The sequence below is a fragment of the Anser anser genome (assembly GCF_964211835.1).
Source record: "Anser anser genome assembly, chromosome: 2".
NCBI classification, from domain to species: domain Eukaryota; kingdom Metazoa; phylum Chordata; class Aves; order Anseriformes; family Anatidae; genus Anser; species Anser anser.
Genome location: NC_139721.1, coordinates 127,138,885 through 127,278,282, shown reverse-complemented (window position 1 = coordinate 127,278,282; position 139,398 = coordinate 127,138,885). Strand labels below are relative to the sequence as shown.

The 139,398-nt window shown below is 47.6% G+C and overlaps 10 protein-coding genes across 15 annotated transcripts; all 10 read right to left on the bottom strand.

Annotated features, from left to right (window-relative positions):
* Positions 1-36,011: 36,011 nt before the first annotated feature.
* Positions 36,012-39,397, bottom strand: HOXA1 (homeobox A1). The gene is made up of 2 exons (XM_083825968.1): positions 38,782-39,397; positions 36,012-38,392 (listed from the first exon to the last, which is right to left on the bottom strand). Exons 1-2 carry the CDS (start codon positions 39,392-39,394, stop codon positions 38,037-38,039), a joined length of 969 nt encoding a protein of 322 aa, XP_083682094.1. The 5' UTR covers positions 39,395-39,397; the 3' UTR covers positions 36,012-38,036.
* A 4,198-nt stretch (positions 39,398-43,595) lies between these two features.
* Positions 43,596-50,053, bottom strand: HOXA2 (homeobox A2). The gene is made up of 2 exons (XM_083825964.1): positions 45,409-50,053; positions 43,596-44,707 (listed from the first exon to the last, which is right to left on the bottom strand). The coding sequence occupies exons 1-2, from the start codon at positions 45,788-45,790 to the stop codon at positions 43,962-43,964; spliced, it is 1,128 nt and encodes a 375-aa protein (XP_083682090.1). The 5' UTR covers positions 45,791-50,053; the 3' UTR covers positions 43,596-43,961.
* Positions 50,054-50,203: 150 nt separating this feature from the next.
* On the bottom strand, positions 50,204-68,849 carry HOXA3 (homeobox A3). 4 transcript variants are annotated; one of them, XM_083825957.1, is made up of 3 exons: positions 68,711-68,849; positions 53,316-53,907; positions 50,204-51,876 (listed from the first exon to the last, which is right to left on the bottom strand). In XM_083825957.1, the coding sequence occupies exons 2-3, from the start codon at positions 53,788-53,790 to the stop codon at positions 51,107-51,109; spliced, it is 1,245 nt and encodes a 414-aa protein (XP_083682083.1). In that variant the 5' UTR covers positions 53,791-53,907; positions 68,711-68,849; the 3' UTR covers positions 50,204-51,106. The 4 variants fall into 4 exon arrangements, with proteins under 4 accessions (XP_083682083.1, XP_083682081.1, XP_083682084.1 ...); XM_083825955.1 differs by lacking the exon at positions 68,711-68,849 and adding an exon at positions 65,052-68,683; XM_083825958.1 differs by lacking the exon at positions 68,711-68,849 and adding an exon at positions 61,133-65,045.
* A 1,497-nt stretch (positions 68,850-70,346) lies between these two features.
* On the bottom strand, positions 70,347-78,664 carry HOXA4 (homeobox A4). The gene is made up of 2 exons (XM_083825965.1): positions 72,003-78,664; positions 70,347-71,511 (listed from the first exon to the last, which is right to left on the bottom strand). Exons 1-2 carry the CDS (start codon positions 72,610-72,612, stop codon positions 71,183-71,185), a joined length of 939 nt encoding a protein of 312 aa, XP_083682091.1. The 5' UTR covers positions 72,613-78,664; the 3' UTR covers positions 70,347-71,182.
* Positions 78,665-83,543: 4,879 nt separating this feature from the next.
* On the bottom strand, positions 83,544-87,033 carry HOXA5 (homeobox A5). Its single transcript, XM_083825966.1, has 2 exons — positions 85,577-87,033; positions 83,544-84,604 (listed from the first exon to the last, which is right to left on the bottom strand). Exons 1-2 carry the CDS (start codon positions 86,136-86,138, stop codon positions 84,354-84,356), a joined length of 813 nt encoding a protein of 270 aa, XP_083682092.1. The 5' UTR covers positions 86,139-87,033; the 3' UTR covers positions 83,544-84,353.
* A 139-nt stretch (positions 87,034-87,172) lies between these two features.
* HOXA6 (homeobox A6) lies at positions 87,173-95,305 on the bottom strand. Its single transcript, XM_083825969.1, has 3 exons — positions 94,248-95,305; positions 89,797-90,054; positions 87,173-88,427 (listed from the first exon to the last, which is right to left on the bottom strand). Exons 1-3 carry the CDS (start codon positions 94,438-94,440, stop codon positions 88,168-88,170), a joined length of 711 nt encoding a protein of 236 aa, XP_083682095.1. The 5' UTR covers positions 94,441-95,305; the 3' UTR covers positions 87,173-88,167.
* Positions 95,306-95,505: 200 nt separating this feature from the next.
* Positions 95,506-98,946, bottom strand: HOXA7 (homeobox A7). Its single transcript, XM_083825967.1, has 2 exons — positions 98,413-98,946; positions 95,506-97,294 (listed from the first exon to the last, which is right to left on the bottom strand). The coding sequence occupies exons 1-2, from the start codon at positions 98,786-98,788 to the stop codon at positions 97,011-97,013; spliced, it is 660 nt and encodes a 219-aa protein (XP_083682093.1). The 5' UTR covers positions 98,789-98,946; the 3' UTR covers positions 95,506-97,010.
* Positions 98,947-104,545: 5,599 nt separating this feature from the next.
* HOXA9 (homeobox A9) lies at positions 104,546-107,728 on the bottom strand. The gene is made up of 2 exons (XM_083825138.1): positions 107,036-107,728; positions 104,546-105,951 (listed from the first exon to the last, which is right to left on the bottom strand). Exons 1-2 carry the CDS (start codon positions 107,598-107,600, stop codon positions 105,713-105,715), a joined length of 804 nt encoding a protein of 267 aa, XP_083681264.1. The 5' UTR covers positions 107,601-107,728; the 3' UTR covers positions 104,546-105,712.
* Positions 107,729-112,811: 5,083 nt separating this feature from the next.
* On the bottom strand, positions 112,812-119,239 carry HOXA10 (homeobox A10). Its single transcript, XM_083825135.1, has 2 exons — positions 115,736-119,239; positions 112,812-114,304 (listed from the first exon to the last, which is right to left on the bottom strand). Exons 1-2 carry the CDS (start codon positions 116,553-116,555, stop codon positions 114,030-114,032), a joined length of 1,095 nt encoding a protein of 364 aa, XP_083681261.1. The 5' UTR covers positions 116,556-119,239; the 3' UTR covers positions 112,812-114,029.
* A 547-nt stretch (positions 119,240-119,786) lies between these two features.
* On the bottom strand, positions 119,787-137,016 carry HOXA11 (homeobox A11). Of its 3 annotated transcripts, none has more exons than XR_014580095.1 (3): positions 127,533-128,261; positions 122,835-126,106; positions 119,787-122,648 (listed from the first exon to the last, which is right to left on the bottom strand). XR_014580095.1 is itself a non-coding variant. In XM_083825137.1 (3 exons), exons 2-3 carry the CDS (start codon positions 128,065-128,067, stop codon positions 125,874-125,876), a joined length of 768 nt encoding a protein of 255 aa, XP_083681263.1. In that variant the 5' UTR covers positions 128,068-128,085; positions 136,186-137,016; the 3' UTR covers positions 119,787-125,873. The 3 variants fall into 3 exon arrangements, 2 of the variants coding, with proteins under 2 accessions (XP_083681263.1, XP_083681262.1); XM_083825137.1 differs by adding an exon at positions 136,186-137,016 and having other exon boundaries at positions 119,787-126,106; positions 127,533-128,085; XM_083825136.1 differs by having other exon boundaries at positions 119,787-126,106.
* Positions 137,017-139,398: the final 2,382 nt, after the last annotated feature.

Here is a 139,398-nt window from a genome sequence, read left to right as displayed (position 1 = left end):
ACCTGTCAATTAAATGTTCTTGATACAGCGTTTACAAGACCATAGGAGGGACCTTCTAACAATTTATCAGTAGCGCTAACAGCCGTCCAGTGCCACAAATATACCCAGCATGGTTTGCTTTCCTTGTTTAGCAATACACTGCTTCTAAAAACTCACCCATGGAAAACCATGATACTTCTGATAGGATTTCAGTACTGTCCAGAGAGGTGCTACATTACTGAGTTCCAGTGTTGAAGTTCATTGAGGAGATGGAAGACAGCTTTCCTTGTTTGCTGTCCACTTTCAGCCATTATTAAATTTTCGTGTGTTATTTATTCTATTTATATCAATCCATACAAGCACAGTTCCAATCCATAAAAAGCCTGTATATTATTTAAAATAATTTCAAATTGAAAAGCTTTAGTCTTCATAACATTTATTTGAAAGTATTATATAAACTGTGATTATTTTAGTATCTGATTTTTCTTAGTATCCGTTTAGTCATTTTACAGGGTCTCTTGCTTCAATTAAGAGCAATTTTTATTTTTTTTTATTATTGATTAAGGTTGTTGTGAATTCATCAAAGGAGGACAGATTGTACAGTTATGCCCTAAAGGAAAGCTTTAAAGTAGTGGGATTATATTATGCAAATCATTTAAAAATATTTTTAAACAGGCATTACTTCAGCATTTAGATATTGGCTAAAGCAGCTTTAACATGCAAGACAGGATGTTAGGTGCTTAGCTGATCCAAATGCCAGTCTATAGATTTGAAAGACTAAAGATCACATCACTGGGAGGTTGACAGAAGTGACACTTTGCAAAGTGCCAATGATTTATGCCAATGTCTTGCTTGATGATACTGTTATAGACAGCACTGTCATTACGAAGTCCCTAACGACTTCAGTCTACATTTATGGTGCACAAATTATAGGTGAGCCCAAAGATCGAAACCTTCCTGACTTTTAGATTTCAATGACCAAGTAATTCTCACTAGGTTCGCTTCTTTTGTGTTGCCCGATACTTTCCACTCACTTCTCTGTTTCAACATTATAATTAGATCACATCAACAAGGGCAAATTATACATTCATTTTATGTTACCAAGACTCTTTTAGGCTTCTTTAGCAAATACCTTGCAAACTGCACTAAGCCTTATCCTCCAGTAATAGTCTTCCATCTCAACAAATAGTAATACAGCAGTTCTGCAAGGTACCAAGGGTCTTGCACAAACTGCTTGGGTCCTCTGGTTCCCAGAGATGTCAGTGCTGGGGAAAAAGGGTGCTCAGGATTGATCAGGAAGCATTAGGTCTCCTTCTGAAGAGTACCTCTTGGAGTAAGCTGTCAGTGCTATTACAGATTAACCTTCTATGATCCTGAGATATGAATAATGTTCTATTTATTTACATTAAAAACACTGTTCCTATGCAACATTATTCCCACTTTAGTCAGTCGTGAAGTGACTGCTGATACTAAGGCAAATTACGACATTGTTTTTTTTATTATTATTATTCCCTTCAGTGATTCTGTTGCATTAACAAGACAGAAGTTGAGGAATTAGTTGTATGAAGCATATAGAAGCTCCCAGGTCCGATATATAATATATGATATCAGAGGATATTGGTTTATATCAGGAGAGAAATTAGTTACCCATGGCCATCTAAACCTAGGGGCTAGGAGTTCCTCTGTTCTAGTACTAACAAAGCAGACCACGATGGAGAAGAACAGATGGGACCTGTTGATAGGTCTCAGAAGAGTGGAACAGTTGGACATAGAGGAGGCTCCACAAGCAGAGCTACAGTTAGATGAGCCATGTGAATTCTCACCTCCCAGATGAAGCTTTATCATTCCCAGTCAGAGATGTAATCTTCCTTAGGAGATAATCATTAAAAAAAATTGAGTGAAATTCTACAGATTATTTTAAAGTAAGTCAGTCCTTTCTGTGTCCATCAAGCAACTTACTTCAGTGTCTAAGAACTTTTTGAGAGATGAATAGGAGTATGTATGTCCTCATGCAGAAGCCATTCAATCCAAACATGCTAGAAAGCATCCAATTACTTTGGGTTTGTGGTTTTCTTTGTAACCACAACTCCTCCAGAAAAAATAGAGCCTCATATTACACAGTGGAATATATTCATGTCTGAGCTAGGACTTCCTTCATTTTCTATCCCAGTCGCTGTAATTCCGTACTGGCTCTGAGGACATAAACGTAACACACAAAACCAGCCAAGCGAACATACAGATTTCCCTAAAATGATGAATGTCTAGACAGAAACAATGTACTTCTCAGTGAATGTTTGTGGTGCGGCTGGCAGTATTCTGCAAATTATTCATTCAAACAACATGTCATCCCAAGGTCAGATTAGAGCTAAACCAGAATGTTGTGTATCCAAAAACAGGTTTTCTTGATTGTCCTGAATAAAGCCTCTGTCAGGCTTATTAGTACGCACAGCAATATTAAATATAGAGAATGATAGGCCTGTTTAATCTGCAAGAGACATAGACTCTCCACAAGAAGCAGTAAAAAATCAAGTGCACTGGCGTTTTCAGATCCACTTCAGGAAAGCTGGATTAAAAAGTCATCATTCAGTCAGGGAAAGAGGATCATTGATACATAAAGGCTACTCTGGCAGACCCAGGGAGACAACTTCATAAATGCTTTGATTCTACAATCATCCCTTATACACAACTCCTTTTCAGTTCAGATGGTAGTCTCAAGCAATGTGTTTCAAGCACGCTGTGTTAATATAGATAATTGCATAATTCTTTTGAAAAGAAATATCAAAAATTGTTAATTAGCTATTCTCATCAGAATAAATATGTATCAGTTCCGTGCTGCTGATCAGATGAATGAATACTTACAGCATCTATAATGTTTGTATTTTTAAAAAAATCTGAAAAAGTGTAAGCTTACAGTTTGAAATTGCTTGTTCTCATATTCTGGTAACTTCATAAATGGAAGTTCTAGGCAGTTAAGTTAATCTTTGCAAGACTAAAAGCTTAAAAGAAGGCTGAAAAGACCATTGAAGGTCAGAATTTGCATATTGATCAAACTGTAAGTTTATACTCTTGCAAACATGTAATTAACTTTGCTGTTATTGAATTTTGGTTCACAACCAATTTTATTAGTCATAGTTTCACTAGTAATTCCACTGGAATGAAACACGAGTGACAGACATCCATAATAATGTAGAGTGCGTACTAAGATGTTATGTTTACAAATAAGCATAAATCACCTGAAACATTTGTTATTTTGAAGAAAATGCTTTTCACAAAGGCACAGCTCTTGGCAATAAAATGAAGCCATCTTCTGAGAATTACTGATGAGAAATTGAAATGAAAACTTGTATGAAAGTTATGTTTCAAACTTCCAAGCCACTGGACTTCTCTTCATGCAATTTAATTTTGTAATATAATAATCATAATTTCAGTGATAAAACAACATTTTTAACCTCTATTTGCTGATCACAGCAATAGCTAGAGACTAGTAAAAAAAGGTTGTCTGGGAGGTTCAACCTCAAGTGTATTGACGGGATGATTCCTACCCAGGCAACAAGAAGCAGTATGTGGGTGAACACACATTGTTATGTTTAATAATTGCTCTAAAACAGCTGATGAATAACCTGTTGTCTATCCTGGTTTATGCATCAGTGACAGAAATAGTCATTTATATTCCAGCTGGATGAGCAAATGCAAGAGCTGCTCCCTGTCTGAGGAGTGGAGAGAATACACAGAGACCAAACATATCACCTCAGAGCGACACTAATCCACACCTAAAATTTCACCTCAGCCAGGTATATTATAGTCATGTAAACGAAGGTCTCACATTCTTTAAGTTAATCATAACTGATAGTAACGATGCTCAGTCACAAGTCATGATGTCAGTAGACTTTCTGCTTTAGGACAAAGAAAGAGCAGAGGGCAAAGTTTGTTTTCCAGTGTCTCTCTGACCTGTCAGCCTTCTTCACAATCAGGGTCTCTGTGTCGTGTTCCTCTGGTGTATACATGATGTATCCACATCCTTCTTACCACCCAGGGGGAGCTGGGTGCCCAGACGAGACAGTAGATTCTCCCTTCTTGGAGACTGATGAATCCTTTCCATCAGTCAGAGCTGTGTTTGGAACTTGCTGCAGACTCACATGCATGTGGAATGGATTTCTGCTAAGAACAGAAATCTCACACAGTCAAACTTAAAGATGACTGTGATGCCTTTTCTACTTGTTTTGCCAAGTAAGGGGACCTGGACACAACAAAGAACTTCAGGAGTCAGCACGTGTACTCTCATGCCTGAAGGATATATAAAACTAAGCCAAGTTCAGGCCTGAACTCTTGAAATTATGATGCTTTCCAACCAAGCATGTGCTTGTTTGAAAAAACAGTGGAAGATTTAAGGTTATATTAAGCATTTCAGGAATGGCTATCACCGATCTCAGCAGACTGCTTTGCCTTCAATACACATTACCCTCAGCCATCATCTCCATGTCAATACAGCCATCAGCAATGAAGGCTTCACTCTGAGAAGGGAATTCCTGACTTCACTTGTTATAGCAGGACCCAGAAGCACAATATCACACAACACTCCATGAAAAAAAAAAAATGACAGGATCATTGACAATATAAGCAGAGCAATGTTATGTCTAGTGGCAAAATGTACATGGTTGAAATGTGTTTTATTTCTGTTGGAGACAGTGGAGACAGGTAAGTTTACACTGCAAGAGAGTGTGTCACTGGATAAATGTCTACTAAAAACAGAATAGAAATAGAAAAGTGTTATGGCTTATCATTAGGCAAAGCTAACCAAAAATGACAATATTGCTCAGTGTTCATCTGGCTACACATTCCCCATATGCAGAAAAGCAGTACGTTTAGTCAGACTTCAACTGCAAAATATGAGCCATGGGCTTGGGGCTTTGGTGGTGACAGTGACAGTAGGAATGTTGTTGTTTTAGCATTTGGTTTGAGCAAATTACTGTGTCTACAAACAGTTTTCAATACGACTCTTTTTTTTTTTTTTTACTACAGAGATAATGTGGTATCGTGTTACATCACCTAACAATTTCATCAACCATCACATCTGAAATCACCTCATTTGATTACAGTCTCAGACTATAACCTTTTAGCTAAACTTCCCTGTACATAAATACATGAAGCAAGCCAGCAAAATGAGAAGTTATGTTAGAGACAGGCATTTACCTTGTGTCTGGCCTACTGGCGGTATTCACTAGTGCATTAAATGAAAGCCGCCTGCAGCTGAAGGGCTCTCTTCTGGCTACTGTGCCAGCATGGGCCAGGAGAGTCCAGCCATACAAAGAATGTGACCCAAAGATCAATAGAGGGGCTTGGAGGCATGTACCTATCACTGTTTAAGGAGTAACAATGCCATGGAAATTCCTGCCTTGTAGCTGCAGACATTTGTCTCAATTGCCAGAGATGATTACTGTTAGGAAGCTGAGGACATTCAAAGGTTCCTCTTTTCTCCGTGTCTGAGCCTCACCTTGGTGTCTTTTAAAAGTTGTTCAGTATGTTAGCTGTGAAATTAAGTGATTGTCCCAGCTAATATTCTGAACTAACTCTTGATATAAACTAGATTGCTGCCGCAGTATGTATGTACTCTCCTTAAATGGTCTACCAGCCTGGAGCTACATCAAGCAGTTCTTTTAATTACATGCTAGCTGTAAACATTTTATTACTTATACCTGTAAGGTGTTTAGAGTTATTTAGCAGCTATTGTGCTTTTCATAACTCATCCTATAACTTTAGAGTACCACAAAATTTAAATTCATAGCACAGTGTAAGATGACCTTTTGTATGCAAGCTAAATCAATTTTATACTCCTAGAATTTGGCCCACTGAATATAAAAGAGTCCAGGCTGTCAAAAAAAGAAAACTATATTAAACAAAAAAAAAAAAATTAAGGGGGGGGGGGGGGGGGGGATTTTAGCAGTGCCTTGTAATTAGACAGTTCAGGAAGTGTCTGTGCAGTTATAACATTGACCTGCTTCCCTTTCAGGAGTTCCCAGACAGTTACTGGGGCCTGATGGAAGAAGTGGGAGCACACTACAGGTGAGGGATGGGACCCAGTGCACCAAGCTGTGCTGCACCTCTCTGGAGAGGGAGGGTAGGTGACAGATGCTGCTGATGGCACACTGGGAGCAGGGAGGGAGCAAGGCCTAGTCCAGCAAAAAGTGTGGTTTTTTTTCTCTGGTGAAGTTTAGATGTGGTTCATTAGAGAATGATTGTTGCATCTCCCTGCTTCGTATCATACCTCGTAGTCATCTCAGTGGTTCACGCTATACCAGTGGCTCGATGAACAAACTCATGGAGAAATTCTGATGCTGCAACATACTTCCCAGTGGCACAGGTCAGCTGCCTCAGTTGAACCTCTGGCTGCCGGGCTGATGTGGACTTATATCTGCCACCCTCAAAGCCATTTGTGACCCTAAGGGGATGCTGGAAAAGATCCTTCACTTGGATCACACCTTCACTTGCCTGATGGAAAAACTAATAAGGAACTTAGCCTCTGCTTATGCCTCCATCACAAAAGCCAGCTCCACAGGATTGTGTTGTGTCTTTTAAGCTTCCTGTTTCTCTTTTTCTTTTTGGTAGAATCGACATTAGATGGCAGGAGCTGAAAGGACTGGTTTTATTTAAAAGTTCTACAAGTTGGGAGGACTGGGATTTTTTATCACCTTATTTTTACAAAATTCAGGATTAAATTTTGCATTTGGTAACAGCTGGCTGACTTCAGAGGAGTCAGCAGGCATATCAGAGGGAGAAATCTGGTTCTTAATCATTAAAATATTATGTAAAGGAACATGAATAGAAACAAAGACAAGAGAGTCTCCACTTCCATATCAATGTTCCAGATACTTTGCATTCATACAGAGCAGAGTTCATGAACTCTCTCTAACCATGTTAACAATCCTCTGGGTTTCTAAAGAAGCAGCAGGGGTTGGAATGAGAAGTCTCCCTATATACATCAATAACATCAGTCTTGACACACTGATGGGATTTCCAGGGGGTTCTTTGCTAACTGTGCCTGCTAAATCCTCTGCACCACTCAGCAGTGGTAGCTCAGTATGCCTCGCAGGGAGGAAAGAAGTCTGAAGATCGTAGTTCAAAACAAAATGTGCATCTGCGGTATGTGATTTCTTGTGCAAAAACAAGTCAGAGCGTAGATGTTTCAAATGCATTTTTCTTAGTGACAAATGTCAATTGGGGTGTCTTAAATGGATATTTTTACAGAAGTTAAGCACAGTAATGCTCTACACCCCACAGTGTGTATTTCACAAGATATATGTAAATAAAGTTATGCATGGTTTCATTTGAAAATCAGAGAAGTACAGTAACCTCTGCTACATAAAGGAGAACTGTGTGACTGATGATGGCTCACATGTTGTTCGTTGTGAGGAAGTAAAAAATCAGTGACAGACCAAGGATAAACACAGCTCTGCCTAGCCCTGCTCAGTGTCTGGCACCAAATGCTTGAAGAAGAGTATTAGACTAGGGCAAGCAAATTTTTATTCAGTAAATCATTTTAGTATCCAGCAATCCATACAACATGGATACCCTAAGCAAAAGGCTGTACCTACTTCATTTTTTAATGGAATTATTCTTGACGTGTTCTTCTCCATGATTTTTTTTTCTAATTGGTTTTTGAACCCATTGATATTTTTTAAGTTGGGAGATTTTATTCAGATTGCCAGCTGAAGTTCGTGGCATGTTGGCATGCCAGTTTCTATCAAATAAGAATCCATCTCTGGGAAAACTCAACTTTAATATAACAACTGCCTCAGCTTCATCAACTTTTTCACTGACACTTATTTCCATGTAAGCATCTTTTTTCATAATTGAAAAATAACTGTGTGCAGAAATCTGGCATTTTGATAGAGTTTTCCACAGTGATTCAGCAAACTTATAGAAAAATAAGTCTTCATCTTGGAAATAACCTTGAAGCTTTCTGATTATGAAAAAAACAAACAAACAAACAAACAAAAAAAACCAGAAGATTTTGTATATCTACATATCATAAATCAGACTGATATAAAAGAAAACGTTTCAAAATAGTAACAGTATTCTATGCATTTTATATGCATCGAGACTACATTTATGGAGCTCCTAATATTATATATCTCTTTAAAAAATCCACCTTTACCAAAATCCAAAAGATAATAACAAATCAATACAATCTGCTCTAAGCACATCCAATGAAGTTCTCTTTGTGGCATTTTTGCAGAGCTGAAAGTGAAGCAAAACTTCATTGTGTCTGTGATTAGGCACAAAATAAAACCCATTGTAGGGAGTGTTATTGTAGCTGGCATTGTCTTTTTTTATCTTCTTCCCAGACATACAAAGGACCCTGTAATATAAGAAAGACATGGATAAGCAAGAGTAAGCTCAGCAGAGGACCACTGAGATGGTCAGGGCTGAAGCATTTGCCCACTGAGGAGAGTCTGAGACCTGGGCTTGTTCAGGGGAAGAGGTGGCTTTGGGAGGACATGGCAGCAGCTCTCTGGTACCTACACAGGTTGTTGAGAAGATGGAGCCAGGATCTTCACAGAGGTGCATTGCAGCTGGAAAAGGAGCAATGGGTGTAGGTTGAAATGAGAGTTTCAGATTGGATGTAAGGAAAAACTTTTCCATGACGGGGACAGTTGAAAGCTGAAGAAAGCTGCCCTCCATCATGGGAGGTTTTCATGGCCCAGCTGGACAAAGCCCTGAGCCACCTGATCTGCTCTCGTAGCTAACCTTGCCATGAGCAGGAGGTGGGACTGGAGCCCACCTGTGGTTCCTTTCAGCCTGAGCTTTCCTATGATTGTGTGATCCTACCTGTATCTGCAGTACAAATGGGATTTTACACAGCGGAGCTACTCCATCGGTTCACTTTACCAAGCACGGGCTGCCTCCCACACACACCTCACAGGGAGCAATGGGCTGAGCTGCGAGGGGAAGTTCCCTTGTGTCTTCCACATCCTCAGTAGAAGTGCCCAAGAAGGTGGGACCACTGATAACAGCCACGTGTCAAAGGCCTCCTGGCCCTTTGGGGCTGTACCAGCTGCATCAGGCCTGTGTGTGCAGGCAGGACGTGACTCGCCCACCAGCACCTTCTCCACCCTACACTCCTCCCTGAGGGAGCTGGCTTGTATGCATCAGAGCAAAGCTGAGGAAGGCTCTGACATGGTTAGAGAGGGCAAACAGGGGCAGCTAGTGCTCACGTACAGCCCACGGCACAGCTGCCTGATGATACAGACACAGCTGGGCCTACAGATCAGGCTCTGGCAAGTAGCTTGGAGAGCTGCACTGAGGACACCAGGATCCTGGTTAGCCCTAAAAGCTCACCTGCTTGAAAGTCTTTGCAAGATCATGGCTTAAGCGATAGCTTCTCCTGTCACCTTCAATTTAACCATCCTCATTTCTCCAAGTATGCCTGCAATGGGGAAGAACTCACCTCTGCACTCTCCTCCTTAGTTTTCAGTACAATTCTTTGAGCTACTTGCCAGAACCTGATCAAGTACTACGATTTCCACTTTGCTTTGCTTTAAATGCTTATTTAAACAAACAGAAACAGACCTTAAGTAAGAAGTAAGTCCTCAGGCTTTGGGTGACTACAGTGGATTGATTGTACATATGGGAAATGTTGTCATAACAAAACAGGTGTTATATGGTAATTGTGCTAAGTATCCTAACAAATAAGGTTCATCTGGCACAATTCACCCAAAGCCTCCAGGGGACTTATGAAATTTATTTATAAGTGAAAGAGAAAAAATACTCTCCTTAAGCCAAGGCAGCGTGGAAAAATGGAAGCTAGCCATATGCATCCTTCTTGTGGTGGCAAGTGGGACTGTTTAAATACAGATGACCTTCCTTGACACTTTTTTGGGAAGGAATGGCCTCCATTCCCTAGCACATCTCCTGCACACACAGCCTGGCTGGGAACTGCTTCTTTTAACTGCAAACAACAGGGAAGGAGAGGAAAAACTGGAAATATATATATATATTTGTAGATATATATGTATATATATATAATACTAACTTCATCCTTGTGAGATTGAGCATATTTTATTTCATGTAGTTTTGGGGCAACTCATTGATATGGTGTATGAAAGAGGTGATCAAGGGAAATGTTATGGAGGAAACAACATTGCAAGTAGATATGGAATAAAACATTTGCAAGCAAATATACATAAATAGGAAATTAAATTTCCCAGGTCAGGGGCAAAGGTCAATGATGTAGGTAGACGCATTCAAGTGTATATGTTAAAAACCAAAATGTATTCAGAAGCATGTCATCATAAATCCTGACTGGATCAGACAAGTGTTTTTCATTGTTCAATCACCCTTCCACTGAACAGAGTGCTGACAGCTTTTGTAACAGGTGGCACTTGCTCTATTATGTGCTACTAAAGAGTGAAATGGTATGGGCTGTCATCCTATTCCCAAGTATCATGCCTTAAATTTGAAAGGGCTTTCAGCATATGACTCAACTTAAACTGGCAATATGATCTTACATCTCATATCATAAACCTGTCTACAAGAGCATTTTGGAGTAAGTTTAAATAGGTAAATTTTTATAGCTAATTTGCAGGTCTGTATGCCCAAGGTAAAATTCTAGCTTCACTGAAATCAATGATGAAATTCATACCAACTGTAATAAGGCCAGGTTTTACTGTTTGGGTTTTTGTCTTAATCAAGCCAGGCACTTTTGAATGTCAGAAATAATGCATTGAGGAAATATTAGTGCCTTTGCTGAGCTGAAAGTGGAAACTCTGCTCACAAAAAGTTTGCCTGCTTCTTCTAGCTTAGCTGGTTTCAGGACATGCTTTGCTGCCTCCCACACATCACACAGCAATGTTGAAAGTGGAAGAGAACAGGATCTTTCTTTCCCTCCTGAAAGCTTTACATGCCAGTCGTCCTGGTGAGCCTAGAGTAACAGCTGTGATCCCAAAAAACACATCCCTGATGGAAGATTTAATCAGCAGTGCTCAGGTTGTTGGATGCTCTGAAGCAGGTTGCTGAAGTGTGGCTATACTGGCATTGGACCTGTTCCTAGGTATGGGTTTGGATTTGCTCTCCCAAGGTAATGAACCCTTACCCTGTCATGCAAGTAACACTGTCGTTGCCAACAGTCTGAGGGTAAAATACCATCTGAATTACAGTCATTAAACCCAGACATATCTTTTTAGGGTCAAGGAGGCAAGGAATTGCAATTCACACTTACAGGTGAGTGAGCAGATAAATTATAGCTATTTATCTAATTCCCTACCTTATAAAGATGAATTGGACGTGGCTTTCCCAGAAACCAGAAACACTTTGGACATGTTTATATATGGGAACATTTTCCCAGTCCTCACTCAAAATGCTACCACAAGGTCATTTCTCATTTCATACACTTTCTGAAGTATTTCAAACTGTGTAATGGACCCAGTATATCCAACGCCTCTCCTTATAGCAAGTACAGTACAGTTCCCTGCAGTTCTATCAGAGGTGGATATGCTCTCAACAACACAAGCAACAGCCTTGTGGATTGACAAAGGAACAGCTAAGGAGTACGTGAATGAACTCTGCTGTCTCATCTCTAAGTGAAATTGGGTGTTCCCCATCCAGTCTAGCCCTGGAGACACTAAGTGAGACACTAAGCCAGCTCTCTGTGGGCTGCATTTCCCTAAAACCTTTATATTTTTCTAAACCCAATGAATTTCCATAATAACAGGATCTGCCCCGTACAAAAAAATCTTGTGTTTTATTTTCACAAGAACAGAGCATGAGAAGATATTTACTCCAGATAGTGATTCACAGTAATGGGTATAAACCAGTACTACTTAGCCCCAGGAAGAAAGTATACAGTCATAAGTTCTGCATTTAAAAGAAGAAAAAAAGCTACAGGAATCAAAGCCACTATTTGTGATCAGAGGATACCTGCCAGACCCAGAAATAGTTCTGCTGCCTGATGCTTTCTTTCCTCAGGCTCACAACCCCCAGAGGTGTTTTGTGGAGTGGGTGAAGCTGCAATTTTTAGTAAAGTATTCCAGAATTTTATTAATGTGAGGGGTTGTAAATGCTTGCAGTTCAGATCATGTGAGCATCTGCATTCTGCTGTTCTGGATTTTAATGAGATGAAGAACATTAGCTTTGCAATTCATGTGGCTGTTCTTTTGTCCTAAAACAAGGTTTAGCAAAGTTAACATTATGTTCACATTCAGATTTTAGTGTTGGGCTTCCTGAAAAGAAAAAATAAGCAGAAAAAAAAAAAATCCCATGCAACAGAAAGGATCAGAAAGACACCTGAAAATGAAAGGAGTTGTTTGCAAGTGTGGAGCTCGTGGAGTGCACAGGAAGGTTAGCCGGGAGAGACAGGGGACAGGGTGTCAGAGTTTCATACACAGATACTTAGCTGCAGATCTCGGACATATGGAAACAACTGACTGCCCCATTTCATCCTCAGATAGGAAGAGGTGAAAGCTGAAGGGAGTTTTTAAAACCTTTTTCCTTTCAAGAGCAAACCAGGCCAATCATACCTCTCAGACAGAATAAATGCTTACTGTTTGGGGGCTTCTCTATTAGGGTATACAGTTTGGTTTTGGTCCCAGTCTAGCTCTGGCTGGGGCTCAGTGTTTGTGGAAGGGGTGCCTGTGTATTGATGCCTCACTTGGAGAAGCACTGTGTCAGCCCAGGAGCAGAGCTCTGCCACAGAGGGACCATTTGCAGCCCAAAGACATCAGCTCCCTCCACAGAGCAAACTGAAGTCCCTTCAGGGCCACTGTTCAAATTTCTGGGCATAAACATAGGTCAGCTTTCTCACCATGGACTGACAGGTTGCCCAGTGTCCTGGGCTTATATTTAGCGCTTCTACGCCATGCCGAGAAGCAGGAAGAGAACAATTCCATATGTGAATCCTACTTTGAACATCAGCTCACTCTATGGCCACGGTCAAGTTACAAAGCTCTTCTACCTCGGTTTTCTTCCTCCCCAAATCCCACCCCTGTCTTTGGAACAGGCATAATGCTCCTTTTCTGCTCCCAGAGGAGCTCAGAAGCAAAGACTCTGTGAAATCAATCAGCACACAAGCACTTGCCCTCTCTGCACAGCCCTTTCTCTGACCCGTTATCTCTTCTCAATGTTTGGGGGCAGTGGGAGGACCTAGACACAGCTCTGCCACTGCTTGCTGAAGGACCATCACCCCTCTGGGCTTATCCTTCCCCTTAGCCCAATGGCAGTCTGAACAACTCGGTCGCTGTGTGATGCTCCCACAGATCTGCCAGGGAATCCTGTGCTATGGCAAGACCATTAGAAGCTTCTACTCATACTTTTAAGATCAGGCAGGGATGTTTGTTGAATACCCTTCAGAAAGTGTCTTTCCAGCCCCTCCATATTTCATCAGGAGCTGGGGTGTCACAGCTGGGGAGAGGAACTAGGTACACCCGGCCAGGACTGCTGTGCAATCCCTCCCCACTAAATGCAAAGGCCATCTTGACTGTGAAGATATTTGAATAACATTTTTACCCTGCACCAGATTGCAAGCTGTATGTCATACTGTCAAAGCTAGCAATCAGCCTGATTGTTGCAGACTTGACAAACAAGCTTATTTTTAGAACTGTTAGATATTACACATTGCACTAGATCTCTCTTTCATGTTAAAGACTTTAATCTTCTGCTGGAGTTTCTTATTGGACATCTGCCCAGAGTATAAAGACTGATCTTTCTTTTTTCCCCCCTCTTTGATAAAGTGTCAGAGCTTCACTGAAAGGTGTAGATGGCAGTCAAAGGATCTCAGCTGAAGTCATGCCTCTCCCACCTCTCATCCAAATTATACGGAGGGGTTATTGGCAGTATGTTGAAATAACTTTACCTTGGGATAATAGCCTTTTGCTTAACTCCCATCTATCTGTCACACTGTCTAACTTCTGTATTAACGGAGTCTACCTTTGGGCGGCTCACACAGTACAGTAGCTGTCATTCTGTCCTCACTCCTGGGTATTTAATGTAAACTGAACTAAAGTATGTTGAAGGTGTACCAGCAAAGACAGTAATTTTTCCATCTCTCTCCCCAGCAAAGTGAGAGGTAGCCAAAAGAGCGGCCCTGCAGCACTCCAGATGTGAAGTAGCTCAGTACATATCATTACAGAAGAAACAGTTTCTGCCTGAGGGGTCTATTAGTAATTTTGACAGCAGAGGCACTCTAATCCCATGCAGGAGAGAACAAGGCTAAAATAAGATGGGACCTAGTAGGTTCACAAAATTAAACCCCATCTAAATATCCTGGCACTGCCGACAGACTGCAGACTTCTGCAGGCTTTATTCCTGAATGTAGAACTTAATATTGCCTGACTGTGATGGCTCGAATAAAGTGAGAGCTGAAAAGATGGGAAAAGTTCACTGAAATGGCTCATTTATTTCATCCCTAATGTAAGGCTAGATGACAAATGGCATGCAAGGACAATGTATTCTGAGAAGCTGAAGCCACAGGAGGTGTGTGAGCCCCTCCCTGACCAGCACACTTGCCCCTCACTGCAGGAGGTGCTATCCAAACACAACAGACAGGGGAGGAAGAAAACAAAACCTGACTGTGGAGTGCCAATATTAGCAGTTTCTGGTCCTCCTCCCCAGGCTCACCTCTCCTTTGCACTGTGCCACAAGTTAGACTTTCCTGAAAGTTAAAAAAAAAAATGTATTTAAAAAGAAAAATGGTTCACATAAGAATAAACCAGGATACTTATCATTAGCTTCCATATATTACTTTCTCTCCAGAGTTTCTCCCATTATTTCTGCTTTCATTTTTTTCTAAACTTTATTCACTTGCTGTTCTATTTTTTTGTTCCGTGTCTGATGGGGGTAGAGGTATAGACTTTTGATCTCATCTTACTCATTTTAATTTTAAAAGGGGGGTGTGTACAAGAAGTCTATGGCATTTCAGTGAAAACATAAACCCACCATGTTCAGGGGAGCCTAAAAATCATGGTGCCAGGCAAAAACTTTCAAACACAGACTAGCGTAGATAATACAGTCCTAAGCCTGTGTGCATTTAATCTTATTCAAAACTCACCACGATAATATCTGTCCCCCCTGCCATTATTGCCAAACACTAAGGATCCATTGCAAGAGCCTAGTGCGCTAATCCAGCTGATCCTGCTGGTGACATGAGCTGCTAAGGACATGCTCAGCTGCCAGGCTCCACGCAGAACAAATATCAGTGCTTTGCCTCATGAGCAAGTGTGAGAAAAGGTAGGAGAGCCACAAACAACAGGGAACTGGCCTGGGGCAGTTCATCGTGTTAGCAGAGAGAGTGGAGCAGCCCTGAAACAGATGTAACCAACACCCTTAATCTGTAATCACTGTACAGTTCTCATGTCAGGAGAGTCTGGGCAATATGAGGATTTCAACTGCTGTCAACATCCAGTCCATGAGAAAACAGAAGATGTGGCAAACCTCCAAGCACAGCTTGGCTTGAAGGTCCAGGGAGTGAGTGTTATGCTGGAGAGACACTTGCTTTCCAGCTACTGATCTCAGCTCGCTCTCACACGCTTTCTCTTTTTCTCTCTCTTTTTTTTTCTTTTTTTTTTTTTTTTTTTGACAGATGGGGATTAGTGTAGATAGCCAATGTGCTTAATCTCCAGAGAGCAGGAAACATTTTATGCCACTCAACAGGAGACTTTACGGATGCTAGAGGTCAAATTCAGAATGATATCTGGAAACCCAAATCCAATAGGCGTACTTGGCTTCCCTCTGGCCTTGGTGGGAATTTAGCTACAGAAGAGTTAGACTGTAAATACCTTTGGGAAACTGAGCCTAGACAGTTGACATTTAAACAATTTACTTCTTGAGCTGTTCCCAAGTTTCAAGGATCCCTACTCTAGTTATAAAGGGTCAGGACCGATCAAAACAGTATTTACATAGTGAGGCACTAATACTGCAAGTAGCAAGACACCTACCTGCTGCAGAAAAAGTACCGGCAAGCTTGTACTTTTAATCATACTATTGGTCTTACCTCCTTAGATGCATAGCTGGTAAGGTGTTTAGTGAGTGATAGGCCTGCAGCCACAGACCCTGAGAGTCTAATAACCCATTCATCCTATTTAGTTGGAATGGTATTGGAAAAACTGAATTTTGTATCAGACCTGTCAATAATTCCACAACACTGGCATTCTTGCACATTTATTAGTGCAGTGCCTCTCTCATAGACCACAGGCATATACTTTAAAACGTTTGCCATGTCATCTCACTTGCAGGAAAAAAATGAGAGCTAGATTTCACTTTGAAATGAGGATGTCCAGTATGTGTCAAAACATGTTGCCTCTTTTATTAATTTCTTCCCATAAGCATTTCAACTACTCTGGTTTAAATTAAAATTCAAGAGTGAAATGATTTTGAATAAGGCATAGCCAGTACCTGCAAGGACACAGTCCCTTTAAGGCCTTGCAGTCGGCCCCATTAACATTCCAGTTTTATTGCATGTACCTGGTCTGAAGAGAGTCAGTAGCCACTGGGTGTAACATAAATTTTTGGCCTTCAGCAAAATGAGCAGCTGAAATGCACACAGTACCTGACCATGCTTGTTAGGCTATTTGCTCCTTTAATCACAGGCTGTACTAGTGAATGCCTGCCATTCAATTATCTTCAAAACCTTCATCATGTCACTAGACAATAAAATGTGACAGGTCAGGTATTACTGTGTTATGGTCATCTGGTATCTAGAAGTGTCTAATTATTTCCTTCAGTGATTAGCTACAATTACTGCTTTAAACTAAGCATTTAAGGACGTAACTAAGTCTTTCAAATATTCATCATGGGATGCCTTGTAAGCTGGAGAAGTGTTCACAGAGAAAGGACCAGGGTAAGCACACCTTGCCTGTGCTGAATAGCAAGTGATACCAGAGCTTTTAGGAAGGAGCCATATGCAACACCCATCTTGGGTCATTCTTTCTTGCCCTAAACCACTCCAGTCAGGGATGATGGAATTGTTGGAGGCCGAAGATTCGACTGAAGCACTCTTCTTCCACAGCTAATCCCACAGAAGCCACCAGAAGGTTGCTCCTGTGTATGCAGGCTACGTTGGCCCCAAGGAAGCTGTGTTTCCCCTCTCTGGTAAAACAGGCATGCCTTGCCCCAAAGTTACTGCAGTTTCTGTGTTTCATTTGAGAATTTGTGTACAGATTTAAGATTTAGCCATATTTTTGGTTAAGCTGGAGCAGTCCTATCATAGCAAAGTCACTTCAACCAATTTAGGACCAGGGCAGGTTTTCCTAGCATCAGAAAACAGCAAGTTGCAATAGGAAAAAAAAAAAATTGCACGATCCCACATTGCTTGAGTTTGGGTAAATTATGGAACTCCTTGAATTCAAACTCTTTGCTTCATTCAAGCCGCACTGTTTATGGTGAGTAACAGGCAGTGGAGTCTTCTGTCTAGGGAGAGTCCTACAGGCAAGGAAGAGCAGAGGAGGTAGGGCTGGTGTTCCTGCAATAGAAAGGCTATTTGGCAAGGAAAGGGCATGACAGACCCATGGTCTAACACTTCTCAATAAATCTAAATTACATCCAGGATCAAACTAATGCTGCCTCTTTCCCTTTCACCCTGCTCAATGTGAGTCAAACTCAGACGAAAGGGATAATTTATTGTGATCTTTGAGTTCAAAGGCAAGACACACATTGCACAGCAGGAGGTAGAAATAATACCTGCATAAAGCAGTAAACAAGATCAGCCAGCCTTTCACTGGGCAAAGACAGTTTCAAAGTCACATTGCCAATCGAAACCTCTCTCCCACCGCTATTGAGAGTGGCTCCTCTGTTTGGTCTGCCTTCACATAACATTCAGTGTGACAAACTAATAACCACAGCTGGCACTGCCACTGGTAAAGTCAGCCGTTACCTCAGGCAGATGACTGGTAGGAACAGCAAAATAGCTTTGCTTTGCCTACAGCAGAGCCCTGGAAAGTTGAGCGAGGGGATGTGGCAGATGTCCCACCCCAGAAGCAAAGAAAGAGCAAGCCCGGCTCTCCAGGACTTGCCTTGATTCCAGCCCTTCCTTCGTCCTTCCCTGTCCAGCAGCAGGACAAGCCCAGTCCTCCCACATTGGGGCTGCAAAATTCCATTCTGCCAGCACTGCTGAGAGGCTCTGAACTGGCCCCATGGATAACACAGCTCATTGCAAGAGAATGAGTTGCCAGTTTTGTTTCTTGTGGTACAATGAAACTTATTTAAATAAAATCCTGATTAAGACAGGCAGACATGGACTTGATTCACAGCAGGGAAAGCTGAAAACTGCTTGCAACATGCCGTTAAATTACCAATTTCTACCATTTTATTTTTAAAGCAGAGAGCTGTTTCTTTGAACTGGGAACAACACGGCATGCACATCATTTTGTATAATGTTTATGAAAGGTCACTTTGTTCATTTGTTGTTATCGAGTCCGAAGTAAGAAGCGCAGGGGACTTTTTCCTCTCCAGTCCAGGAGTATTTTTTGATATGTACCCTATGGCAGGAAAAGATCTGGCCCAAGATGTGCAAATGGTGAAGCAAGACAGCCCACCCCACCGTAGGGACCAGTGGGAATCATGCAGCTTCCACAAGCCATTCTCCTGTTCCGGGGATGCATCAATGAGGTGAAACAAACTTTGTAGTTCTCCCTTCCATTCCTCACATTTAAGTCACAGCCTCTACAGGGCACAGTTTGTATTTGCAGATCATCTCTTTCTGCCTCAGTTGCAGAGGACCTGTTACACATACCAGGCACAGATGGCAAAAGTTTAATTAGAAACACATTAAGATAGACTAGAACTGTGCACCAAAAATTTAATTTAATGCTAACTGCAAATAACTTGTCACATTTTGGCCATCTTTTCTTCTAAATCTTATCTAGCTAATGACTTATCAACTTTTCCATTGCCTGGCTATAACTATTCTCATGTGTGTCCATGCAGCTTTTCTGTAGGTGATCATTTCAGATCATTTCCATTTCCTACTGGGATAAGCATGTGAGCAATCCTGAAGCAAACACTCAAGGGTACTTCATACAGATATCTACATACTTCATACTAGTGGTATCTAGAGACAGGAACACAAGAGCTTCCATGTAAAATGGCTATAAATAGAGCCTGACCATGAATTTAAAAATGTAACTACTGGAATTCACATCTGTTAGTCCTTCGAGTCCTTCTCAGATCTTCCTCAGAAATATTTTATCTCTCATCAACTAGCCTAGCTATGGGTTATGGGTCCTTTTTGTACTCTCTGTATTCAACTGTGGCAGAAAGTCACAGGAAACATGTACAATAGTTACTGCTTTGTGCTCATCTGCAGAAAAGAGGAACATGTCATATATACTACCCAATGTAACTGTTGTGCTTGTTTTCAGTGCCCAGGCAGAGAATTAATGGTGTTGATTTTTAGATATCTAGGTTTTAGGTGACTATGTTTTATATGAAGGTGCAGTGCACAGCACAGAGGAGTTTGCATTGCTGTAAGAGTGAGCACTCAGTCTTTGAAACTCATCCCTGGCCTCTATGCTGATAAACCCTTATAGATGTAGCTGTGTCCTATAATAACAGTTTTTGATGAAACCAGCTTCCCTCAGCAATGCCATATTTTAAGGGACACAGTTATTTAAGTCATGTTCCCTTCCTCTGCAGAGTTACAAGGCCCCAATGACAGCTCACCGTCACCATCCTGCTGCAATTCCACTTGAGGCTGTGATGCAGAACAGTCAGCCCTGGCAGCTGCCACCTCAGAAAGCTTTCATGTTTGAATCACGTTAGATCTTTCAGCAGTTCTAGACCTGGGGTTGCCTAAACAGCACTGATAACAAGCCGAAGAAATCTGAAGCATGCAAATGAAGAAGTGCTGTGTTGAAACTGCTTGTTCCCTCTTATCAGATTTTTTTACTGGGCTTTGGGGAGTATCTATAAATCCCTCCTCTGGTGCCTTGTATTGTTATACCCCTGCCCCTTATCTCCAAGCCATCTTACATAGCTGTTCGTGCAAAATTCCATTTATCCCATACCAAGAATGCTCAAGTAACATGTAGCTATGTGTCCATCTCTCCCTGGGAAGCCTTCTCTCCTCACCAAAAAGCCCTTTCTCCTGTGAGACAAGCAGACAGACAGAGGGATGCGAACAAAAAAAAATTGTCCTAGGAAAGCAGGGAGGATGAGGTAAAAACGAGAGGTGAACTTGCCAATGCATATTAACCTGGAGGCCAACAGGGCAACACAAAAACTCCATGTCCTACTAGACACCAAGATGTTGGTCACTAGGTTAATCAGAGAAGTTATTTCCAGCTGACTACACTGAGGCTTCTTCCCATCACCATAACGATCAGTACAGCAGCAGCAGTGGATATGTGTTGATTATTTCAACTTAGTTACTTAGTTCTGCATCCAAGTGTTTGGCCATGATGCCATGGCTTGTGCTCACTGTACCTGGAATTTCTGTATGGTCATTTGAGTCCCCTGGTAAGGCCTGAGCACGCTTACTTTCCAAAGCAGGTGAGAATCGAATTCATTCAGCTCATTATGGGTGAGACTTACTGAATTCTTTATTGTAGTAGTGCTTCAGTGGAACCCTGCAGCTCTGAGTGATTACCAGCTAGGGACTCTGCTTACATGGCACTACTGAGACTTGCATTACAATAATAAACCATTGGAAAAATTATTTATTATATGTAATTAAGATGTTGGTTAACCATGACATCCAGAATGAGCATTAGAGCAAAGACACTATGCTAAATTTGCAGCGGTATTCCAACCCATCAAGATATCAGTGTGATTGACAGATCAGATAATCTCCTTAGTAATCCTCTGAATTCTAAACACAGACACCCATAACTCATCATCAGATAAGAATATGCTACCGTTATGCTTTACTATGATGAAGAACGGAGTTTCAGTTGACTGGCTTTATCGCCTCACTGTTTGCACAAGGTTCTTAGAGCATCTCTGTTTAAAAATAAAGTTTAACTTTAACTTTACTAAAGTCTGGCATATTCATTAATATCAATGACAAATTCTTGCAGGGGTTCTGCTTTTTTTTTTTTTTATAAGGCAGTAATGATGTAATAAAGATTAATTAATGTAAGTTATAGTGGCTGAAGTGTATACCTTCAAGCTGTTAAACGTGTCAGTGGAGATCCATTATGACAACAACGGGCATATTATTCTCAATAGGGATTGCTCTATTTGCCAGTATGAGATGTGTGCTTGTTATTAAGACAAAACCAGTGAGGAGAGCTCAGATCTGAATGCAGCTGAAATAAGAGCCTTGCTTTACACAGCATGATAAGCCTTGATTTTGTAAACACTATTACTTTGCTTTCATTACATATTCCTGCTGGTATTATTTCAGATCGTCTGCTATTTTATAGGCTTTTATCTGTCATCATACAAAATCAGGCCAACAAAACATGCTTAGCACTTTGCAGCTACAAAAATAAATAAAAACATCTTTATGATTTATGAAGGATAAGTAGGTGAATTTCAAATAGGATCTGTGTATCCATATCCATATCTGCCTAGGCTTAGGAGGCCGATCAGATTAAATAGGTTCAAACTTATTTAGTTACTACAGCCAAGAGCACACAAGGGTCTGTTGGCCTTCATGGAAGAACATTCAGATACCGAGATTAGATATCCTTTTCTGTGTTTTTCTGTTTTGTTTGTTTGCTTGTTTACTTGCTTGTTTTTAAGTTGTAGTCTGTGAAAAGGCTCATTGCCTCACTCTTCTGTGAGTTGAAGTTGGATCAAAGAATTTCCTCAAACCTTCAGCAGGGAAAAAAAATAAAAGTCTTGTATGACCTGAGATCAAGCATGAAAGCTTTCATGGAGTCTGCTTTCAGAGTCTGAAGCAACAGGATAGCTTTCCATAGGTAGAAATCCAGAGTAATGCCTGTGCCTCTCTGTATATATGTATGAAGGAACAACTAGTGAATACAATGTCACAGCCTAAGCAAGTCTGTAAGATTGGGTAGCACACCAAAAAATATTTCCCAGTACTGTCAGGAGTTGAAGAGTTGGTGGACTATGGCTCAACAGAGCTATGAAAACCCAAAACATTGTGTATACTTCATTGACTGTGATCTGTTTGTTTGATTAAGGTCTGCAGATTGAAGCCATGTAAGGGAGAAACCCTTTCCACAGAATCTTTCCTTTCTCAGAAACAGAGGGACTATTCTGATGTGTATGTAATGAAATCCCAGCTTCCTGAAAAAAGACAAAGTGTCAGGGTAACCCACCCTGCAGGAGCACAGACAGACACACTGAGAGTGGGCAGTGTTTGTAGACGAGGTGAGGGTTCCCCTGTACAGACTTGGCCACTGCAACGTGGCCAGTCCTGGGCCATCAGCCACAGCTCCCACTGATGCTCATTGAGCCACAGATCAGGAATGCTACCAAAGTGCTAGCATCTGGCTTGGCTTTCTGTTACAGAAGAACAACTGGAATTACTACTGTGGTATTGATTAGCCATCCCATTTGTGGAAGGTACTGAATAAAGAACCAAATATCCTTTCCTTCATAGGTTTAAATTTAAATAAGACTTAAACTATCATAAGGTTTCCTACCTTGTAGTCTGTAGTCTGTAAATTAGCATATCTAAACTACAGCTCATGCTACTTTCCATATATTCATCATTCCTAGAGTTCAAAATGTTTTTATTTCCTTCATATAAATCCATTAATATACTGGTATGAACATGTATTTACTGAAGATCACATCTGTGCTTTGGCATATTTATAATTAGTTGTACAGTTTATCAGGCAGTTACAGATCTGTATCTATCTCCAACCCACTTAAGGATTCCAACCATGTAACTTCCTTTTTTTTTTTTTTTTTTTGGTAAAACAATCATTGCTACTGCTTAGAACTATATATTAAAAAATGCCCGAATTATGTGCATTTCACTATGAATGAACCTATTTCTAATAAAAGCATTGCACCTGGAGTAATTAAATAGCTGTAGAGCTTATAATCACAAGAGAAATTGAATTCTCAGTTAACATATCCAAAGTCCTATTGATGAAGATTCCTACTGATTACAATTCCTATTGATTGAAAGTGATTTTAATCAGTTCAGTTGTTTTTTTAAGGAATTGACCACAAAATAAATACTCTTTTCCTGTACAAGAATATTTGCATTGCTAGGACCCATAAAGGAATGAATCTTAAAACTCAGTCTTGGTTTACCTTATCTAGCTGTCCCCCATGAAAAGATAAAAGCAATTCTTGTTTGAAGACACTCTGCACCAAATTTTAAGTGCATGGATGTATCTATTCTCTATGGATAAAACATCATAAAATTTTAACATTCCATTTCTGGGATTACAATGAAGCTCAACCAGTGCAAACAAGCAGTGCTTGCTTGAGTTCCTATGCATTGAGCAAGCATGGAAATTAACTATAAAAAAATCAAAGCTAATGGCTTATCAAATTTAAAACTCAGTTTCACTATGTAACAATAAGCTCTCTGAAGAACAACTAATTTGTTCATATTATATGCCTACAGTATTTTTTTTAATTTTTTTTTCCTGAGAAATGTAAAACCTGTACTTACAAACCAAACAGCTGCCTAGGAAACAGCTGCCTAGGAGACTTGGAGACAACTCACTGACTGACTCCATTTCAGGGGCATGAATTTCACCTCCAGAGCAGAAGTTTTGCCAGCAGCCTGCCTATTCAGGGGTATGTGGAAGTAGGCTTCATGAAAGTCATTGAAGAAGCAGCACTGAAGTCTCCACCCAAATAAAAATTAATCTGTAAGTCAGTCAGATCTAGCCTGTAGAATATAAGACCATAATATGTGGTAACATAGCTGAGCTGATCTTGTCCTAAACCACAACACTTTCCTGACTTTTTCATGATCACTACAAGTATAGTCAAGTCAAAAATTCCACCACAGCAGGCAGTATTCACCTTTTCTCACTCTTAGGCACAGTAAGGACAGGCTTACAAAAATGTCTGTAACTGAAGCCCTGAAAACTCAAACTTCAATAAAGGGCCATTGTCAAAATACAGGAAGCTTGTATTTGCCTCTAATATCTTAAATGGTTCTTTTGCATAGAAAAATATCTTTGTTCAATAACTGTAGTGCAAAAGTCTTCCTAGAAGGATCTTGGATAAGATGAGCTAATGCTCAGTCTTTTAATCTTTTTAGTACCTTGATTCCATATATTGTTTTTTACTGACAACTGCAGAATACTGCAATATTGTGAATTCATCTTAGTGACTAGCACCAGGTGGGGGATGCACTTTGCTTCCCTCGCATTGTAGTGCTATAGCTGAGGACAAAAGGTGTAACATCGGTAAGTGTTTTGATAAACCAGGTTCCTCTAAAGATACTTTTTTATTATTTAAAAAAATATTTTTAAAAAATATTGAGTGAATTAAAACCATTTGGATAGTGTGATAAATTATCAGAGAAACTGTGAAATGCAGAAAAGATTCAGGATGCAGAGTCTGTCAATTTCTTTAAAATTTCACATAAGCCAAGATGACAAACAGATGGTACAGTTAGGAAAATCTAGAAGGCAAAATATAGCCCCCATGTCACTTTAATGATGCCTCTGCTTATCACAGCCTATATTTTAGATCAACTTATAAAGTATTTTTCTAAATCATAGAACTCTCTTGAGCTCTATTTGCTAAAGACAAACTGGTCTGTAAAGATGCATCAGTCAAGCAGAAGATTAATTCCTGTTGTACCAAGTTGTTGTTTTTGGCACAGAAGTCAATATTTATAAGACAGAAAGCAGCTGTAGTGCACAAGTTAGCATAGTGCATAAATCTTTGCAGCAGGTTATAGCAAGATTATGATACTATCCACAGGTAATACGATGGAAGCGCTGCCACAACAGAGCCTTCGTAATGTTGGTCATCCATTTACCAGTGTGAGCCGAGCTAATGAGGTCACGCTGAATCACTTTGTGTCGTTCCCCCTGTGGAAGCAATCAGCCCAAATATAAACCAGCCATGTATTAGGAGAGGTCACCCCGTGCAGCAGCTCTGTGAAGAGTGAGCTGTTTGTACAGGACTCCGAGCCAGGTTCAAGCTTGCCCAGAGCAATAGGATGTGTGGCTACTGACATGGGGGCCTGGGAAGCAAATTAACCCCCCATCCCCTTGGAAGCTGTTGGAAGTGAAGAGCCGCTCCCGGCCTTGCCTGCGGTGCGGTACTTCATCGCGCCGCTCTCCTCACCCTGACACGTCGGCCGGGGGGCAGCGGGGAAGGTGGGGGGTTAATGCTCAATTTTCCTTCTGCTGACTGAAGCCTTCACCTCCTGCCTGGCAAAGCTGGACCCTGGGGCAGCAGAGGGACTGGGGCTCCACACCGCCTGAGGCTCCAGCAGCCGTGGTTGTGCTTGCCTCACGGAGACTTGTCCTCCGACAGACATGATGCTCCCACCTCTCTCCTGCACCACACCAGCAGTTAGTAACCACCTCAGGTATTACTAACCACTTGGCTTGTGTTGGCAGACACCATGCAGCACTGCATTCCCCCTGGGTGCTGAGCACTGCCTCTGAAGCAGCACAACGCCTGGCCTCCCACATCTCTGTGTCAGAGAGGGGATGTGGCGGCAGCAGTCAGGACGTGGAGGCTGGGGACTGATCAGCCAAGAAGTTTGGGCAAGCCTCTTCCCTCCCCAGGCTCCAATTCCAAATCCTTAATGTGGTAGTTTCTCTCTTTCATGGCATATGATGAGCTCTACAGAGGGGAGGCTAGGGCTGCTCTCATTTTCAATGTGCAAGGTTATAGACGCTGCCTGTGTCTCCATCAGCCTTTTTCCCTGTACTGAAATGGCGGCTATCAGATTCCTTGCTACAATATCTTATTCCTAAGAGTAGATGTGAAGGAAGTTCAGCATGGAAAGATACTCAGATTTTTCTCCTCCTTCTTGAGAACCCTTTCACACCAAATTCTGTTCTCCTGGCACTGCTCACATGAGCAGTTACTCACATACCAAACGGTATGCAGTTTCAAGCCCTTGGCTTTCTTTCTCTCCTGCTATTGCATTCATTCTGACATTCCCAGCCTCGCTTGACCAGATTATATGTGGTTTTAGACGAAGATGTTAGAAATCTAATGTTGAATAGATGCAGATTGAGCCCACATGGGAAGCAGGAAAACAATAGAAATGTGCAAGTCCATTATATGAATTTATCAGTGTACATTCTGCAAGCTTTATAAATTTTGCTAGCATGATCATCTGTTTCGTTCCTAGAAGAGAAAAAGCTAGCAAATATGAATTTCTTGAAACAGGCGGCAGAAAGAGATTGACTTGGAATAAACAAAATAGTTGAAATTAAATTTTCTTGGCAAGATTTGCTTGTGTTGTTCATCAAATAAATGTACATTATGTCTTGCACTGTTACTCAGCTGTGATCCTATAATGTGTTCTCTGCATCCTGTCAGACATATGATCCTTTGTCCCATAATAGACCCAACTATCTCACAACCAGCTGAGCTCAGGGTCATCCCAGGGGCAGGCTGGTTAAAGATGGCTGTCATTTCACCGCCTGACTCACAGACGCACTTTAAATCACCTTTATCTTGCTTGTGCTGATGCTTTCCAGCAGCCGCCATAGCGGGAGCATCTCTGTACAATGTAGGAAAACGTTTCACAGCATCCCTGAAAATTTCTCTTTGGCTATGCAAAGTTCAGTGCAACCAGCGTAAAGAAAGTACAGCCTGATGCATAATGTGGACCGAGGGCTATTTCAAACAGCATTTTGCAAGGTGGATAAACAGTATGGTCATCATCCATCTTGCAAATGAAAACAAAAAATCCAGAGAGTGAAATATCACCTTTCAGATCAGAAATATAATTATTACTCAGCCTGAAATTTCCAGCAAAAAGAGTATTTGCATAAAAAGGTACGATAATCTGGGAAATGCATCACCTGATGTTTTTATTGTGATAAATACCTCCCTTCAGTTCCTGATGCTATACAACTTCTTAATGTTTGTCACTACTCTCCGAGGTATAGAAGAAAGACAGGCCTTAATTGTAAATTTACTCATGCTTTATTGCCAGTGCAATGGCATGAGCACATTTAACAGGATTGTCATTCCAGTTAATTATGCTGATTCTGACATGCACCTATCACTTCTAAAATTGATAGTGCTTTTCGGCCAGTTAGTAGCATCACAATATGTTGTGTCTTTCTCTGTAAGGTTAAACATGTTAAGGGCCAGAAAATGGCAGGAGAAGGAGTCCCTGCATACTAAGCAAGCACCACTAGCTCAACCTTCTTTTAGGAGAAAAGTAGGTAGCTGGAAACCAGCACATGTTCTGCATTTCTATGCAAAACCCAGCCCACCTGCCCCAGGCAAAGACAACTATCTTCATTATGCTCAGTAGTAAACAACACCGTCCCAGCCCCTCGGAAACTGTTGGCCCTGTTCACAACATGTAATACCAGGCACCCAAGCAGATGGTAACACTTATGAAAGATATTAAAGCAGAAGAAAGGACAGAAGAAAAGGAGGCAACTATTAGAAAACACTTTGTGGCAAGGGGAAAAAAAAAAAAATTTCTGTTCCCCCTGCAGCAGGAGTCTGAGTCTGTGAATTCCAGGATGAATGAACTAAGGGAAGTCATGAAACCAACAGCAAACCACAAACAAATATCAAATGAGAGTAAAACATCATCCTTGGCCTCAGCAGAGTTATCGTTGCTCAGATCAAAGCATTGCTTTAAAACCGTGCACAGAAAAGGCCGATAGAAATCTGGGGAAGTAGTACATCTTCCTTTCCTTCCCGTACACCCCCATGTGAATCTTTTGGGGCCTTCCAGAAGGGAAATGGAGGTACATGCACCTTACATTCGCACCTGACTGACTAGGGTAATATTTTCAAATTGTCTGAAGGGGAGGGAGGGAAGACAGAAGGAAGAATGGCAGGGCAGAAGGAAGGAAGGAAGGAAGGAAGGAACAAACAAATGAATGAGGGAAGAAAGAAAAAATGTTTGCTTTTATAAAAAAAAATGGATAAAAACTTCCTGTCATTCATTTTCAGCCACATGACCCACATGACTTTTAAAGAAAAGCAGTTTTTAAGTTACGCACAAAAACACAAAACTATGGGTAATGGGATCCAAGCTAGAGTAACCAGTGCAGAAACCTGAAAGGAAAAACCTAAAAGAATGATAAAATGCATTAAGGAACAGCAAGGCTGTTGCATTGTCCCATGAGATGCAGCTTAGAATACCTGACCGTGCATCTCAGCAATTTCACGTTGTGACTGGGAAAGGAGGTAATATCTCCTCAACCTGCAAAGTTGTCCCCCTGCTTGCCCCACATCAGCTTTGTCTTTTGGCCACCCTAATCCTAACATGGATAAAAGCAATGGAAGTGCTGCACTATGTGTACAGGCTGGAGAATGTAAGCTCATGTGCTCCTGAAAATACTTGGATCCTGCAAATACTTGGAGCACTGATGAAGAGATCCTGAAGAGCTGGTCTCATAGATGTGGATAAGCATCTGGAAAACATATAGGTGACTCTTTCCCCCTCTCTGCCTCCCCCAAATTCTTTTAAATACAGGTGGAAACTGTATGCAAGGAAAAATTCCTCCCCCCCCCCCCCAAAAAGAACTTTTGCAGCTCTTCACCCTTTGAGTGCGTCCAAACTGGACAAGAAAAATCAGTATTTTCAGGAGTGACATTCTGGCTAAGCTCACATACTCCTCCTCACAACCAAAGGGGTCTTCACACGTGCCAGCTGAAGGAATGTCTTGACATCTAGCTGACAGGGTCTTTGGAGCAGACTGCCTTGCCTGCCATGGGACAAACCCACCTCGGGCAGGTATGTTTCAAGACAGGGCTGCTGACAAGCTTCATTCCTTCCTCCCACCCTCTTCTCTTTGAGATCAGATATTGTTTACCCCACAGACAGTGACTCTGGCGCTACTTCCACTGTCCCTTTTCTGACAAAGCCCCCATTGGAACTTCTGGGCCTTTTGTACAGCACAAATAGAGCAGGAGTTAACCGCTTGTGATGAAAGGGAATTTTCTATTTGACGCCTGCGGGCATTTTCTACTTTAAATGTTTTACTCCAATAAAGAAGTCCTACCCACTGAGAAATGAATGATAAATCTTAGATTATTTAATCTTCTCTTAAATGCAGATTGTTTTTGGTTTTGTTTTGTTTTGTTTCAAAGGCTGATGCTTATTCCTTGCCTTGGAGAATGTTTAGAGACAAACAAACACAATTTTAAGGCTCAAACTGGACTCCGTCACCTTTAGTGCTGCTACTCTGGACTGATAGGGAATTGCACTAAACAAAATACCTGCTCCAAGGATTAAACCCAAGAAAAAGCATGCCTTCCCATAAGTCCTAAAAGACACACCCATGCACCGATATATCACTGTTCATTCAGTGTTGACCCTCCAGCATGCAAAGTAGCTACCAAAGATGCTTCACAGAGGGGAATGGCTGCTTGAATTTCCCCTATTGCTTAGCAGCTTCCTTCTCCCTTCCTTCTCCTTCCTGCATACCGGGTGCAGACACCAAGGGTGCAGAGGACCTCATGCAGCTGTACATCGACAGCAGGGCCACAGTTCTGAACTCACACACTGCCCTCGAGGAAGAGGCCGAGCTCCTTTCGTCTCCTCTCAGCAAACGCACACCTGAATGCAGTTAATATTTCTCAGCTTTTCCATTCATCTCCCGGTCAGCATTCTTTTTGGTCTCTAAGAGGAAAGGAATTTTATGAAATAAAGATCTAAGGGCTGAAAATGTGTGTGCAGAGGAGGGGGAGTGTGACAAACCTCACAGCTCATGCGAAAGGTTGTTTTGCTTCTAGACCAAAGGGGAGGAGGCCTGATCCTTCTCTCTTGCTAGATAAGCAGATATCCTGCAGGCAAGCAAAGCTGGCAACAGGCTGAAATAGTGGTGAGAGTTGAAAAGCTTGTTTTTCTATATGCACAACAAACCAGAATTGTTGACAGAAAAGCAAAAGAACATCTGCTCGTGCTGATCTATGAAAGCTTTCCCTGGCTCCATTAACCTCCCTTCTTTCTCTGCCTCTCTTTTCTACTAAGCTGAAAATTATCATTTAAGATGTTCGAGGCTTTCATTTCTCTATTAATCAAATTAAATCTCCTTAGCCACAGTTAAAATACTCTGTGAGGTGCTTTGACCAAAGATCATTTGCCTTGCAATTAGAACTCATTTTTAATACAACAGGAGGGAAATAGAGAACCGGAGCTTTAGAATCAATATAGCTATAAATTACATGGAAAAGGAAATGGTAGCATCCTCGCTTGAAACAACAGATTTATTATCAAAGGGGGTAGTATTGTATCGACAGAGTGTGTAAGTTTTATAAAGAAAGAGAGAAGGAGACACACAGAGAGAAATCAATGTTAACATGGGCTCACTATTGCTTTAAATGCTGCATTTGTGGTAACTAATTTTCACTTATTATTTTAAATTGCAAAATGTCACATTGAAAAATGGTTAGTGGCTCAAAAAAACCCTGTCTGCAGTATTTTCTAAGGCAAAACTACACTGATTGTAATGAATAAGGTCTGCAGAAGAGGGTCCCATTATACATTCTGCATTTAACCCTGGTTGAGACTGGTTACCAAAGAGCCTTCTCCACTCCCAGGTTTTGAATAAGATCGTAGCTAAGGTTGCAGATAAGATTTTCATTTAAACCTCGATGATTTGCATTTATTTTGAATCACACGCAGTGTATAGAGTGAGCAAAAATGTCCTTTCTGGTAGTGGAAATTATTTTAAATGCTTTATCTTCCCCTTTCCAAGCAGTGTTCCCCAGTGCCAGATCACAAGTGCAGTGCAAAAAAAATCTAGAGGGTCTGACCAAAAGATTGCTTGTTGGGTTTCCATTGCTTTCAGTCTACAGCCTGCCCTGCTGCCTTCTCAGTGAAAAGCAGAGGAGAAATTTTTGCACATTGTTGAATATGGAGCTTGCAGTAGGGACTGATCCAGAGCCCACTGGAATGGTCATGTCTTGTTCTGTCTCAGCCTTGGTGAAAGTGGGAGGCAACCTATATGGTCAACCAGTCTCAAAACACAACACTGTGTTTTAAAAGGGGATTACATGGAGACTATCTGGATTTCTGGAGTCTCTTGTCTAATTAGAGATCATTGGAGAGGTCTCAGCAGAATTTTCAGTGTTTTTGTCTATGCTCCTTATGTGCTTTATTGTGGCATTCAAAACCCTGGGGTGAGAAAGATCTGATCTGAAGAGAGAAAAGGTATCTTTACTGAGGGACTTTCATATTCTTTTAGCCTAATCTTTTGATTTGCAGACCAGTGGGGCTCAGGTGAGCCAAAACTCCCTGGGCAATGGGCCACGGTAGGTCCCACACAACATCATTGTAATCATGGGATCAGGTACAATCCTCTGCTAACATCTAAATATTTCATTTTGTGAGCTGATTTTAAAGAAGCTAGGATGATAGCTTGTTAAATTAATCTATGTTCTTTGGGAACACGTGCGTTCACATATATGTGAGCTGGGGTGTTTATCTTCATCCTCATCCTCATCCTTTTCTGACCAGGGGATGGGCCTTCTCCAAATCTTTTTGCATCACTCTGTTTCCATGATCATTGCTTTGCCTCCTAGCACTGCTGGAAATGCAAAAATAAAATATATGGGGGAGGAGGAGGGAAATGTAATAAATTGCAAAGCCCCACAGAGTCTTACTTGTCTGCAATACCCACCTCCACGTCTAAAGATATTGTTCATGCTAATACTGCTTGCGAGGAGTGTTCCTCCAACATAATATTTCTGCACAGTGAAATATGCATGGCTCTTCAATGGCTCAGCTCAAATGGGATCACCTTTCAGTTTCTAGACAGTGTTATTTTTTTAACTATTTTTTTCCCCAGCGCAGCATGAGGAACACAACACTACCCCAACCAACAAATTTTGTTTTATGATCCACCTGTCCCCAGAACCATGCACAAATGCTGAATCCACTGATGTTACAGAGCAATGCTGCAGGGATTTTATTTGTTGCAAAATAGACTAGTCTGGTTAGTCTCCACCTTTGCTGGGTGCTGGAGGGAATATTTTACAACTAAGTTAAGAATGTGAATTAAGGCTTGCATGACATTTCCAGTGTAACTGATGTTTTTGCACAGGAGTTTGTTTAGGTAGTAGACTTGATGCAAAAGTAAAAAAAAAAAAATGTTTTATTGGTTCAAAGGAGTTTCAATTAAAACTGTAGAAGTCCCTACTGTCATGATGGAGCCCCTTTTGACCTTCACCTTCTTAGGAACCCAGTGAGAAGTCTAGGCAAGTTTTTGTGCTCTGAGGCTCTTACCTCCCTCCTCTGCCTTGCTCACCCCGGTTTGTCCCCAGATGCAGACTCGCACAGATGTGCTCTGCACCTGAAGGCTCCTTGTGTGCTGCGGCACAGAGATTCCCACTCCCCCCATTCCCACCGCTAACCCCATCCTCACCCCCACCTCTCACTGCTTAGCGAACCTGGTCTCCTGTGTTTTCTCTGCTCTTTATTCCGTGTCACCGGAGCTGAGTGACTGCTGAAGATGAGAGGGGATGAGGAGTGTGAAGTGGGAAGCTCCTGCCTTTGGTCTGAGCCTGACGGGGAATGATGAAAACCACATGGGCTGTGAAAAAGTCCAGTCCAACCCTGTGTTTACCGAGCTCCCTAGAAACGTCAACATCTGTCACCGAGAAACCCCCAAAAGGGGCACCCCTTGCTGCAGGACCCTTGGTGGCAGGTCCCATCCCTCTTCCCCGAGCCCGGGCCGGAGCTGAGGGGTGTTGACAGAGGGAGAGGGAGGTTATCGGGGATTTGCTGATAGCTGCATTAATACACAAAGGAGCCCAGAAGCGCGATGCCCTTCCCTCGGCTCTGCGGTGCCGCTTCGGGCTCAGGCAGCCGCCGGGGCGGGGACCCCCGGGACCCCCCCCGGTCCCTCCCGGCCCGGCTGTACGCCTTGTCCCGGTGAAGATGGTGCATGCACCGGGGATCCCGGCCCCGCCGCCCCTCGGCCGGCTCCCTCGGTTCCTGTCACGGTGCGCACAACGAATATTCCTTCTATTAGTCACTTCCCGAAGATCAAACCCGAGGACAGCTGTGAATGCAATCGATCCCTCCAAAAGGCGTTAGCGGAGCGTTCAATCAAAGTAGATATTTCCCGGGATTTATTTCTTTTTTATTTTTTTAATAATCGATACCGTATTACTCGGTTTTCCTCTGGCGGCCAGTGGCCTGCCGAGCTAAAACCAGAATAGGCTGGGATTAGCAAACACAGAAATACTTCTGCGCCAAGCCGAGCGCATGGGATGCCAGTAACGGGGAAGCCGGGGCAGGGCTGTCGCTCCCCGGCCGCCCAGCCTCTTCCCACAACAGTCGCGAAACGTTCCGTGAGCCCCTGTGTGCTCCTAACCCTTCTGCTTTGGGATGCACCGCGTCCTAAACCGACGTGAGTTTAGGGTAAAGTTCGTGGCTGAGATTGGCTCCGTGTCCTCTCGCTGCCCCAGAACGGTAGCGCCTCTCTGGGCTCGTTTGGGCTTGAATTTGTTTTTATTTGATTTTTTTTTCCCCGCTTTTGCAGTCGTGAACGGAGAGAAAACTTCGCAGCGCGTTGAGTTTGTATTTATAAACTGAACACCCGCAGAAGGCACGAACTGGCTATTGCTTTCATCGTCTCTGTTGTGGCTGGTCGTTATCCGGTCACACTTTTATGAGAATCGATAGTCCTGATTTAAATTTACGAGATACAAACTTTCAAGGAAAGTAAATCGGAAAGCCAAAATAATTGTAAAAGTAATGGCTGAAACATTCTCCGTGTGGAACAAATGCTTAAAATATGTCACTGCCCTATAAAAAATAGCGCGGAAGCGTTTTTCCGGGCCAATTTCTGCTCGTATTACTGAAATGTGTAATCCTTTTGAAGTTATATAGCAAATAGGGCTCCTCGCATGATCAAAATCAACAAAGTTTGCCCTCAGATTCTTAGGCACAAGGGAAGACTTTTTTTTTTTTTTTCCCAGAGCTCCCATTGATTTCAATGGTCTTTCTGAGCCTGAAACAGGAGTAACTGTGACCTGTAATATTTTATGACACATAAACCATAAAAGAATAATGTTAACAGTGCAAGCCGGCCAAGTAGTGTGCCTGGGGGAGAAAAGGAATGTTTGCCTTGGAAAAGGAGAAAGGGAGAAAGGGAAAAGAAAGAAAGATGCAAAGAAAGAAATATTTTAAATCATTTTCGATATTATGATGTTATTTATATACTATTCATTGAATAATTTCTGTCTTCCCTTTTTATATTTCTTGTAGTTACCAGTTTACTGAGCTGGCGCAGAACTAACTGCAGAGGGAAAACAAGCAAAGAACGTTGTTCCCAAGTTTACGATGAAAATATGCCGAAACGATTATTTAAAAAAAAAAAAAAAGTCTCCCGGGCCGAGCGCGGGCGGAGGAGCGGCCTCGCACGGGCGCGTTGCCCGGCCCAGAGATGCTCGCCCGGAGGGGTCCCCGGGCAGCGCCTCGGGGTGTCGGGGGGGTCCCGAGCAGCAATTTGCCGGTGAAAACCCGCTGGCCTCTCCAGCGTGAGCTGCCATTAGAGAGGTACTAATAAATCCCCGTTAAGCATGCATTTATGCAGCGATTGCGTGAACTTTGGCCTCCGAAGAGTCCCTGCAATTAGCAGCGCTGCGCCCGGGTTTCTCTCTCCTCTTTGCCCAGGGAGGACTGGAGAGGGGCAGGCAGCCCCCCGGCTCCTCCGGCCGCCCCAGCTGACCCTTATCTCTGCGGGGATAAAGCCCCGAGCATCCCTCCCCTTGCCCCAGGAGCCCCCAGTGTCACCCCTCTGGGAAACGCACGGTGCGGGACGGGGCGCGCTCCGCAGCCCGGTCCCCGCGTGGGAAGGTGCGGGACAGCCCCGAGCGGTGCGGGAGCGGCCGCTGCCTCCGCAAAAGAGCGGGTGAGAGCGAGAAAACAGCGCTGGACTAAAAGGGGAGGAAAGTTGCGGCTGCCGGGGAGACGGCGAGAGGGACGGGGAAAGAGAGATGGCTCTGTAATTGTTGCCTTTGCCGAGGCTGCGAGATTAAGCGCTGGGACTTATTTTAAAGTGACCCATCACTGAATTCATTTCTGCTTGAACTTTCGGTGAACCTGAGATTAAAGAAGGGAGAGCAGCTAAGCAGTTTGTTGTTAGCTGCCTTTTCAACAGCCCTTTCAGACTGAGTAAATATTGATCGGTTTCAATCTGATTGCCCCAGAGGAAAACACCAAAGCATCTCAATAGCCTCCAAAAGTAAACTTTAAAGGTGAACAGCAGAATTGGCCTTAAGTGTGATAGGAAGATGCTAAACTCCGTTTGACATTTGAACGCGGCTTGGTTGTTTGGTGGGTGGTTTGGTGGTTTTTTTTTTGGTTTGATTTTTTTTTCCATTTTTTCCCCTGAGACTCTAGAGAGAACATTAGAAAAAAAAAAATAGTGTAAAAACAAAAGGATCCCTACAACCTGAAGGCCAGCTGAGTGACTCCGTCAGGCCAAAGCACGCTCCGCTTGCCAGTGCAATTTCTCTGTTAGAAACCCCCGCACGCGGGGCAGGCAGGAGGTTCTCACTTCTCTTGCCCACACCGCCTGCCCTGAGAGGTTGATCGCATCGAAATCATAAACGTAAAACAACAAAACGAGACGGGATCGGGAGATTTGGGGGGTGTCGGCGCTTGAAATCGATCGGGGCTGCGAAAAAAAAAAATAGAGAAATAAAAAAAAAAGGAGGAAAAAAAAGATAAAATGAGGTTTCGGCTTGAAAGGAGAGGAGACTCTCTGCCGCAGCCCAGCGCAGATCGACACACTGACAAGTGTCTCGTCTCCCGCATTTAGGCTATAATTTATGGCCGCTCTTTCTAGCACATTAAGTCAACACCGGGGGAGCCGAGCTGCAGATCCGGATTCCAGCAATGTTTAGATCCAGATTTCGATATTGAAATGCCCTCATTGGAATGCAAATGCCACTTTAACACATCCAAGTCTCTGGAAGAAGGCCATCTGTTTTGCTTTGTGGCTTTACACTAATAAACAAAAGGTAAAGTATATGGCAGGCGGGGAAATGAAAGAAATAGAGGCAGTGGCGGGAGCCTTTGGAGACAGCCCCGGTCCCTCGCAGCTAGCTCGGCTCTTGATATGGCCGCCGCGCCTTGCAAATCGGGGCTTGTCTCTTTTGACACCGAAGTGAAGAAAATTTTCCTTGCCTCTCTGCGGGTCCCGCACGGCACAGCCTGCACGGGCACCGACCCCGGCCCCGGGAGAAGCCGGGAGCGCTCCCCTGCAGATGTGCCGAGTGAAGGAGATGTCACCCGTGTTTGCGCCGAAACCCAAGAGGCAGCGGTGACTTGAGACCCCCCCGTGCAGCCCAGCAGGTCTCTGCTCCCTCCCGGCACCCGCTTTCCCCACACTCACGCTCCCCCCTCCCCGACCCCGCGTTCATCTGACACCTCTTGGAAACCTCAAGCTATTTACCTGCGAGAACTTGCTTTTTATTTTTATTTTTTTTTTCCAGAAATAAAAAGTTGGTGGTTGGGAAATGGGCTGGGAGTTGCCAGAAGCAGGCTGCCAAGCACCTGGGAGCCATCTCCCCACCTTGGCAGTCCATCAGGATGGCAGCCAGGGGGGGAAGGAGGGAGAAGCTGGCCCAGCTCAGTGCCCGGGCTAATGAAATGTGCAGCCCTTGGCGAGGGGCCTGCGATGTGAGGAAAGACTGGCTGAAGACAGTTTCTGCTTTTGAAGCGTGCTCTGTTTATGTAAGTGTCAACATCCATCTCGAGGTGAAAAGGTTAGCACTTGACCCAGGAAGCTCTCGTGTTTGTGCTTCAGAAATAGATCGGGGTCATAAATTCCTCCCAGTTACAGTGGAGGGAGAGGAGGGCATTATATCCTCTAAAAATAATATTATTTGAGCATAGAAAAGGAAGAAGGTTTGTGTTATGAGTCAGCCCGGGCAGCCCGGGAGGAGGAACGCTGGGAGACTCTTCCTCCCCCTCTGACCCTACAAAAGGCCCCAGCAAAGGAAAATTGGGGAAACCGAAGTGCTGGGCCCAGGCTGAGGCTCCTCGGTGATGTCACGCAGAGGCAGACACACGAGGTATACCTGAAAGCGGAATATATTTATTACAGACATTATAAGGACCCGTAAATCCTGCCCTGGGTTCCAGCAGCGGGTAATCCCAGAGCTCCGATGATTGTACAGAAAATCAGGAGGTGTCGCTGACACGCGACAACTGATAGACCTCAGTGTACCCGGGGTACATCAAAGCACGGGGCGTCATGCAACGGTCCAGACACCAACCACAGAAATGATACATTCATTTGGCCATTCGTCACATTCACGAGAAGGTTGAAAAGACATCGAGTCTAAATAATCCGAAAACGGGAAGAGGTGAGGTCTCTCGGACGGGTGTACCCTTCGGGCGGGTATAACCCGGGACACCTTTAGGGCGGGGGGGCAAGCACACCGGGTAAGGGTTACAAAACCTAGTGCAATTGAAGCCTTGCTTGTCACACGGAGAGGAACAGCGCTACTCTTTGAGGTATCTGCTCGAGCTTCACGCATTTGCTTGATGCGGTCGTCGGCTTTTGGCCGATATAAAAGTGGATCCGGTTCTGCGAATGCACTCACCCTGCTCAACCTGATCATCTAAACGTCATTTCTAGAAAAATCTGTAAAAAGATAAATCTCTCGGACAAAGTATTTACAAGCAACCAACTCATAGACACGAACAAAGAATACATTAAATTAGGGGATGAAAGTCCTGTAAGTCGTGTAAACACTCACAATAGTGCAGCTCTTCGTGAGGTCGTGTACCCTATGTAACCTGCCTGTCGCTCGGGGAAGGTCAGAGACCCGTCCTTGAGCGTGTAAGGGGCTCCTCCAGCGAAAAGGGACGGGGGGGGGGACCGAAAAAGGACCTCTGGGAGGCGAGATGCGAGCCGGCACCTCGGGGCCCGGTGGCGGGGGGACACCCGTGGGAGCCGCGGGCACCCGTGGGAGATGGGGGAACCCGTGGGAGATCTGGGCACCCGTGGGAGATCGGGGCGAGCCGCCCCGTCGGGGGCACGGCGGTGTCAGTTGGAGGCAGGCAGCGTGTCCGAGGAGGATGAGGCTGGCGAGGCGCTGCAGGGCGACGAGCAGGACTTGTCCGAGGACTCCTCCGCCTTCTCCTCGCATCCCGTGGGGGTGGCGGGGGAGATGGGCAGCAGCCCCTCTTTCTCCCTCTTCTTCTGCTTCATCCGCCGGTTCTGGAACCAGATCTTCACCTGCGTCTCGTTGAGCTGGAGGGAGGCGGCGATTTCCACCCTCCTGGCCCTGGTCAGGTACTTGTTGAAGTGAAACTCCTTCTCCAGCTCGGTGAGCTGCTTGGTGGTGAAGTTGGTCCGGACGGTGTTGGGCTGCCCCACGAAGCCGTACTCGCCGGCCTTGCCTGCAAAGGGGACACGCGGCGGTAAGTGAGCGCAAATGATTTATAGGCGACGTAATCAATATGTCCACACCGGCTAAGCGATAGGGAGCGGGGACTTCGCAGGATAAGAGGGAAGCCCCGGCAGGGTGAGTGATGGAGTGCGAGGTGCTAAACTGGAGTCAGCCTCTGGTGTCAGAGGAAACTTGATAAGTGGGTTATGAATTACAAGACGTACGACCAAGGGAGGGGAGCGGGGGGGCGGCAGGGGCCGGAGCTGGCTCCCAGCGCTGCGGGCAGACGGCTCCGGGCGCTCCCGGGGGCGCGGGGCACCTGCGAGCCGCCCCCGGCGCCCCGACAGCAGGGAGCTGCCCCGGCCTCCCCCCCCTTCCCCTCCACGCCGGGCCACTGACCTGTTTTGGGTGGGTTTCTTTTAACTTTCATCCAGTCGAAGGTCTGCGCCGGCGGCGAGGTCTCGGCGGAGGGGGAGCGGGAGTTTTCCTGCTGGTGGCCGGCGTGGAGGGGGGACAGGGCATGGTTATAGGTGCCCAGGGGCAGGCTCTGCTGCTCCTGCCCGTAGGCGGGGGGCACGAACTGGGCGGGCGCCCCCGCGTAGCCCTGGTGCGGGTGCTGCGCGGCGGCGGAGGACGAGAGGCTGCCCGAGTACACGGCGGGGGCGCAGGGGGGGAAGCCGGCGGCCAGCTCCGCGTCCTGCCCCAGCGGGTAGGGGCCGTAGGCGGCGCCGAAGCCCTGCGAGCCGTACGTCGGGGCGCAGCCGGGGTGCGCGTAGGACACCCCCAGGCCGCCGTGGTGCTGGTAGGCGGCGGGCTGGCCCGGGGGGTGGTGGTGGCGGTGGGGGCTGATGGGCACGCCGCGGCCCACGAGGAAGCGGTCCTCCCCGCTGCAGCTGCCGGCGCTGACGGCGCAGGGCTGGAAAGTTGTAATCCCGTGCTCGGGGTGGTAGGCGCGGGCGGCGCAGGCCCCCGCCTCGCCGCCGAGGACGGGGTACTCGAGGAAGGAGCTCATCCTCGCCGCGTCCCGCTGCTGTCACGCCGCCACCGGGTCTTCAGCGGCCAGCGGGGCCGCGCCAACTTTCCCACATCCTCCATGGGGCCGGGAGGAAAATGACACGAAGGTACCGCGAGCGGGGAGGCACGTGGGGGGCGGCAGCCAATGGCTGCGGCGCCTGCGGGACTTTCCCGGCTCCTGCCGCTGATAGATCGCCGCGTCGGGGGCATTTAAACGCCGAGCGCTCCGACGGCGCGGCACGGCACGGCGCGGCGCGGCGCGGCACCGCGGGGCAGGGCGGCGGCGGCCCCCCGGGGGGCGGGGGGGCCGGGCTGCTGCCCGCCGGGGGACGCCCGCCCGCTGAGAGGGGAAGGCTGGAGAGAGCCTGGCGGCGGAGCCCGGCCCGCGGAGCCCGGCCCCTCCAGGGTGAGTGCCTCTGCGGCGGCCCCGGAGCTGTCAGGCCGGTGCCGGGCATCTCCGACGCCCCTCGCTCCCCGGTTTGGGCCCCCCGGGGGGTGCGGGGGGAGGTGGTGGGGACAGCGCGGAGAGCATCAGCCCCGGGGACGCGGATGGGGATGGGACCGGGAATGGGAACTGCTTACAGGAACGGGGATGGAAACGGGGACGGGGGTCGTCCGGAGGATGGAGATGGGGCCGAAGGACCTGGCTGCTCCTGCCCCGCCGCAGAGCCCAGCGCGACGCGACGCCAAGAGTTAAAGGGGCTTGTCCATCCGCATCACCAGGCGGCCGCGGGCATTAGCATGGAAATGAGGCGCTTTTGGGACTGACGGCCATTGTGCTCTCCCGGGCACACCGGCCTCCCCCCAGCCCGCATCCTCGCTCCCCCCGCACCTCCGCCGGGCTCCCCCGCGTCAGCCCGGGACTGGGGCAGGGGAGGGGGAGCCGGGGACAAGGGGGGGACGGGGACGGGGCGGGGACCCGCCGGGCTCCGCAGCCCATCTGCTGGGGCCCCGCGGCGCCGCTGCCGCCCGCCCCGGGCCGGGCGGGGGGAAAGCTGCCCGGGGTGCCGCAGGTCGCAGCCCGGCGGCCCGGGGAGGCGGCCCGGGGCCGGGGCAGGGGAGCTGCGGGAGGTGCAGGGCCCGCCGCCCCGGCCCCTTTGTCCCCGCGCTCTGCCAGCACCCGGGCCGGCAGCGGCGGGAGGTGGCAGATGGCCGGTGGCAGAGGCGGCCCCAGGACCCTTGGGAACCGCGCAGAGCATCGACTGCAGCTTGCCCCTCCCCACCCCCCCAAAAAAAAAAGAAAAAAAAAAGAAAAAGAAAAAAAAAGTCCAAAAAAGAGGGAGGGCGGCGGGATGTGGGTTGCGACCCCATACTCGGGTTACGTATGCGGAAAAGGAAAGGGGAGGTGAAGACCGGGCATCCGTCCGTCCCAGGGCACCCGTCCGTCTGCAGGGAGAGGGGATGGCACCAACAATCCTAACAATAACCTCGGGGCCGGACGGATGGGAAGTCGTTTTCCCAGCCGCCAGCCCCAGGAGGAGCCGCCTCCCGTGCTCCTGCAGGTGCATTCCCAGCCGGCTCCTCCGTCGCTGTGCTCTCGTGGTTGGCTGCTGCTTGTTTGGAAATCCAAAGGGCTTCTAACCCTGCCACTTCTCCCTGCTCACCAACACACACACACACACACACACACACACTCACCCGCAAGCTCCTCCCTCCCATCTGAACCACAACATCCTCTCCTAGGTGCAAGCTCTCCTACAGCTGTTAGGTCAGCCTTTATCCCGTGCCATCTCCAAGACCTCCCTATGGCCAGCAGACACCGAAGGGCTGCTCTCTCCACCACGCGTCTATCCGGATGCTACTACTATTTCTATTTGTTCTGATTTACTGCACAGGCACGAATGGTTAAGGGCCCTCTGGAAAGGTTCCTTTTCTTAAACTCCGGGGGGGCGGGGGGAGGACAATAGAAACAACACTCCAGAGGCGTTTATGGCATTATACTGCATCATTTTGGGCTATGGTAAGGGACATAAACACATTTATTTCATTCCTGTAAACCTGTTGTGATAAATACTGCATAAGGCAGAGGAAAAAAGGCAGGCCTCTGGGACTGTTTACCAATAAAAGAGCTGGCATCTTTTCAGCTTTTTTTTTTTTTTTACAACAGCCGGCCAAGAAAAATGTATATTTTACTACAAATAGATTCTTTTTGCCCGTAAAATCCGACAAATTACAGCACCTCTCTTACAGGCTCCAGCATCCTGAAATTTGAAATCTTTTTTTTTTTTTTTTTTTTCTCTCCCTTTTCCGTGCCATTCTTGGGAAGAGCCCCCCTCTCTTTTGTTGCACTGTCTCTCTCGCGATGCCTTGGGTTTTTGCTGCCGGTACTGTGCGTGGGGGCAGCAGGATAAGAGCCGAGGGGGCAATCCCCCATCCTCGGCGAGGGGAGCTGCCGCCCCCGGCCCCTGGCCCCGCTCTGCCCTCCGCTGCTCCTCTCCGGGCCGGGCCGGGAACTGGCGTTTCCTGTCCGAGACTGGGGCCAACGGGGCGATTCCGGCGATTTAGGCTTTTTCGTGGGAGTTCGCCTCCGCCCCCAGTGCCCCCGCTGTGGCCGCAGGGCTCATGGGAGACTCTGAGGCGAGTCATGATCTCCGTACCCCCCCATTTATTTAAATCTAGCGAGCTAAAGGTTTGAGCCTTGTAGCGTATTTTTGTTCTCCCCCATACTTCTTTTTTTTGTCCTATTTTTTTTTTCTTTTGAGTATTTTCAGCATCCAGGCATCTGGGCACAAAAGCGGCCCTGACCCGGCCGATGCAGCCCCGTGCCACGGGAGTTAAGCTGCGGCTCGCCTTCTGCAGGGCAGGGCTGGAGCGGAGAGAAGGACAAGAAGCAGGGCCGAGGTTTCGCCGCGGCCGCAGCTCAGCCAACTGTTGTTTTAAAAGAGCAATAAAAATGAATTATGACTAAACGCCTTCTCACTTAATGGTTTTAGACGGGGATCCCCAGCCCCGGCAAATACGTAAGAGGATTTTTATTTGTGCATGTGTTCCTGCAATTGATCTCTTTGATGACATTCTCATTCATAGAAAGAGTTTGATTTATGACTTTCGGAAGAATTGCGTTCAGCCCTTCCAGCTATAACCCACGCATCCCAGCTCCACAGCGTGTTGCCGAGCTGGGAAGGCAGCAGCACTCCTCGCATGGACGGTGCCTTCCCCGGTCCCCGCTCCCGCCACTCTCTCTGCGATGTCCTCACGCTCTCCGGGATGTCCCCACGCTCTCCGGGATGCCCCTACGCCCTCGGCCCTTCGTGGAAGAGCCCCGCTCGCATCTGTTGCTCGCCCGCCGCCCCCGGACTGGGCTCGGTCCCCTCCCGAGCCCCCCACCACCGCTGACCGGGGCCGCACGCACTTTGCCGGAGATTTTCTCCAAGCCCCGCGTTGCTGCCCCAGGGTGGGGATCCCCGAGGAAATCTCAGCTTGGAAGTCACACCCGTCCTTTTTCGGGAGCACCCCTTCGCCCCGCAAAGAAGGGTTTAAACCGGAATTATCTTCCCTCAAAAGGACCGAGCGGAGGGTGGGATTCCGCCCTAAACGCTTTTTTTTTTTGCCTCGCTTTTCTGCCTTTTGATTTTGCAGGGTCTAACTTCTTCTTTTTCCTCCCCTTTTAGGGCTGATTTCTTGGACCGCTCAGCACGTGAGGACTCACCAAGCGTACCCTCTGTGAGCTCTCATATCTTTTAAGATTCCTGAATCAGCTTGCTGGCTAAGCACTGCGTTCTAGAAAAATATGAGCCCCCCCACCTCAAAAAAAAAAAAAAGTTTTTCGTGTATGTAACAGGCTAGTTTCTGCAGGAGACACTCTCCTGAATCTGCTTCGCGTTTGGTCTGTAACAGAGAAAGTGCTCGCTTATGCTTTTGTTACAGTTCAGAATTCCCAAGCTTCGTATCGGCACGGAGATAAGATGCTGCGTTTATACATTAAAAGGAAGAAATCTCCGTCAAAGCTGTGAACGGTTTTAGTTTCCTTTTTTTTTTTCCTTGTGAGAAACCCTTACAATAAAGAATTTGAACGTTTTTTTTTTCCTCTCTACTAAATGTCCTAAATTGCCAAAAGGGGAGAAATCGCAGTCAGAATGTTGGATTTTGGTTATTAGTAAATTAACAGTGGAAGGGAGTGGGAGAAAAACCCGCAGTGTTGTCAGTCCTGGAAGGAGAGAGAGAGCAAGAGAGAGGGAGAAAGGGAAAGAAAAAAAAGAGAAAGCTCCTTGTAGCAAACAAGAATTTATTCTACCAAAAATACTTATGACAACGCATCCTAATGCAATACAAAAATAAAAAGAAAGTGACGATACAATTCCTATATGATCACTTTCTTACAGACCTCATATATTGCTTTCATAGAAGGACCTAGAATGTGGCTAGGTTAAAATTGAACACAACTAAAACTTCGTAGGAAACGGTAAAATGGCACAGCAAAAGGGAGGTAATAAACAGAAAATACTGACCGAGAAAAGGGGTGGGATGGGGAAATAAAATTAATTCACCGAAAAAATAAAAATAAAAATAAGGAGGGAGAATAAGGAGGAGAAGGCAGGACCCTTGGAGAGGACGTCTTTAATTTCTCAGTAATTCAGATGCTGCAAGTCTATTGTGGTGAGTGTGTCTGTAAAAAAGTCAAAACTGTCAGCAGAAATATCTACGGGACTGTCCAGAGATCCTGGCAAACTGGGGGAAACTGCATCTGAAAGCTGTAGGCAGGAATCTGTGGAGAAAACGTTAAAGTCCTGTAAAGAAGGGACATCTAGGGCCTCAGGACTGTCATTGTTTAGGCCAGCTGCACAGTTCTGGGCCATTGTTGAGAGGCAGTTTTGAACAGTGGGTGACTGATGTTGAAAATGTTTCAGATTTTTCTCATTGCTCGTTAAAGGCGAAACGGGGAAAGTTTGGGACTCGCCATTGTGCGCATTCTGCGCCTGCTGCTGCGACAGTGCATTTTGCTGGAAAGCGTAGCCTTCCCTTTCCAAAAGAGCGCCTGAGACGTTGCTGAGGGCTTGCTCGAAGAGGGCTTTCTCCTCCTCCTCGTCCTCCGCCGCCTTCTCCGGGTCCTCTAAACTCTTAAATTTCCCCTCACTGTTTTGGTTCTCCTTGCACTGGGTCTGTCTCTTGTGCTTCATCCTTCTGTTCTGGAACCAGACTTTGACTTGTCTCTCAGTCAAATCCAGCAAGGCTGCAATCTCAACCCTCCTCGGTCTACAGAGATACTTGTTGAAATGAAATTCTTTCTCTAGCTCCAAAAGCTGGGTGTTGGTGTAAGCCGTCCTCAGCCGCCTAGATCCACCGTTACCACTATCGGGGATTTCAAGGGGGTCTGTTAAAAAAAAAAAAAAGAAAAAGAAAAGAAAAAGGAAAACACCACCACCACACGCACGCACACCCCAAAAGCACCAGCACCAGGAGAGCGAAAAGAAAAAAAAAAAAAAAAAACACGCACACACAAAACGGATAAATGCACGGATTGAATTTCAGCATCCGAGCCCATCGCATCCCGGGGGGGGGTGGAGGGGGGGGAGCGCTCTCTCCCTCTCTCCCCGCGTTGGAAGCGGCTCTATCTATATGTCCACATAGCATAAACCAGCAACTGCAACAAAATGGCCGCCCTCGGGTGCAGCAAGCCCATTGTGTCGCCCTGCTGAGAGGCCGGTGCTGCGTGCCCCTCGGCCGCCTCCAGCTCGTCGCCTGCAGCTCGCCAACCTCCCCAGGCCAGAGCAAACTTTATATTAGCCATAGCGCAATTTATAATTAATGCATCAGCCGCCGAGCTGAGCGGGAGCAATCTATCACTCTTCATTACTGTCAAATACCCCGAGTCTAGGACAGCGAGACAAGAGAGGTCAGCTCCAACTCAAATAAATCATCCCGCGGCGGGGCAACTTGGGGGAAAAGTTTGGGGTTTGAGCCCAGCCCCGACGGCCCCGGCCGCCCCGAGCCCCCCGTCCCCCTTCGGGCCGGCCCGGGGGGGATGCGGGGAGCCCCCCAAAGCGGCCCGACGGCCAAAGTCTTGGGACTGACCTTTGTGGCTGAGGCAGGCAGGTCCAGCGGCTGAGGCGGAGGCCGAGGCGGGCGGCAGGGCGGATCGCTTGGACGCCTTTTTCTCTTTCATCCAGGGGTACTCCGGGGGCGGCGGGGCGCCGGCGGGGCCCGGGCTGCCGCTGCGGCCGCGGGGGCTCGCCTTGGGGCGGCCGCCGCCGCTGTGGCGAGGGTGGCTGCTTGGGTTCAGGCTGGGGATGGTCTGCTCAAAAGGAGGAGGAATCAGTGTCGAGTGTGAAAGCGTCGAGTTCTTGATTGATGAACTTTGAAATGTATCACCGACAGGGGGAAAAGATGTCAGGCACTCAGCAAGCGATGGCTGACTATTGATAAAACCAATCTCTCGCTCGAATTCGAAATTCATGGCCTTCAACTCGCAGCCCCCGCGGAGAAAAAGTTCCCTCGGATTCAGGGGGCTCGGGGGGGGAAGGCCCAGGAAAAAGGAGAGAGAGAAGAAAAAAATATATCATAGAAGATCGCTGGTGGGGTGTTTTTTTTCTAATTCACTGATTACAGCCGTATGGGGACCGTGCTACTATTAAACTATTGAATTCATGGAGACAAGGTTGAAATTGGACCGAATTGGCTGTCACATGATTGCCTCTGCCCAATGACAATTTGGGCTTTAATCAAAAGAAGCCACTGTCTGTTTGATTGATCCAAAAAAGTCGGGAAGGAACGCCTCATTGGGGGCCAGAAAGGCTTTATTTACACTTTTTTTAAAGAAGAAAATGATATCTCTAGTATCTATCCCCTTGGCGTCCTAATCCGAAATGATCGGGGGTGGGGAGGGAGGTGCGGGTGCGTCTCTGTGTTTGGAGGGGAGGCTGCGAGTGTGTGTGCGAGTGTTGGTGTGTGTGTGTGTGTGTGTGTGTCAGCGTGTGTGTGTGTGTGTGTGTGTGTGCGAGCGGGCGAGTGTGTGTGCGGGTGTGCGGCTGCTTGTCCTGCAGCCTGCTGCCTCCCTCGCCTCCACCCGCACACTCCTCTCTCATTGTTTGGGACTGTCACGAAAACGCTTTGCACCTCACAAATCATTTAAGCACCTCAATCTGACGCCTTGAGTCATTAACAAAGTAATCCATTAATCTTCAAAGTTTTGACACCGCCAGGCCCCCACATAAGAAGTTGCACCCAGGCAGGAGTCTGTAGCAGAGTCTTGATTTTTTCCTAGGGAATAGCACTTCCTCCAAAATTACTTTATCGCTCCCGACTCAGCCTCCATGGGCTCCTTTTTCTTTTCTTTCCTTCATTTTTTTTGTTTGTGTCTTTTTTTTCTTTTTCATTTTTTTCTTTTTTCTTCTTCTTTTTTTTTTTTTTTTTTGGTGGTGGCTATCGGGCGTACAGTACGGAGAACAATTGGCCGCCGGTGCCGAGCCATTGTTTAACTGGATCTTCCTCAGCAACCTTGCTTCTAGGGGAAGAGTCACATAGGCAGCAGCCCTTGCACTTCGTGACTTCCCTCTCCAGTTGGCTTCCCGGGATTGGACCGTAAAACATAGCCTAGGAATACCTCTCTGGGCGAGCCAAATCGCGAGGCTGCGAACGCGTCTGGCTGTTGCCTCTTTAAAAAAAAAAAAAAAAAAAAAAAAAAGACCAAAATCCTGTGCCTTAGCTTGCAAACGATACTCCCGTCTGCTGGCATAATTTGCTTAATAACCGTAGTAGGCTGGGTCTGGTGAGTATTTTCGATTACCAGGAAATATATGGGCTGGTAGCGGGTTTGTTTTCACGGGGCCAGGCAGAGCGAAAATGCTGCGGGGGCGATAACTTGAGGCACGGCACTCGCCTCCGAAGCTTGGCTCTCTGCCGTCGTTTCCATTTGCCTCTGCCAGGTCGAGCCCCGAATTTGGAGGGTTTGGGCACTATTTTCCAACCAGACCGAGGCGAGTGATGACAGTGATGGCCATGGGAGCCAGCCCGATGAGTCCTACGGTCAGAGTCGGGCCGGAGCTCGCCTTCCCGCGGAGCCGGGCCGGGCCGGGGGCCCGGGGGGCCGGGGGGGGGCCGGCCGGGCCGGGGGAAGGAACATCCGAGCCGGTCTCCGTGTCCTCGAGCAGCCGGGGACCATCGCCTGCGCGATGCGTTGCCGTCTCTCTTTATTTTCGGAGTTGCCAAAAAGGGGTCGGCAAGCGTCTTCGTATTTAAAAATAATAATAATAATAAAATAAAGAAGAAGCAGAAGAACGAAAAAAAGAAAAAAGAAAAGAAGACCCCAAGCACTCAGCGGATCAGTCTCCGTCCAACTGCACGAAGTGCATTTAAAAAATCGGTTTTAAGTTAATGCACCCACAAGATGTAGCATATCTGCGAAGGCATTGGAGAGAGGGGGAGGGGAGGGGCTGGGAGGCTTTAAATGGGCTTTTTGGTGGTTGCTTGTTTAAATAAAATATAGAACGAGACTTGTCATTTAATCCCTCAAAAGGGATGCCTTACAAATATCGATGCTGTTGGAAAATGCGAGGGGTTTAATTTTCTTGCTTTTAGTCCAAACAAAGCTCTGGTGGTGTCTGCGCGCGATCAATCTTGGCCGCCAAAAGGTTTGACAGCTACTGGCCCTTAAGAACACATTTAAAGCTTCTTGCTCTTTCCAAGATCAAATGTGGCCGAGAAAAGAGGCAGAGCAAGAAACGCGAGTAAACAAGGAAAAAAGCTGCTTTTAAAATATGCTGGCAGAGGACTGCTCTGCTTGTGGGAAAGCCCTGTTTTATTTTGCTTCTCTGCGCCTACCTTGGGGTCGGGCTTTTCTTTTTCTTTTCTTTATTTTATTTTTTTTTCTGGAAAATATTGGGATTAACAGCAGGATGGCAAATAATAAAGAGAGAGGTTTGGACTTTAACCAGGCTTTGTGAGTAAAAACCTGCGTGGGTGTCTCTATTCTGCACATTTGTTTCTTGTGGTCATTCTAACACAAAAACCACCTGGAACAAAACCTTTGGAGAGGGGACGCGAAATTCTTGGGCAAATCAATTACTTCTGCCTCCAGAGGGATCTTTTAATCGGGCGAATCTTAAATGCAAAAATACAAATTCTTACTGGTAATGTACAGCCTCTGAAGATGGGGTAGGGAACGGTTTCTGGAAAGAAGGGGCAAAATCGCCTGTATTTTTCTTTCTTCGGAGTGGGAGGAGGAAGAAACGCCAAATTCCTTCTCTTGAACATTTTCAGAAATGTAATTCGTGCTGCTAAAGTAGCCACACGCTAGGAATTCACCGGCTGTACCGTTACCTTTTGTTTTATCTAACGCAGCTTATTGGGGCGGGGAGGGGGGGTGTTGAATTTTATGTACGTGCGCTTATTTGAAAGGAGCCATGTCTTGCAATGTGGCAAAAAAATAATAATAATTTCTACTACAAAATAATCATCAGTCGTTGGTCTGTATCGGGTAATAACCAGATTTCAATGAAAAAATATCAGACTAAATAAGCCTTCCTTCCATGGTTACATATCTCCCTATGTAATAAACCGCACGGTATAAATATATTTACAATCCCTTTCTTTGACTGAGCATGCTTTATCTACTTATGCAGAAAAGCTCTATATAGCTTGTGGATGCATGACAATGTTTCAGCATCAGGCAAGGATGGCTCTGGGAACAAGATAAAGCCCAAAGATTAATAATATTTCAGCATGAGACCAAAATGGCGACATTTTTTCTCTGCTGTGGAAGATACAGATGGTAAACGTTGTTATCTACACAGCGTAGGAATATGTCTTTATAAACGTGCACAAGTATATTTTACCTAGTCTATTAAGGTCCCTTCTGATTTATCTTTCAAGTTTCGATCTAAAAATTATGGACATTCGGCCTGAAAAGGAAGAGAAGAAAAGAAAAGAAAAGGAAGAAAATGGGATTCAAACCCACGTTTCCAGTCCCTGCCATTCCCCTCGGACCGATTCGGCCCGGAGACCCCCGCGGGTACCCGTTTGGGGCCGGTGGCCCTCCCGCAGCCCGGTGTGCACCCCACACACACCCCCTAACACAGGCACACACACACGCTCACCCCCGCGGGGGGGCAAGGATGGAGGGGGGGGGGCAGGGAGAGCGGGGCTCCCCTCCCCCACGGCTTGAGGCTGCAGCAGGGAGGGGAGGAGGCTGGGGAGAAGGGGAAGGACCCCAGCATCTAATGAAAAATTTAAAAGGAAAAAAAATTTTAAAGAGAAAAGAAAAGCTGCTCTCTTTAGGAAAAGGAGAAAAACGGCGGGGGGGGGGAAGGCGGGTGGGAGGAGAGGCGTCCAGAGTCAGCTGCGCCCGCCAGCAGCCCCCCCCCAACTGCGTTTGGGGTTTGCCTGGGGAGACTCAGGCACCCCCGCCGCCCAGAGCCGGCGGGGCTCGGCCGCAGCCCGGCTCCCCTCCTTCCTTCCCCCCGCAGGGAGCCCGGGCATGAAGCGGCTCCTCCGGCTCTCTCCCGGCCTCCGTGCCCGTGGGCTCGCCCCCGCGCACACGCGCGTGCACACCCACGCGTGCGTGCACCCACGCCCCGTCCCCCCGGCTGGGCCGCGGAGGGGCGCGGGGGGGAGGATGCAGCCGCTGACGGCTGTGAAACTCCGATGGGAAAGAAAAGGAAAGAAAAAAAAAAAAAAGGAATGAAAAAAATGAAGAAAAAAAAAAAGGAAAAAATCCACCATCCCTCTCTATCTCTACAACGCTGAAAAGGCGCTACGGAGCCGTTCGGGGGGGGGAGCCGGTCCTCGTGTGAGCTTCCAGACGAGTTACGGGCTCCCCACGTCATGAAGGGCTCTCCCTGCCCTTCCACTGCAAATAACATGTTCTTAACTCTTTATTATTCAGAATAAAAACTTTATTTTTTTTTCAGAACGTGAGCAGCAAGGAATGTATAACTTTCAAAACAAATCTAGCCTTTTCAGCTTTACACGCTTTCCGCCTAGCTGGATGTTACAAGCATAAATTATTCAAACTGTGATTTTTTTTTTTCCCAGATTTTATTGCATCGTCATCATCATCGTTATCATCATTTTGAATAAAGGAGTTATAGTTTCCTTTCAAATGGTATTTCCTACGCGTGCCGATATGCCATCTAACGTATGGCCAGGTAAATACCTCCTGAATATTCAGGGTACAGATTTTTTATATATATATAAATATGAACAAATGGGGATAAATAAAATTTTAAACACTTAGATTATTCAATGTTTGCAAAAAAAAAATATAAATAAATCTGAATGTTCACCAGCATACACACATTGAAAGACTTACACGTATTAATAATTGTCCAGGGAGTCCCTGTCCAAGCGCTTTTGATGTCTTTCTCGCTATTTAAAAGAAGTGCAATAAAAAAAATTGCTTCCCCGTGGGATCAATCATGTACGAACAAATTCACATTTAAGAATTCCTTTTATAGAAAATTTGTTCATATACCCTGTTTTGATAAAAGTGTAGAAGGTAAAGTATAAAGCCTATGTATACTCCCAAAGTGAGACACAAGGCTACAGTTCAAGAAGATAAATATCCACTAGTGAAACTATAGAGCAATTCAAGCAACAAATATTGCTACGTCACATAAACTAGAAAACGCTCTTACCAAAGGAAACAAAACAAACTAAAACGAACAAAAGAAAGAAGAAAGAGAGGGGAGGGCACATGGCGAGGAGGAGAGAGAGGAAGGTGTGAGTACTTCTAAAAAGTTGGGGGCTTCGTGTTCCACTTAGTGACTCCTGTCTCTTACAGATGGGTGAGTTTGGGCGCTTCCTGAATTCTTCCCTGAGAAGGATGGTGAGCGGTAAGGTCTGTGTATGTCGGGTGCGGATCGCAAGGTCCATGGTGGTGATTGTTGCCCATTGGCCCAGCCCCGCTGTAGTCCATGTTGGCAGAGGGAGGATGAGGGAGATGAGTTAGACCAAAGATGGAAGGCCCAGAATTGGTCATGGTCTCCACGTAGTTGCCCCCTACATAGACGGGGCTTCCCTGTATATGTGGATTCCCATAACCGTTGCCTTGAAGAGGATGAGTATCGTATTCAGGTGTCACAGCTGCTGTCCCCGTGTATCTCTTTTGAGGAGGTGGGCAATTATTAAGAGGAGCGGTATACGATGCAGGGATGCCATAGGTGTTTTGATGAGGCTTGTTAAATGGCGGAGGCGACTGGGGCTCGTAGGGGACACTGTTTACTAAAGAATGCATAGAGTTTAGATATCCCCCCGCGGCTGGAGGGACAGGGCTTCTGCTTGGTGACTGTCCTCCTGAAGAGGTCATCATGCCCTTGCCCTTTTGATCCTTTTTGTATTTCATCCTGCGGTTCTGAAACCAGATTTTGATCTGTCTTTCTGTGAGATTGAGCAAATTGGCCATCTCTACCCTTCGTGGCCTGCAAAGGTATCTATTGAAGTGGAACTCCTTTTCCAGTTCTACCAGCTGGGCACTTGTGTAAGCTGTACGGGCTCGCTTAGAGGAGGCTTGCCCTGGAGGGCTTTTATCACCAGCACAACTCTCACCTAAGTAAATCACACAAAGAACACAATCAGATGGTGAACCTGGACACAATAACCACAGACAGCACCCTACAACACCAGCACCTGCATGGTCCAGCTCTTGGCCATGAGATGCCCACATGTGTGATGAGTACTTGCCCTGGCATGAGTTCATTCATGCCAAGCTACAAGCCTCAGTAGATTTTCTTCACCTCATTAGCATCATTATATGGCTATCCTTGCTCTCTGTAAGAATGACAGCATGCAACGTACCTTGAACATTGCATAAAGGAATAAGAAAGGTTCAGGGAAATAAAGCTGAAAGTTTTAGAAACTCAGAAGGTGAATCTATGGCTTTGCTTACGTACCAGGCTCAAGCAGCTCTTCAAGAACTACCTGTCTTCTTCACTACTGTGAAGATCTGCAGCCCTCTTTTTCTGAAAACCCTGATGTATACACATCAGCTACAGAAGTTTGCAGGTCAGGTATCCACATATAAAGTTATAACATATAAAACTGACAGTATACTGTTTCTAGGACATCTAGCATAAACATATGGTAGTAATTGGGAAGTATAATGCACATAAGAACATACGGTGGCTATGCTTGCATAAAGGCGTACAGACATATTTAAATGTTATTGCTTTTTAATAAAATAAATGCATGATATGGAAGACTGTAAACAGCAGTATTACCAGAGCTCTAAAAAGCACACAGGAGAAGACATTCACTAGTTTTGGACTCTATTTCCAAGACTCGTTTAAGAGAAAAAGAGGAAGAGGTTAATATAAACACAACTCCTGGGCATTGGAGCTAGCACTGGTGTTATCGATTTGGGTTTCCTTGAGTAATAAAAGTGTTAATATATACTTCCATCCCTCAAATAATATTTTATGGGCTTAAGTTTATGGCACTCCAGAAGATTTTTGTTTACCAGGCTTGTAACTTTGCCAATCAGCCTGTTAAAATAGGAAGAGGTTCTGACTGCGTGCAGGGCATTGATCCTGACTGCACATGATTATGAGCTATTTTATTTGTGTTACACTTCAGCAGATAGGTCACTGTCTTATTAATCTAGCAGCACTGTGCCAACAAAGTACTTGGGACGGGCCTCTGGCTTAAGGCCTGGGCTGCTCCGCACTGACATGATTTACTGGAGTGGGGATTACCTATGAAATGTGATAGACACAGGAGTGCACAAGTACTTGAGCCACAAGAAAACCTGATCACTTCGGATCCATCCTGCAAGTCTGGGAAAGTTTCCCAGGGGGGTGATCGCTCACTGAGCTCCCGCTGCAAGCAGCAGGAGCTCCTCTCCAAAAGCTCAAGGGGGTCAGCCTAGAGAGGAAAAAAAGCCCCCTCCCTTCCCTCCCCGAAGTGAAGGTGGCCAGGGCTGCCCTCCTCCCCGCAGGACACGTGGCCAGCCCAGGGGCACCCAGGGAGAGGGGGAGCGTGTTTCATACCTGAACTGGAACTGCTGTTTTTCTGCTTTGTGTTTTGCCGAGACTCTTTCATCCACGGGAATATCTGTTTGGACATGGTGGGCGAGTTAAGAGCCGGGCTCTTGGTGGGGTTGGCCGGGGCAGTGTTGCTGCTGGCATTTTGAGATGGTGAGGCGGAGGACGGAGGTGGAGGAGGCTGCGCCTGCTGGGCCGGAGGCGGCTGCGGTGGGGCCTGCGGGTCCGCGAGGCTGGGGGGCTGGAGAGGCTGGCTGGGGAGGGTCCTCATGCAACTCTCACTGATGTCATTGGCCTTGTGGTGGGACACGGAGCTGCCGGGGGACTGGAGGGAGCACGCGGGGCGGTGGTACTCAGTTTCCACAAGTGACGAAGACGGAGGATATTGCTGCTGACTCGCATTATAAGTGAAACCATTTGCTCCTTGGTAGGGATAGGCACCATAGATTGCAGAGCTGTCGTAGTAGGTCGCTTTTTGCATTTCGTTGTTTCCCAATATTTATTTCGCAAACTGACAGGGTCTTGACACCCTTGGAGAATAACATTGGCACCCCTCTGTCACGTGGCACTCTTCCTCCAATGGCCTCTCCGGGCAGACCTGGGGTGTGGGGAGAGCAGAGCAGGGTGAAGAAATGGTACAAATCCATCTTACTTTCAATAGCTAAGTGACATGAAAGCCATAAAAGAAAAAGTGGTCAGCAATATTTAGCAGCATGACTTGGCCTCAGGCGCAGAGCATTTCGATATAAAAGCTGCCTGGATTTACTGTCAGCTACAAATATGTGCTTTGCTGCACCGGGATAGGGGCTTTCTAGGTTTTTTTCCTTTCTTTCTTCCTAAGAAACAGAGTGGGGCACCACACGGCAAAGGGGTTGATCGTTTATCATTGTGAGGCTGTTTTAATACCGGTCTCTGAGATAAGGGTGATCGAGGAATCGCTAATGCGAAGGGGCTGGGCTATGCCTTCATTCCAGCTCCAGGATCAAACCCTCTCCTGTAACCGGCATCATTTTATTTTTAGCCCTTCTCTCCAGGTTACGGCTCTCCATTCAACTTCAAAGAAATACATGAGATTGTTCCTGTCTACGTGTGGCAGGGGGCAGGAGCGGGGTGGAAAGGTTTTCTAGCCAGAAATATTTACACACGCTGATCCCGAGTGACGGATTTTGGCTTGTCTATGAAACGCTCGATAGGAAAATAAACAAAGCCAGCGCCTTCTCCCCTCCGTGCTTGCACATCACCTCCAGCCGCCCAGGTCAAGCACCCTGGCAGCAGTGGTTCCTGCCCGGGTGAGCCCCCACACCCGCCCTGCAGCGGCTCCCGCACGGCCCCGGAGCGCGGCCAGAGCCCCCGGCCCTGCCCCCACGGCCCCCACGCCCGCCCCCACCCGCGAGGGGCTCTGGAGCCTTAGCTGGACCCAGCTCCACGTGAAGCCCCTTCAGCAAGGCCAGCAGTGGCAAGTTAGGTGCTTTGGAGGTTGTTGGTTCGGTTTTTTTGTTATTTTGTTGTTGTTGTTTTTGTTATTTTCAAGACACTAACTTTTCGTGGAATCAGCCAGATTCTACCTGTTAAAACATGATGGATTGGGGGAAAAAAAAAAAAAAAACACACACACACCAGGAACCTGAAAAACCAGCGTTCATCTCCATGACCACGGCTTGAACTTTCCTTCCAACTTAGCGATAATAGGTTCTGTCTTGGAAACTGCTATGTAATTTGATGTATGAGGGTCACTTGGCTGGGGAGAGGGTGGACACAAACCCAGAGAATGCTTCTCCTGCCCGGGCGAATCCCTTTCTCCTCCCTCTCTTTTCCCCCCAGTCCTTCTGTTCTTTCTGTTATTCTTCAAATTAAATTCTACTGCTTACCTGCCTGAAAATAACCAGCTAAAGAATTGCCCGCACTAATGAGAGTGGAGACCTGTGCGCAATTTCGGATCTAGCAGCTCTTTCCACATGCACACACATTGTTCTCAGAAATAAAATGTGTTGCTCACCGTCCCCCTATCCCCTTGTTGACAAACACCTCTGTCTTTTCGGGAGTCACATCAGCCCTCATTTCTTTTGCCACTTCCCCTGCACTTAAGCAGCTGGATATTTTCCCCCAAAACATCTAACGACGACAAATGCTTAGGGGCAAAAAGGCTTACACAATACATGCACCAAACGATCTCATTCTAAGCCTTTCAAGTTATACAAGTTCTTAGAAAACAGTATTCCCTTTGTTATAACACAACAAAATTAAGGTAGCACACCTACAGCAGGGCGGCTGCCCTATTATTGCACTAAGCAAGCTCTCTGGATGTTATTAAGCTAATAAGCCGATGGAGATCTGAGGCGCGCACACAATTTCCAGCTCCTCGCCTCCCTTTCCTAATGATATCTTCTGGGCCTGCTGTGATTTTTCTCAATTCCTTTGCTTCCGGAAAAAAAAAAAAAAAGAAAAAAAAAAAAAGAACAAGAACGTGAGCACCGCTGCCAGAGGAGAATGAAGAGCCAGCAGTGATTTTTTAGAAAAGGCACCCGCCTTGTACGGTCGCGACATCAAATATTTCGCCCTTCCCTGGGCTCTCCAAGTTGGGGCGAGCCCCGCACCGCGCCGGGGGCTGAGCGCCGCGGAGAACTGCGCGCCCCGAGCGCGAACAATGGGCAGCTCCCCTTCGGAGGCAAAATGCTAGTGAATCTTCGGCCCTCTGCCAGGAAAGGAAAATCGGCACCCGCCTTTGGCTGCGAAAGTTAATCACTTCCTACAAAGTTATAAAGGAGCGGGGTAACCTGAGGAGCGCACGGCCATTACTCGCGAAAAGAGCACTAGCGGGATTTATAGTGCCAGGGATCACGATAATAACAGCGCCCTAGCGGGAGAGGAGGGGGAGAGAAAGTTTGCCACCCAAACTGGTGCCTGGGATGGGAAGAGCTCTCCTCTCCCCCATCAAAGACAAAAGGCCAGCTCTCGCCAACACAGCTGGGCCCCCAAATTTTCCAGTGCCCGTTTCAGCGGCTCCATCTCCATTTGCGCAATACACCTCTCTGCCCTTCACCAACCTCTCCCCCCGCCAGACAGACCGGAGACAGCAGATGAAAGCTGCCTGGGGGAGGCACGTCCCCCCCGTCTCCCCCGCTCCTCAGTTCAGCTCTCCTCTACCCTCTCCTTCCTTCCCCTTGCCCGTCCCTAAAACCACCACATCTTTTCCCTGCAACTCCCAGCCGAGCCCCAAACTCTGACTCCAGGACGAAAGAAACCAGGCAGCCCCCCCGAAAGATTTCCTGAAAGATAAAGACAAAGTTGAGAGAAGGTGGGGGGGGTTGGGGGGAGAGGAGAGAGAGCTGCCTGAACACGAAGTGTAAGGGTATCAGTCACTGCCTGGAAGGAAGCCCCAGCTTGTGAACTCTTCTTGAACCGACATTTAAGTCTACGGTCATAAATCACTGGGACATAAACTCCGCCATTCACGACTGATAGCAGCGTATTTGTGGCCTGCTTACCTTAACTTCTGACGACTGAGGCGGAAGCCAGCATGCTCTCTCTCTCTCTTTTTTTTTTTTTTTTTTTTTTTGGAAGCTCGGCGACACAGCCCAGGGAGAGCAAGGACTAGTTGCCCCAGCCAAGTCCCTGCGGCTACGGGATGGGCACCGGCTCAGCTCCTCCGCACCCGGCCGGGAGGGGCGAGCCCTGCCCCGCAAGGGATGGGGACGGCTGCTCCGGGCACCCGCCTCCCCCGGCCCCCTCCCGCTCCACGCTGCCCACCCTGCCCCAGCCCGTCCCCGGGCTCCCCCTGTAAGGGACACCGGAGGACGGGGACGTTTCCCAGGGCTGCTCCCCGCTCCTGGCGGGGATGGGAAGGAGAGAGAGGAAAAGAAAAAGGGGGGGGGGGGGGGGCGGGGGGGAGCAGGGAAAAAAAAAAAAGGACAAATTAAAAAAAAAAAAAACAGAAGGAAGGAAGAAAGAAAGGCGGCCGCCTGGGGAAGCCTGGGGACTGGGGGAAGGAGCGGAGGAGTGTGGCAGTGAAGGAGTGCGGCCCCCCCCCAGCACCCGGGCGTCACCAAAGTCCAGGAAAATTATGCTAATGAAGACAAACGGCGCTCACAAAGGGTCGCTCTCACCAGCCTCCGGGGTTGCTGTGGCGGGGTTGTTTGTTTTGTCCCTCTTACGAGTGGGGTTTGGGGGCGGCCGCGGAATAGCCCCGCCGCCGGGAGCCCCGCAAAGCCCGGGAGGGGAGCGGCCCGGAGAGCCGGGTCCAGGGAGCCAAGCAAAGCCCACCAGGAGCCCCGCTCTGGGCAATGTTTCCAGAGCCACGCTGGAAATCATTAGAGTTACTAATTATTAACTCATGCATGTGCATGCGTGAGCGCGCACACACACAGATGGACGCCCGGACACCCCCCTCGCCCCCCCAAATCTCCCCATTGCCCGGGACGGGCGCAGAGGCGCTCCCACCCACCCATGTGCTGCACAGCCGGCACGGGGTGCCCGCAGCCCCCCGGTGGGGGCCCGTGGGAGCCCTCCCTCACCTCCCGCTCCACGGCAGCTCCGGGAAAGGCACTCGCCTTTATTTTTCCAGCACCCCAAGCTGGGGGGGGCGGAGTCCCCAATTTTTCCCTAGAAGAGAAACCCGGGAGCGGGGGCGCAAGCCGGGCGCTCGCACGGGAAATTCAAGCAATTGGAAGCCGCTGCCCCCCAGGCATGAGGGGCTGTGGGCTCCGCGCCCTAAGAGGGGGCTCCGCAGAGTGCCTAGGTGTAAATTTGACGTTACTCGGTTAATGAAGGCATTAAAAATAAAACTTTTCCGTTAAAAGCACGAGGGAGCCCGGCGTCATCTTAAAGCACAAACAAAGCGAGGGGGAAGAGAGAAATAAAAAGCACTATAAGGCTGGGGTGGCCTCTTACGCATACCAATGGTTTTTGTCATTTATGGCTATGCAAGATTTATGACTTCATGCACCAAAGCTGTAAACAGAGCACTAAAACAGAAAACACTTGCTCCTTATGGCATAAGTGAGAAGGCACCACATGAAAGGGGAAGCGGGCAGCGTAGGAGGAGAGGAGAAGCAAAAATCCCGCGTATGCATTTTGCTTCAAACAACCCCTTGAATGTTGCATCGGAAGAGAAGTCTTTTTAGTCAATAATCAACCCCACACTTTCTTCTGAAACTGCTGAGCCGCCATTCGCCCTGTTTGCCGACCAAAAAGCCAGAGGCACCGCTGAGCCCCGACGGAGCCCTTCGGGATAAAGAGGAGAAATTTGGCCAAGGGGGAACCGAGGACTGCAGAAACCTGCGGACGCCGGGGACCGGGCCGGTTTGGGGAGCGCTGCCGAAAGCTTGTGCCATCTTTTCCTAGGAGTGCACTGAACCGTCGGAGCTGGCTATTCGGGCTGCATGTCTGTATTTAAGAGCGGGGACGGAGGGGGGGGGGGGGGGCTTTTTAAAACTGGAGGGATTTGCAAGGGACTTTAATTGTAAGAACCGAAGTGGTTCCTCGCAATACTGAAGTATTTCCTCCCTTCGTCTCACTGCCTGCAGAGAGTATTTGCCTCTTAGTCCCGTTTCCCCACGCCCCCTCTCTCCCCAAAGAGGTCATTTTAAACACGAGAAGATGATTTCTTTTTTATGTGCCTTATGATGGAGGGATAAGTGTCCCAACGCACAGATTCCCGCTGCTTTTATCTGCCTTTCCCTCTCAGAGGCCGAATATTTTCTTTCTGCCACATTCCGCAGGGAGCGATAGGGCTCTGCTCGGGGAGGGACAGGGAGCCTTTGGGGCTGACTCCTGACTCGGGAACGAGCCGCATTTTCTTCCAAAAAGTCTCGTTTTCAGGACTGTCCGCCTTCGTGAAGTTGTTCTTAGTTTCCAAATAAAATAATGCCCGGAAAGCGCTTTATCCTGGGATGCTCCGACGAGTGGTCAGCGCTATAATTCAAGGTTGATATGGAGGAGGCTTTTAGGGATGAAAGGACAAGGCTGCAGGAGAACGGGACAGATTCTGGAAGCGGCGTCTCTGCGAGTCGTTAGGGAGTTAGCAGAGGATAGTAGAAGGACTGGGCTATCGGACAGTCCAAGCAGACGTGGTTAATCGCGATTATTGTTTATGTTATCTACCAGCAAAGAATCGCAATGGACACTTCGCTATTTGCTCAGCAGTCTGAGGTTATTTACACAAGCCGCCGAAATGCCCCGCTCCTACAAAACTCTCCTTGCTTTCTTTCGCTCCAAACCAGGACTGTGTTATTTATGAGTGTTTTAACTGGGTCAATATGCATCCGAACTGGGTCATAAATCAGAGGAAACGCTGCCAAGTAATTGAGTTGCAATTAAAGCTTACACTTTATTTTTGAGGCGCGTTTTGGCCCATTTCAAAACATGGCAAAGCCAACCTCGGCTTTTAGACATGCTAAAAGAGTAAAGCAGTTCTTCTTCCCTGGCATAAGAGAGACGCTGTGTCTGATAAAGGACAACGTGCTTCAGGATGGTCTGAAGGGGAAATAGCATTTATTTGGGTCAGTTCTGTCCTGAGAGCGGCTTAAGGAGCAAGAAAGCGAGAAATCAGCGCTAGCATCTCGGCCCTGGGGGTCCCTGCACAATAGCCACGAATAGGTTCAAGTGGAAATAACCATTTTTTTGTTTTGGTTTGTTTTCAGTAGGTTTTGTTTCTCATCCTTCTCTTTTCTGCCTCTCTCCCTCCCTGACCCCTTAGAAGAGTAATTGCCAGCACCCGGTAGCTGGGGACAAAATGGTACAGCAGAAATAGGCGCTGACCAAACTGGAGGAAAGAAAGCCTCGGCGCTGTGACCTTTCCCAAAGCCGGGACCCACCAGGGAAATGTCATTTTTTTTGTAACATTTTGCCCTCCTTGGATAACCACGTAATTCTTCAATTCTCGTCATTTTAAGTGCATTCCTTATAATGTAATTACATAGACATATTTATACATACTTGCATATACTCAAATATTTATACATACGGATATGTATATATTTATGTAAAAGACAGTACGGATATGAATTTAGGACTAGTATATGTTATCCTAGAAGATAATTTCCACTGCTATCCCTGTTATTCTCGCTTTCCAGATCCCCGTTCAGAGGGGAAAAAAAAATCAACACCACATTTCCAAGGCTGATTTATTGTTAGTAGCCATGGCTGGCTCTTGGTGCAGTTCCTTCTCACCGAGGAGAAATAAAGAGGAGCCCCTGGCTCATTTGGAAAGGGGAAGCCACAGAGCTGAGCCCTCCGCTCCCGGTAAACAAAGTACCACTAAAGCATCATAAATAAAATGGCAACACAATTGCATACTCATCGATTTCCAGAGCGGCAGCGGCCGAACAAACACACATAAAACAACAACCGCCCCACACTCGAGCACGACCCAAGCCGAGAAGCATCCCCCCCGCGCCTTCCTCCCCGACCTCCCCAAATACATCCAGAAATAAACATACAAACATCAAAATTAAAAATTAAAATTTAAAAAAAAAAAAAAGAAGGAGCCCGGCAAGAAAACAATACGAGAGGCTTTCCCATCTCTAGCCGATCATAAATAACGATAACATGGCAATCGAGGGGCTGGAGCGGAGGCAGCTGGCCATCAACAGCCGTGTGGGATCTCTATGGAGAAAAATAAATAAAGAAGCAAACTCTCCCTGCTCTGCTCGCTGCGAGGGGAGAGTTGAATATTTACCGCAGCAAATTGAAACAAAGGGGGAAGCAGCCTGGCTCCGGGTGCACACACACGCACGCACACACACGCACTCGCTTCAGCCTTTTCTACTGACCTTTGCCTCGAACAGCAATAACTCACCACATAAATGAACAATCAACGGAAATACCTTAAAATAAAATCCATCCTTTCTAACGAAGCATTTCGTCCTCTCCGCTCGACAATAATCTTTCCATAAGGAACGAAAGCTGTCAGCGAAATGGCCAGCTCTTGCAGGGACGGTGATGGGGGCAGGAAAAAAAAATAATAGAAAGCGGTGCTTGCTCTGAACAGAAACTGGAAAAGCGTAATCGCAGACGGAGCCAGACCGGGTCTCCACTCCAAATGCCACAATAATGCGCTGTATTATGTGCTCACGTGGTCATACGTCAACTTAAATCCTTTTATTTGAAATAGGGAATCATTGAAGGAACAGGGTTTCTTAGAGCGAGCCTTGGCTTTTTAAAGCCTTAGCCCGGTATGTTGAAGAAGAGTTTTAAGGGAGGGAAGAAGAAAAAAAAAATCAAGAGATGTAGCTGACTAAGGGGGTGGGGGGGAGATTTGTTAGAGTCTTTTTCCTCCCACATCAATATTTCTTTATACAAAGCCCATTGAAAAGTAAGAGGAAATCTTCTCGTAACATGGGATTACACTGCACTTTGCTACTTAGCCTAATTAACCGTCATTTGCTCCCCAGACCCGCCACTCTGCTCCACGTCGCGTGTCCTCTGCAACCCCCCGAAGAAAGCCCAAACCCTAATACCATTATTTCCAGCCCCCTTCTACACGGGACGACCACCAACCTCCCCCCACCCCCAGACGCCTTTACCCTGCCATTGTACAGAGCTTGCTCAACTCCCACACGCTACATCAGGGCTCCTGTAGAAACTAAAAAGACCTATAATTACCTGACAAAGGCAAAAAAGAGTCTCTTCTAAGAGGCTAGTTGATTTTTGTCCTTGTAACACACTATGAAGAATACACCTTCCTTCACCGGCGTGCCTCTGAATTTTGCAAAACCTTTTGGGACCTTGCTGTTAAACCTGTGCTTACGCATTTCCTATACAGCTAGTTTGAGTGATGCACAAAATTATAGGTTTCTAACGATGAAAAAAAAAATGGGAAGGGGGAGCTCTCTGCCTAAGGGGGGGAAAATAATAATAATAATAAAAAAAAAGAGCAAAGCTCTATTCGGTCCCCGAGCCAGCCTACCACGCGAGCCAGCTTCGCCTGTGTGCGAACACAGTACATCTTCCCTGCAAGATTGTTTAACTTTTGCTATTGACACAATAAGCTAAACAAACAAAAGAAACCCTAAACTCACATAACTTTTCTGGCTAGAGTCAAAGAAAATCAGATAGTTGACGCTTTTAACGTGTTTCTGACCGAGTTCTGTGAGTCCAGCATTTTGCATCATGATGTATATACCTTATCCTAAACCTTTCCACCAACCCCCATAAGCTCGAAGAAAACTTTCAGCTAACTGCATATCCCCTCTTAGTGTTTCACCTGCACTTCCTACAACAGAATGGAAGGCGATTTCTTTTTAAAGGTGATTTTTACAGTTACAGGCATGTCTTCCGTACCCTCACTTGGACTGTAAAAGTGGGCCACTGGAATTTAAACCCATCAGTAACAGTGTATATGAGTGGACAGTGCAGCAAAGTCAGCGTGACATTACAACAGAGGAAGAATTTGCAATTTTTCATATGGAAGTGAGCTCCTGACAGGATATACATATATTATCCCTCACTAAGAACTGGAATAAAAATTATATACCTCTGAAAGAGAGAGAGCATTATCCACACACGACATGTCTAAGGCTGCAACTATCATCACGACTTGAACTCCATTGCCCTCACACTAAACGCGAACCAAGACTGATATTTACTGGACGAGATAGATTCGTGGCGCTTTTAAAACCAGTGCGTTTAGATCTCATAAAAGAAACATACAGAAAAGTTCTTCTGAAACAATGAAACCGAAATTAATGGGAACGGAGCAGATGTTGAAAAAAGCAGGGCAGACTTTCTTGGGTCTGTTGTAAAAAGTTATTGACTGCTTTGCATCAAAAGCAGAAAGATGGCTTTAGAAGTTGCAGTCCTGAGCAAATAGAAACTACAAAAGCAATAAATCACAATCATAAGTCAGCTTAAATGCCTTAACGCTAGCTATGGCTATTGGCTTCAAACCCCTGTTTCTATGAACATCTTTATTAGTATTAATTGTCAAGTTAATGCTAAAACTACTGTTTAACAATTAACATCGTGTATGTAGTGGGGAAACTAATTAATTCTTAAGAAAAGTAACTTCTTGACGTGTGAATACCTTACACAGGGTGTGCTTTGGGACGGCTGAAGGGGGAATCTTCCTAACTTTACACTGTCCTGGGTCGCAGCTGAAAATGATTCCCTTCCGCCGAATTTGGAAAAGCTTTCTTTGCTTTAGTATCATGATTATGAGTTTTCAAATACGAATTCAAATCATCTTGTAAGTAGCAGACGCTAGATTTCCCCCGCCAACCTCTATATTGCTTTGTTCCTGTTCCTGGACATTCAACATTGTGTTTTATTACCTCGATGATTTGGAGACCTGAAACACGGTTTCTAGGAGGAAAAAAAAATGTGGCGTTTATCAGTAGGTCTGCTTCTGATTTTTCTGCACTTCATACACATGGCTTCGAGCTGAGCTGAAATTCCAAGCTCAGTAACCACAAACAGATCTGGGTTCATAACGTACATTCATTAGGCGAAAGCCTTTGTGCGAGCTCTGGCATTAATAGCCACTCTTAGCACTAATGCTATTTAAAGTTACCTTCAACACAATTAGATTTAGGATTTTTGCCGTCTTTCATGTTTACGTTTATGCCAGTTGTTAAGAGGTAAGGTGTCACTCCCATGTGGAGAAGACATGGGAATGACCATACGACACAAGCATTTATTTCCTTGCTTCCTCGAAAGACTGGAAATCTGCTGGGATGCAGAACTGTTTACCTACATCTGTGCGTCTGATAGAGATAAAGTTGCTCTTTGATCACTTCGAAGCAGATAAAGAGTAGAGCTATCGACTCTGCCCTCATGGAAGAAGTTCTGCTGGGAGTCAGCTGAGGCTGGGAGTGCTGGGTCAGTTAAGGAATCCCAAATATCTCTGCACGAAATACCGTGGACGCATGCCACCGGAGGAAGGTTCCTTCGTAGCGTGTTCTCCCTTTTAATTTCCTAACGTAAGCGTGAACAGACATTTGCAGCGCCTTTTTGTAGTTAAGATTTAAGCAGCCCATTAAGCCAACACAAAGAGCCCTTGTAGTCCTGTAATTTATGGCCGCTTTTAAAAGGTAGTAAAATATACTAATTGTACATCAGCGTCCAAAAATAAGCAGGTAAATCTAGCAGGAATTTAAGCTAATTCTCTGTAATCCTCCCTCCTCTGAGGCTGGCTCTAGCAAATGCTCGCTATGAGAAGCATCGCGTTCCTCCTGCCAGCGGAACAACCGCATCCAGGAGGCAGGCACCAGCCACCACCCCACGGCCGGGGCGAGGCAGGCCGGGACGGACGAATACCTGAAACTTATCTGCGGTCCATTCTGGTGCGTGCACTCAGACAAAAGGCAGGTTTTTCTAGGGTCGCCACCTGAACTCAACCTTTTCCCGTCGCCAAGCGCGCAGGGCTGGCGGCACCGCTCCTCGAGCAGGAAGCAGCAAGCAGCGCCGAGCCATCCCGCACCGCCATGCCTCCCGCTATCTCCCTCGCCCTTTGATTTGAGAAGGAGCTAAGAAGGGACAAAGGCATTCTCAACCTCTTTGGCTCTTCCAATGACTTTGCATCCTTCCTGTCCCCTTTATAAGGCCGGCTATCACTCAGGTCCCGCACGCTTCTTTGTCTGCCCGGACACGCGCATTCACCAGCCGCGGAAGATGAATAGAGCCAATCCAGAAAAATCTAGGCTGGGTTAAATATTTATCACTCCGAAGCCCAGCTCCGGGGGGCTTTCCCCTGTGCGCAGGTACGGGGCAGCGGTTCCCTCGCCCCCCGACCCCCGGGGCTCTTACCTCGTCCCACCGCGAAGACTGGGGCTGAGGCTCTCCCGGCTGCCGCCGCCCGCCCGGACCGGCTTTCCTGGGTGCCCGGGCTCTCTGCAAACAAGCAACAAACAACGCCTTAACGGGGAGCGCAGGGGGAGGTAGCCGCTCACTCATAGGCGACACCGGGCTCGCCGGGAGAGCCCCGGCGCCGGGCGGGCACGGCCGGAGAGGGCGCGGGTCCGAGGCGAAGCGGGGCGAGGAGCGCTGCTATCTGAGAAATAAAAGCGGGAGGCTTTTTTTTTTCCTTCTTTCTTTTTTTTTTTTTTTTTTTTTTCCTCTTTCCCGTAGACAGCTATGCCTTCTGTCTCCAAGTGTTTGGAAATATTGTCATTCCAAACTCTTGTTACATGAATGTCTGCTTTATTTTCCTCTGGGAAACCTTTGTTTAGGATCATTTAATCAAGAACAGACATTAAACACAACTAGTGGTGTTCATCTCTGTTGAATAAAACGCGGAAAGAGTTCCAGTTCTAATGCGGGGAGTATTGTGGTTGGGCTTTTATTCAAACAGTTAGCCAGGGCCCGATCCTGGCACCACCAGCACAATAAGAGACTAACAGTTGACTTCACTGAAACAGCATCGGGCCCGAAACCTTCCTTAAAAAAAAAAATACACTGAAAGCCATTGAAGGGGGGAGGAAAACTGGACGGTCTCTCTTCCCCTAAAAAAAAACATATTGCACAATCCAAAAAGACAATAGTCAGATTATTCGGATGCCACTTACTAAATCACGTTTACATATGAATTTGTCAGATATAATAACGTACCCCCTGTATTCATTCTCGCTAATAAAAAACATCTAACGCATCTTAAAATAGTCAGTAAATGTAAATGCTAATAATTAAATAATACAGTTCTTGTGGAAGGATGTCATCTGAGCCTTGGAAATATTAAGTCTGTCTTGGGAGAACTTTTCGAGCAGATACTTTGCTTTGGCAATTTAATAGTTCCATAATTACTCTAATAATTTTAAATTTGGTGTTGAACTCCAGTCTACATAAAATCATGCAATAATAGCCTACTAAGCTGTTTATTGCCGTCTCATAAATTTCAGAGCGCTGACTGTTAAAATCTACTGGCAAACACAAAAGAAAATGGAAAGTTCAATCTGCGATCTCTGAGCCCGGGCGCTGCTGCCTGGGGTTATCCTTAGCTCTACCTTGCTCTCCACTCAGCTCCGGAGCAGAGGGAAACCCCCTGGCATTTTCGGCTCCAGCTCATACCTTACCCGTTTTGATCCCTAATCAATAGTCATGTTACAAGCCGCAATAAACATTGATCAAGCACGCCGTGACTGGATTGCCCCACTCGTGTTAAATATGGAGTGTGTATCTGAAAACGGTGCCAGCGACTTTCTGTTATTTATTTTGGAGCTATTAAGTCACACCACCATATTTTACATTGCCACAGTCCTTTAAACTATGCTTCTTCTTGAAAGAATTGCTAAGTAGCAATAAAGCACTTTACAAACGCTATGACTTTTTTTTTTTTAATTTGTTGTTATCCCAAACTCTAATATTCATTGCGGCACTTTAAGTTCGTACATAAATCGTTCAGACTAATGAGTCATAGAGAAATTCGCCCATGACTTTTCCTTTACAATGCTCACTGCCTTTCCATTGCTTTTTTGGCCCTGCATTAGGAGCCGGTGATTTATTAACGCCAGGAAAATTGAACAAAGCAGGTCCTCCTGCACTGTGGCACCCAGCCTTCCACAGTGTGAATTAGAACATTATCAAATGTGTTTGCCTCGGTAACGCTTAATCACCAAAAGCCGTAATGTGACCACAAGGCAGCTAAAACAAAGATTTAACATTTCTAAATATTAAACTTGTTAAGCAAATGCTCAGCAGACAAAGCAAGCACAAACAATTAAAGTCATCAAGCTAGAAATACACACTACCTACTTACCAACACAGACCCTACTGCTTGCTTAAGAAGTTTAGAATCTTTCAAGATAAATCAGGTGGGATTTTTTAAAGGGAAAAAAAAAAAAAAGGAAAGAAAGAAAGAAAAACAAACTCCAGTAATAAGGAGTTGAGTTTCACTTGTGAGAGAATCACTCCTAGTGAGGACTGACGGCCACAGATCCATTCCTGACTATCTGCATTAATTATTTAATGAGTCACGTGACCCTAAAGATTAAAATTTCAATATCTCCCCCAGAACAGACGCAACACCTTTATCTGCGAGCGCAGGGATCCTCGTACTTGGGTCCCCTAATCTCTGCTGGCTTTGACAGCTCCTCAGTTTCTAGGGAGAGCGCTCGGACATGAATAATACGGGTTTGTCCTGCTCCGTATCGAGATGGGGCAGCCTTGCAACTCCCCCCCCCCCTCAACACACGCACACACATCAGTGAGTTGAAGCCAGCGCCTCATTGTATGCGGCGTGGTGTACTAATGCGGGGGGGCTCAGGATGCTGCTGCCCGGGGAAGCATCGGGGGCGGTATCGCCCCGGCCCCCCCACGCCCCCGGGCTGCCCTCCAAGGCACGGGTCAATCCTGCCTTCGTGCTGCCCCGGGCGGAGCCATGAAGGCTGCCCGGGGCCGGAGAGGGGGGCGGGGGAAGGCGGCCGCCGTGCTCCCCCTGCCCACGCGGGGAGCCCCGGCCCTTGGCCCTGCCGGGACACGCGTGGGCCGGGCTTGCCCGAGGGGACGGCCCCGGGCCACCCCCGCGGGGGGTCCCACCCTCCCCTGGAAGGGCTCCGGTGGGGCCAAGGGGCCGGGACCGCCCGGATCGGGCCCCAGAGCGGGACCAGGGGGCCGGGGGAGGCCCCGGGGGGGGGTGGGGTGTTATTCATGGCGAGGCTGCCAAGATTTCTGCCTGTGTGAGGGCTCCCCCCACCCCTTCCCTGTTATAAACACTGAGGAGCAAGTCCTTGGGACGGCCAGCACCCTGAAAAAAAATCAATAATGTATATATATATATATATAAAAAAAATCACAGGATTGGGTAACCCTCCGATGCAGAATGGGTCTAGTTTTTAAATACCACAAGGCGCTTGTCACACCTGAGTTCCCCGTGTAATAAAACACCAGGTATAGCAAGAGATTGCGGGGGAAATGGGGAGGGAGACCTTGGAAAACTCCCATTTTTCTTGCTGGGTGGAGGGGAGGTGGGGAGCGGGGTTAACGGAGTGGCGTTCCCTGCGGCCATTAAATTGACTCCGAGGTGATTTTGTCTTTCTTAGAGATATTGACAAACTTCCACTTCCAGCGTTTTGGGCCGCGCTCGCCATTGTGGCCAGAGCAGATAAATACGTGTGTGAGAGACACCGGGAGAGAGAGGGAGAGGGAGGGAGAGAAAGAGACATTTAGGTCCAAGTGCCGGATTAAAAAGAATACTGTCTTTAAAGGTCAAGGGTTTGAAGGGTCAGTCTGCTTCTCAAAAAAAAAAAAAAAAAAAAAAACAATTAATGGGATAGAAAATTTGTCCTCTCGGTGAACTCCTGGTTGCCCTAGCAAAGGGAGCACAATGCGAGAATTTAAGCTGGGCGATGTAATTTTCGAAGTTATTGTAAGACAGGCGGTGTGGAAGCGGGAGCAGAGGGCTCCCAGCCCGGGAGCACCGTGCCGCTCCCAGCAGAGGTGGAGGGGGGAAGGGGGGAAAAATGAAAATTTACCTTAAACGACGAAAATCTGCCATGGGGTATTTTGCAGTCCGCTCTTCATTCTCCACCAAGAGCATGTACATTTTTTTAGCAGACAGCCAAGATGCTGTGTCTTTACACATGACCACTTTTTTTTTTCTTTTTTTTTTTTTCAGGAAAATCCTTTGCGTCTTCACAGACTTTTCCAAGAGAATGCCTTTCAGAACCGCTGTTGAATTACAAAGAAGTATTTATTGTAGGAGGTGATTAATGATTCTCGCTAAAATTGCTATTTGCAGCGTGATTTCATTTCTCTTTTCAATGGGAGCAAACAGGTTTATACGCATAGGCTGCACACCAAAGAAATCCTGCATTGCCAGTTAATACGTTTCAGCTGGAATTTTGCTCGCTTGTGCTAATGTGGGCTCTAAGTATATGGAGGGACTCTCGAGCAACGCACAATACACGCTTGCAGATAGTAGCTACCTCACTTACAGCTATATTCTCCCCCTTTATAAGGAGGCAGCTGGCAATTTAGGGTTTAGCAAACAGCAATACGTGAGTGGAAGCGCGCTATTCAGGCCTGCTTGCTGGTCGGGTTCAGAGACAGCGGTGTTTGCTCAGTGTATTTACAACCGCCATATCTCTGATGCTGAACATACTCTGCCAATGACACGTTAAATTTTTCACCCGGGCGCTACGTGCTCCTCGGACAGGCAGAGATGCTCAGCATAACCGGGGCCTGGTGCAAGGCACCCGAGGGGTGGCGAGGCACCCACTTCTCCGGCCTCCGCCACGTGAAGGGTCCGAAAATCCCTCTCGGATGTGTTTGGCTAAGCAACTAAATCTTGGCCTTCGGTGGTGCTTCCCTGGAAGATTTACTAGCGCTGGAGTTCCTTTCAATGTTTTTTCCTCCCCAGCTCGGTGCTGGTCTCAGAAAGAGCTGAGAAAGCCCGCGGAGGCAGCGACGGGAGGCTCCAAGCTGCAACCTCTTGGCCCCCGGTTCGCCTCCATCGTTTGGAGGATCTCGGTCAGATAAACCGTTTGAGTTGTGCCCAGCTTCATGTCACTGCTAAGGCTTTCTCAAAACATTTCGAAATTGTCTTAAAAAAAAAAAAAAAAAAGGAAGAGGAACAGAAAAGACAGCTAGAGAAACTTCAGGTTACCGCCCATGTATTTCCCTTCGAAGTGCTAGCCAATTGAGAAATCACAATCGGACGAAAATGAACGAATAAATCACGACTGGCTAGAGATTTAAAGTGTTATCATGGGGAGCATGTGTGACTTCTCCTCCAGCAAAATCCGCCAGGGGAGCTTATTGGCTCCCAGTAGAAGCTCAGTTTCTCTGTGCTGCAGTCGAAAACAGTCTCAAGCCCAGCGATGGAGAGCCGGACTAATTCTGCCACAAGTCTGCTAAAGAGAAGACCACTCACCTACACAATACAGCAAGACCTTTCCTCGTCCTACTGTGCCTTTTTTTTTTCTTTCTTTTTTTTTTTTTTCAGGCAGGCACTTAGGATTCAGGACCCTTTGCACTATATTTAAAGCAACCATTACCTTATTGACAAGATTAATCCAAGTTAAAACAATGCGTTAAACCGTTGTTTTCCGTTCCTGGTGCCAACGCCAACGAAGCACAAGGTGTAGGAAACAGCACTGAGGGGACTTGTGTGTTTCAAGCGTTTAATTCTTTTGTACAGAATAATCTTTATTACCAGCATTTGGCACTGTTTACATTACACCAAAAATCCACAAAATTGTACATGGACCCAAACGGTTGAGACGGTGCCAAATATGAAGACAGCAACAGCCTTTATAGCATTTTTTTTTTAAATAAATGCAATAGGGAATGTGGAGAAAAACTAATATATCACAGCTACAGCGGGGGCTACACTTAAAACCAGTTAAGTTACCTTTGATACATAAAACACTTCCCTTGAGACAGCGTGAGGGGACAGTTTTCGTAAGTTTTTAACCTCCGTGAACGTGTGAGTTCGCTTTCCTGTGTTGGTGTGTGTGCATACGTGTATGTGCACCCTCACACACACGCACACTCACACGGGAATCCACGACCACGCCATGAAACAACGCTATTCAAGTCAATGCCTTACACAAGTGTCTCACGAGGTCTTGGCTTTGTTTTAACCGTCTTTTTATTTTTTAAAGTGTTCTCTACAAAAAAAAAAAAAAAGAGTCCGTCTTAGGTACAGAGAATTCGTCCGTGACAGCATCCAGCACTCTCTTACACCGAGGGCAAGAGAGTGTTTCCATAAATAGAAAAAAAATGATGGGCATGGAACCATTATCTATATACAATGTAGACAATCGTCCGGATTTTGGTTTAAACATGTGCCCGTTCTTGGGCACGTCTCGTCTTCCTTTTCTGATCCTGTTTTGTTTTACACAGTTGTTTGGTCCAAACGGCCAGCCACCAGCACGGGCAGCTGGAAAACCCCAATAGATAGGTAAATATATATATATTAAAAAAAATAATAATAACCGTATTTATAGCGCGGCTGCGTTGGGTGTAGACCCATCGAGCGGATGGGGGTGGCCCTGTGTCTGTGCTTTGGACTGCTGGCTCAGTGTGGACTGGTTTGAGGAGCGCATCTTTGTGTTAGGCAGTTTATGGTCTTTCTTCCATTTCATGCGCCGATTCTGGAACCAGATCTTGACCTGGCGCTCGGAGAGGCAGAGGGTGTGCGCGATCTCGATGCGTCTCCTCCTGGTCAGGTAGCGGTTGAAGTGGAACTCCTTCTCCAGCTCCAGGACCTGCTGTCTGGTGTAGGCAGTGCGAGACCTCTTGGGCTCCCCTCCGTTGTAATTGGGATTGACTGAACGTGCACACACGGGCACACACGCGGAGGGGAAAGAAAAGGGGGTGGGGGGCGATGGAACATAATCATTATATAATAACTTGACACCAGGTTCAAATAAGATACATAACGGCAAGAAAAATTGTTTCGCAGCCTATCGACAGTGGGGACAATCGAGGAGCAATAAAAAATGGTGATGGGCATTTGGGTTAGAAGAAAAGCTTCAAAGACACATGGCCCAGAGCCACTGCAGGGCAATTAAATTTATGGGGGCTATAATTACTGCCCTAACAGTTTGGCGTCTCGTAAATCTTTTGATAAAGGACCCCGGATACAAAAGGTTTCTCACTTTTTTTTTTTTTTATTAGGAAACGCGGAGGGAGAAGGAGGGAAGGAAAAAAAAAAAAAAGCCACACACGCAACGACCCGTCCCGGCCCCGGCTGCACCCTCCCCCCTTTCCCTTCTCTGAAGGCTCATCCCAGCCTCCCCCTTGCCCGGGGCAACTCACCCGTGCTCACATGGATCTTCTTCATCCAGGGGTACACCACCGGCTCCTTCCCCTTCAGCCCGGCCAGGCTCTTGTCGGGCAGCAGCGGGCACCCGGCCCCGGTGCCGGCCCCGGCGGCGGGGGCCGCTTCGCAGCGGCGCTGCAGGGCATGGCCGGGGAGCAGGGGCTGGGCCGGCCCGGGGTGGCCCTTGGCGGGCGGCGGCGGCGAAGCGCCCGGGGGCGGCTGCTCGGGGCCCGGGGCGGCGCTGCCGGCGCTGCTGTAGCTGTAGGGCGCCTGGGGGTAGGAGGGTGCCTGCGTCGGGTACAGCGCCTCGGGAGGCGGCCCCGGCGGCCCGGGCGGCGCAGCGGGAGCCTGGTAGCCGGGCTCCCTGCGCGGCCGGGGGAAGTACTCGGGCAGCGGCGGGCCCGGGTGCGCGGCGGCGTGCAGGTGCGGCGGCGGCGGCGGCGGCGGCGGCGGCGGCGGCGGCGGGGCGTGCGGGTGCGGGTGCGGGTGCGGGTGGTAGCTGGCGGAGGAGCTGCCGGCGCTGCCGCCGTGCTGCGTGTACTCCTCGCAGGGAGGGAATTTGGGCTCGATGTAGTTGGAGTTTATCAAAAACGAACTCATGGTCATTAATTTGTGAAGTGCAAAAATACTAATTTTTCTCGCGTTGTCGTTTTTCTGGGCTCGACGAGGCCCCTCCCCTTCCCCCCCCCCCCCCTCCCCTCCCTCCGTCTCCCCCTCCCGCCGCTGTCAAGTGCTCGCCGCTGCCAAAGTTTGGGCCTCCAGCTTTCCCCCCCCCCTTCCCCGCCGCACTCCCCTCCCTTCCTCTCTTCCCACCCCTGGAGCGCGTACAACACACACACACAACACACGCACACACACACACACACACACCCCGACACACCATCACCACCTGACCGCCAGCGCCAATTACCGCGCGGGGCCGCGGACCCCGGATCAGGAAATGGAAGGAGGGCGAGCGGCCGCCGGGCTCGGGGCAGCTCCGCACCCGCGGGCCCTCCGCGGGGGCCGCTCCCGGCACCGCCGCCGCCTCCGCGCCTCCTCTCGGGGCGGCCCCGACGGGGGCTCCCCCGCGCCCCGCGCCCGCTCCTCACCCCATCCCATCCCATCCCCGCCGCCCCGGGCCGTCGGGGTGTCAAGCGAGATAAAACTAATCCAGACCTGACATTTTCTTTTTTTTTCCCCGCAACACTTTGGGTTTGATTTTTTTTCCCCTATTTGGCGGAGCGCAGCCCGGCTGCGTGATCCGGGGGGAGGCAGGCATTACACGGGGCGTTGCACGATCGGTTTAAGCGAGTCCATCTCCAAATAGCCTCGAGTCGGGGCTGCCGGGCTGCGGCCACCTCCTCTGCCCCCCCCACCACCACCACCCGGACCGCGGAGGGCCGGCAGCCCCCGGCCCCCCGCGCCTCGGCAGCCGCGGTCGCTGGAGGACGAGACGCAAAACTTAGCGTGGGCGGCGAGGGAAGGCCGAAGAGAGCCCCTAAGTGTCCTGTGGGGCGGGGGGGGTGGCATACAGCGAGGCTGGAAATAACGGGGAGGAGAAGGGGAAGGGGGAAAGGGAGGCGGACACGGAGGTCCCGAACGCTTCCTACCGGCGGCTCGCTGCTCCCTTTCCTCAGAGCAGCGTTTTGCAAACTACGAATTTAAGCCCGCCGCTTTGGTATGCGTGGTGCTGGGTTTATTTCTGGATTTCTAATTCCATGAGAAATCGCTTGCGCTTTCGCAAAAGTAACTCACAAACCCTGGTGTAGGAGAGAAAGGGCACTCGAGCACTTCTGCCGTGCTAAAACTGAGGCTGTTAACGATATTTTCAGCTCAGAGGGAAAAGAGGCAGCCGCCCTGACCTTAGGTAATTGAAATTTGATGGTGAAACTAATTACACTCTAATTCTAGGGGGAAAAAATATTTATTGAACGCCATCTACTCTCGTAAATTGGGAGTTAGAAGCGAACTTTTTGGATTTTTTTTTCACCTTTTCACGAAAGCATAAAACCACGTAGAAATATTTACCACACCCCTCGCGAATATAATTGCTGAGTGGGTAATCTCATCCCCTGGTATGGGAAAATACATCTAATATATCAAGTGTAAATATGATACGTTTTAGATCTTGCCCTCCTAAAGATATTACATTAACAGTTAGCCTGGTTTAAATTCAGATTATTGCCTTTTGCAGTTTTATAGATAATGGATACATGCAATAAAATTCTATTTGAATATATATTCTATCTAACTAGACACACCGCGTATCGATTTATATTTTCTACACACGCACACACGCACATTGCAGGCGGCTTGTAATATGTTAGAACATTTCCAGCACTTGGGTATACTGGGGTACTTATCTAAACAATCACTCATTTCCTGCTCATATCGAATGTCTAATTTGTAAAGAGAGTTAAAACACATTTACTTACTCATTTCCAACAGCACATCTATGGAAGTCTTTAACTAGTGTAATAGATAAGTTTCTCTATTTACTCTGCATGGAGAGGAAATGCGGTTACACGCACCCAGAGAGCCGCAACTGTGCAGCAGCACCCATTTGAAAGGAAAGACGACATTGTTTTATTAATAAACAAGCAAACAAACAAACAAGCAGGCAAAAGCAACACGGCGACTCATACTGTACAAGACTAAAGCTCCCACCTACGTTACTGTAAAAAATGAAAGATTGTCAGAGACCCCCGCGAGCAGAGAGCAGTTTCCCGGCGTCCAGGAGATGCATGCACGCACACAGACACACACGTACAAATACCTGCTGGCCAGCACCAGATGAATTACACTGGATTACCGTACCCATTATCCTCGGCATAAGGGACTAGTCCTGAGACACTATGGCTAGAACGCTACAGCAGATACCGTGCTCCCGAGCCACGGTAAAACACAACGAAAACTGGTGTCCTGATTTGTAGGCTGAGCGCTCTATTCGGAGAGCTGACCGCGTTCTGCTTCCTATTATTTACCGTGATTAGATCTCAAAGTATACTTGTTTCACTGCACCTCTTTCTACTGTGTATCTCTGGCGCTCGGTTAAACGGAGAATGATGCGATTTTGTATACGACTGTAAATCTGCAAGGTGACCTGAGCTGCGCGGCTGCAGTCTGTTTTTTCGTGTGGTTCTATTAGTCTGCGAAGATGTGCTGAGGCAGGACCTCCAAAAGGCCTGTTCCATGTCTTTGTGGTTTTGTTATCATAAACAAGAACCCAGCCAAGACCACCAAGTGTTATCTTGCACACGGCCATTTCGACATTTTACTGCAAGATTTATGGCTGTAATAAACAATCTCAGAAACCCTTTTTTTTCCCCCGGTACTTCCCTTTAACAAACTTGTAGCATCATCCTAACCTCTTAAGGAAAGAAAAGGAGAGGAAAAATAGGCCAGGTCCCTTATTTTTGCAGGAGGACTGAAGTCTCGGTTTCGCTGGTGAAGGAGACTTTAATCAGTTAATAGAGGAGCCAGAGTTTCCTGGCCGAGGCTGGCTGAGGAGATGGGGACTGCACTGGAATGAAGTTGAGAGGGAGAGACTTAATTGCCATGCACCAAGAAGAGCCAACCTCACGCATACCCAAAGAGGGGGAGAGGGGGATCCCCCCTTTTCTCGGGAAACGTGCGAGCACCCCTGCTCCCCTCCACGTGCGCGGCTAAACCGTAATGACCGCGAAAGAGAAAATAATAACAAGAATAGCAATAACAGCAGCAATAATAGTAATAATAATAATAATAATAATAATAATTCAAGTCAACCTTTCGCCGTGCCCGGGCACCCTCCACAGAGAGAGTGGTAGGAGGAAGAAGAATCGCACTAGCAGCTTGGTTTGAATTTGATTTGAACCATTTTGAATATATTTAGCCCCAGCTTTCCCCTCTTGAATGCGAGGCTGTCCCAAGTTTCAAAGTGACCGAAAAGTGACACCGTGTGCATTTTGTTTCTTATTAATCTTACACATTGACAGTCTTTGTTAAATAACAAGGCGTGCCCTTCACCAGGCGACATTTTCATATTTGTTAGACGCGGTGACCTGAAGTTCACCTCGGCCTTGGACTTAGTTTTTCTAAAAGGTCTATAACAGTGTCTTTTAGATAGCGGGGTGCTTTGCCCAGGTCACTACTTCTAAAGGAAAATTAAGAAAAAATCGCGGGAAAATGTAAACGTTATGGAATGTATCGACTGTATTCCCTCCTTTGTTCTGGGAATCATAAAGCCCCGAGGCAGCTACTGCCTTCCACGGTTGCAAGCACCCGCTCTATATGGTCGCTACTGGGGCAATGCTCACATTTTTGCCCAAGTTCAGACTTTTGTGAAAGCGGGGACTTCACTGGCACTGGCTCTCTTCTTAACAACTGGATGTTTGGCGGGATTTGCTCGCTCTGTCCTGGCATGGTTAAATAAACACACAGAAAATGTGATTTGTGCCCGGATTTGAAATGTATGGTCTTTTGACCATACCTTCCACACCAGAGAGCAGTGTGCTGAATGCAGAGAGTGAAAGGGAAGAAATAGTTTGTCTCAATTTATTAACTGTTCCTTCTTTCCTTTTTTTTTTTTTTTTTTTTAAGGAATAATCTAGACACCGATTCAGAAGATTCAATATTTGCTGAAGTTGAAGTTTCAACTTCCTTGAAAATATCCTCATTGGTATTTTTATTCTAGGCTGGATTGAAAAATATGGAATTCGAGAGGCTAATTGTTTTGGTAAGGAAGCAAATGAATTTCAGTCACCTTCTCTTGAGTAGCCCAGTTATAGCAACAGCTTTCGTTCTGGGTGTATCAAAGACGCATTGTTGTTCTTGGAAACAATCTGCCTGCTATTCTTTAACAAAATAGATATTTGGCTATGGCTTTTAGCTTGTTATCAGGCTTCGCTCTTACACCAAATAAATACTCTAGATGTGAAAGGTTAAACAATATCTCCGGTGAGGAAAGGCTCCCCAAACGCGCAATGCCAGGGCTCGCTTCAAGTTAGCAGCAGCAGGGACATGCGAGCAACGTCTACATGCCGAACAAATACTTGCATGCACACCTTTTCTGCGCTTCAGCAGGTACTTCGGGCAAAATCTCCAATGACAGCTTTGGCTAATCTGAAATCTAACACCTCGCAAATTTGTTCCCAAGAAATATCACTCGGCTGCCACGATCCAGCTGGGTCTGTAGCAAATAATTCACGCGTGCCCAATGCATCGAGGACGGTGTAACCTCCTGCCTTTTGGGGTCGAAAGGCAGCTATGCGTGGATGGCGGTAAGGTGCGCTCTTTCTCTGCCTTCCTCATGGCACTGTCCCCTCCTCCACACCTTGCACAGCTGCTTATCAATATTTTGGAATCTCCTTTCCCCCTTCCATCCTCATCACTGCAACCTGAATCCGGCGGCGCCTTGCAGTGCTCTCCCCAAAATGCAGTTCCCTGTGCAATATTGGCCACTTCTCCTTCCAGACCCGCCTAGCCGAGGAGCTAAAGCTTCAACACCGAGGCGGCACTGGGAACAAAAAATCCCAGCAATGTGGAAATAACTCTCTGCGCAAATAAATTCCTCTAAACTTTTTTTTTTTTCCTTTCTCCTTGGCGGGGGAGAGGAGGGAAAACATCCCTTCCTGCTCCCCATTTCTCTGGCAACTGCTGCCTCGGGTAATTCCAGAAGGCTCTGAGGTCCATCCAAATCACGGAGCTGCTCTGGGCGTCAGTTTCTCCGCAATATTTTCCATCGATAGCACAACATGGCCCCATCGCTCCGCGGTTTAAGCGAGCTCCCTCGGACTAAACATATAACCCGCCCGTATGATCTGCAGCATGTCCTGTTTAAGCACAGTTTAGTGGTCGCTACAGAAACGAGAGCAAAAACAAAGACGCGGCTAGGATCGATACACACGTTAATAGCTTTGCTCCTATCTTATCTTCCTGCCATTTTGCAAAGTGAGAAGGCTTAACATTAAACCTCTTAAAGCGGGTTATTATATAATAAACAAGGGTGAAACATTTTGCTACCTGACTCTCGGAGGAGGCAGCACCAGCGGCTGGCGTGGGGGTAACATGCATGTTTACCTGCCGCGCCTGAACTCGAGATATTCAGACACAAATGTGGCCGATAATTCAAGATGAAATACAACGTGTATTACTCTTGAAAAGAGGAATTTTCTATCCTTTCCTCGGTAATTGAGGTCATTCAGCCAGTAGGGTTCACCTGGAGTCCATACTGTGATACACACGTAACTCAAAGCTATTTTATCTTTTGTGCTGATAGTCAAGATCTCGGCTATAACATTGACATCAAACTCTGTCTGGGCGAATGACTAAGAGTGGTGCAAAACGTAAACTTTTGACCCTCAACTTTTTGACCTGCAGTTGTAACGCCCTTAACCACAAAGATATACAAAAGCTATGCAGCTTCTTTTAGGACTAAGAGAGTCGCACTGTTTGTTTCAATACTTCTGCCGTTTCCTCCCGCTTTCTAAGGGCTTTTTTTTTTTTTTTCTTCTTCTTGCTGATGAGAAATCGGATACTTTTGCATTTTTAATTATTGTTTTCTTTTTTCTTTCTTTCTTTAATCTGGCAGCTTTGTAAAGTGCTGTTAAATCAGTTTGCACACCCTTTCGGCAGCGTTGGAGGAAAGCCTGTTACTCAAAGGCGCTATATGGTTACAATTGCAGGTGAAATGCTGGGTAAGTTCTGGGCGTGAGGTTGGAAGGATATAGAGACTGGCGTTGGGGGAAAAGCTGCAGCTCTCTGCTGCTAGGGTCTTTGTCATTTCTCCTTGATTTAAACATAAAGAAACAACTCTAATTGTTTGCGAAGCCTTGTCTAGGCAAACGAGTTGACTGTGAACTTGGTCTAAAGCGAGCTCTGCTGGTGATTCCTAGGGTGTGCAGATTTATCTTTTCTGCATTTACTTAACCTGGCAGTGAACTGCACGGGCTGCCATTTGTTATCCAGAGACAGACTTCACCTCAAGCAAGGACTGTTCCACAAAATTGCAATAATTACCCAATAACCTTCATAGCAAATATTATTATTGAAAAGACATTTTTGGGGGGTTATAGGAAAGATTCCTTATGCGTGCTATAAGGCGAAATCCTTGCAAATTTCACACGCTCTCCGTGTCAGATTTGATATTGTTTGTGCGTGTAGCTACACGAACATGTGACTGTGATAGTCCATGAGTATGTGGCTTCCAGAGAGACGTTAGTGGGGATGCTTTCATTTAAAAAGAATAATATTTTCAAAGATGATCAGGCGGCTGTGGGAGCTGTATTTTTTTTTTTTTTTTTTGCGCTCTGGGTAGCAACTCCAACAACAAACTGGGGATATTTTAAGGGCAGGCAAGAAAAAGAGCTAAGAAAGCAAGGCGATGCCATAACTTGGCCAGGAGATTTACTTATGTCTGCCTTTAATGCGTTAAATCTGTATTTGCGGGGAGGGAAAAGGCATTGCTCCAGTATCCAGGGTTTGAAATCGAAACCTCCTGATCCGCCCCTTCTGATCTGTTCCATTCAATTTCCCATGGAGCAGATTGCAAACCCTTCTATTGTCACCCTTTCACAGATACACACTTATTAAACGTAAGGAAATGGCAGAATAATAATTTCCCTATAATGTTCTGCAATTAGGGCGTTTGCGCGGCTTAGAAAGCGCTGCAGAACTGTAATTTACGGATGACTTTCAAGCGAATTGTTCTACTTCTGGTTTAGAGAAAGTTACGACTTACAAAGTCACTAGTTACACACATTAAGAGAGTTGCCTAATCTTTAATTGGCCTAACGCTTAGACATGACACACTACACTCAAGTATTTCTTTCAGAGGATTAAGTAAACTATATTTCAATGCGCTCAACGCCACTTGCCATGCCTAAAGTAAAACAAACTCGCACGCATTAATCCCCAAAACACAGCAGAAAAATAATGTGCGCAGATAAGACCTCTCTCTTGATTCCAGGCGATTATTCTCCATGACATTTTTCACTCAGAAAACAATTAGGACCTGGGAATATTTTTGTAGAGTTCGGCAGTCTGGAGTTGTTTGAATTTAAAATTTAAAAAGTGGATTATAAAATCTTAATGAGCTTCTGGTTTTGAGTGACTTCGACTGCCCTGCTTAGAACGAGGCAGGGCCAAAAATATTGAGAAGCTGTCATTCCTAGCTAACTTTCTCTTGTTGTTAGTGTGTTTCTTGCAGTACGTGCGGGTTTATACGTTTATGGGTTTCGTGATATTTTTTTTTTTCGCCATAGTTCTTGAATTTCTGTTCCCAGCTTTACGAGAATGTACTCTAGAAAGCACATCCAAAAATGTGAAAGTAATAGGAGCAAATCTTTTCGCTTTAGACCACTACAACGCGGGATGATATCCAGGTTCCAAAAATACTAGTTGAAAGGGTGTGGGGGTGTGTTTGTGTATTCACCAGATAATTCAAATAACGCAATGTTGTCGACTATTGAGTAACCGTGAATGGTTCGCGCCTAGTATCGTTCTCTGTAACATGAAAAGGATTTTCCTTCGGAAAAGGACACGTATATGAATGAAGCCCAAACTTTTAAAGTCCTTTCATGCCTTTCCCTCGAACTATCAATTTTTTATGGCACATAATATAATATAATACACGCCTATCATAAAAATCTTTCTGGTATTCCTATTGATGAAACTGTGACAGCTAGTGTACTATAAAATCCCCAGCTGTTTATTACGGAAATAATTTTCAAATCTGTATTTGGATATGCGCTTTTAAAGCCTTTCCCATTTTTTGAATATAAAACTTATGCATATGTGTTTGTTTAGTGCTCACAGAAAGATCCACAGACACAAAGGCTTCGGACTTCATTTATCTTACACAGGAGGTTGACTCCAAATATTAAATATTTGTAAAACTTTGAAATCTTTGAACTGAGCCAACCTTATATACTACCGTTTCTTTAACATGAAAAGGAGACAGATTTAAGAAAGGGATCAGTCGGCAATGTCGATTTCGGACCCTCTGCAGACCTTGCAGAGGTACACGCCAACCTCACCCTCCTGTACCCCTCTGCTTTCCCCTCTTTTTGCTCTCAATGCCACATATCGCCCAAACTGCAGCTTTCAGGAGGGGTAGCGCAAGCAAAATACAACAAAGCCTGTCTCCCATCTCGCATCAAACCGCCCAGTTCTTCTTGAAACTCGAGTTTATGACACATCGAGGAAAACAATGCAACCTGCAGAGGCGATTGCATTGAATCCCTTCTGATCCGAATCTGAGCGGAGATACCCACAGCTGGTTTGCATACAGAAGTATTTTGGAGCTAATTCTCAGATCTCTTCCCCGGCCCCCGAATAGTCCATCCACACCCCCACGATCCCTCTCTCTAAGGGTAAGGATCAGGCCTTAAAGCTACCCAAAGAGAGACAGAGCTCCTTTCACCCTTTCATTCAAGTCCTGGAAATTCAAAGACTAAAGTTAAATCCGGCCATAAAGTTTATTGCTGAGTAATCACACTCTAGTGAGAACAGTCCACTTAAATAAAAAGAATGTGGAAGTAAACATGCAGCTGGGGCCTACCCCACAATGGCAGCCAGCAATATAAGGCAGAGAGGGAGAGAGCAGAGCTATGGGGATATTTACAATCTTCAATAAACCAAGCCCGTATTTCATAATTTGCAGCACTCTAATGACCTGTAGTCTCTTGTATTAATGCTACAAGTTACAGTCAATTGGTTCGCTTAAAAAAAAAAAAAAAAAAAACACTCGCAGGAACATATATATGTATACACACGTACACACCCTTTGTATGCATAAATACACCGGTATTGGATAAACAGATGCATGTGCCCAGCTTTATACAGGCGTATATGTAGATTTGTACAGGCATGCACACACGCGCACGATTCAAATACATTTATATTTGTATATTTACACGTAGGAGCTGGAAAAAGTTACAGCAATGTTCTAAATATGCTCACTCGCAAGACACTACACACTCGCGGATGGACGTATACACATAGCTAAAGCTTTCTGCACGACCCATCGCAGAAAATAGGAATCTTAAGCACTCCAGTACAGTCCGTGCCATTTTAATATTTGCTCTGATGTGCAACATATTTTGCCAATCCAAAGATTATTACCATATCAGCACGCCTCCACCTCTATCATGCCTACTTAAGACACTGCCCAGATAATATCAAGCCCTATCTATTTTGTTTCCCTTTTTTTAATCGCCTGCAGTAACTAGTCCTTGCTAAACAAAACCTCTCCAAACTTGGAGAGTCTATTGGAGCAAAGGAAGTAATTATCTTCTGCGGTAGTCAAAGTGATTAAAGCTAGGCCCCAAAATCCATCTCTGCCAAAGTCGCTTATTGTGGTTTACTTTGATTTGATCGTTAAAATAGAGCTCTAGCTGCTGCGAGGGAAGGGATGGGGGAATTTGCAGCGCAACCTGTATCATTAGTGGTTGCTCCTGCCTCTCGGGCTCGGTGGGACAGTCCTGAAAGCCTCGAGGCGGAGAGAAAGGGAAAGAGAAAGAGAAAGAGAGAGAGAGAGAGAGAGAGAGAGAGAGAGAGAGAGAGAGAGAGACTCGGCTCCCAACTGTACAAATAAACTTTAAGGAACTTGTGCACAAAACTTACCTTGACTTGCAAGGAGCCATTTTTCATACAGTACTGAGAACTTGTGGTTTGGATACTTCTGTACCTAAAACTGACAATTTGAATGGCCAGGAGGCACACGTAGCCTGCAAAAGAGTCAAATGAAGTCCAGCGTCAGTGAGATTATATGTTATGTGGTATATAATGTTGGATGTCAACTCCCCAAAACCATAAAACTTACTTTAATGGCACCACGTGACTTTTTATAGCCAGTGAGCCTATCTGTCTGTGCTATGGATGATTTTACGATCTAATTCATAGACAAAACCCTATTCATTTGGCACCCAAATGTCATATAGCCGGAACTGGGGCTTATAAAGTTTACTGTTTTATAACTTTTAAGGGAAGGCATCAATGTAACCAGTCAGTAAATGTGCAAATCTTTAGTTGCTCTTAGAAGCTCAGAAGAGTTAACCATTCAAGCTCTGATGGGGTAAGTAACATTGCGTTTATAGAAAACTAATCGTAGCGAAGAAAACCAAAAAAATCTGTAAAGGGCGAAAAGTGGGAGCGTGGCTATCGAGTGTTACTAGTAGACGCAGAGGGCTCTAACGTGGCTGTCCTGCAAATATACTTAATGAAACCACAGGAGAAAATCTAGAGCGATGCAAACACGTCTTGGAGTTAGCAGGGTGTTTTAACAAAGCACATGTTTTTTCAACCATCAGCAAACAACTAACAGTTGATTCACCCACAAAGGGTGTTGATTGTGGTCCTGCAACGCAGCTTTCCACCTAGCCAGAAACCATTAAGGAGGAACTTATGGTCAAACTTTCAATTAAAAATACTGGTATCGGACAAATGCAGCTCTACCACTTGCAACGTGCAGCGTGAGCCAGGTAAAATATTATTACAAACTCTGCACTGGTTAATATTTCTAAGAGGCAAATCAGGAAGCACAACTTCTTGCTTTGCACAAACCAGATCACGAAAACTTTACAATAGAAAGTTTATTTTTTTTGTTGATTTCCAGTCAGTTTTTTTAAAAACAAATACAAAAAAAAAAAAAAGCTGATCACAGTTTGCTCAAACAGCCAGACTTTGACTATATTTGTAACTTTGTTCACAAAAAAAAACGTACATCACAGAAGCTGCGCTTAATAAGAGCCACTTCTAAGAGTTCGTGCAAAGAGTCATATACAAAGGCACAGCAAGGACATACTGCTTGGAATCACAGTTTTCGTCACAGATTCACTATTCACTACACGTAGGACAAGTTCAGTTGATTTCATCATTTCACCTCTACAACAGCATTAATTACACAGGAATTATATAGGTAGTTTGAATAAAAATATTTTTAACAGCTTGGAGCTATACAGACATTAACACTTGACCACACATGCACAGTTAAGCAGGTTGAGTGCAACACATAACATTTGTACTAAACCGGGGGAGGGTTTCTTTCTCTCTCTCTTTTTTCCTTTTTTTTTTTCTTTTTTGTTTTGCTTTTTTTAACAGTTACTTCAAGTAACACATCTCGCTTCATATAAATAAGTTAAAACATCTATTATTTTTTTCAAGACAAAGCCATTCAAGACAAAGAAATGTACGATAAAAGCAGATCTACTTATACACGCGAGAGAATGGTAATAAACAGGCTCATGATTAAAAGATGAATAAGGGCGACAAGAACAGGGTTTCTTCACAGAAGTAACACAAGGAAGTTTTAGAAAGTCAACTTAGTACTGACATGAGACGCAGGGTCAGCTAATACTGCTCAGTACTTTTAATTGATCAAATGCTTAGGGACGGAATGCCCCTCCTGCAGCTGCCATGCTCATACTTTTCAGCTTATTATCCTTTTTCCATTTCATTCTCCTGTTTTGGAACCAGATCTTTATTTGTCTCTCTGAGAGGCAAAGAGCATGTGCTATTTCAATCCTTCTTCTGCGGGTCAGGTATCTATTGAAGTGAAATTCTTTTTCCAGCTCCAAGGTCTGATATCGGGTGTAAGCAGTCCGAGCCCTTTTCCCTTCTGGTCCCCCTATGTTGTCTGGAAGAGAAAAGTACATGATTTAGATTCTCAGCAGCGACTTGGAGCCTTCATGTCTTATTGCAGCTACGAGCCACCAAGACCGTTATTCTCAGCCCTGCTCGGTTTTGTTTCTGGTTTGGATAAATGCTCAACAAGTTTCCCCCTCCAGCCCCTTTCCGAAAAGGCTTGGGGGAGGGGGGCTTTGGTGGTCGTGGGAAGTTTTCTCTCGGATTTTGCTTTCGATTTCCCCCAAAAAGAGAAAACTACTCTTTCATCGAGCGCTTAGGGCTCTCCCCCCCCCAACGCCTCCCACAGCTAAGCTGTCGTGGAGGATGCCCGCGACGCTCGCCGGGCTTTCGGGGCTGGGCGAGCGAGGCAGAGGCTTGCAGCCCTTTCCCACGGCCGAGCTGGGGACGGCTCCGGGAGGCGGCGAGTCCCCGGCCGCTCCCCCGGCCGCCAGGGCACGGCAGGTAGCGAGGGCTGGGGGCTGCTCCGCTCCCCCGCGCCCCTCTGCCCGCTCCCCCGGAGTCCGGGGGGTGCTCGACCCCCTCCCCCCCGGCTTCCCAACAGTGTAAAGTGCCCTCCTCGCCCTCGGCTATTCTCTTTTTACCACGGCTCGGCAAAAGAAAGGGGGTCGGCAGCGCTGTTCCCACTGGAGGATCCCCCTGGACGAGCAGAGCCAGGGGCAGCCCCCGCTCTCGGTCCCCCCTCCGGGAAGGCGTCTGCTGCTCCCCCACTCCCTGCGAGCCTGGGGCCGGCGGTGGGAGCCGGGCGGGCTGTGTTCAGGGGGCCGTGCGCTTTGCTTTCGGGGGGGACTTGCCCAGACAACGGAGCGGGCTTCCCTGCAAGCGGAGTTGTGCGCGGAGGCTGCACGCTTCTCACGCCCTCCTCTCCCCCTCTCCCCGACCTTCCTCGGCGCAGACACCCGGTTTACATTAAAGGCTGTTTTTCCTCCAGAGAAATAAAGAAAGAACAGGGTATTTGCTTTACCATGACTTATGTGCAGTTTTCGCATCCAGGGGTAGATCTGGGGCTGTGAAGGCTGGGCTGTGCTTTGGTCGGTCGGGGCACTTGCCTGCTCGCTGCTTGCTGGAGTGTCTTCCTCAGTCCCAGACGAGGTGCCAACCCCGTCCCTGCTGATGTGCGTGTTGCTGCTGGAATTGGACGAAGTGCTGGTGGAGTTGGCGAGGGAGTTTTTCACCCCGTGGTGACTCTCGCTGACAGGCGAACCGGCCACGGCGGTGCAGGGCAGAGGGTCAGGGGGAGGCGAGTGGGAAGACGTCGCGGGCTGGTTGTACCTGGGCTCTGTCGAGGCAGAGGTGGTGTTGGCCGGGTAACTGCGGGGTCTCTCATTGGCACCAAAGTGGGTGGAAGCAGAGCGCCCGACGCTGAGGTCCATGCCATTGTAGCCGTATCCGTACCTGCCGGAGTGCATGTTGGCGGAGTCCCTGTATTGCTCGCTCACCGAGCTGTGATCTCCATAATTATGTAACTGGTAGTCCGGGCCATTTGGATAGCGACCGCAAAATGAGTTTACAAAATAAGAGCTCATTTGTTTTTTGATATGTGTGCTTGATTTGTGGCTCTTGGTCGTTTTGTGCGTCTATAGCACCCTTGCACAATTTATGATGAATTATGGAAATGACTGGGACATGTACTTGGTTCCCTCCTACGTAGGCACCCAAATATGGGGTACGGCTTCAAATCACGTGCTTTTGTTGTCCAGTCGTAAATCCTGCCTGATGACCTCTAGAGGTAAACTCGTGCACTGGTGGGGGAGCTGGGAGGGCGCGGGCGGCCCGGGGCGCGCCGCCGCCGCGCGTCGCCGCCGCCGCCGCCCGCCCGTCCGCCGGCCTCGAGCGCCACCCGCTGGCGGCGCGGGGCACGGCGGCGGCTCCGCGGGGTCGGCCCGGGGTGACGGCCCCCGACGGCGGCGCGGAGAGGAGCTCTCCGCCGGGGAAGGGAAGGGGCCGCCGGACGGCGCTTCCCCGCCGCCCCGCGGCGCTTCCCCGCCGCCCCCCGGAGCTTGCCCGCCGCCCCCCGGCCGCAGCTCGGCGGGGCTCCGTGCCCCCCGGCCGGGCGAGGCTGGGCTGCGGCACGCACAGATCCTGCGGGATCCATCGTCGGATGCCGGCCGCGGGCGAGTCCCTGTCGGGGTTCCTATGATCGTCCCCTTTCTCCCCCGCAGCGGGTTTCGAGAGGCGAGCGGGTCCCGCCGGTCGGCGGTGGCAGGTAGCTACGCGGGCTGGACACGGCGTTTTTCCTAGCTAGGGGGCCAAATTCCAGGCGGCTGCATGGTCGCCGAGACTTTTCCTGCCTCCCAGAGAAAATACGAAGCCGGTGGTAGCCATTTTGCATTAGGATTCTCGAGATGTGGCTTTTAAAATGTTTAGAGCGGTAGCCCAAACTGTGCTTCCTTGCAAACAAAAGAGCCTCGATGCGTATACGAGTGGATTTGTACACAGCTTCACACGCACACTCACACACGCACATTATAATAGAGAGGGCTATAACGTATATATTAATCAATATTTTCACTGCGCCTATATTACTTACACAGAACTCGACATGGAACCATGCAGTTACTTTTCCTTAGAGTATCTATTTATTTATTTATTTTTCAGTGCGAGGAAATGCGAACGTGAATCAAGATACCACAAAAGCGGGGGAGAATATCCCCGAGTTAATACGACAGACACTTTTCTTTTAATTCAAAAGAGGAAGGAAAAAAAAAAAAGACGGACCCAAGCCCACAAATCCCTAAGAAACGTAGTCCATAATTCAAAGCCCCTTCAGTGTAGAGCCGAGCTCACCGAAATCTCGGTGTAAGCTCAACGGGAACCACAGAAATTCGCCCGCTTCAAAACCTCTTCCCTCGCTCGTCCTAAAGTTGAACGCCGTGCTCTTACTTTAATACCAGTAGTGCAGATTAAACTCAGTTTAGCGGCATTTAGAAATCTCCCTGCAATTCATTTTTCGCTTTAACTGCAATCTTATACGCAACTTTTTATACAACGATTTTTTTAAAAAGGATTTTTCTTCTTTTTTTTACTATTTAAATATCTTATACGTGTGTAAAACTTTTTTTTCTCCCCTACAGATCATAAAATCCCAAACACAGCATAACAAGACGGCCCGCCGTAGCGAGAACTAGTAAAAAGATAAAACCAATATTTTCTAAAATCTCTCGTATTTCTACAATATGCACATTCATAATCACAAAAAAAAATACTAGCTTATCTGTTCTCACATAGGCACGCCAGAGACACTCACGCACACACACATGCTCACCTCAAATATTTAAAAATTTGGGCCGTGTCTCTAATACTTTAAGCAACACCATCTACACTTTGGAAAAGTGGCTATGTATATACATGACCGCAGCTCGAAAGCTAGGACTTCTACATATTTTAGAGAAAGTCACAGTTGATTGCAAATGTATATCTTTTCACCAAGCCTTTTGAGAATTAATAGGCTGTGACAAACCTATAGGATTTTAGTAGCAGAAGGAACACAAGGTAAATAATAATAGTAACAGTAAGCGCTAAGGAAAGGCCTGGTAACGTTTATTAAACATGGTTCTACTCCCCTGACTTTTCCTCTGTTTCTTCGCTGCTGGGCTGTGTGGAATTTATGAATTTGTTTTCCTTTTTCCATTTCATCCGCCTGTTTTGAAACCATATTTTAATCTGGCGTTCAGTAAGGCAGAGAGCGTTTGCAATCTCAATGCGTCGTCTTCTGGTTAAGTATCTGTTAAAATGAAATTCCTTCTCTAACTCTAGCGTTTGGTATCTGGTGTAAGTTTGCCTCCCTCGTCTCCCATGAGTTCCATATACTGTACCTGTAGAAGTAAAGACAAAACGATCGCATTGGACAGGGCCCAGTGATTTCAGACCAGAAAGAGCGGTTAGTATATTCTGCCTCCTTTCGCAGGCACAATCTCATGGGGGCGGGGGGCTGGGGGGGTGCTCTGGTTTTCCGGAGGCTTTTTTTTTTTTTTTTGTCCCTATTTTTTCCTTTTCTCCTGCCTGAACAGCTGTAAAAGCGGACGTGCGTCGTGCTTCTGGGGTAACTGTGATACAAAGCGAGGCTGTAAGGTGGACCTAGGGGAAGCGAGGTAGGTAACACCCTTATAAATCGCTGAGCAGGAGCTGCCCTCTGCATGCAGCCAGCCTGTGCGCACACACGCGCGCACACACACACACACACGTGTGCGAGCCGGGGAGCTGCACGCATGTGTGCGGGTGGCTGCGGGCGTGCATAGATGCGTGTGTTTACACAAACACGCTCTATCGCTGTGGCTATGGCTACGGAGGGTCTGTAATTTAAGTCTCACGATAGACATCAGCTAAAGATCATAGAACAGCCTTTGCCATTTGCTCCGGAATTTATTGCCCTCGACTGCAAAGCAGCATCAGAATGGTCTTGCTGAAAGTTTAACTTTCCAAAAAAGAAAGGCAAGCCACAGTCCAACAAGCGTAAACCCGGGAGGGGGAGAGCGGGGAGCCATTAGCGAGCACTGCAAGGAAATGTGTTAATGGGATGATTCCAAATAAGTGCCAGCCCGATGCAGTTCCTCCCCCCCCCCCCCCCCCCCCCCCGGCCTTTCCTCTCCGCCAGCACCACTCCTAGACGGAACAGTTCGGTTCTGTGAAGTTCACTTGTAAGGCAGAGAAAATCCGCGGTGCCCTGGCGGTGCGCACACGGCCCCAGAAACGTGCTCCCAATATCCAATCCTTCCACGCTAACGAGCTGGGGGAGGGGGGCGAGGAGGAATGTGCCACAAACGCCTTGCATCCTCAGCGCAGAGGGCATAGTCCTTACATCGCTCTCTGACAATGAAGGAGCCGAGCTGAAGCTTTGGGGTGGCTTTAGGAGAGGGGGGAAAGCTCTCTGCTCCCTCTCTTGTGTTGGTGTTCTTATTATATTTATTTTTTGCCTGCTTCCCAGGGGTCCCGCAGTAACTTTCCCCAGCGGACCCCCGAGCAGGGCTCTGGCCACCACTCGCAGGGTGCCAGCGTGCCAGGGCTGAAATAACCTGGGAGGGTTTCACGTTACACGCTGCCCTGCAGGAGCCATTTCTTTCCAGCAGCCCGGACTCTATCTAAGGGGAAAAAAAATAATAATAAAAAAAAAACTAAAATCCGGGGGAAAGAAACTTTTCCTGTCCCCCCCCGCGCCCCCCCTCCCCGTTGCATTCAATGCCTTACCAGCACAGGAGTTCATCCGCTGCATCCAGGGGTAAACAGGGCTCGTGTACTTCCGGTCGGTGCCTTCGTCATTTACAATTTTGGATTGCACGCCGCTCGATTTGTACTGCTGCTCGGGAGAAAAGTGCGGGTAGTCCCCGTGTCCCCTCTGCTTGCCACTGCCGGAGGGAGAGGCGCTACTAATTTCCTTGTCCGAATAAAAACAAGAGGCTCCGTACTCATAGGAAGCCCGATTGCAAGCAAGGACGGTGTTGGACTGTTGGTAGAAACAAGGTGAGGTGTAAGTCTTGTCCTGCAGGCTGCTTGCCCCGTACGAAGCCGGAAAATGCCTGAGAGCATCATAGCCCGCCGGGTAAAGGGGGATCTGCCCGAGGAAAGAGTCCTGGCCACTGGGCAGGCTCCCAGGGAAAGTGGGATTCACGAAATAGGAACTCATTTGCTCTCCCCTCGCCCGGCCCGTGATTTGTTGTGTATTAGTACATCTGGCTATAACTATTAGTAGTCATCGAAGTGGTTTGTTTCTGGATGGCCGAGCGCCAAAAGCGACAGCAGAAAATAGGAGCAGCTGACGGCGGGGCGGCCAATGGGAGAGCGAGCGGCGCCCGCTCCCCCGGGGCCGCCGCCACCGCGCCGCGAAGTTACCGGCAAGCCCCGGCCCCGCCGCGCCGCCCCCGGCCCGCGGGGACCGGCCGCGCCCCCGGCCCCGGCGGCGCCGCCCCTCTCCCGGGGAGATGCCCTAAGATCAGCAATAATAATAATAATAACGATAATAATATAGCCAGCCGCAGCGCGCCGTGACAGCGGAGGATGGGGACGCGCCTCCCCTGACCCCGGCGGTTTAATGGGGGGTGAGGTGCGGCCGGTAAAAGTTGGCTACCCCCTCCCGGGAGCCGGGCAGGGTGGGCGAGCCGGCCCCCGGCCCTCGGGAGGAGGGAGGCGGTGATGGATGCTGCGGAGGGAAAGTTTAGAGCACGTGAAAAAGGGGAGCGGGGCTCCCCGCAGCACCGCGCAGCGACGGTTTTTTCGGGGGGGGCTGCCGGTGTTTGAGCCCCCGTGGCCGCCGCTTCTCCCTTTTTCCCACCGCCATGCCGCAGCCGCGACCCTCCAGCTTGGAGGCGATTTTTTGCGGTCGCCCCTCGGCCGAGGCTTCCAGCACCAGCTTTTGTGTCGGGGGCTGCACCTCCTGCGTGGGTGAGGTCTCGTGTCTTAATGAACGCTCCGGTAATTAACGCCGAGGTTCTGGCTGGGGCAGGAGGCGGCGGCCTTCTGGGGAAGGGGAGTTTTGGTTTGCACGAAGGGCTCGGGAAGGCCCTGAGAAGGGCCGGGCGAGCCCCCGGAGCCCCGCGAGCAGCCCAAATAAACTTCCACGTGTCTGCCTTCCCCGAGCACCCCCCCGCCAAAGTGGAGCTGAGTGAATCAAACATTCAAATTCAAAAACGAGCCAGTAGGACTATTCCTAATTAATATAGCTCCACTAATGAGTCAGCAGAAGCCAATCGGTTTCGTTGTTGCTCCAAATAATTGGATCAAGCGCGGATGTGTGTCTTTAAGAGGGAAAAAAATACATGAAACAAGCATTTCCACGTTCATTTTTCAACATGGCAGTTAACCCATAGCGGAAATATAATTCTTGGCCCAGGGCAGGGACAGTAACAGTGCTGAAGAAATTCGCTGAGATGCTTTTAATTCAGCCGTAACCCTGCAGTTCCTGGGGATAGCACGAGGTTGTTCATTGCAAGCTGTGTTTACTCATAATCCGTTCCCATTACAACAGATTGAATAGCTTAATTTTAAACGTGCTCTGGCAGAAAGTGGCATTCGTGCGAGCCCCGTTTCCTAAAGTAGCTTTAAAAGGCGAATTTTGTTGTTGTTGGAGGACTATTTATCTCATTTCCGGGGGCGGATTACGATACCTATAAAACAGTAGTGAGTTAAAACATCTCTCCACAATAGTTTGTATTGTTCGCAGTCTCAGCTGGACTTTCACATTCAGATGTTGATTGCCTCCAATTTTTTTTTTCTTCGGCTTCCTTAACCTCTTCATCCCGGCTAATCCATAAACACACCTGGTAGAATTACGTCTCTCTAGCTACAGGCTTTGGGAGGTCATTCGAGCAAAGTGTATTTACTGCAAGCCAGCCTTCCCCAGGAAAAAAAAAAAAAAAAAGTTTTTTGCTCTCGGCAAGCAGAGTTATAAAATGAGGGGAAGGACAGCAAACAAGCACACAACACGGCAAGCAAAAAGAGGTTTTAAAACGAGCAGATTTTTGCCAACGTGGGTCAGAACGAAAACGCACCGTGAAAAATCAAGACTTGGGGCAAGCGAAGCCCACCGCCCCTACTTTAAAAAGTTGTGGCCAGACGGCCTTTTGTTTGAATCCATCGAACGGAGACCAAACTAGAAAAATCGCTCAAGGCTTAGTTATATTTACATTTTATAGCATTGCTTACGCACTGATTTATTTCTCTCTCTCTCTTTTTTTTTTTTTTTTTGACTCTTTCCTTCTGTTTCTCAAGTTCTTGCTCGCATCCAAATCAAACCGCCCAAAGGCCGACCGCGGGCAGCGAAAACATTTCTTCGTTGATCCCATGATATTGTAAGGAATTAAACGTGGACGTTTGCCTGGCTGGGTCGTGTTAGAGTGCTTACAGTGACAGCTAAGCAATCTGCACTGCAATCTCCGCTTCGGTCACATTCATGCGTCCTCTCCGCTCCTCCCCCTACCCCCAGAAAACCCCAAATTACACCGACCCGTTACCCCCGAGCTCTGGCCCTCCCGGACACATTTCGCAGTACTTTTCCTTCCCGGAAAGCCAGCCGGAGCATTTTGCCACCGCCACAAAGTCACACTTTGCCACGGCCACTTATCCCATCCGCCTTTTATTTGTTTGCGGACTTCCCCGCACGGCCAGCGCCTCCTCCGCCAAGCATTTCGCCTTCGTCCCCGCGCCGAAATCCCCGCCAGCGGCTCCAGCCACCCTCGGATGCAGGTGCGGGGGCAGTTACCCTCTTAAGCTTCAAAGCCTCCTTCTCCTCGTATACAAATCCACTTTACAAATCCTTCTCATGCTCGGCAGCGTCCCCAAAAACAACCTTTAACTAATAGCTTCTAATCCAAACAGTTTGGGCAACGCGACCCGCTGTTTAGACTGGAGGGGTATTAGGGAGCTCGCTAGGGGGACTCGGGCTCGTCCTGACCGGCGTGATATTTTGCAGTTGACACACACACCGAGGGAAAAGCGGAGGGGAAGGGGAGGGGGCAGCTGCCGGAATACCAGTGAGCGAGCTCTGATGCTCCCTTAGAGGTGAAGTAGGCCGGATTTTTTTTTAATCTCTCTTTTTAAAAAAAAAAAAAAGTTTGATTTTAATTTCATTCTTTTATTATTATTTTTATTTTTATTTTTTCCCCGTGGGCTCCCGCAGGAGCGCTCCCAGCGCTGCCCTTCCCAGGGGCTGCGGGGGCTGCTCCGCTCCGCGTCCGCCTCCGCCGCTCGGCCACGCCGTGGCAGCACTGAGCACCCGCGGCCCCGCAATAAATAATCCGCCGCTCCCTGCAGCTCCACTCCGGCGGATACCGCAATGCAATGCAAATGCGATGCTTTTAGCAGCCCGGCTGCACAAACAGCGCACATTTCCAGCGCTCCGAGCCGCTCACCCGTGATGGCTGGCACCGAGAGGAAGGGAGCGGGGAGGCGGCGGGGACCCGGGCTCCGTCACGGGGGTCGTTCCCCGCCCGAGCCCCCCTCCCGAGCCGAGGGGAGAAAGGGAAAAGCTCCGTCTCCGGCGCTGAAATCGGTTTCACCGCCGCCAAACCCGCTCCGCGCAGCCGGGGCGCGCAAAGCTGCCGGGGCGCTGCTCCCACGGCCCCGCCGCGGGGCGCGGGGCTGCTGCAGGCAGCGCCCGGGCTGATAAAGAAAATCAAAGCCACATTCCCCGCTCCAGAAATAACCTGAGGAGGCATTGTGCTGATTGGTGTGATTTTTCTTTCCTTCCCCCAACCCCCCCCCCCCCACGAAATAATCACAAATAAATTACATCTACAATTCAGCTGCCGCAAATGAACTTTAAGCTAATGCTGCGAAAGACAAATTACTGCTTTTATATTTCTATATATATATTTTTTCATCCTGCGGGGGAAAAAAATATTAAATATCTCCTCGGATTGATATCGTAAACCTGAAAATAAGCTGAATGTCACAGCAACCCCCAGGCAAATGCAAACAGAAATAAACTTCGTGAAAAATCCACGGCTTCCCTATTAAATAATAGCAAGTAGACATTTTATTTAGGCATATTTTTGCATGCACTGGTTAAATCGAAATAAGCTGAGCTGTGGCCACATCTATTTTTGGCCGGTAGCATTTCCATTTGGTTTAATTGCATATGTCTAATATTTAAACGTATTAAACCATGTTTCCCTGCTTACGGTAGTGTCATATACATTTCTCACCTTTTAGGTTCTGGCTCACAGGAGCCCCTGCGACTTTGACAGCTGTCGCTTTGGCTGCACAGGAGACGAATCGCCCTCCTTTTGGTGCCAGAAGAAGCAGGAAATTAGCCAGGTTGCAAGTTGAAAATCTGCCACGCCAGTGCTTTGAATCCAATATGCCACACCTTCCAGCGGGGGAACTGGAAATTGCCATCCCGGATCTGTGTTCTAGGCGGCTGCTTATGCCGAACCTCCGCACACTTTGTTCACTATTGCCTTACAAAGAACAAATGAAATGGGGATTGAAAGCCAGAGAGATCCGAAGCAGGACAGAGCTCAGCAAAAGAATGCGGCTCTATTCTCGCAAGGGAAATTATAAAAAAGTTCATGTTCACGGTTACCATCCACATGACCGACAACGACCAATGGAAAAACCGAACAACTCATAAAGTTGTATTGCAAAGTTGTAAATTTTCATAAACAACAACGGATTTATGGCCTTTTCCTCATCACTAAGAAGAGGCAGGTCTTAGAGAGGCGCCATCTTACCACAGAGGCAGCTCTGGAGTTTTTTAAAAGACCTGGAGTTTGCACTAATTTTATTAAAATTACAATTAGTACGTTGACCAGGAACTGAGCGCAGCAGAAAAAAGGAACTTCCGCGCAAATTATGCTCTCCTTCTACCTGTATTTATCCGGCCGAATAAAGGGACTTTTCGGGCTTTTTTTTTTTCATTTTTTTCATTTTTTTCTTTTTTTAATGATTGAAAATATTTGATCCCCTTGGCGTTATGTGGTACATTGAAAAAAATATCTATTTTTAAAGCAGGCTTGTTTTTCCCCTTTTTAATCCCATTCTTATACCCCCCGCATCTAGAAAGCTGCCCGCGCGTACCCGATCATTTACACTTGGAAGTTTCGCATCGCACTTTTTGTTCATTACCAAATATTATTTCACTGTCTACGATTTCGGCTTGGTGACGGGCCGCCTGGGCTGGGATCGCGATTTCAAGAGGGCACTGGAACAGGGTGGAAGGAAGCCCTCCCATACAGAAGGCTTTCCACTTTATTAATCAACTGCGCTGGGGAAAAAAAATCACGAAGTCGAGATAGAGAAATTGACTGATTCCTATCCATTCATCACCTTGGATTTTATTTTTTTTTTCATACCGATTACGAAAAAAAAAAAAAAAGATTCATGTGGTCTAATTTCTTTATTTGTCCATGTAAATTATTTTTTATGCTTCCTTCGAACTGTATCCCTAATAAAGTAACACAATTCATTGTCAACGAGCATATTTATTTTCTGTGTAACATAAAACACATTTATCGTGGGAGATACTTGAACACGGTATCACTTCCAAAGAGAGTTCACAGACATTTTTTTTCCACTTCCAATACTTACACGGCATATCCAAATGTTCACAACGAACACATCGAAACACATTGTAACATACAATTTTTTGAATAAACTTTAGCCAAACCTTCGAGACGGATTTATACAGAGTTCTTAACAATACATCATGCTACAAACTTTCCCAATTAATTACATACTTCCCAATTTATGACATGATCTTACAAATGAGCTCCAAGACAAATATAAATGACAAAAAAAAATCGTTCAAATATACAGTATCTGCTATTGTAGGAAAATTCACGGTATTACATATTAGCACATTCGGATAACCAGGACAAACAGGTTTTTTTTAAAAGGTGGTTACATGGTCATTTAAATTCACTTTTCAAAGAACACTTTCAGCTATATTAAGTAAGATCAGCCTATAATACGAAAACGGCCTTTAACTGAGGCAGCCTAAGGTAGAAGCGAACGGAAGATATTAAACCGCTTTGTACAATATTGGCATGTGTTTGCTTCCTCACTCGGAATAGTAAAGATTTGAGAACAAAGATATATTGCAGCATATGGTTTTCATTTATAATTGCTTTGGAATAAATATATTATTTTAAATTTAAATATATTCAGCCTTTTCGGTACCAAATTCTATACCAAAGCTATTGATGCGTGCTTTTCGAACAATTACACTTACGTTTCTAAAAGCATTTTGCAATTCACATTAGTACGTTATCTTCTTTTGACTACTAAAATACAGTATACTTTCGAAGATAGGTAGGCGGAGCAAGATATATAGGTAGTCTGGAAAATAGGTAGTACAAATCATTGCTGTAGACTGTAGTGGTTTGTGGAACATCTTTTATACCCTCACTTGCTGTTTAACCTTTTGTTAGTGTAGCTGTTAGTTATGATACTTTTCTAACAATAACAAAATTTAAAAAAAAAAAAGAAGAAAAAAAAAAGAAGTGCAGAGCTACTTATTCAAAATTAGGTAGTTTTTCTTAATGTGAGCCTAATGCACTTTTCCCCTTACAATATGATTGGGACTATTGAGTCAGGTAGTTACTTCGGAAGGTCACGTTTACTTTATGTGCAAGCAGCAGTTCTCCCACTGAAATGTCCCCTGGACAAACCCACCCAAACTTGGGTGAACGAAAAATCAAATGATTGTAAGATGCTCTTAGGAGATACTACCGAAGGGTTCGGCACAGGGCACGTTTAGGGAGGACGGGAGAGTGGAGAGAGGGCTGGAAAACCAACCCAAGAAACGCTTTAATGTTTGCAAACGCTCGCTTGCAAGATGATTATTAAAGGGAACTGACTTTTTTTAAATAAAAAGTGTCTTTTTTTTTTTTTTCCTTTAAAGGGAGCTTTTATAACTGTCACGTGCATACATTATAGTAAGAGATTGCTTCCTCGAGTGGGACTCCCTAGTCCTCCTCTTCTTCGTCTTCTTCCACTTTCTCAACAGACGCTGCTGCTGACGTGGGCTCGTTGGGAGCCGGAGTGCTGGAGCTCTCTTCCTTATGCTCCTTCTTCCACTTCATCCTCCGGTTCTGGAACCAGATTTTGATCTGCCTCTCCGTTAGGCAGAGGGCATGGGCGATCTCTATCCTCCGCCGCCGAGTCAGATAGCGATTGAAGTGGAATTCCTTCTCCAGCTCCAGGGTCTGGTAGCGGGTATAGGTCTGGCGCCCTCGCTTCCTATCTGGACCTGAAAGCAGGCACACAAGTCCAGGAGTTAGGCAGAAAGAGAAGAGGAAAGTTTTCTTTTTTTCTCCCCTATTTCTACTTTATTTTTTTAAAAAATAATAATAATTAAAAAAAAACAACAGCAACAACAACAACAAACCAACCAGCCAACCAACCAAAAATAAAAACCGTCCAAGCGAGAGTGAATAATTCCCTTCTCTCACTTCCACCCCCCTACACACTTTGCCCTAACAAAGACATTTCAGCTACACGACCTGTCCTACTCAGGCAGAGCAAAAATTAAGTTGCTTGAGACATAGGAAAAGTGGAGAGAAAGCATTCAGGAGAGGAGGTGGGGGAGGAAATTGCTTTTGGGAGGAGGAACTTTCCCCCAGGCGATGTATTTCCCTAAAACCTTCCAGACTTCGGCGTTTCGCAAGGGGAAATAAAAATCTGGAAGGCTGGGCTGTATTTATTTTATTTTAATGTCGGGGGCTCCCTCCACCCCCCACCCCCTACCCCGCCCGGCCCGTAAACAATACATTGCATTTAGCTCCAGAAGAGAGCTCTCGTTTTTCACACACTCTCGCCCCCAGCCTCCCCCCAGCCTCTCCTCCCCCCCCCCCCCCCCCCCCCCCCACGTTTTCCTGTTTAGTCCATTTCTATAGATTCTTATCTCCGTGGAAAGGGCAGGGGGATGAGGGCGGCGTGGCTCAGCGGCGTGGGCCGGCGAAGCCCTCAGCAGCCCGTCCCCCGCTCCTGAGCGCCCCTCTCCCCTCTGCCTCCCCCAGCAAGCGGGAGATTTCCTTGCCCGACTTGGGCAGAGGGTAGGGGAGACACTCACCCGAGGGGGCTCGGAGAGCACGCAGCCAACTCTCCACGCTCCTCTAGCAAACAGCGCAAATAAACTCGATGCTAAAATTCCATAGCGAATGGAGTTAAATAAATTTACGAGGCTAGAACCCATTAATTGGGCAATAAAAAGTTTTATGATACTCATTTACATACAATGCCACGGGCTTTCTACGCAATGGCGCCTCGGCTATAATTAAAACCATAAAGGCTGTGCTGACAGTAATTTTGGCGACACGCTTTGCCTGGCTGCCACAGCTCCAGCCCTCTTTCTCCGCTTGCCCCTACCTGAAGACCTCATCCAGGGGTATATCCGGAAATTAGCCTCAGCCTGGTTGTGCAGGTTGCTTTCCTCCGCTTTCTCACAGCTGGGTTTGGTTAGGTCATTGCAGAGGACGGGAATGTTCTGATCAAAAGAGGAACAATGCAGGTTGTAGGCATCAGAGCCCAGGCTGTATCCGGAAGAGAACGGGCTTTGATATATGGTACTGTTCACATTGTACAAGCCGGGCATGGAGGAGGCGAAGGCACCCGCGCCTGGTCCATAGCCGCTTCTCTGGGAGTTGCTTGCAAAGGAGCAAGAAGTAGGCTCTGCATTTTGGAAAAGAGAAGCCCCCGCCGTATATTTGCTAAAAAGCGCATTCACATAATACGAAGAGCTCATAATTTTGACCTGTGATTTGTTGTCCGGCAGGCTTCAGTGTCGGTTTTACGAGGTAGCGTGATATATGATAACATTACCCCCCCAGATTTACACCAAACCCCATTTTCTTTTGGACTGAGCTGCCTCCAGCACGTGACCGGTCATATGACGCCGCCCGCCAATCCCCGCCCGCCTCACAGGTGGTGCCGGCCGCGGCCCGCCGGTGCCCGGCCATGGACGGGGCCGCCGCCGCCCCGCGCCGTCGAGGCGCAGCCCCCGGCCCCCCGACGGCCCCCGATGGCCCCCGACGGCCCCGCCGCCGCTCCCGGAACGGGGGAGGGCGCTCGGCTCCCCCCCCGCCCCGCTCCACTGCCGCAGGGAGGGCTTAAGCCATGTGGTCCTCGTTAGACGGGGAGGGGGAATTAAAAATAATAATAAAAAGCTTTAAAGGAGTTAAAGAGCTCGGTGTTGGTATGACTTAGTCTTATTATCGCTCTGTCGCCCCGCAGAAGATCCCTAAAATGCTGGGGGGCTATTGGGGTGTCCTCCCGGTCCCGCCACGCCCACCGCCGCCGGTCCTAGAGCGACGGGGCAAAGCGGGGAGCCCTCCTCGAGGGACCCCGAGCCTCCGGTTCCCCTTGGGAAAGAGCACAGCCCGCCCCCCGGCAGAAAAGTAAAACAGCAAAAAAATCGGGGAAAGGGAAAGTATGCAGGGAAGCAACTTTCTGGACGCCTTAAAAGAAAGAAAAAAAAAATCCCTTAAAAAAAAAAAAAAAAAAGGAAAAGGAAAAGCAAACTCCCTAAATTAAAGGAATAGCCTTCAAATCGCTTCAGTTCTCAGCTTATTTTTTTTTTCCTAAATGCCCCCTTTACCTTTCCGTCGTACGCACCTTCCAGTCCTCAGCGAGAGGCGGCAACGTTACGCTCGGACCGCGGGGAACGTTGCTGCTTTTCTAAACACTCGGCTTCCCAACAATGAGAATGGCTCTCCATTGAGGATGCTGCACCGTGCCCTTCCTTTAAACGGATCGTAAAATGAGTTTCCTTCCCTCAGACAGGGAGTCCTGGTAAAGACAGCTTTTACTGCCTGCCTGTATTGCACATCATAAACTGGAAGGAGCACAATGGAATTGCCCCGGAAATTCTCCTTTCAATTATAGTTTGGTGCCCCGTGTACAAAGACTTTCTCACCAGTTAAAATTGTTCTTGGTGATATTTCGCACGGACCCTAAACTTTACGTTTTGTAAACGTGGAAGCCCCTCTCCCCACACACACACACCTCCAGCACGCACGCACCCTTTGGGACTCTTTATGCGCGGTTATTGCAGCCCCATGAATATAGGATACTGACAGAAGCGAGTAAATTCTCTGCGGCGAGGTCCCTGAGATATTGGTGCTTCGGAGTATGCAAATGTGGCGGCTCTATCTAGATATTTGCCAAGTGTTAAGCACGTGAAAAAGCAGTCGTTATTCGCAGGCGCAGGGGGGAATCTGCAAAAAGAGGCTCCTTCGTTCATTTATTCCAATATTAGACAATATCCCTGCGGTTGCGAAGCACAAGGGGGGAACACGCCGGCAGAAGAGGCTGCTGGAAAGGAATAAAGGCCCAAGAAGTTAAACGAACGCGAAGCAAACAAGACGACGACTAAGAAGATCAAAGAGCCTGAAGTAGATGACATTAGACCAATAAATTGCTCCTCTGGTGACAACATACCAAGATGCAAGAAGAAAGGAACAGCAAATATAACCAATGTCTAGACTTAAATATTGATAATATAGAACCGAATAGATTAGTCGGGCGAGTGTATTTCGGGGTCTCTGTAAAATATGCACTTTCATGTGTTTAGCTTTGCGTGCCTGTTTTGTACCGCCGCCTTTTTTAATATTTCGCTTGCAGCTTATTTTTTGCTTTTTTTTTTTCTGCCAACCCGTCAAAAAAAAAATCTCAAAAAGCCTTCACCGAATAAATCTTAAAAGGAGACCCAGACATCGGTCCCCACAGCCTTATTTACTTCCCCCTCCCTCTGCGTGTTGGTCAAACAGCAGCATAACGCTGCCTCTGAAATAGCCCCCTAAATGTCTCATTTTGTCGCCTACAAAACAACGCCGGATCCCCGGCGCCTGAAAATGCACTTTTCATTTGAATGCATTTTGTTATTTCTTTTTTTTTTTCAGTCGAGGAAACAGAGAGCGAGCACAGATTGCAAGGTTTCCGTCACCGCAATATTCTCACACGCTTTAAAAATAATCCTCCAGGATTCACTGTATTTATTTTTTTTCGTGGAAGAGACGGACTACCTCTCTTTGCATTCTGAGCTTTTCCGGGAAGTAAAAGGTAGTGATAAAACGGTGCTCATAAGTTATAAGCGACCTGGGAGCACTCCACGGTTATGGCTTGTGTGTTAAGCAGTATCTTGATGTGGTTCCTACTAGACAGGATTTTGTTGTTTTGGAATCTGTTCTCGCCGTAATTTATCCACGATTATAATGGAGCACGCTGTGCCAAGTTATTACTTAGTATGACGATGCATAAACACTTTTTAATTTTAATATAATTTTACTGCCCAAGGAAAAAAAATAATTAATCATAGTAAGTTTAACAATGCCATTGTAGGCAAACATTTGATAGGAATGCTCTTATTAGAAAGCAGGGAGTGGCAGTTAGTCTTCATCCCTAGAAAGAATTAAATCTTTGAAATAGGGTGGGGAAAAAATAGCACAGTGCTCGCATTCCTTTCCGATGCTGAATTTCGATGGTAAGATATTGGCTTTGATTTAAGGAAATGTAAATAAAACGCAGAGAAAGTAGTTCTCTTACAGGGTACTATGCAGCGATTTATTTACTTGTCTGACTTTAACTTGAAAAATACAACGTTCATACTTCAGACCACATTTTATGCTTCCTTCCCTCCTGCCTCTATTTTCTTTCCAATTACTTTTTCCCCCTCTCTTTTGGCAACCGGCGTCTGAAAATGCACCAGAATTCCCCACTAAATCTCATTGTCGAGACGCTAAAGCCAACAAAAGCAAACGGGAGAAAAACTACGAAAACGACCGGGGGAAATCAAAATAGCAGGGCAGCAGAAGTTAGGAATGACTTTGAGAGACCCGTCAAGTTTGCAGAGCATGACTGCTAGCATCTGTATAATATAATTACAGCGGGTCCCACAGAGCTGAAATTGCTGAGGACGCAAGCAGGGCTTTTTTATTTGGATCAAAGACAGCTGTTGAAAAATTTCACTCGCCGGTAAATAATTTTCAAATTAAAGCTTTGCAGCACTGCCGCCTCCCCGCACGGCTGCGTCTCCAGGCACGCCGGGCGGGTTTCTCTCGAAATCCCTTTGCCTTGCGACCCTCTCTGCGGTCGAGGCTCCCTCCTCGTCCCCTCTCCTCTTGGGCTGATCGAGGCAGACCCGAGAAGCACCGTCGAGCCGTGATTTTCTTTCCGTCCTGCCCGAACCCTTCAATTCCCCGCAGTTTTCCAATATTTCCTTTCTCACCAGCCCTTCAGGACACCCTGTTGGCAGGCTCAGAGCTTCGCCAGGGAAGGGCGAAGGTTTGAGGACAGGGGAAGATGAGCTGGCACTTGTGTGACAGGGCTCCATCCGGCTCTGTGAATTAGTAGGAAACGCATGGGGGGCTTTGAGAATAATAAACGCAGGATACGGCCGTGGTGCAGAGCAAGTTTTTACCTTTGCTGTTGCTGCACAGAGTGATGCCATCCCACTCGTGCCATAATAAGCGGGGGATACGGGAGAAAAAAAAAAGGGGGGGGGGAAGGATGGAAAAAGAAAGGCAATTATCGGTCTTAGTGGGGAAGAAATGAGCGTGTTCAGCCCGAGTTATGCTCCCTCAAAGTCGACATTTTAGGAGCTGTCGGGGAGGCGGCCGAGCGCTTGATGGCGGGCGGCGGGCCCGTTCCGCGGGCTCGGAGCGCCACCTGCCGCCGCCCCGCCGCCGCCGCAGCCCCGCCGCCGCCGCCCGGTCCCGCGCCCCGGCCCCGCCAGCTCCCGGCAAGATAAATGTCCGCCGCCCGGGCTGGATTTAAGCAGGGGAAGGCCAATAAAAGGTTGTTATTTCCGCTCGCCCGCTTTATCTAAAACAGCCAGACAAAACAAATGAAAAGGCTTTTGTGGAAAATCTTAATTGTGGCTGGACAGTTGTAAACTCATTAAGAGCCGAATTCCAGACAGTTTGCAGACCCGTCATTTATTACACACTCTTAATGCTGATTCTTTGAAGTTGCCTCTGTCTGCAACAACAGAGGGCGTCCCAGCATCCCCAAATACTGGCTCAGGGATCAATTAGGGGCTTTTTGTGTGTGTGCACACCAGAACGAGCTCCCTTTCACTAATTAGAACTCATCAAATCTTAGCCCGGATTTCTTTTATTTTTTTTTTTAAGGTGAAGCCGAAAGCATTTTTTTTTCCCCCGCAGTTCTGCACATCTGTAAACTTCTTGCCGGTTCCCTAAGTTTTGTCTTGAGCCCTGCAGCGTTTTACACCCCATAAACGGTTACAGCAGTCATTTTCTTTTATTGCACTGTATGGCTCTGAATTTTCCTAACAACAACTTCTGCCAAGACCATAAGTGTGCTCCGTCTTATTTTGCTTTAAGTAGATACATAGGTAAGTGGACGTCCGTAAACCAAGACGGCTTTTATTGTTATTCGACATATTTGCAAACACGGGGCGGCGTGGCGCAGGAGCGCGCTGGGGATCAGATTATGGAGGACATTCACCCCGAGCAGTAAGATGTCTGCCCAAAACAAGGGAAAAATTCAGCAAGCTCACAGACTTCACTATTTTCTTTTGTTGCTGAGCTTGGTTTGGCTTGGGGCAGCGGGGGAGGGGTGGGTGCAATGGGGGTGTGTGTGGAAATCTTCCACTCCGAAGAAACCTTCCTTCTGGTTAAAAAAAAATTAAAAATATATTAAAAAATAATAATCCTATTTTGCCTTCTCCGCTCTAGCCGGCTGCCAGCCCATCTCTCTCCCTCGGCTAAATCACCGAGTAATATTGACACCATAAATTCCACCATAATTGTCAGAAAAAATTATCTGTACCTATATCTATATACATACATATATAATCTGAAGCGCTAGTAAAAAGCAACGGGTTGTTTTTATTTGCCACGGGACATTTAAAAGGAAAAAAAATCTCAAACGTGAAGGCAAGGGAAGGAAAAAAATGGGTGGTGTTTTAAATAGCATATTTTGCATGGGCAATTATCTCTAGAAGGGAATTTAAAATGAGCGCACGGGCAAGGCGAGCCTTTCACAAAGCTTACTGAAGAACACTTAGTTCTGGGCATTTTCTCGGAGACTAATTAACCATCTCGGTTTAAATGTCGCTGCCTAATCGGATTTACACTACTGTCCGCACTCAAGGAAGTTGGACATTTTGGTTTGGTCGGAGCCCCCCCCGCCCTGCCAGAGGAATTTATTAAAAACGCGTTAACTTCAGCCTATGCCCCCGCTCCTATCTGCCAGGGCTTCCTTTTTACATCGCTAAAAGCCAGCTTACGAAATTATATCCGGGAGCGGGGAGTTATGTCTCCTCTCCGTGAAGCGAAGGCGTTTAGGACCCACATCGGCCCGTTTAGGACCAAAATAAGCCCCATATTTTCCCGAGCTGCGTTTATAGGGCGGTAAGTTTGCCTTGGCTGAGGCTTAACGAAAACGCTCGCCTCGCCTCCGCAGCCCTGACACGTCTGCTGATGATTTTCGGTGGGACATGGAAGAACCCTTCTTAATAATCTTAAAACATCACAAAATATAAAAGAATCAATATATTTTATTTGGCAAAAAGTTAAATATCATTTCAACACAACGATTTGGTCAGTAGGCCATGAGGTAACCATTTCAAAATAGACAGTGTACGTTCTGCATCGACATCACTTCCCAGATTTATTTTTTTCTAAGCGATAAAAATTTACAATAACCAAATGTAGGTTTTTATAGCGTATAATTTATTATCAATAAAATTAACCTTCATTACAATAACCATCAAATTATTCGATTAAAATTAAAACGTAAACCATAGGTAGTTACCCTTTTCACATATACGTATAGCTCCGAAATCTGATAACTGCTCACTGGTGCAAAAACAATATTTAAGCTAGTCTGTTTATTTACTTTTTAATATATAGATTATATATACAACTGACAAAGACAGTACTATATATATATCAACTGTGCATACTAAAACGACTTGCTTCGAAATATTTTGAGAACCGTAATTCCCAGACATCCCGGACAAACTTCTTTTCTAATTTTTTTTGTGTGTTTAAATTGGGATATATATAATATATATATTTTACAATCAAAGGTTAACTGTCTAATTATACAGAAAAGACTTAATACACTACAGAGCTATACTCTATGCAATTTTTATAATAAACAACCTGAGTTCAAATTGAATTCTAGCTTACACAATTACATCCGGTACAGCACCCAAGCACATAAATTGAGTCACAAACATAATTACCACAATAAAACACAGTGTTCAAGTATTAAAGCAGAGATCTCTCTGCCGCGCAAAGAGCGAATAAAATTAACTACGTAGACTAAACTATACAGTCCGTAAATAGTTGTGCATTATGAAAAGGTAGTTTTTTCTGTTCTTTTTTTTTTTTTTCATAAGTAAAGAAACAGGTAGATTTATACAAGCCAGCTAGACAGCCTTTTCGTGCTAATGCCCCCTTTTTCTTTCCTATTAGAAAATTAAAAGTCTTACTGTACCTCTCCTGGCAAACTGGCCTCTCCATGCTACAGTGACAATCAAGGTACAATCATAACCAGAATATGCCATGGAAAAAAAATGAGGCCTGGACCCAGACGCATTGCATGGCAGGGCTCGAGGGGAGGATTTTTTTGTTGTTGTTGTTTTTAACTTTGTTTTTGTTTTACTGTACGCATTTTCAGTGTAACCCGCGTATCACCATCATTCGTCCTTCGCTCGGTCTTTGTTGATTTTCTTCATTTTCATCCTCCTATTCTGAAACCAGATTTTCACTTGTCTCTCAGTTAAATTGAGGAGTCTGGCCACCTCGTATCTACGGTCCCTAGTGAGATACATATTGAACAGAAACTCCTTTTCCAGTTCCAGCGTCTGATGCTTGGTGTAAGGGCATCGCTTTTTCCTGGTGGACCTTGCGTGGAGCCAGTTTGCAGCGGGGTTATCTGCAAGGGAAACAGCGGGAGAAGTTCAGGCTCGGGGGGGCGGGGGGGGGGGGGGCGGGAGGGGGCTGTCGAGAGAACAGCATGCAGGACCACCGAGGGGTGCCCTGGCTTTTTTAGGGTCCCGCCTAGGTGTCCCGATTTTGGGGTTTACGACGTGGCTCTCGTTGCCCCAGACATGCGGGACGGTGGGGCACAATGGGCTCAAAGCAGAGAGAGGTCACACGGAACCACACGCGGCACAGCCCCGCCGCCCCCGCCTCCTTTCGCCCTTTTTTATTGTTCGGAGGATGCAATTTTAAAATCCTCTTTCGCCTCCTCTCCCTGCTAGCTCCCTCCCTCCTTCCTGTCCTCCCCACATACTCCCCCCCCCCTCAAACGGCCAGCCCGGGGAGTGCCCAGCCAGAGCAGCGTGTCGTTGAAATTGTTTCTCTTTTTAATTTTCGACCTTCTCCCGTGTCATCACTGGCAAGACCCAAGGAGCTGGCGAGCCAGTCTGCGGCCGGCACAATTAAAGCCTGGGCTGCTTCAGACCTTTATTTGCATAGCGTTGTTAGCAGTAGCAATTCCGAGGTGCCCTGCTACCGGTCCCGCAGCCCCGGGAGCACCCGGCCCAGCATTTTCCACTGAGGGGGGAGGAGGGCACCGAGTCAGTGGCGAGGTTTCTGCTCCCAGCCCCGCGATAATCCCCCCCAGGTCACAAAAAAATCAGATTCACATCCAGTGCTTCCCAGGCACCCTCTCCCCGTCCCTCGCTCACGCCCGTGAGCGCGGCGCAGCAGGAGGATGCGAGCCCGTCCCGCGGAGTTTGCTCGGGAGCTGGGCTGGGGATGGGGGGGGCTTTATTTATTTTTTTCTCCTTTAAGTTGCAGTTGCAGAGTGGGGTTTTTGTCCTCCTTGCAGCCTGGGATGCTGGAGCCGTCCTGGATGCCAGCAGAGCCCACGAAAGGCAGCGCTGCCTTTCTCGGGTGGCTCCCAGCTGCAGCAGGCGGTTCTCGGCAAGTCATTAGCCCCGGCACCTCGACACCTCCCCGCGGCCGGCGCGGCGCCCTGAATGAAGTCCATTGCCCTTCGCGGTGCCACTTACTTGGATCGATCTGGGGTTTCTCTCCGTTTGCCTCACTTTCTCCATTGCTTTCAGAGAATGCGCCTTCGTGGCTTTGCTTATCCCTATCAACTGGAGGAGAACCACAAGCATAATCAGACAGAGACAAAGTGTGAGTGTCAAACGTGGTACAGTCACCCCTTCTGGCCGCCAGCGGTTCAGGTTTAATGCCGTAATGCCTGCTGGTAGGTAACCCGGGGAAGGACAAGGAGCCCGGCACAGGCTCAAGCCACGAACGCATGTACCTGCCGTCGGGCGGTGCCACGGGCGCCTGGTGGTGCGCGTAGGGGTGGTAGACGGCGGGGACGCCGCTGGCGCCGCCGGGGTGCGCGGGGCTCCAGGGGGGGCCGAAGACGGGCGCCTTGGGCTGGAAGCTGCAGGGGGCCAGCTCGGGGTGCTCGCCCAGCGCCGCCGGCCTCGGAGGAGGAGGAGGAGGCGGCGGCGGCCCCAGCGGCGGGGGGGCGTAGCGGGGCGCCGCCAGCTCGTCCCCCTCCGGCACCAGGAAGGAGTCCACGTAGTAGTTGCTGAGGGTCCCGGGGGCCGACATGGCGCGGCTCGGCGCGGCGGGGGCGCCGGACCCGCCGCAATTCGGGGCTGCGGGGCTTCCCCGCACCAACTCGGTGCCGGCGGAGAAGTAGAGTCAGTAATAAGTTGGGGGCAGCCCCGGCGCCCATTGGCTGCCCCGGTCACGTGGGGGGGGGGGAGCAGAACAATAAAGTATAAATCAGTCCGCGGGCTATTAACGGGGCAGTGTTCTCCAGCCATCATTTTTATAGCGAGGCCATATGTTTTTATGCAAAGGGATACGCGAGTTATACGGCGGAGTTTGTTTTAATTGCGGCCAACTGAGATTAAAAGATCAGATTCCGCCTCACGGCCTCTCCCCCTTTTTCTTTCCCTCCTCCCTCCCCCCCCCTTTATTTTATTTTTTTTTTCGTTTAAGCGGACTATTTTATATCACAGTTAATCATCCCATCAGTGGGTCGTGTTTCCTGCGAGAAAAAAATAAAAATCACAAAACAAAACCCCTCCCGATCGGAGACCTTCACATAAAATTATACAATAATTGAAGCAATAAAAAAAAAGGAAAATAGCACTTGCGGTATACTGTATTTAAATATATATTTATTATATTTCATAAGGAGTTATTGTTTCGGGAGCCACGGGGTTGTTATTAAGTCAGTAACTATGAGCGCGCTCATTTGCATCGCTGTGTTTCACAGCAGTAAAAATTTACGAGTGCTCGGAAAGGTTAAATTATACCATTGTGTTTAGTTTGGGAGATCACTGTAAATAATCCCGTTCCGTTCAGTCCCGGGCTAAGCAGAGAAAAGTCAAATTCAACGCATCCCCTCGCCGAGGCCGGAGGAGGACCGGGGCGGCCGGCTGTGGGCTCGCCCCCTCGCCGGGCTCACCGAGGGCGGCAGTGACCGAACCCCCTCCTCATCCTCATCACCGAAGCCCCCTCCTCATCCTCAAGACCGAAACACCCTCCTCGTCCTCCCCGTCCTGCCCTTGGACCCCCCCGGGGGAGAGGGGCCGCGGGGCTGGCCGGGCTTTCTCGCCACGATTAATCCTTCAATATGCAGCGAAGCAGCGGGGGGAAAGGGGAGAAAAAGCCCTGTCTTCCCCGCTGCCGAAAGGCACCCTGCTTGCCGGGGCGGCTATAAAAGGGGCGCTTGCATTCGCTCGCACCGCATTCTGCCGACCCCAAAATATTTATGTGCGAATATAGTTATTTATTTGCCGCAGGGCACACGCGAGCGGCACCAGCCCCTAGGCACCAGGCTGCGGTCCCCCCACGGAAGGAGGGGAGGGCGAGCGAGGGGAAAGTAAAGCCGCGGCCAGATCCAAGTCCAGTGTTAGGAATTAAAGCAGGGGCTGAGCTGCTCGCAAACGTGCCCGCGGGTCCGGGCTTTTCTCCGGCGGCCACGCAGCCCGCTTCTCCCCGGGGCTGGCCAAGAAGCCTGCAGGATCCGGGTGGGGGGCACGAGAAGAATCTCCGCTCGATTTGGTCGAAATGTATTTATTAGAGCCTCGCGAATCGCAGGGAAGGCTGAGGCAATAATTAAAATCACGTGTAAATATTGTGTGTGCAAAAGTGTGGTTCTAATTAGTTTTACATCGCTATGTGGGCTGCCTCTTCCCTTCTCTCTCTCCCTTTCTCCCCTCTCTCTTTCTCGCTTTTTCTTTTCATGTCTTCCCAACGGTTTAATCAGAAATCTTACGGAGATCCTATTTTAACAACGCTCTCTCCCCATTCAGGATTACAAAGGCCCATAATGAAACTATTATCCCGTATTATAGTTAGAAAATTACAGAACAGTTACAAGATCTCTGCAAACAGGGAGCCCGTTATTTTCTAACCATTTAAAAAATGCAAATAAAGATCGCCTCTGTTATTTTTTTGTGGCCATTGTATAGACACGCCGTAATAGAAAAAAATAATTGTATTTCTTTCCTGGAAAGACGGAACTCGACGTCATTTGTATTTATTAGTAAGGAGTCAGCTGTGGTGAAATGTGATTGTAGAACTTCCTTTTTCCATTCAGAAAAAAATAATCTTAGCTGCAGGAGTCCTGGATGTTTATATTCGAATTTGGGTTCTCAACTTGCAGCGGGTTTCATTTTTTTGGTTCCTCACCAAAACTAATAGCAAATGAATAACAATAACAATAACGTCTTAAAGAACGCGCCTGTATTTTTATTTCCCTGTAAAATTCTGAATTTGTTCACTGCCAGCAGCCAAGCGGCGGGAGAGGGAGTACAGAGAGCAAGAGTTAAAAGACGGCAAATAATTACAGACATTTTTCACGCGGTCACGTTGTAGATAATAACACTGGAGCATTCGCCTCCTTTTTCGTCCTTTTAGACCCAGTTTTCCCCAAAGTACATTTTGCATACGAGCCACCACAGCTCGTGGGGGGTACCACGGGCTTCGTACACTTTGCATTGCGAATTATTTCGGCATTTTGGCCACTTTACACGCTTGGGCGCAGCACACCCCAAGCAGCCCAGAAATCGCCCTTCCCATCAAATCGCAATACCAAATCGCACTTTCCAGGAACGAAGCCCTGCCGTACCTCCCGCGGCTGAACCAAAACGCTCCCCGAGCTCCATCCCGGTGTGATCAAAATAGTGGAGCTCCCACGCCGTTAGCAGTGAGCCCCGGCTCCGAGAGGAAGGAGGACCCCGGGATTTTTAGGCGGGGGGCATCGGTGCGCGCAGCTCCAGCAGCAGCGCACCGCGGAGCCCCGGCGCAGGATTGCGCGGCCGTTCGCGATCCCCGCTGAACGGGAAGTTCAGGATCGCCTTTTCCTGCCGGTGCTACCAGCGCGCAGAGGTATTTTGGCACGGCGGGCAGAAAAAATGATTCAGAGTTTGGGGGAAGCGGTCCAAAAATCAGAGTGATGCGATGCAAATGGACAGAGGCAAACCTGTGTGTAAAGGCTGGAGAGGCACGCACGCACACACATGTGCCCTGTAAATACACCCGCATATGTACACAGAGCCAAGACAGACGCACAGTGTGTACAGAGGCAGACACAAACACTTATATTGGACTGCAGCGTAGACATCTGCTGCTGACCCAGCCGAGGCGTCTCCTGCGATGATCCAGCTAGGGTAGGTCTGGCTAAAATCCGCTCTCTAACTACTCTGAGTGCCTGCAGCCCAGTTCGGAGTTTCGAAAAAGTTTTTTTTTTTTTCTTTTTTCAGCAAAAATAATCGAAGTCATTAGTTAAAAAAGAAAGAAAGAAAAAAGAAAACAAGCCCCAGACGCGTGACTTTTCCTGCCCTTTCCTGCGTCAGCCTTTCTGCTCTCCCGGGCACCCCGGTGGCGGGGCTGCCCCCCGGGCGGGCGGCGGGCAGCGGGCCCGGAGGAGCGGGCGGGAGGCGGACACAAAAGGCGGCGGCGGCGGCGGAGGGCCCGGAGAGGTCGCTGTTGCCTGTTCCGCCGCCGCGGAAGAGCGGCCCCGGGCTCGCCGCAATCGTGATCGTAACCGAGGCCTTGTGGGCCGCGGGGCAGCCGCCGCCCCCGGGCGCCCAGCCCGCGGAGAGCCCCGGGGGAGCGGCCCCGACGGCGGAGCGGGGTTTCGGAGCCTTTCCGCCAGGGTTCCCCAGGGAACCAGCGGCCAGCCCGGGGGGCGGGCTGCGTGGGGGAGAGCCGCCGGAGGGGCCGGCAGCCCCCGGCACGCGTGGGCCTTGCCGGCGTTGGTGCGCGGAGTGGTGCGGAGCGGAGCGGCGCAGGCAGAGTCGGGCTCTTCCCTCCCCCGGGAGGCCGAGAGCTTTCTGCTGGCTGGGTTTTGATAAATCCGGACAGCAAAAGAAAAGCAGCCCCCCCACCCCCACCCCCTCCCGTCCCCCTCCCGAGCTCGACCCGGGCCGAGCAGAACGCAAAAACGCACCTGACCTTGAATGCAGCCTACGAGGCATATTAAAATCCCGCAAGCAGGCAGGGACTCGCTTAGGAGCTAGCTAACCTTGAAGAACTTGTCAAGCTTCCCCCCTCGGCTGCCGTGTTTATCTGAGGAATCAAAGGAGCCTCCGTTGCAGATGGGGAACAATGGCATTGGGACTTGACGCCTACAGATAACTTCAGCTTTAAGATTTCTTCGGGCACAAAGGACCCTCGCACCAAGCATACCTGGTGATGATATCAACTGAAGTAATTAAGGCAGTTTCGTGCTGTAGAGAGAAAGGTGGAGCCCCAACAACATGAAACTACCTAAACCACAGAGCAGTTCTCAGGCGCTAATTATTACTTTCCCCATAGCCGTGGTCTTTAACGCAAGGATCCCGCTACGAAAATAAAACCAGAGACGTGACTACAGCATCCCTCTCGCCCGCCCGCCCGCCCGCCCGCACACCCCGCCGGCACCCCCTCCGCGCCCCCCGGCCAGACTCGGGTGGGTTAATGAAAACGAGAGAGAAATATCATCATAACCTCCCCTCCAGGCAGCTCTCGCCTCTCCATGCAGATGCAAACGGGAAGAAAAGGCCGTGCACGACAATGTTACATCATAAAAAGCTAACGGCTCCCACTAAGCCCGGGTTCAAAGTCTACCCCCCCCCTCCTCCCAGCATACACATACCCGGGATGAAAGCATTAGCTGTCGCTCTTCTCCCAGCCCTCGTTTTGCCTTTCCTTTGTGCAAGACTCTGCTAGCTAAGCATGCAGCAAAAAGAAGGGAGGATGCAAAAAGCAGCCCGGGTGAAGTAAGCTCTCCCGCATGCAGCCAGGTAGGGAACAGCCTTGTCTAAGGGGGGGTGGAAGCGGCCCGGTGGCACGAAGGCGACTCTCATGTCCGTCACCCCCCCCCCCCCCCCCATGCGCTCACCTTTACGGTTTCTTCTGAGCCCTGAGATAAAGCTAGGTTTTGTCACCGTCCTCTGGAGCTAAAAGATCTCCGCACACTCGTAGGTGCTTGATTAAAAAAAAAAAAATCCGTTCCCGACCCTCAAGAAATAGTAATTTGCTTCCTCAGTCTATGCAGCTCCTCAGTCAACTGAAACCACTCGTTCAAGACAGCAACAATCCAGATATACTAGCAAGTCATAAAACTGAACAAAAGCCGACAAACCTTAGAGCACCATCGCTATATGGCCCAGACAAATTACGACCGTCTAGGTAATATTTAAATAGATTCCTAAAGTAATTGCAGGGGGTTTAAGCAACTATTCCTGTTGTAAAAGTTCTTGAAGACATAAAGTAGAACCTGAGGATAAACAGTCACAAAAAGAGGTAAAATTAAAAGGATTCATTCCACTTTTTTTATTCTTCTATGAGAACATAAACATCGCCTTTTTCACGCACAGCAGCATTACAATATTAATTTATTCCGATTTAAGGTAAGAACTAGATATAGCTAGAACTAACATTTATAATAACGATAGAATGCATTTGCTTAAAACAGTATCGGCATTTTAATAATAATAGACATTTATACATATCTGTAATTATAGTTTTTCCCCTTCTTTCTTTTTTTTAAATCTTTTTAATTTTTTTCACCTATATGCTTGACCCTTTGATGCATGTAACTTCACAGTATAAAGGAAGACGAACATATTCTCCCTTGCTATCTTAGACTCTGGCTCAGAAAGTCCTTCTGATGTTCAGGATATACACTTTTCAGTGAAATTAGTGAGGAAAAAGTGACTATGTTTTTCTCAAGGGGCAATTGTTGTGTGCTTGTCTTGTGTTACCAACGGTAACGTTATTTATAGACAAAAAAAAATCACTAATTCCACATATTTAAGCAAAACTACATTAAGTAAATATCTACAACCAGAAAGAGAGAGAGAAATTCAGAGGTAAGTGTCATAATTTAGTCCATGAGCAACACGAACTCTTTTATACCTTTAAAGAGAAGAGATTTCATTTTCCTGGCCAATTTTAAAGCTGTAATGTTGACTTTCAAGGTAAAGGGGGAAAAAATCACTCTTAACGCCAGTTCCCATGAAGCCCTTTTGAAGGATGCCTGCATTTCATTATTGTAAGTCCTGCTTCTCGAAGGAAAAAGGGGGGAGGGGGGAGAAAAGGAAAGGAAAACAGAGGGGGAAAAAGCTGAGCTCCCAATATATAGAAATATGGCAAGGCTTAAATTATTCATTCTGAACAGTCCAAGTTACACCTCCTATAATTTAAAAGAATGCGCCTTTAACCGAGCTCGTTTACTTTTCGGAGAGATATGAAGGCGAAAGATATTTGCAGCTCCTGAAATCATATTTCTGGGTTTCAAAGCTTGAAAGAAGAATTCGGGCCCGGGGAAGCCTGCAGGAACCAGGGAGGTTCACACATGGCATTTTGTGCATTAGCATGGCTTTCTTCCGCCCCCCCGCCACCCCAAAGTAGCTATTAAGAGGTTAAGGACATATTGAGAACGTCTAAAATCGTTAATCCATACAGGTGCAGATGACTACAGCCTAGGAAAATGATACTGGCTCTTTAAACCATAAAGATGTGTTTATAGGTTCATCAAGAGAAATTAAAGTTGGCTGTGAGCTCCCGAATCCTATTCTCTCTGTTCATTTTCTTCAGTTTCATTCTGCGGTTCTGAAACCAGATTTTAACTTGTCTGTCTGTGAGGTGGACTGTGCGGCTGATCTCTAGGCGACGCTCACGAGTCAGGTACATATTGAACAGAAACTCCTTTTCCAGCTCGAGAGTTTGATGCTTGGTATAGGGGCACCGTTTCTTTCGACCACTTTTTGCGGTTAGCCAGTTTGCTGCATTTTCTCCTTTTGAATTGCCTAGTTTTGAGAAAGTAAAAGAGGGACGTTACCAGCGGGTAGGAGGCGATGAGCTGGGGAGGGAGGGGGGAAAAGTGTGCGTGTGTGTGTGCGGGTGTGCGCACACGGGCTCGCTCCTGCAGCTGCGGCCCCAGGGCAGAGCTGAGATGTGGGGAGCCTCGGGGGGGGGGGGACCTCGCTTCCGAGAGCTTCAAAGCGGTTTCCTAAAGGCCCTGGAGCTGGCCGGGAACAGCCTTGCCTCTGCTGGGATGCTCGGCGGGGAGTGCGGCCCGCTGGGCAGCTCGTCTCCAAACCCCCAAAATAGGCTTTTAACCGCTCCGACCCCACTGCTGCTGGAAGGCGACTTACTGGATGGCCTGGGGTCTTTTTTTACACCACCCCCCCCCCCCCGAGACACCTGTTTCCCCTCAAAAAACAAACAAAGAAACAAACAAAAAACCCTGCTCTGAACTTTGTAAATGTGCTCTGGAGGCTGAAAACAAGGTGAGCTGCAGAGCAGGAGCCTCCCTGTGTCCTACCCCTGCCGTCTCAGGAAGCTTCGCCATGGCCCTCTCTTCTCCAAAGGTTTGGGAGAAAAATACAATAAAAATAAAAGAGAAAAAAAAATCACCCGTTGCAGGGTGTTTATTCCTATCGCTGGAAGCGGCTGGGAAAGAGATAAAACCGATCCCTCGGTGGCTCGGAGTGGTTCGTTGTTGTGAGGGCGACTCTCTAGGAGTTTGGTTTTTTTTTTTGCTTGCTTTTTGTTTTAATCCTATTATTTTCCAACGGGGCGCCTGAAGGAATAACAGGGCGTCTGAAATGCAGCCAGAGGGAAGCGCCTGAAAAGCCTGCAGCCCAGGGAAAGGGAGTTATTTTTTTGCCATGGGGACCAGAAAGGGAAATAAATAAGCAAATGAATAAATAACAAGCCTGTTATCTAGTGTAGACGCTGAAGGATATTCGCGGTGCATTCATCAGTCTAATTTGATAGCAGTTCATAGATGGCACATTTCAGCGCGGCTGTTATTCCGAAAAGCATTCTGGATCGTAAAATATAACTTACCGCGTTAATAGGTTTATTTATTGGCACTGCCTATTGCTTATTTTGGATGCTTTACAAACATCTCTGTTATCTGGTAGGCACCTTCGCATCGCAGGGGAAAGACTGATCTCGCTTGCTATACGTTTAAGCCGCATGCAGGCTAAAGTTGCCCAGAGCAGAGGCTCTAAGGGTTTTAAACTATAGGACGGACATTAATTTTTACGGCAACCCCATGCCCGAATATTACAAAGTTCACAAGGTCAGTGTGAGCAGCGCTTCTTGGCAGCCCCGCAGGGCTGCTGGTATCCTCCTTTCGCCTTGCCACGCTCCTCGGCCGCTTTTCCTTTCTCATTACCACCGCTACCATTCCTTAAGCCTCACCGCCACCGTCACCGTTATTTGCTTACCTACGGGCTCTTTCTCGGGAGAGGCTTTGCTGCTCTCCGACGGGGCTGGGGAGAGCTCCTCGGCGGTGGAAGACGAAGCCTGGGTCTCGTCCTCCCGCTGGGAGCCGCACGCCAAGGGGCTGGGGGAGCGCTCCTCGTCCTCCTTCCTCCCCGCGTCCGGGACGGGAGGCAGAGATGGAGGCGTCTGGAAGCGGCCGGGGGGCTGCGGAGGGAAGGGGGCAGCCCCGGGAGGCCCCGCGCCGTAGCTCTTGGAGGTGCCATAAGCCTGGGAGAGGCGGAAATAGCCCGGGACGGGTACCCCGGTGCCGTTGCTGGCTGGGCTGACCTCGGCGCTCAGCCTCGGGAAGGGAGCGAGGTCAGTGGCGGCCGAGCCTTTGGGGCATTTCTCTGAGTCATAGAGGCAGTAGGAGCTCTCCTCCTTAATGTTTTGAGCGAAGGAGCACGAGGTGGCCTGCTGGCTCTCCGGCTCTTCCATGCGACAGGACCGGGGGGGGTCTAGCCACACTTCCATCCCTGACACGTAGGGGTGCGAGGTGGGGACCATGCTTTGAGAAGTACCTTCATTGCGTTTGCTCAAAACGGGGAAAAGTCCGCAGCTTTGCAGCCCGTAGGACAGATCGGACGCTTGTGGCAGGTAGATCCCACTGTTGGGATAGCAGCCGCCTCCGCCTCCGCCTCCGCCTCCTGCTCCCGCCGCTTCCCCTCTGCCCGAGCTGATCAAGGAGTCTACCAAAAAAGAGTTTGCGGCCGGGCTCTCTGAGCATGACATTGTTGTGGAATAATTTGGCGAAGGGAGCAGATAGCCCTTTCTGGCTGACATTTCTTGTGCAAAACATGCTGAATATGATTAGAGATACCCCCGCACCACGGCGGACGCTTGCAGCCAATGGAAGCCCAGGCCTCCCCAGCAACCCCTCCCCGTCTGGTTTCGTATGCACCGAGCTGCTCTCAGGTCGACCTCTGAATTTGGGATATGGATGTATATTAATGCGGGAGATGGATTTCCACCCGCACGCGCGGCGCACATGGGCGAGCGCCTGCGCCCGTGCGGGAGCTGCGCGCCGGGGAAGGGGCAGGAGTGGGGCTGGGGGGCACCCACCCCGAGCCGTGCTCCCCTGCTATGGCCCGCACAGCGATAAAACAGCCCCGGCCGCCCCGATGTTTATTGTACCTAGGCTGAGGCTGCATCCAGATGAAGTTTTTATTAGCGCTCCTCTCCCCGCGGTTGGGCTTGCCGGAAGCGATGCGCGCTCACCTCCCCGCGCAGCCCGCGTGTGTCGCGAAATTAATAAAGCCGCGGGTTTTATGGCCGGGCTCCGCTCGTTTTATTTGATTGTCTCGTTTTTTAAGGAATAAAAGACGTGTTATTGTTTATCACGGATCATTGGGAACCGTAAAGGGGCCTGGTGTCTCTTGTGTTAAAGTGCTGGGGAAGGGGCTGCTTCCAGCCCAGCATCACCACCACGACGCCAGGCTGGGCTTAAATTTCCTAGAGATAAAACGCTCGCTGCTGCGCTCGGGGATCTCAGAGGGAGCAATGCCACTCTGGGAGGATTAATTGTGCGGTTGCAGCTTCTAATGCTGTAGTTAACGCTGGATTCTTCCTGAGGTCTGATTGCCATTTAAAATCTAAAGCCAGACATACGCCACAGAAAGAATCCAGACGCGAGCAGTTCAAATGGATCCTCGCATGATGCTGCGCACCCTGTTTATTGACGTGTTTATATTTGGGCCGTCGTTTTGATTCCTCCCTCCCTCCATTTGGGTCATTCACTTTTTGCCTCTTCAAAAGCACCGTCTCTGTCACAAGCACCGTACTAAATAATAGAAAGAAGGATAAGTAGATGAATCCTGAGATACTAGACAGCTCTGTCCAGCCAATATGTAATTGTGGCAGAGGGAGCAGACAGATAGCAGACAGACAAGCACGCAGACAGAGAGACAGATAGATTTTCTAATGAATCGCTTAATGATCGCTTGCTTTCACTTCCATCATCTCTCGCTTATGCCATTTGGAAGTCGCCTATCAGCCTGCCCCGAGGAATTAAGCCTTCTTCAGCCTAAGCGGAGCCTGCGGCTCTCAGGGCTTTTCCAGCGCTCACTGCCCACCCCTGAGGAGCTGGCCTCTCTCCTCTCCCCCTCGGCAGCCCGGGGAAGCGGAGGCGGCCGGCTCCCAGCTCCCGGCCGCCTGGGCGAGCGGGGGCAGCGCCGGTACCGGCGGGGCCTCAGCGCTGCCCCGGACGGAGCCACCGGGCCCGGGCACCGGCCCCCGGCTCATAGCTCGGCGGTCCCCAGCCCCTCGGTCCCCCGGTCCCCCGGCCCCTCGGTCCCCCGGCCCCAGGTCGCTCGGTCCCCGGTCCCCAGCCCCCGGCCCCTACCCTTGGCTTTCGCAGCGCCCCGCAGGCGGCCCGGGGCAGGCTCTGCCCTCCGCCCCGCGGCTCTGTCACGCCTCACGTGGTCGCCCCCGCGAGCCTTTGCCTTGCCGGGGGGGAAAATCTTGTTTGCCACATTTTGACATTGGCCCGGACGAGTCGCTCCGTGCAGGAGGCAGCGGGACGTGCCTGTTGGTTTCCGTAGGCGAGTTAAGCTGCTGGGGCCCTCCCGGGGCTCCGTCCTTCGTCAGCTGGGGCAGGGAGAGGTTGTTACAACTTTGCAGGACCCATAAAACCTTGATGGAAAGGCGTCTTATTTTTCCAGCCTTCTCGAGTGAGCACCAAGGCACCGCTCCTTTCTGAGCGCTGTAGGATGGGGTGATAGGAGCCGGCCCGACAGCCTATAGAAACCCTCCGAGTTTTTCCCCGCATTTGCTCCTGGAATACTGTTTGTGTTTCCCAAAGCCGGCTAAGCCCACGATGTGTTAATGTGTGATGGACAAACCCTTATCAGATTCCTATGAGGGCCGTATCGCTGCTAACAAAATTAATACCATATAAGGGACCGTTTTATTGGCCAGTATACAGGAAGGCCATTATCAATAGGCTTAGCGTTATAAATGCAGATCTAAATAAAATGAAACGTGAGCCCCGACTCCTCGTTCCCAATACATTTCTCTACACGAGTCAGGTATAAAAATTACTCCGGGGAAGTCCGCTCTTGCGGTATGTTTATTTTGCATTTGCCAAATTAAATAGAAATGGATTGCAAACCCAAAAGCCATACGGAATCGAGGAGTAACACTTGAAATCCTTCCAAAGCTGTTTTTAAAATAAGCAGCTCCCTTTTAAAATTTGGATTAAAGGGGGGAAAGGCCTATAAAAGCACGTTACGATCCTCGTCAGCCTGAATAAAAAGGACTCAAAATGCATCGCAACAAACACGAGCTGGCTGCTTCTCTCCTTCGGAAGGCGAATGCAGGCAAAATCAGACAAAAGGCGCAGAGGCCGGGAACAGCTCGGACGAAGAGAACCAGGTTTTAGCTTAACTTTCCCATTGCCCCCCGGCCAGGCCCCCGCAGGTTTCGTAGCCAAAGGTCAGGCGATGCAGGGGCTGGGGTTCAGCCCTCGGTCGGGAGCCGCCGGTCGTTGTGCTTATAATAACGCCCGGTGCCGGCTTGATGGTCAAGGCACTCCGCCTGGATCATGAACTCCGATCGCCGTTGCATTCTCCCCGCTTTCTTTAATCGCTAACAAGGCCAAGGCAAATAGTAACCAGCATCATCAAAGCCAGTGGAGTAAAACTAATAACGTTCACTTGATTCTTAACTATAAAAGATAATGGTCAATTCTGCCTAAACTGAACTAATTTGGCATGCATTGGGTGTTGCTACCGCATTTCCAACGCTTAACAATGTGTCCCTTGGAGCTTAACTCCCATTTAAAAGAAATTTTAAAGAATATTGTGGACGCCAGGGGACGAGAAATGCTTTCTTTTTAATTCTGCTCCCGTAAGGAAAGCTATCCCAGGGTCTATAAAACCGAGCAAATAAAATTCTGATAAATATCAAAAGCAGCGAGTAGGTGATTTCGCGCAGAATCTAAATTCGCGGCGTACATAGACAACACTATCAAAATAAAACTTTATTGATCTAAGGAAAATATAATAGATGCATTAATAGCGTCGTTAAGCCGTTTTATTGGTTGGACTAAAATTAAAAACAAAAAGGGAATAAATAAAAACGGACAGCTCAGCCTAAGCAAACTCTGACTGGAAATTTCAAAACGCATCATGTTAAACTGTGATTTATATTTTTATTATTAGCCTGTATACACCAAAAGATCAGCACTGTTAATCCAGAGACCCATTTTGTAAGCTAATTAAAATATGCTTTTATTTGTAGACAGGGGCAAACTGCAATTTGCGAAAATGTAAATGGCCTTGCAGTTTGTTGCAGGAGTGCATGCGCCGCCTATCTGAGAATATAGCTGCAGATTACATTTTATACATCTCGAAAAATTAATGCAATCAGGGTATAGTTATTTAATATTGGAACTGTCAGTTGTCAGGAACGTGCATGTGTGCCAGATTCCTTCTTTTCTTCCTTTCATTTTTTTTTTCTTTTTCTGGATTTGCTCCAAAGAAGGCGGATTTCAAACAGGAGTTTTAGGAACTGCGTCCGTGCCAAGTTAGGTGACAAATGACGGCCCCACTAATTTTATCTTTACTAGAAATTCTTTCACGCTGGGGGTGTGTGGGGGAATTGGCTTGTTGTGACGGATTATCCTGTTAAAAATTAGGCTGAGATTTAATTTTATTCCAGCCATCCGAAGGCTTGTTCTCCTAACTATATTTCAGAGTGTATGTGTATCAGTTTACTCATTTGGATTAGGAACATATTTTGCAAGTAATTTTGACGAGCTCCGAATTCTAGTATGAGGCAGAACAAAATACACCCCGACCAATTCATGAAGGTTTTATCTCCTCGCCATTCCTCCGGCACTGGTAAGGAGAACGGTGCTTTCTATTGTCTGGAGAGCCCCAAACACCATGCAGAAGCAACAGCGGTATCGGGTTATATCTCTATCGGTAAAATCTTAAATATACAAATCTGTCTTTTAAGTGCACCCTTTTTATCGAGTGAGATGGGCCGCGCAGCTGTATTAAGCGTTTGAAACTGTATCCCCTCTCCCCTTTTTGTAGCCCTTTTTTCTTTAAGATCTGGATGCATGTACAAATATATTTTTTGGTTGCGGTATAGCTTGGCTCTCAGACACACACGTTGGCTTGAAGTTTCGATTTCAGAGCATTTAATGAAAAGATTGTGACAAAAAAAAAAAAAAAAAAAACACAAACCCAAAGAGCTTATGAAAAAGCCTCCCAGGGGTTTGGATGTGGTATGTGAACTGAAGTTGAGTACACGATTAATTAAACACAGTGTAGACACTGAGTTGGCCTCGCCTCTTCCCTCCAAAACATGCAAACCCAAATCATGTGAAATAATAAACAGTTATTGTAAGAAACAAGCTTGTTTTTTTAAAATATTATCCAATGACCGCGGCCGTCAGTAAACAATTCGTAACCAGAGGGCGCTTTAACTGCTGCTGGGGTCCCTTTGATTTATTCAGTGGAGTATTGAATGGGGCAGGGAAACAACAAGGGGAAAAATAAATATTTGATCAAATATGCTGAGTTTAACTCGACTGGAGTAAAATGAAATGTTGCAAAGGGACCCTCGGCAATTGCCCTGCTCCTTCTCGAGACGTGACTTCTTACGTCCTGGCGTTTCCGAGGGGAGGTCAAAAGAGATCAGCGTGCCCGAGCTTTTAATGGAGCATCTTTGATGAAATCGATAGGTTCCGATAATCATCTGAAAAATGCTCTCTGCCGACTGAACATGTGCTTTTAACTACCCTTGCAACAGTTCCCCAGGAGCACAATTTTAAAGGGCGCTGTCTTAAGAATACTGCAGGCGAGTTGCATTAGTTTACATACGAAGACTCCTTTGAGAGCAAGGACAATTTTTTTTTTCCCTCAGATAATTAAATATGGCATGCCCTCTCATAGGAAACAAGCGGATTAAAATATGTAGCCAAACCAGTATCTCCATACAATACCACCTTTCCTCCTTCCCCCTTCTCAAATGGAGACATAACAAAAACATGTGAAACTTTTATGGGCGAGAAAAGTAACCTGGAGTTAGGGATACTCGTAGCGAGGATAGAGTTTCAAAGCTACAACCCCGAGCAACCCTGAGTACATGAGAATGTGTGACTGTTGTTTGTTTACAGCACATGGTCTAGTTCGGATGGATAGATGGATAGATAGGTACCCAAATCTGGTCCTGCAGGAGCATTGACTTAACGTGCAACCGCATGCGTAGTTTTTAGCACAAATGTGTCAAAACTTGTTTACCACAGGCTGTGTCCAGCTGCGAGGTAGCAGGCTATCCTTTTAAGTTACCAAAGGACCCTAACCAAACTACAGTTCAAGTCCAATAAGATCGTCAGAATTGTCTGTCATTTGCAGTATGGCTTGCCATAGATCTAGTTGATTGAAGACACCTACTGTTCCACACATAAATGTCAAGTTTCATAATATTTCCAGCGCTACAATTTTTTATAACTGGAAGAAATCTACAAGTTTCTCTGAAAAATATTTCCAGATCCCCTGGATTTTCCACGCCGCTGGCCAAAACTTTATGAAGAGACAGAAAAAGGTCAGCTGCGACTTCGAAAGTCCCTGAAATATTATTGCCCGGGTTTAAGCCCGACTTTTTTTTTTTTTTTTTTTTTTTGCCTCGCTTCCTCTGCCCGCGGTTCTCCTCCAAGGTGCCTGACGAAGCCAGGTCGGGGCAGGGGCCACCCCGGCACCTTGGTGACACCCCGGTGACAACCGCACACGCCTCACAGGGCACCCGGCGAGCACTTACCTTCGTGCATTTCCCAACCCACAGCCCAGCGGATCTACCTCTCCACCTCTTCCTCCCCTTGACTTTCGCAACGCGGAGCCCGGAAAGTGCAAAGAATTGAACGTGCGGCTGCAAAGTGAACAAAGGCCAAGATTTCGCAGGACTGCTCCCCTCGCCCCGGGCGGCTTTGACATTGATCTGAAGATCGCCATCTTGTGGCAAAGCGGCCCCGACGCCGCCGCCGCCGCCGCCGCGGGCGGCCCCGGCTGCAAGCCGTCGGGTGGCGGCGCGGGGCGCCGGGCAGCGGCCGCTCACCTCCCCTCGCCTCCCTCTGATCCGCAGGAGCAGGAACAGCCGCCGAACCGCCGGCCTTTATAGCGGGGCATTCCGCCTGTGCGAGCGTACAAGTCACGGACACTTTTTATGGCCGCATTGTCACAGCGGCACAGAGGATGCGATTTTATTGGGCTAGGAAATCAAACCCCGAGCAGAGAAACTCCATGGTTTAACTGTCTCTGGGATTGGCCATGAATGCCAGTTAATTTTTAACCGGGGAAGGAAGCTCTCTAGCTAAACTTTCATTGCCCTTCGGCTCTCCATCCGTCCCTCTGTCTCTTTCCCGCCGCCTGTCCACGTCCGTCCGTCCATCCATTGCCTTTGAGCTCGCCTTCCCCCCCAGCACGCTGGACAAACAAACAAACAAACAAATAAAGTCCCCTTTCCCCCCCTCGCTCTCCTAACGTTTCCTTCGACGGGACGTCGCCTGGCTCGGTGGCGGTTGTCAGCAGAGGCCCCAAGTCAGTAAGTCCTTCACCTCAAGGTTATGGGTGATGTCCAAGCAATACAGAAGTTCAAAGCCAGTAAACAATGCGAAAACGGAATGTACTTTCTTCTCGCTATTAGGAATAGGGTCAACATTAAAGATCCTAGCACTCTTCCCCAAACACATTCCCATCTCAGCTATTGTTTTCCTTTGGTTTTCCCCCCCTCCTAACTTTCTCCCTCCTCCCGCCCGCCTCAGCCCACCCCCTCCTTGCCTTGGAGATCAAGGACAATTTCAAACAGGCCATTTCCACCACACTGCCATGCGGAATTTTTTTTTCAAAGACAACAGTTTTCTTAGGGCTCTCACGCTCCTCAGCACTTCCATCGGCTGCCCCGGACCTTCCCTTTGGTGCTGGGCGCATGAAATATGCCCCAAGCGCTCCCGACACCGCGACCACTTCCAGAGCAGCCCTCCTGGCTGAGGGTGCTGGGGAGCAAACAACAATGTCACAGCAAGCCCTCCACACAAGACCTTGCTCTACCGGCACTGGCAGGACAAGGGAAGGGCCTAGCACGTAGCCAGCTGTGACCATGCTTCTTTTTCTATTCCTGAGCCCCGCCGGCACGGTGCTTGAACAAGCAAGCCCAGGTTCCCTTGTTTACGCCAGGGCAGAAGATTTAGCAGCGAGGGTTCACAAAAGGATAAGCGTTTCTCCCGGAATGACTGACCAAGGTCAGGAGGAGTTTCGGGTCCCAAAGCTCCATCAGGCAAAATAACGTTGCAGTAACGTAACACCAGAATGAAAAATATAAAGTTTCCATTTTTTTTATTTTCCTTGTGCGCTGTTCCACTGTATACATGCAACCAAGTACTTCCGCATATTAAAAGAAAACTGTATATACATATAGTCGATACATATTGAAAACAGTGATGTCATATATAAAGATACTGCATTTTGTGAACCGTGTCAAAGAAATTACATCCATTCAGTAAATTTATTAATCAAAAAACATTCTTATCACCACTTTGTTGCACATGTAAAGAAATCCCACACCCTCGAGCCCCAAAGGAAAAAAATCAGGAAAAAAAAAAAAAAGCATTCGAACAAAATAGGTCATGGGTTCTTTTTTTATTATTTACAAGCCTTGTAAAACACCGTTCCTGTATGAAATATACATTCAGATATTCTCAACAGCAAATTACCTTAACGATAGAACACCGTATCCTTTGTAAACTGATATAGAATTTTAAATATTTTCCTTTTTTTTCTTTTTCTTCTTTTAAATTGCATTTTTTTTCACGCTTTGGTTCCTGCAGGGAAATATATATATTTATAGATATTTAAAATAACTCCAAACAACTCTTCATTCTTTGCATATGTCGACTGGGCGACAAAGTCGAGCTCGTGACATTTAAAGTAGACAACAACAAAATTACCATATTTACATTGTTTGGCTTCTGATTAAACTCCTCACTAGCCACCTTTAAAAGAACAGGCGATTGAGTTATTTTAATGATCCAATGTGTGTGCATTGCACAACTCCAAGTTTCAATTAAGTGTTGTGTGGTATTTGCTAAACTGTCGTTCTCCACAGGTATTTCCTGAAGAAAGTTTGTGAGCCAGAAGCCAGAAGGTTAGTTTCCTTTATGTATTTTTTTCTTCTAAAACGCTGAAATTCACACTTTTTTGCCGTGTGACTTTATTTTTAGCATTTAAATATGATTTGTCTCCAGAAACATGGCAACGTGTGGTCAGTTGTCATAAATAAAACGAGAGCTAGTTAAAATTTGCTAAATCTTTGCGCTTTTTTTTTTCAGTGATTGTTTCTTTACGATATATGGCAAATTTATACCTGATTTTTCTTTCTTTTTTTTTTTTTTTAGTAAATAATTAAGTCTTTCACTTAGTTTTCTTCTTTCTTCCCCCTCCCCCCTTGCTCCCACCCCCCTCCAAAGGAAACACTATTATACCCATCACTACATCCATATTACAACTGCTCGTGGTTGGCCTCGTGAAGGTGTAGGCATGTCACCCCCCCTTAATTTTCTCTTCCTCCCCTCCAATTCCCATCTCAACCCCATGGGCGATGGTGGAGCGCTGCCTGCGAGATAGAAAATCGCCGCCAGGAAGGGCAGGAGATTATTTCGGAAAGTTTGCCTCCTGCAGCGGTCCTGGTTGTGGGAGCAGGGCCCGGCAGTGTCCCCGCACATGTTGGGCACCGCGGGTTTGGGGTGGGGGGCCGGGGGTGCCGTCCCCGCCCGCGGCTGCTGAAATCGGGAGCAGGATGGGGCGCGGTGCCTGGGAAGGTAAGAGGTATGGGCTTGGCGCTCAGAGGTGACGTGCACTTTAGAAATGGATGCCATGTGTGTCAAAATCAAACCGATTCCAGTTGATAAGTAAATATATCTATATATATATAAAAAAAGAAATCGTCGTGGAAGTCCCAGAGCGGATTTACATGTATGTAAAACCTCGGATTCTTCTAGTCCCGTCAGATACACACCTCCTTCCTCCGTGTAACCCCGTGGCTTGACCTTGTCAAGGGCGAAATCGGAATTTAATCTCGTCTTGAAAAACCCTATGAGTTTTAAAGTAGTGGATTAGCTGAGTAATATTGTAATCGGTCCCTGTTAATTTTTTTTTCTTTCATTCTTCTGTTTTGAAACCATATTTTTACTTGGCGGTCGGTCAGATTGAGCATTCGGGAGAGCTGCAGGCGTTTCTCTTTGTTTATGTAGACACTGAAGAAGAATTCCCTTTCTAACTCTCTAATCTGGTATTTGGTGTATGGGCATCTCTTTTTACGGGTACGTTGTCCACCTGTGGAGCGAGAAAAGGCAGAAGGGTTTGTCACTCGGCGCTGCCGCCGGTGGGGGCCGAGGAGGGCCGGGAAGGGGTGGGGGGACCGGGACACCGGGGCAAAACACGTTCATATGGAAAAGACGCGTTTTGCCCCTCGGCGGCTGCGGGGGTCCCGGGCCCGGGACCCTCCGGGACCCTCCGGGACTCGCCGGCTCCCGCAGCGCCGCGGCCCCCGGCACCGGGCAGGGCGCGACCCCCGCCGGGAAGCGGGGCTGCGGCCTCGCTCGGAGGGAGGAAGGGGCAAAAGGGTCGAGGGGACGGCGGCCGCGGCTCGGCAGAGCCGGGAGCGAGCCTTTGTAGGCGGCCTCGGCGGGCGCCAGGCGCACTGAGGCTCCCCGGAGAAGCCTCCACCTGGCTGCCTCCAGCAGCGGCCCGGGGGCACCGGCACCCCGCCGCCAGCCCTGCCGGCTCCCCGCTGTCCCTCGCTCGGAGCCCGAGCCCTGCCGCCCGGCCCCAGCCCAGACACAGCCCCGGAGCCCGGGGCTGCAGCTGAGCTCCGCCTGCTCCCCCAGCCCGCCGCTGCGAAGCACGGTCTCGGCTCTGCCGAGGTCTTCTCCTCGCGATTAGCCAGCACGGTTTTTAAGTTCATTAAGCGGAATATAAAAGGTTTCAGGGTTCAGGAGCTCTTTACATGAAACGCAGCCGCTATCCCTTTAAAAACTTCCTTTTCTGGTACAGTTCATTGTGGAGGTATTTTTTTCCCCCAGCCGTATACTAGCTTTGCCTTTTAAAAAGCCCACATAAAAAAATCAGACTTTGACAGATTGAATAACAATTGTAAGTAACAAACTGTTGGACAGAAGGCAACACGTAATTGCCACAGCGCCTTAGTAAAATGGCTTCCTTTAGACAAAAAGGCCAGCTTTAGGTTAATTTGTTTCTTTTAATATATTGCTACAGTTCAGGCGGCTACTTTATCTGTTAAACGCTATTCTAGCGCAATCGTTAAAACGGCGATGGCTTTGAATTCGGCTCCTAACTAGACTCCTGGTGCAACACATGGCTTTTATAAAATCACTGGATTACATCGATATCAAAGGAGTCGGGATCCCCCCTTTTCGCCGCATTTACAGGCACCGAACGTCCGTTATTATATTTTCGAGAGCTGACCGCAGAGCCCCTCTTTCTTCTTATTAAAAAGAAAAGAGGAAGGAGAAAGAATTTTTTTTTTAAAGGCATCCATTGCCCGGTGGGTATTTCACGGCCAATTTCAGCACTAAACACGTGATCTCGCCTTTTATAACAAAGTTTTGTTGGGGGAAATCTAAAGGCCCTTCATAAACCTTATATGCTTATAAAACAGCATATAAAAATTTAACAGCGGCGGTGCGCTAGATTTCAACCTCCCTTTCCTAAAGCGCTCGGGCGCTGCCTTTATACGTACTGGAGCTGCCGGATTTCTCCTCATTGTTGCCGGAAGATGACTCGGGGCTGCTGCTGCTCTCCGGCCGCCTCCTCCTCTCCTTCTCCGCGGCCACCGCCGCCGCCGCCCTGCCGCAGCCGCCCTCCGAACTTGAAGTTGCCGCCGTCGCCCCGGCGGCCGCGGGCGCTTTGTCGCCGCTCTTGTCCAGCGAATAGTCCGCTGAGGACAGGTTATCCGCGGTGCCGTAAGCCGTCTCGAAAAACTGGTCGAAAGCCTGGGGCAGGACCCCGTTCCTGCCCACCGTGCTATAGAAATTGGAGGAGACGTTGGCGCTGGGGTGGTAGACGTTAGCTGTGTTTTTGCCGAACATCTCGCCCATGCTAGCAGTGGTGGTGGAAGGCAAGCAGTCTCTGTGCATGATCTCCTCTGCGGAGTAGCAGTGGGGCAGATTGTTCCTGGGGTGCCATTTACTGGAGGGATCAATGGCATATTCCCTGAAGGTAACTTCTCTCACAGGTTGGACCTGGGGCAGGTTGGAAGAGTAGGAGTATGTCATAGGGCGAGAAGACGGGGTCTGGGGCAAAAAAGAAGGGAGGCTGGAAAAATCAGGACCCGAGACGTAGTAAGTACAACTTGGCAAATACATGTTAGAGGAACAAGGAACACGCTCATCAAAATCCATCATTAGGGCTACCTCGGCTTCTCCGCATTAGCTGAGCTTAACATGATTCTCTAACGCAGCTGCCCCTTTGAAGCGGATCCGTGAAGGAGGAAAATTGGGAGACGTCGGCTGACGTGGAGAGCTCGCCCCAGCCCGGCAGGGAGGTGCGGTCACGTGACGCCACGCCAAATTGACAAGCGGCGGCTCCGGGCCCTCGCCCCTTCGGTGCCGGCTCGGGGGATGCAACAGATCGGCACGGCGCCGGGCTCCCCCCCCCGCCCCGGGGTAACGCAGCCCCCCTCCGGGGCATTGCCCCCCGCTCCGGGGGATGCCCCCCCGAAGGGCACGGCACCCCCCCCGGCCGCCCGGTTCCCCGGCGGAGCGGCTTAGCCATCCCCGCAGGGCTAGGTGAGAGCTCTCTGTTTGTTTGTTTGCTCGCCGGGCTGGAAAAAAAAGAAAAGAAAAAGCAAGGAGCGAGCAGGAGGAATCCAGCGCCGAGCCCTTCGAGGAGGCTGCTGGCTAGCAGGAAGCTCCTCAAGGAGCGGCCGTGGCTTTTTTTTTTTTTTTTTTCTTTTTTTAGCTCGCCTCGGTTCGCTCTGCCTTCCCACCGACCCAAGGGAAAAAGAGAAAAAAAAAAAAAAAAGGCAAAAAAAAAAGCCCTCGCCCTGCAGGGTTTTGCTGGAAACGTTACTAGGAAGAATGTGCCAGGGTCAAGTCTGTACTGATTTTCATGGTGAATAGATTACATGCTTGCATTCATGTTCACTTCCGAAGCGCTTAGTGTCTTCCTTCCCTTACTTACATATTAACCTCAAATACCCCGCGCGGCTTCATCCCAGCTTTACTAGAGGTAGCTCCCGAGATTTCACTCCCCGATCGCAGGTTCCCTTCCCTCGCCCCCCCCAAACCGTCGCTCGCCTGTGTGCGACGCCAGAAAGCCCTTTAAACTGCAGACCGCTGAGCTCAGAAGTGTTTGCTGATCTCTTCGCCTCCGCGCTGCTGCTAAATACTTGGGAAACCAGGGGATGTTGGGCTGCCCCGCTTTGACAAATATTCGGGGTTTAATTGCCAGAAGCCTAGTTAAAATGATTTGACATACTATTAACCCCTAGGAACAAACTCGCTGTACCGTGATGCTTTCCTTTTCGCCTCGTACCGTCGCTGAAGGCTGAGACCCAGGGAGACCTATTTTAAAAACGTGGTTAAACTTTTACTATTGTTGCATGAAAGGGATGATATAGAAAGCGGATTGTACAGGGCAGAGACTAAAAAGCACTTCTCTGCCAATAAAAATGCACACCCCACCGAATGAGCAGAGCCAAAGAAAACAGAGAAATACGCCAAAGAATACAGCACCTTTTCAGGCATGGACATCCCTCGGCTGTTGGAAAAAAATATTTTTTTGCTAGTCTGATGCTCGGTTTCAGAAAAGAAATATTTGGGTTCCGGCTGGATTTAATCAAAATAGAAAAACAGAACGGCAAAAGGCTATTGTGAAGTCGGTGCTCTTATGAAATTAGACGTGCTTCGAGATCCGTCCCCCCCCGGGCTTGGGAGGCTAATGGAAGGGAAACTAAAATGCTAGGGAAATAATATTTGGATTCCCCCCCCCCCCCCCTTCCTCTGCAGTGCTGTGGAAGTATTTATATATCCGGAGAAAGTTCTATAGTAAATTCTGGAGATCTTCGGTATTTAAATGTCAACATCGATTTGTTTATTTATTGCTTAGCTTATCGTAACTGACTCAATAACAAATCTAATCATGTTGTGCACAGAAAAAATATTCTCATTATGTATTTTCCCTACATTATAGTTAACTATTACATTTGAATTCAAGCTGTAAATTCAATATTATCAAGTAATTACTTTGTAGTGGAGTAAACTAATTTATTAGCATTAATGTTTATATGCCTTTTTCTTATTTTACAAGGGTTACCATTCACAAATCAAATGCTCTGGACGTATCCCCGTAATGAACTCTTTATTTTGGTTTGCTGCACGAACTTCTCATGCTTGCTGCATGTCTGTGAGCTGAACTTGAAATTAATGAATTAATCTTCAAGCTTGACATATTTGCTAGAAAGTGGATGGAAAGAGATTGCATGTCGTCAAAACCGCCAGCAGAAGACTGCATTGTCGTTTAGGGATTGTAAAAGCGTTTGGGGATTTTCCCTCCCTCTCTCTCTCTCTCTCCCCCCTCCCTCCCCACACAACTTGGGCTTGGGGGGTGCAAGATCTCTGGTTGGCTTTTTCCTTAACGCTATACTTCTGCTCGCATCTCATTTCTCCCACAGCTTTTGTCGGGGGGTGGTGAGGGTGGGAGTCCTCTTTTGGTACCCGAGCGCTGTTTATTTTTCCTCTGTCCCCCCAACCTCCGACTCCGTCCACGAAGAAATCTCCCCCCACACCCTGCTCTCACACAGTTCCCCCCCCCCAACAAAAAAGGAATGTATAAGGATTTCAGTGACTTTGAGATAACAAAGGCGCCACCATTGCAGAGCCTCGCCCCGCCTCTGTGTGATGGCAAACAAATTCTTGCACTTGTATTAGGGCTTTTAAGGCTATAATTGAACACGGCGCGTCTAGGAGAACCGAAAACAGTTCTAGACTGACCTGCGGTTTTATAGCACTTTGGCAGTCAACTTCAGCTTGTGTCAGAGCAGACATGACAGAGCTGCCCGGCGCTTAATCGCAGGACGCCACCTACTTGGACTCACTGCAGCCCCCCTCTCGCACTAAATAAATTTTAGAGCTAGGAGTGGGGAGCAAAAACTGGCACAGGTTTGTATGCGGCTCTTTCCTTCACATCCCTGCGGCCGGGGCTGCCGAGCCGTGCTGGGTTCGGCCGTGCCAGAGGTCGGGGCTGCCTCCGTGAAACAAAGGGAAATTAAGGCAAGAGGGGCGAGGAGGCACCAGCAGCCCGGCCACCCTCCTGCGAGACCAGGCGTGTGTGGGAGAGTGTGTGGGCATATGTGTGCTTGCATAGCCTGCACACGTGCAGCCCCGATGCCTGCTTTTGTGTTACTCGCGGGCTGTCCCCCCCCCCCCCCCCCAAAAAAAAAAGGAAAAAAAAAAAGGAAAAAAAAAAGGAAAAAAGGACAACCACCCCAAGCAGCATATTTGCTCAATCCTGCTTGCAGCGCGAGGGGACCCCAAAAATCAGAGACGGTAATGGGGAAGGCTGCGGGAGGCGCAGAGCGTCTGGGAGCGAGTAGACACCCAATGCACACAGACTGTTCTCTGCTTTATTTGCTGTTAAGTGAAACAGAGATAATGTACGCTTAAAGCCCCGGAATGTGTGGGTAATTGCAGGGAGCCTGCTGTTAAGTTGCTGTGTTCAGCACAATTATCAATGTTGATTATTTGGTCTAATGTTGAATTGCTCTTTTAATACAGTAATTGGGACTTCCGCGTTGAGGAAGGGGGGAAAATCGAGCCTTCCCCTTCCTAACCTCAGTGAAAACAACATCAACAAAGGGAGGCTTTTCGTTTTGAGAAGCAAAATGCATTCGTTACGCCTTCCCGAGTATTTCGGACGGATTAGAGAGGGTAACGTGGCTAAAAACGCTATGAATTTTGCAGCTCCGCTGCAGCACATTTTGCGCAGGGCGAACGTGGCCAAGAGGTGGGGAGGCTGTGAGCACATTTACCCATTTAGCTAAGCTAAACAAAGCGAGGAAAAAGCTACATCTCTTCTTTGGAGGAATATAAACAGAGCTAGACGCCTCGATAGCCCAGCTTTCATATATACAGATCGCGTGCAAAGGGAACTGTTTAACTTACTACCACTGTTCTCCAAAAGGTCAAGTTCTATAGTATCCAAATTGTTGTCTTTTTTTTTTTTTTTCGTACTGCGTTTTGTTTTAAACATTTTCAGCCCACCGTTTACCTTGCCTATAGGGTGGGTGCCTGTAATTAACAGGGGAAACGTGTGCTAAAAGGAATTTGTGTCAAGAAGAGCTAATTAAAATATTGCCCGACCACTGCTTTAACTCTCTTACTCTCCCTTCGCGTAGGCACGGCGAGGATTGCTGCGGGTCAACCACAGGAAAGTATCTCAGGAATTAGGACAGCGTTTTGTAAACTTACGGGATGATTACAGTGTACAAAGACTTATAGAAAAAGTGTAATACGAGGGAATTCACAGCGTTTCTGCCTACGAAAGGCACGTCCCCTCCCCCTTTTTTTTTTTCCAATGAAAATAAGGCCATAAGGCGATAATTCTTCTCAAAATTTGCCAGGAATGCAGCTTCAGAAACGCATGGTGATTGTTTGGATTTAAAATATTTCGGGCTCAGAAGGTCTTTACCGGCATTTGTTCTTTTCTGTGCGCTTTTTAATTTTTATATATATATATATATATTTTCTGTTATGGAAAGGAGCTATACGAATCCATCTACTAGAAAAAAAAATCTAAATTTCCTTCAGCACCGTAATAGAAGGAAGTGTAACGATTTTTTAAATATTAATTTACCTCATAATTTGAAGTGATTTTTGATAACGGCAAGGGGGAACCCTTGTGCTGTGATACGGAACAGGCTATGTATTGTCCCAAACCTGAAGCAGTATGGTTGTTATTTTGCTAGGAAACTGCAGAATACGTGTAAAAAGAAAGGGTAGATTTAAACAGAATCCAAGGCAAGGTTATTCTGACTTCTTTTGTTGTATTTAATCAGATTGCATTATTTCAAAGACTTGAACTTCTCTCGAAAGGCTGTGGTCATCTGGGAGTAGAAAATTTTAGATTGTTTTTTAATATCAATTACCGAAACCCTTTCCTTACTCTGTCACCTCTTAGTCGCAGAGATGGAAACGTTTCAGGAGGGTGTTGGTTTGTTTTTTTTTTTTTTTTTTTCAACCTCCCAATCCTCCCGTTTAGTTTGAACATTAGAATAAAATGGCTTCGGACCGAAAGAAAAAAATCTACCCTGCTCTGGAGATAAACCACGGTATTTTGCATCCCTTTGCGACGATGGACCGTTCCATCTGCAGTCAGACTCTGACTCCTGTAGTTGCAACAAGCAGAAATAACGGGGGCGTTTTTCAAGACAGGAAGCTTATTCCAGCAAGATAACTTCTCTTTCTCGAGCACTATTTTCTTGCCCTTTTGCAGCCAAACGATTTGTTGTTCTAACACACTCCCAGCATCTTTACAAGCGCGGAGGGTTTCTTATAACGCTGAGTGTCCTAAAACCCTGCCTCTCCAGCACTCTGTGCCCCTCGCTCTGCTTCGCTAAAGCCCTTCTAAAATTTAGTTTGTATTTACTGCTCGTAGCTTGCTGCTGGAAGACAATAGAGGCAGATTTGGCAGTAAAGAGGGCGTAAGGAATTATTATCGTAGACGGTCAAATATTTCAGAAATTGACCGACTGGCGATGCTGCCATAAATGTCTCTTTTTCTGCACATGAATGCTCTTCGAGGTTTTCCCGACACGTGAAAGTGCGCACTCATTCGTTTCTTTTTTTCCCGTGTACCCAGATACAGGTGCAGGAGACTTCTGACAAAGCCAGGGTGCGGGAGAGGGGTGTCTGGACCCAGCCGCGGGCTCTAAAACGGGTGCGAGAGCGAATTTCCCTGGTTATCGCCTCCCGATACCGAAAACCAGCCACTTCCCACCGCTTCCCACCCAGACCCACTGGGAACTGGGTCATTAGCGTCGGTGGCAGGAAGCAGGTTCCAGTCACCTTTCATGTGCCAGTATTTTATGTGGGATTAATCCGAGCGGTGTAGGGAACATCCCCAGCGATTCCTTGAAAGTGCGGTGTTATTAAACAATGCGGTTATGCCTGCGGCCGGCAACATCTCGGGCGATGTTCCCAAGTTCACCCGTAACCCGGAATGGCGCTTTACACATTAGAAAAAAAAAAGAAAAAAAAAAAAAAAAGAAAAGCCCGCCCAAACATTCCCATGTCGACTTACATTTAAAAGTATCGCTACAACTGATGCCTTGAACTTGACCTTAGATTTGTTAATCCAGGAAATATATTCAGTGAGGGAAAAAAAAAAAAAAAAAAAAAGAACTCCAATCGCGTTGCCTTTGACAAACCGGGATTCTTCTCCCTCCAAGCTCAGGACGCAAACAACACAGGTGGGTTATTAGATATATGACGTGCCCTCTGCATTAAGGGCAGAATGCTACAGAAAGCGAACTGCCCCAACGCCGAGACAAGCTTGTCGTAGTTAGGGTGTTCCTGTGATGCCAAGCTCCAGGGTCTGCCGCACTCGGTACAGAAATTCGAGTCAAGGTAATCGACCGGGATTCTCAGCTTAATTGAATTTTATAGGATATAATGTTCTCGCTAACGCACACTGAATGTTAACAGTGATTTATAAAGGCTTTTTATTTTTTTATTTTTATTTTATTTTGCCCAACTCGGCACGAAACACATCGGATTTTACTGTACCACACCGCTAACTTTATAGGAGAGCCCTTTTCCCATATCGTGAAACCCACAGAGGTAAAGAGGTTTCTCCATCAGGATAGTTCCCGGGGGCGGGTACAGGAAGTATCACTGTGCCGGGGCTGTCAAATCAACGACTTCAAAGCCCCAACTTCATATTTTGATAGACTTTCCGAAGTGCATTGTAACGAAGGTACCTGTACGTGGGTAACCTTTACAGGGATGTATTTGTCTAACACGAGTTGAAAACATGCGAGGCGATTCACAACGCGATGCACAGAGCTCGGAGAGGGCTGCCCGTCGCCTAGTTTGTGATATGTCCCGCAAAGACACCCATCCAAAGAGCTCTCCCTCTAAGCCTAACATGGCTGCTCTCGGCCTTGCCGGGTTGAGCACAGGCTCAGGGCAGCGGCTCCTTGCCTTCCCCGTTAGGACACCGGCACCTCTCCGGGTGGCACCGCCACCGGTCCCCGGGAGCGCCGGTGGAGGCTTGGCACCTCCAGCCGGGGCCGATCCGGCGCAGTGTGCGGCTCACGCCTCCTTTCTCTTTCGTTTTTGTTTTCGCTTCGGGTGCCCAGACAGCACGGGGATTGCATTTTCCAAAACCGGGCGTATTTAAGCCTTAGCCAGCCACTAGCTGGAGACGGAGCAAGATCGCTTTGTATTAAAATCTAACATTTTTTATGCCTATCCGAAGGCATGTCGAAACCTAAAATCAGGGTGCCTTAAAACACCCTGCTTTTCCATTATTCCTAACCCAAGCCGACTGTAGAGGCCGATTTATACGCTCAGGAATAAATAAAAGCACTTTGCTGGATACAGAATCGAGGCGATTACGACGCGGCTCGGATTAATTCAAACTGGCAGGTTACACCGCCCGGCTGGCATTTTTTCCCTCCGGATACACACACGCACAACAGCAGGCAGGTTACATAGCCTCTCCAAGGGAACACATCATTCCCCCGCTTCCACACAGACCCTCCTCCCCATTTCACGAAAGAGTAAAATCATTTCGGAGGCGACCACGCACAGATGGCCGGGAATAAAATCCGGGATAAATTTCCAACGCAGCCCGACCCAACTTTGTGAGGCGAACCAGCACAACACAAAGCACAAAGCCAAGCAAGCAGCAGCTCCATCTGCAAGTCTGCCCGCATCCTGGGCGCTGACCCCAGCGTCTCCTGGCCCACTTGCCTGCCAAGAGGCTTCTTTGCTTCCCACCTATGCTGGGCTGGGAAACAGCATCGCTGGGAAAGGTGGAGCCAGGCTAGGAGAAGCAGTCTTACTTTTCGAAGCAGGCTCCTCGTCCCATATAGCATCATCCCAGACAGACTTCCTCCTCTCTCTCCCAGGTCCCCGCGGCAGCAGTGGTCCCACTGCTCATACAGCGTGGGAGAGAGGGAGCCGGGTGGGTGGGTGGGCTCGGGGGGGAGCGGGGGGCCTGGGAAATCCTCCACAAAGGCCTTCCGAAGGACTTTTCCCTAGCCATGCACGGGGCTTTGTGGAGGGACAGGGTGGGTGTTTGTTGTTGGCTTCTTTGCTTAATTCACCACCGAGCACGGGGAGAGGACAAACATTCAGCCGCTTCCAGGAAGAGCACGCAAATCTTACCCCAGCATCCAGACGTCTCTCGCCCGTGCAAAAACATATCCCCACGGAGACTGACAGCTAGGATCCCGCGCTGGGCTGGAGACCTCCAGATCAATGAGGATGGACTGCACAGTTTTTGGTTTCCTTCCCTACAGCTTAAACATACCCGGTCCGCAAAACATTCCTTCTCTTCTCCCATTGACTTGGGTTGCCGTTGATTTGGGTTTTTATTTGTTTTCTGCTCTAATTCTCGGTTGTCTGCCTTTGAACGGAGAGAAATGTAGCCACTAGGGCACATCGTCCTTCCTACCAGCTCCAGGCTGTCTACAAAATGCAGCAATATCACAGGCTAATTATTATTATTGCTGTTATTATGACTGCTATTATTGCTGGTTTTTTTTTTCGTCTCTCTGTCTCTCCTAGTCCCCTAGGAATTCCGATGGCGATTTGCACACAAACAAGGTGATTGCAGGAAGCTAAAATGCTGTCTAATTCCTCGGATTCCCATCGCACGAGAAGGAGGGGAAAAAAAAAGAAAAAGAAAAAAGAAAAAAAAAAGAAGTCCAAGTGTTTTTGATCACGGGACACCCGGCCGTTCCTCCCCAGTACACCCCGGGTCACAGTACAGTAATGACCGTGGGTTGTGCGTTGTAGGACTTGACCTTTCCTACGTAGAAGAGGGCGCTTTCCTCCGCGCTACGGGGAGGGGAGGGAGGGGGGAGCGGCAGGAGGAAGGGAGATGCTCTCTTTGGGGATGTTTAATCACAATTCAGATCTAGGAACGGGCAAAGCTTCTGCCTTTCAGCACGCCATGTTGAAGCTATTAACTGGAAAAAAAAATCTTTTTTTTTTTTTTTTTGGGGGGGGGTGGGGAAAGGAGGGAGGCCGGAGGGAGGAGGAAAGACTTAATGAATATTTGCATTTCGTAGCCTAGTTCATGAATCAACTGCATTCAAGGGGGAGGGGGTCCGGGGCAGTGAGGCAGGGGGCAGGGAAGGGCTCGCAGCGTGGTTAAAACACCCGCGGGCCGGGCCGGCCCCCACGGCCCCGTCGGGCCACGAGGGACAGCCGCCCCCGGGTCCCCCCCCTTCTCCTTGGACTTCTTTACCGGCCTAGGACGCGCAGGGCCATCTCTTCAAATCATCATTAAAGTGCATTAAAACGCATCTAAAAGTTATGAATGGCAACAACCGGCCTTTTAGCGCCTGCCAATATTTTTTTTGTATTAAACGCTGTCTTGATTTTATTGCTAACCCAGCCCACGGAGAATGCTGAAATGCACGAGGAGTGGGGTTTTATTTAAGCATTAGCCAGTTCTTTTTTTTTTTTCCCTAAACTTTAATTTATAGGCTAAAGGCCGTGATGCTTACCCGTTCGTTCTGACGAATACAAAATAAAGTCGCTGCTTTGGAAGCGCGGGGCGATTTTATTTTATTTTTTCTTTTTCTTTTTTTTTTTTTCCCTGAGTATTTCAATATTGAGCACCATATTTTTTCCCTTCGCTTCAGAAGGACTTCTCAGCTAGCTAGCATTTTTAAGCGGAAGTCTTTTTGAGAAAAAGAAGGCGGAAAAAGATACAGCTTTGCAGTTCGACTTATCATTCTTTTTCGGAAATATGCTCCTGTCAAGGTTTATTTCCCATAGCAAACCACCTTTGCTACTGCCAAGAGCTCGAGGCGCAGATAGATTAAATACCGGATTATTCTCTTGGTGGGAAAAAACACAAAACATTTGCTCTGCCCTTCCGTCCGCATCCAAAACGTAAGCCCACTTTCTGTCCATGGGAATTTCAAATTGCAGGGACCAAGGACGCCGAGAATTAGGTGATTATAAACCAATATATCCAGACACTCGGAATTAAAGTAAACGCCGCTGAATCTTGCAACAATTATTTGAAGTGAAACTGAAGTGATTTTTCTAATCTTTAATTATGCTTTGCATTTTACTCCGGGAATGAAATATTGCTCTGACAGTAATGTTTCAATAAATACGTTAAATATACAGTAGTAACATGCTCCCTCTGTCCCTTATGTCCCTCCACACAACCACTTCTATACGCAACGTTTTTATTTCTAGGGGAGCTGAAAATATAGAGACTATTTTGTTTGCTCACGGTTCGTTTTTTAATTTTGTGTTTGTTTTGTTTCCGAATCCTGCTTCCGGGACATTTTTTTTTCATGTCTGCAAATAAAAGTCCTCGCACGTATAACTCCACAAAAAAAAGGCAGGGCAATAAGCTCCCCACCACCATTTTAAAGTATTCTCTGTAGCGCGGGGAATATAAATAATAATTCTCTCCGAACCGCGTGCATGGACGCGAAGTAATGTATCACGGCGGCTAATTATTTTCGTCGGTGATATATTTTCTTATAAAACATATTAGGGACGTATTTTAGGACGCTGGCAGCAGATTGGTGAGAGGGGAATATGTAATACAACAGCAATTTGTTCTTGAAAATGTATGTGCCAACAGCTTTTGGACGGTAAGCGAAGGCAATAAATAACGCGGACACACACGCACACCTACACGCCTGCTCCCCCAGGCCCCTTACACCCGGCGGGGGAACGGAGCGATGGGTGCGTGGATGCCGGCAGAGGCCGGGGGGAGGCCCGGGAAGGGGCAGCAGGCACCTAAACCCCGCAGACCACGGATCCTCCGCCGCTCAGAAAACCGCAGGCATCCCCATCGTGCCGCCGGGCCGGTGCGGCGGAGAGCGAGGCGCGGAGCTGCCGGCTTCCCCTCACCTGACCGAGCCGCTGGGCTCCGTGGCCGGGTCTCGAGTGGGGTCCCGGAGCCCTGCGTGGGTCCAGGCCGGAGGCAGTGGGCTCATCGAGCCGTCCCGGCACCAGCCGCAGCCCCCGCCGGGGCGGCCGGGGCAGGCACAGGGCGGCCGGAGGATGCTCCGCGGGCCTGATCCTGCTCCCCGGGCTGGGGCTCTCGGCTGCCAGCCGGGAAACGCGACCTGCTCCTCCTGCCCAAGCCTGCGAGAGCCTCGACGCTGACTTACATGGTAGCGGGGGTCCGATCCAAAATGTTACCTTACTCCTGCCAGCGGTCGCACGTCAGCCGCTCCCCTTTTTGCCCTGTGAAATATATATGCGGCGCAGCTATTTGAACGGTAGTGGGAATTTAAATTCGCTAATCCGTGGTCTAGAAATGCTTAGGAGATTTGAACGGTAAGCACTTCAGTGTGAAAACGTAATCTTCAAACGGTAGCTCAGACGAAGAATTAA

Bases quoted from the DNA above. Each gene is read 5' to 3' on its own strand.
- HOXA1 (XM_083825968.1), bottom strand. From the start codon at position 39,394: ATGAGCTCCTTCCTCGAGTACCCCGTCCTCGGCGGCGAGGCGGGGGCC. The intron at 38,393-38,781 runs GTCAGTGGCCCG...TCCCCTTTGCAG, and splicing joins AAGAAACCCACCCAAAACAG to GCAAGGCCGGCGAGTACGGC.
- HOXA2 (XM_083825964.1), bottom strand. From the start codon at position 45,790: ATGAATTTCGAATTCGAGCGAGAGATTGGTTTTATCAATAGTCAGCCA. The intron at 44,708-45,408 runs GTCAGTCCCAAG...TTTTTTTAACAG, and splicing joins TGCCTGCCTCAGCCACAAAG to ACCCCCTTGAAATCCCCGAT.
- HOXA3 (XM_083825957.1), bottom strand. From the start codon at position 53,790: ATGCAAAAAGCGACCTACTACGACAGCTCTGCAATCTATGGTGCCTAT. The intron at 51,877-53,315 runs GTATGAAACACG...TGATTTACTTAG, and splicing joins AAACAGCAGTTCCAGTTCAG to GTGAGAGTTGTGCTGGTGAT.
- HOXA4 (XM_083825965.1), bottom strand. From the start codon at position 72,612: ATGACCATGAGTTCGTTTTTGATAAACTCCAACTACATCGAGCCCAAA. The intron at 71,512-72,002 runs GTGAGTTGCCCC...GTGCACGTTCAG, and splicing joins GAAGATCCATGTGAGCACGG to TCAATCCCAATTACAACGGA.
- HOXA5 (XM_083825966.1), bottom strand. From the start codon at position 86,138: ATGAGCTCTTATTTTGTAAACTCATTTTGCGGTCGCTATCCAAATGGC. The intron at 84,605-85,576 runs GTAAAGCAAATA...TTTCTCTTCCAG, and splicing joins AAAACTGCACATAAGTCATG to ACAACATAGGGGGACCAGAA.
- HOXA6 (XM_083825969.1), bottom strand. From the start codon at position 94,440: ATGGCAATTTCCAGTTCCCCCGCTGGAAGGTGTGGCATATTGGATTCA. The intron at 90,055-94,247 runs GTGAGAAATGTA...GTTTCTACCAAC, and splicing joins TGTGAGCCAGAACCTAAAAG to AGTCCAACACCGTCCTTGCT. The intron at 88,428-89,796 runs GTAAGGCATTGA...TTACTTCTACAG, and splicing joins GCGGATGAACTCCTGTGCTG to GTACAGTATATGGAACTCAT.
- HOXA7 (XM_083825967.1), bottom strand. From the start codon at position 98,788: ATGAGCTCTTCGTATTATGTGAATGCGCTTTTTAGCAAATATACGGCG. The intron at 97,295-98,412 runs GTAGGGGCAAGC...GCCTGCTTTCAG, and splicing joins CCCCTGGATGAGGTCTTCAG to GTCCAGATAGGAAGCGAGGG.
- HOXA9 (XM_083825138.1), bottom strand. From the start codon at position 107,600: ATGTCGGCCCCCGGGACCCTCAGCAACTACTACGTGGACTCCTTCCTG. The intron at 105,952-107,035 runs GTAAGTGGCACC...TTTCCCTTGCAG, and splicing joins GAAACCCCAGATCGATCCAA to ATAACCCCGCTGCAAACTGG.
- HOXA10 (XM_083825135.1), bottom strand. From the start codon at position 116,555: ATGTCAGCCAGAAAGGGCTATCTGCTCCCTTCGCCAAATTATTCCACA. The intron at 114,305-115,735 runs GTAAGCAAATAA...TCTCAAAACTAG, and splicing joins TCCCGAGAAAGAGCCCGTAG to GCAATTCAAAAGGAGAAAAT.
- HOXA11 (XM_083825136.1), bottom strand. From the start codon at position 128,196: ATGATGGATTTTGATGAGCGTGTTCCTTGTTCCTCTAACATGTATTTG. The intron at 126,107-127,532 runs GTACGTATAAAG...CTCGCTCCACAG, and splicing joins GGAGAAATCCGGCAGCTCCA to GTGGACAACGTACCCGTAAA.